The sequence below is a fragment of the Myotis daubentonii genome, chromosome 4 (assembly GCF_963259705.1).
Source record: "Myotis daubentonii chromosome 4, mMyoDau2.1, whole genome shotgun sequence".
NCBI lineage: Eukaryota > Metazoa > Chordata > Mammalia > Chiroptera > Vespertilionidae > Myotis > Myotis daubentonii.
The window spans coordinates 10,249,117-10,383,637 of NC_081843.1; the positions used below are offsets into that span (position 1 = coordinate 10,249,117).

General features: G+C 51.5%; 10 protein-coding genes and 1 non-coding gene across 22 annotated transcripts; 7 read left to right on the forward strand and 4 right to left on the reverse strand.

Annotated features, from left to right (window-relative positions):
* Window positions 1-9,230: 9,230 nt before the first annotated feature.
* KIF22 (kinesin family member 22) lies at window positions 9,231-24,202 on the forward strand. Its single transcript, XM_059692314.1, has 14 exons — window positions 9,231-9,343; window positions 16,080-16,275; window positions 17,809-17,936; window positions 18,027-18,181; window positions 18,406-18,615; window positions 18,694-18,924; window positions 19,062-19,215; window positions 19,338-19,473; window positions 21,281-21,449; window positions 22,228-22,396; window positions 22,786-22,853; window positions 23,610-23,822; window positions 23,922-23,981; window positions 24,066-24,202. The coding sequence occupies exons 1-14, from the start codon at window positions 9,232-9,234 to the stop codon at window positions 24,111-24,113; spliced, it is 2,049 nt and encodes a 682-aa protein (XP_059548297.1). The 5' UTR covers window position 9,231; the 3' UTR covers window positions 24,114-24,202.
* A 638-nt stretch (window positions 24,203-24,840) lies between these two features.
* On the forward strand, window positions 24,841-29,896 carry MAZ (MYC associated zinc finger protein). Of its 5 annotated transcripts, XM_059692317.1 has the most exons (7): window positions 24,841-24,987; window positions 25,587-25,673; window positions 25,757-26,613; window positions 27,027-27,090; window positions 27,358-27,529; window positions 28,331-28,555; window positions 28,847-28,980. In XM_059692317.1, the coding sequence occupies exons 1-6, from the start codon at window positions 24,952-24,954 to the stop codon at window positions 28,531-28,533; spliced, it is 1,419 nt and encodes a 472-aa protein (XP_059548300.1). In that variant the 5' UTR covers window positions 24,841-24,951; the 3' UTR covers window positions 28,534-28,555; window positions 28,847-28,980. The 5 variants fall into 5 exon arrangements, with proteins under 5 accessions (XP_059548300.1, XP_059548301.1, XP_059548302.1 ...); XM_059692318.1 differs by lacking the exon at window positions 28,331-28,555 and having other exon boundaries at window positions 24,843-24,987; window positions 28,847-29,896; XM_059692315.1 differs by lacking the exon at window positions 24,841-24,987 and having other exon boundaries at window positions 25,179-25,673.
* An 899-nt stretch (window positions 29,897-30,795) lies between these two features.
* PRRT2 (proline rich transmembrane protein 2) lies at window positions 30,796-34,458 on the forward strand. Of its 2 annotated transcripts, none has more exons than XM_059692321.1 (4): window positions 30,796-30,965; window positions 31,630-32,573; window positions 32,921-33,053; window positions 33,238-34,458. In XM_059692321.1, the coding sequence occupies exons 2-4, from the start codon at window positions 31,695-31,697 to the stop codon at window positions 33,246-33,248; spliced, it is 1,023 nt and encodes a 340-aa protein (XP_059548304.1). In that variant the 5' UTR covers window positions 30,796-30,965; window positions 31,630-31,694; the 3' UTR covers window positions 33,249-34,458. The 2 variants fall into 2 exon arrangements, with proteins under 2 accessions (XP_059548304.1, XP_059548305.1); XM_059692322.1 differs by lacking the exon at window positions 30,796-30,965 and adding an exon at window positions 31,011-31,242.
* A 144-nt stretch (window positions 34,459-34,602) lies between these two features.
* PAGR1 (PAXIP1 associated glutamate rich protein 1) lies at window positions 34,603-37,288 on the forward strand. Its single transcript, XM_059692323.1, has 3 exons — window positions 34,603-35,487; window positions 35,627-35,709; window positions 36,837-37,288. Exons 1-3 carry the CDS (start codon window positions 35,006-35,008, stop codon window positions 37,034-37,036), a joined length of 765 nt encoding a protein of 254 aa, XP_059548306.1. The 5' UTR covers window positions 34,603-35,005; the 3' UTR covers window positions 37,037-37,288.
* A 6,649-nt stretch (window positions 37,289-43,937) lies between these two features.
* On the forward strand, window positions 43,938-61,101 carry MVP (major vault protein). The gene is made up of 14 exons (XM_059692320.1): window positions 43,938-44,064; window positions 44,253-44,448; window positions 48,098-48,221; window positions 48,323-48,454; window positions 48,964-49,058; window positions 49,354-49,590; window positions 52,032-52,313; window positions 53,123-53,361; window positions 53,441-53,638; window positions 55,817-56,203; window positions 58,638-58,754; window positions 59,131-59,257; window positions 59,751-59,939; window positions 60,851-61,101. The coding sequence occupies exons 1-14, from the start codon at window positions 43,940-43,942 to the stop codon at window positions 61,058-61,060; spliced, it is 2,658 nt and encodes an 885-aa protein (XP_059548303.1). The 5' UTR covers window positions 43,938-43,939; the 3' UTR covers window positions 61,061-61,101.
* Window positions 61,102-67,469: 6,368 nt separating this feature from the next.
* On the reverse strand, window positions 67,470-71,289 carry CDIPT (CDP-diacylglycerol--inositol 3-phosphatidyltransferase). 2 transcript variants are annotated; one of them, XM_059692329.1, is made up of 6 exons: window positions 71,158-71,289; window positions 70,363-70,497; window positions 69,480-69,633; window positions 68,965-69,046; window positions 68,557-68,638; window positions 67,470-68,439 (listed from the first exon to the last, which is right to left on the reverse strand). In XM_059692329.1, exons 2-6 carry the CDS (start codon window positions 70,454-70,456, stop codon window positions 68,294-68,296), a joined length of 558 nt encoding a protein of 185 aa, XP_059548312.1. In that variant the 5' UTR covers window positions 70,457-70,497; window positions 71,158-71,289; the 3' UTR covers window positions 67,470-68,293. The 2 variants fall into 2 exon arrangements, with proteins under 2 accessions (XP_059548312.1, XP_059548311.1); XM_059692328.1 differs by lacking the exon at window positions 71,158-71,289 and adding an exon at window positions 70,596-70,959.
* LOC132232766 (putative protein T-ENOL) lies at window positions 71,120-77,831 on the forward strand. 4 transcript variants are annotated; one of them, XM_059692326.1, is made up of 7 exons: window positions 71,120-71,247; window positions 72,024-72,108; window positions 72,348-72,498; window positions 72,764-72,797; window positions 72,986-73,043; window positions 77,569-77,619; window positions 77,709-77,831. In XM_059692326.1, exons 1-6 carry the CDS (start codon window positions 71,144-71,146, stop codon window positions 77,602-77,604), a joined length of 468 nt encoding a protein of 155 aa, XP_059548309.1. In that variant the 5' UTR covers window positions 71,120-71,143; the 3' UTR covers window positions 77,605-77,619; window positions 77,709-77,831. The 4 variants fall into 4 exon arrangements, 3 of the variants coding, with proteins under 3 accessions (XP_059548309.1, XP_059548307.1, XP_059548310.1); XM_059692324.1 differs by having other exon boundaries at window positions 77,569-77,831; XR_009452474.1 differs by lacking the exon at window positions 71,120-71,247 and having other exon boundaries at window positions 71,409-72,108; window positions 72,264-72,498; window positions 77,569-77,831.
* A 1,215-nt stretch (window positions 77,832-79,046) lies between these two features.
* On the reverse strand, window positions 79,047-100,707 carry SEZ6L2 (seizure related 6 homolog like 2). Of its 3 annotated transcripts, none has more exons than XM_059692332.1 (18): window positions 100,575-100,707; window positions 95,958-96,089; window positions 94,994-95,293; window positions 94,527-94,666; window positions 94,029-94,230; window positions 89,347-89,532; window positions 88,510-88,678; window positions 87,696-87,859; window positions 85,766-85,966; window positions 85,173-85,311; window positions 84,367-84,563; window positions 84,055-84,249; window positions 81,369-81,560; window positions 81,094-81,285; window positions 80,555-80,593; window positions 80,256-80,373; window positions 80,052-80,148; window positions 79,047-79,601 (listed from the first exon to the last, which is right to left on the reverse strand). In XM_059692332.1, exons 2-18 carry the CDS (start codon window positions 95,971-95,973, stop codon window positions 79,572-79,574), a joined length of 2,577 nt encoding a protein of 858 aa, XP_059548315.1. In that variant the 5' UTR covers window positions 95,974-96,089; window positions 100,575-100,707; the 3' UTR covers window positions 79,047-79,571. The 3 variants fall into 3 exon arrangements, with proteins under 3 accessions (XP_059548315.1, XP_059548313.1, XP_059548314.1); XM_059692330.1 differs by lacking the exon at window positions 100,575-100,707 and adding an exon at window positions 97,000-97,593; XM_059692331.1 differs by lacking the exons at window positions 80,555-80,593; window positions 100,575-100,707 and adding an exon at window positions 97,000-97,592.
* On the forward strand, window positions 99,017-102,139 carry ASPHD1 (aspartate beta-hydroxylase domain containing 1). The gene is made up of 3 exons (XM_059692333.1): window positions 99,017-99,887; window positions 101,263-101,376; window positions 102,030-102,139. The coding sequence occupies exons 1-3, from the start codon at window positions 99,017-99,019 to the stop codon at window positions 102,137-102,139; spliced, it is 1,095 nt and encodes a 364-aa protein (XP_059548316.1).
* Window positions 101,649-101,774, reverse strand: LOC132234007 (U6atac minor spliceosomal RNA). Its single transcript, XR_009452836.1, has one exon. It is a non-coding gene; the product is annotated as a U6atac minor spliceosomal RNA (small nuclear RNA).
* Window positions 102,140-102,426: 287 nt separating the features above from the next.
* KCTD13 (potassium channel tetramerization domain containing 13) lies at window positions 102,427-116,918 on the reverse strand. Its single transcript, XM_059692334.1, has 6 exons — window positions 116,671-116,918; window positions 115,183-115,352; window positions 105,920-106,009; window positions 105,780-105,832; window positions 104,913-105,108; window positions 102,427-103,217 (listed from the first exon to the last, which is right to left on the reverse strand). Exons 1-6 carry the CDS (start codon window positions 116,915-116,917, stop codon window positions 102,981-102,983), a joined length of 993 nt encoding a protein of 330 aa, XP_059548317.1. The 5' UTR covers window position 116,918; the 3' UTR covers window positions 102,427-102,980.
* Between the last annotated feature and the right edge of the window lie 17,603 nt (window positions 116,919-134,521).

Genomic DNA, 134,521 nt, shown 5'->3' on the forward strand with positions numbered 1-134,521 from the left:
ACCCCAAACAAAAGGAATCCAAAGAGGACCACACCAAGACACATCATAATTAAAATGCCAAGAGCAAAAGATAAAGAGAGAATCTTAAAAACAGCAAGAGAAAGAAACCCAGTTAACTACAAGGGAATACCCATACGACTGTCAGCTGATTTCTCAACAGAAACTATGCAGGCCAGAAGGGAGTGGCAAGAAATATTCAAAGTGATGAATACCAAGAACCTACAACCAAGATTACTTTATCCAGCAAAGCTATCATTCAGAATTGAAGGTCAGATAAAGAGCTTCACAGATGAGGAAAAGCTAAAGGAGTTCATCACCACCAAACCAGGATTATATGAAATGCTGAAAGGTATCCTTTAAGAAGAGGAAGAGGAAGAAAAAGGTAAAGATACAAATTATGAACAACAAATATGCATCTATCAACAAGTGAATCTAAGAATCAAGTGAATAAATAATCTGATGAACAGGATGAACTGGTGATTATAATAGAATCAGGGACATAGAAAGGGAATGGACTGACTATTCTTGGGGGGGAAAGGGGTGTGGGAGATGTGGGAAGAGACTGGACAAAAATCGTGCACCTATGGATGAGGACAGTGGGTGGGGAGTGAGGGCGGAGGGTGGGGCGGGAACTGGGAGGAGGGGAGTTATGGGGGGGGAAAAAAAGAGGAACAAATGTAATAATCTGAACAATAAAGATTTAATTAAAAAAAAAATACAACTGAAAGACAGAACAGACATCACCCAGAACCACAGGAAGGCTGGCTGAGGGAAAATTATACAACTAGAAGGAAAGAGAAAAGCATACCGAGACTCAGAGGAGGCACAGTACGGAAGTAAAATACAAAGGTGCAGAGGTGCGTGCGGAGCGGGCTGGCGGCTGAGAGCGCGGTTGTCTGTTTCAATCGGGAGGGCGTCTCAGGCTCTTAGCTCCAGTTCCGGGCAAGTCTCTAGGGACCCAGACTCATACGGGAGAAGCGGGACTGTCTGGCATCGGTCGGAACTCGAGGGCAGCTTTCTCTCTGAGGTACTTGCAGCGGTTGCTGGGACACTGAGAGGCAGAGCCTCTGGGAACGGGACTGAGAGCAGCCATAACTGCTCGCTCTGCCCGCCCTGTTGATCCCCTGGAACCCGCCCTGCCCAAGCCCTGCACAGAGGAATTTGCTGGTTAGCCTCAGGCAAAGGCTAGATTAGCACCTCCCTGGAGGACAGAAGTTCTCCCACTGCAGACACAGCTGATTCTCACAGCCAGTTGGCCTGGAGGTCAAATACCCCCCAGTGTTACCTACAACAATCAAGGCTTAACTACAACAAGACTGCGCACAAAGACCACAAGGGGGTGCACCAAGAAAGCATAAAAAATGCGGAGACAAAGAAACAGGACAGAAATAGAGGAAGGCAAAATGCTGGATATAGAGCTCAAAACCACACTTTTAAGGTCTCTCAAGAACTGTCTAGAAGCCGCCAATAAATTTAGTAAGGCCCTCAAAAAGACTGGTGAGACCGCCAATAAATATAGTGAGATCCTCAAGAAATCTAATGAGACCCTCGATATTGTGATAAAGGACCAACTAGAAATTAAGCATACACTGACTGAAATAAAGAATATTATACAGACTCCCAACAGCAGACCAGAGGAGCGCAAGAATCAAGTCAAAGATTTGAAATGCGAAGAAGCAAAAAACATCCAACCGGAAAAGCAAAATGAAAAAAGAATCCAAAAATATGAAGATAGTGTAAGGAGCCTCTGGGACAGCTTCAAGCGCACCAACATCAGAATTATAGGGGTGCCAGAAGAAGAGAGAGAGCAAGATATTGAAAACCTATTTGAAGAAATAATGACAGAAAACTTCCCCCACCTGGTGAAAGAAATAGACTTACAAGTCCAGGAAGTGCAGAGAACCCCAAACAAAAGGAATTCAAAGAGGACCACACCAAGACACATCATAATTAAAATGCCAAAAGCAAAAGACAAAGAGAGAATCTTAAAAGCATCAAGAGAAAGAAACTCAGTTACCTACAAGGGAATACCTATACGACTGTCAGCTGATTTCTCAACAGAAACTATGCAGGCCAGAAGGGAGTGGCAAGAAATATTCAAAGTGATGAATACCAAGAACCTACAACCAAGATTACTTTATCCAGTAAAGCTATCATTCAGAAGTGAAGGTCAGATAAAGAGCTTCACAGATAAGGAAAAACTAAAGGAGTTCGTCACCACCAAACCAGTATTATATGAAATGCTGAAAGGTATCCTTTAAGAAGAGGAAGAAGAAGAAAAAGGTAAAGATACAAATTATGAATAACAAATACGCATCTATCAACAAGTGAATCTAAGAATCAAGTGAATAAATAATCTGATGAACAGAATGAACTGGTGATTATAATAGAATCAGGGACATAGAAAGGGAATGGACTGACTATTCTTGGGGGGGGGAAGGGGTGTGGGGGATGTGGGAAGAGACTGGACAAAAATCGTGCACCTATGGATGAGGACAGTGGGTAAGGAGTGAGGGCGGAGGGTGGGGTGGGAACTTGGAGGAGGGGAGTTAATGGGGGGGGGGGAGAGGAACAAATGTAATAATCTGAACAATAAAGATTTAATTAAAAAAACAAAAACAAAGAAACATAAATAAATAAATAAATAAATAAAAAAGAATTCTAATATGAGGATCACGCAGTTGAAAAAAACCTGTCATGCTTTGACAAATGCATATGCTTACATAACCCAAACTCCTTTAAAGATATAGGACAGTACCATCACCTCAGAAAATTTCCTTTTAGCCCTTCCCAATCACTTCCTGCCCACAACTCCCAAAAGGCAACCACTCTTCTGACTTTTTCACACTACACTAAGTTAGCCCATTCTGCATTCAATCTGTTGTGATAGTACACGTCATGTAAACTGTGGAAAACTCCACTGTACACTTATGAGTAAGAGTGGAAAGGTTGCCCTGGCTGGTGTGGCTCAGTTGGTTGGAGTGTTGTCCTGTACACCAGAAGGGGTGGTGGGTTTGATCCCTAGTCAGGGCACATGCAGAGGCAACAAGTCAATGTTTCTCTCTCTCTCTAAAAATCAATGAAATACTGAGAAAAGGCAAATACCATCTTGGTATTATTATGAAAATAGTTTTAACTTTGCAGAGGCCAGGGAGCCCCCTCCCTCCCCCCTCACCCCCCAGATTACATTTTGAGAATTTTTGCTCTAGGGATTACAATATTTTGTATATATATATATATATATATATATATATATATATATATATATATACATATATATATATATATACACACACACACACACATACACACACTATTGATATTTTACGGAGAGGAAGTGAGAGGGATAGAGAATTAGAAACATTGATGAGAGAGAAACATCGATCAGCTGCCTCCTGCACATCCCCTCCTGGGGATGTGCCCGCAACCAAGGTACATGCCCTTGACCGGAATTGAACCTGGGACCCTTCAGTCCGCAGGCTGACACTCTATCCACTGAGCCAAACCGGTTAGGGCACAATATTTTGTTTTAAACATGAATACACTATTCTTTTTTTGTCTTCTCAACACAACCTCTGCAGAGCAAGCCTCATCATTCCTGTGAGCACATCAAACTTGCCCCTGCACAGCAGCCATCAAAGCTCACTTCAGTCCTCAGTGCCCTTTGGGGTAGACTGGTGCCAGCTTCCTGGCCAGCTGTGGCGATCTGTTATCTAAGGCAGTGATTTTCAACCACTGTGGCACAAGAATTTTTAAAAGAATACCTGACTATATAGGTCAAGAGCACTGACTGACCGCTTTTCCCTTAGATTGTCAAATAAAGAAATGACAACAGCCAACACAACAATAGCCATCTGGTGTGAATGAACCAAAATTGTAACTTTTTTTTTTGTCAGATCAACAAAAAATATATTTTTTGGTTGTGCTGCAGAATATTAATAATTAGTTTATGTGTGCCAAGAGATGAAAAAGGTTGAAAATCACTGATTTAAGGACTCCTTCTTCTCCTCTTGGCCTTCCAAGTGTGGTCCTCTCTTTGCCAGCCTCCATCACTGCCACTATGCCTTCCACCCCAGATGACCCTCACTTAACCTTCTTAGGCTTAAAGAACAGAATCATCTGCATCATTCACTAGTCTCTTTCTAATTTTTGTGGTATAAACTCTATGTTCTACTTTCTTCTGTTCTCCTTTGTTTTCTAAGAGCCTAATTTGGAAGTTAAAAATAACGCAGTTTCTCTTTGAATATCATGTGTTTAACAACCCTAATTTCAACCAGGCAGATGCAGATCTTGCTACCCATTCGCCTCCAAAAAGTTCTGTTTATTGTCTGTCACGATCACTCACTCCCACACCCCTATCCCCACAAAAAAATAAACTCTAGGAAAACAGGGACCATGTCTGTCTTCTTGTTCACCATGGTATCCCTACAACCTTAGGACAGTGGGCTAGCACACTACAAGCAAATAATACACTGTGAACTGAATTATTTTATTGTCTTTGAATGTCAGGTGTTTAACAATCCTAATTTCCACAAGGCAGATGGTACCCTTAAGTCAAACCTGGGAGGTGTGTCCAACCATTATTCTCTCTTAAAAACTGAGGAAACGGCCGAAACCGGTTTGGCTCAGTGGATAGAGCGTCGGCCTGCGGACTGAAAGGTCCCGGGTTCGATTCCAGTCAAGGGCATGTACCTGGGTTGCGGGCACATCCCCAGTGGGAGATGTGCAGGAGGCAGCTGATCAATGTTTCTCTCTCATCGATGTTTCTAACTCTCTCTATCTCTCCCCCTTCCTCTCTGTAAAAAGTCAATAAAATATATTAAAAAAAAAAAAAAACTGAGGAAACGGAGGCACAAAGAGGCTATATCTCTACTGTGGGTGACCTGGCATCAAAGCCCTGCATCCGAGCTGTTTATTCATCCTTAGAACTCCTGACTCCCTCACCTATACTCTTTTTTTTTTTTAATTGTGATTTTTTTTAACCCTCACCAGAGGATGTTTTTATTGATTTTAGAGAGAGAGAAACACGGGTGTGAGAAACATCTATCAGTTGCTTCCCGCACATGCCCCAACTAGGTATCAAACCCATACTCCAGTCATGTGCCCTGACTGGGAATGGAACCTGCAACCTTTTGGAGCACAGGACAACACCCCAACTGACCGAACCACCCAGCCAAGGCTGACCTATGCTCTTTCCACTATTTCTGGCAGGTATCTTACCAAATATCTGAGGACTGGCAACAACTCTGAAAACCTGAATACCCTCTTCTGAAGTGCAGGGAAAAATCAAACTGCCAATCTCTAAGTCAGTGGTTCTCAAAATGTGGTCCAGAAGATTCTGGAGATCCCTGAGACATTTTCAGGGGAATCTGCAAGTACAAACCTATTTTCATAATAAAACTATGATGTCATTTGATTGTTTCCCCTTGCATCCTGTTTCTTGAGTGTATGGTGGTGTTTTCAAGAGGTTATATATGATAACAGAACAGACAAATGCAGAAGTAGATATGAGAATCCAGCTATTTTTTCTTTTATGTATATACTAGAAGCCCGTTGCACGAAGATTCGCGCAATAGGCCTTCCTTCCCATGGCTGCTGGCACCAGTTTTCCTCCAGCACCCGGGACCCAGGCCTTTGGTCCGGCGGCTGTGGAGAAGCCAAGCCTCGAGGCTAGGAATCTCCAAGGCTTGGCTTCTCCGCTGCGGCCGCAGTGAGGCTTGGCTTCTCCAAGCCAAGCCTCTTCAGTCTTCAGTCTTCACTCCAGCCAGAGTCTTCAGTCTTCGCTCCGTGCCTGCGTATGCAAATTAACCGGCATCTTTGTTGGGTTAATTTGCATAGTCGCTGATTGGCTGGTGGGTGGAGTGGAGTGACCCCAATTTGCATGTTTCTCTTTTATTAGTGTAGACTAGAGGCCCAGTGCACAACATTCATGCACTGGGGGTGTGTGGGGGGCAGGTCCCTCAACCCGGCCTGCACCCTTTTGCAGTCCGGGAGCCTAAGCCGTCAGTTGGACATCCTTAGCGCTGCCATGAGGCAGGCTGCTGTGCTCACCCGCTGTCAACCCAGCTTGTGGCTGAGCAGTGCTTCCCCTGTGGGATTGCATTAACCACCAGGGGACAGCTCCTGCGTTGAACACCTGCCCCCTGGTGGTCAGTGCACGTCATAGCAACTGGTCATTCTGCCATTCAGTCACTTTGCATGTTACCCTTTTATTATATAGGATATATTTTTTTGTTATTGATTTCAGAGATGAAGAGAGAGAGAGAAACATTAATGATGAGAATCATTGATCAGCTGCCTCCTGTATACCCCATACTGGGGATTGAGCTGCAACCTGGGCATGTGCCCTGACAGGGAATCGAACTGCAACCTCCAGGTTCATAGGTTGATGCTCAACCACTGAGCCACACCGACTGGGCCCAGTTATTTTCTCTTCAGCCAGACATTAGATTTGTAAAAATGTAAAACAATATCTCTCTTCTCACATTTTATTTTTTTTTGCTTTGGAAATATTATTTTTTAAATTAAAATGTTTTATGTAATGCATTTGTTATTGTAATTTTGGGGCAGATTTTAAAATGAAGATATCATTCACATAGCATAAAATTTACCATTTTTAAGTGTACACTTCAGTGGTTTTTATTATATTCATTATGTTGTGCAACTATCATCACTATCTCATCACAAAACATTTCTACCACCCCAAAAAGAAAGTTCATACCTATTAGTGTTACTGGAAAGGGGACCTGCCAGTAGTGTGTGGGTTCTTGATTTCGTGCAGGAAAGATTTCACAATATGAGTCCAGGTGATTTTTTAGAGGATGTTTATTAAATCTGGGGACAGTGAAACAAGGAAGGGTCTAGGATAGAGGAAGCAACAGGAAAGGGACTAGGTGGGGAAATGAGCCTACGCTGGGCTGCTTTGGCTCACAATGTCAGAGAACAGGGAGCCCTGGAGACAGGTTCAGGGGGTTAGCCCGGGATTAGCTGCTGCTGCCGCCCACCAAATCTTGTGGGTTCCCTTAGCATTTAGGGGATGCATGCCTGTGAGGGAAGGAGTGGTGGGGGGGGGGGAGGGAAAGGCAGGGGCATGCTCCTAGGAGGGAGAGCCCTGAGCTGGGACCTTGGGTTTGAGGGGAGTTTTTTTTGTTTTGTTTTTTTTAATATATTTTATTGATTTTTTACAGAGAGGAAGGGAGAGAGATAGAGAGTTAGAAACATCAATGAGCGAGAAACATCGATCAGCCGCCTCCTGCACATCTCCCACTGGGGATGTGCCCACAACCCAGGTACATGCCCTTGACCGAAATCGAACCCGGGACCTTTCAGTCCGCAGGCCGATGCTCTATCCACTGAGCCAAACCGGTTTCGGCCGGGTTTGAGGGGTTTTAAAGGCTGGGAGTTTAGGGGAGGATCTCAATAGAATATTCATGTTTTATGCTGTTGTGCCAAAAAGACTTATTCCCCTAACTTTATCTGTACTTGGGTGTGGTGGCAAATGGCACTAAGTTTCCGCCCAGTTTCGAGGCGTAGATTTCTGCTACCTATCTCCTTGAGTAAAGTGATTTAAGCTATTTACCCTCTGGTTAGGGGGAAATGTAAACCATTTACTTTTAAGTATCCTAGGTTTAAGGGAAGATAGGATTTTTCAATTTACTAGATGGTTGTAAATGGCTTGGCCATTTAGCTTTCTGTCTCAGTTTCCCTATTCCGCCTGTTCTGGCTACTAGCTTGTCTCATTAGCAATAGTCCCAATATACCAACCCCTCACCATCCTCTGGCAACTACTAATCTACTTTGTCTCTATGGATTTGTTACTGTAATTTTTTTTTAATCCTCACCAGAGGATTTGAAAGAGAGAGAGAGAAGGGAAAGGTGGGGGGGAGGGGGGGAGAGACATCAATCACGTGCCTTCTAAATGCACCCAGACCAGGAATTGAACCCACAACCCAGGTATGTGCCCTGACTAGGAATCCAACCGGAAACCTTTGGAGGCGCGCAAGGACGCTCCAACCGATTAAGCCACCCGGCCAGGGCTGTTACTGTAATTTTTAAGTGCATTAATAAACAGTTTAAATTTGTTTTAATTTCTAATACAGTAAACATGGGTAGATAAAACCCACATAAACAAAAGATCATCGGGGCTTCAATTTTTAAGAATGTAAAGGGATTCCAAGGCCCCAAAAATCTGAGAACCACTGGTCTAATAGTTGCTTTTTATTTTGTTTTTTTAATAGGTAGGCCATAATGTCTAAACAAGGACCCTACCCATGGGCACAAAGGGGTGGGGATGGGGAGGGAGCGGGCTGGAGGGGGGTCAATGGGGGAGACATAATGTAATACTTTCAACAATAAAGAATTACTAAAAATAAATAAAAAAAACAAGGGCCCTACCAGGAGCTCAAAGATGCCCTGATCTTCCCCGAGTAAGCTTCCAGAAAGGAAAGGGAACTACCTCACAGACGTTGAACCCACAGGATGTGGGGCCTCGGCTGAAGTCGACTAGGAGACCAAGCCTGCCTTTGGGCTCGCTGCGCTGCATGTTGAGTTACAAAGAAGGCAACGTCCGAGCCGGTCTCCTCCGCTCAGACATGCGACATGAGGGGGCGCATCTAGCTGCGACCCCTCACTCAGTGGCCCTGGCTCAGCGGGAGGTGAGTGCACGGCGCCCGCCCGTGCAGCGCCGCTCCGGACCCACCGGAAGGGCTCCGCGAAGCCCCACCGACGGCGGGGCAGGGGTCCCGCGGCCGCAAAACGGCCGTCTCAGCGCGCGAAACAGCTTCTGAGGCAAAAAAACCTCTCGAAAGTGAAGACCGTTACCAGTCGTTCAGAATAATCCCGTTTCTACGCAACATTTTCCTTATTTATATAATCTCTTCTACCACGAAAATAGTATTCCGCGTAGGGAAATTTTTGGATAAATTGATTAAGTGCCTTCAATCACTGCTTGATTCGTACTAAAATTCGTAGTTATTTGAGAGGGGAAATGAGGCGAAACGTCTGCACTTACGCAAGTCTACGCCTCGAAACTGGGCGGCACTCAGCAGCTGCCCCAAAGGCCGCAGTCGCCACCGCCTCGGGCGCCCGAGTTTGCCGAGGAGCGCGGGCCGGGACGTCAACGGCTGGGAGGCTAACGTGCGCGCATGCGTTCTCCGGCGGGGGAACCTTTTTCGTGCTGGACTTCCGGGCGAGCCCTAGAGGGCGGGATAGTTGCACGGCTTCCGGCGGCGAATGGACATGATTGGTGGAGCCAAGAGAGGGGTGGGGCACCGGGAAATTCGAATAGGAGAGGCGGGTCTAAGGAGGCAGCTGAGGCGACGCGAGATGGCGGCGGCGACCGTAGGTACGTGAGCCCGGCCTGGGCAGGGCGCCGAGGCCTGGCGCCTGGCGGGGTAACGTGTCAGTATCTGATCCGGGCCCCGGGGATTGTCCCGGGGGGGCCCGGGGACACGGCGAGAGGTGGGAGTCGCGGGCGGGTCAGCCCACCTCGCTCTTCTCACTGTTTCTTCTCACGGGTCAGTACACTCGGCTTGAGACCTGACTTTGGCACTTACAGCCTCTTTTGAGCCCAGTGCACTTTTCCTCTGTGAGCTTCGGTTTCTTTGTAAAATGAAGACGATGACCCCATCTCAGGAGATTACGTGAGTAAGCGAGCGAGAAGTGGCAAACACCCCAACCGTGAGGACAGAAACAAGGGAGCTGGATGCCCGTATGACGAGTTGTTTGGGTGCGCGCGGCCGGGCGGGGCGGGGGGGGGGGCGGTGCTGGGGCGGGGGGGATCCCTGAGAGAGAGAGGAGGGCAGGCCGAGGGCGAGACCGACTGCAGCTGCCTGTGAGTTGACAGCCTAGGTAGGATGTGCGGAGACCACAGAAAAGGGAAACGAGGGACTGTTTCCTTTCACTCCAGCCGTGGAGATCAGTGCCACTTTAGAGCTGGAAAGACTGTTCGGATAGTCAGAAGCTTGTATGTATGTGTTTATGCCTCTGCGCTCTTCCTGTAGACTGAGTTCTGGTCTGTGGTTATGGCGGGCACCACAGTCCCCTTACTGTTTGTCAGGCCTGTGGAGAAGCAGCGCTATTTAGTAGGATGTCAAACACATGTGGAGCCCTTGCTCCGTTCCAGGCACAGTTGTTAGCCTTCTATGGTGATGAGCCATTTAATCTCCACATAGTGCTGCTATTGTCTCTGTTTTACAGACGAGGAAACAGGCATAGATGGGTTAAATAGGTTAACACAACTGGTAAATGTTGGGGTCTGAATTCATACTCAGGCAGTCTACTCAGAGCCCCTGCTCTCAACCACTGTGTCCAAGCACATACAATTCCTGCTGTCTGAGCACAACCTGCTCTTACCCTTCCCAGACCCACGATGTCGGGTACATAGTAGGTATCATAGAAACACTTGAATGAATGTGGTTGCTTCCCTAGAGGAGCTTATAGTCCGTTTTAGTAGGTAGTCATTTAAACCTATAATAACATGAAAAGCAATGAGAGATAATGTATACCTAGACTGCTAGAGAGAGTACAGAATCTGAAGTAAACCCTTGGGTGTTCTGGAGGCACTTTATTAAGGAAGCAATATTTGAGGTGTGTTTCAAAGGTTGGGTAGGAGTTTGCCAGGCTTTGGTGAAGCAAAAAGACTACCAAGTAATTTCTTAAAAAAGAGGGGCCAAAGATGCTATCTTTGGCTCAATTTTCCTCAGCATAAAAGAGGAAAGAGTTAAGTTAAATGAAGCTGGGGAATTGTAGGAGAGGGGGAAATTAGAAGAAATAGCGTCGCCCAGCCTCAGAGTTGCTTTTAGGAAGGGGAGAGACTCTTGTCCTGTAAGCAGTTGTTTACATGTGCCTCTCCCCTCCTCTGCTGGACCCTGAGCTTTGGGGCAAGAACAGCAGTGAGCCACTTTTATGGTGAAAACAGGAAACGAACAGGTTAATACTTTATGTTAGCGTATTCATCAAATCTTAATTTGTTCAGCAAATACTCTCTGAGAGCCTACTCTGTGCTAGGCACTGGGGATATAAAGGTGAGCAGAGTAAGATTTATTTTCACTGAGTTTACAGTTAGATGGAGAAAACAGACAAATACGCAGTTACAGTGGCGTGTGATTAGTGCTTGGATGGAGGAGTTATTAGGTGCTTGCATGCACCTAATTGAACCTTAATAGGTCAGTCATTTTAGAAGGGAAGGCTTTTTAGAGCAAGTAAGGTTTACCTATTTACATCAGTCACTTGATGGGGGTGGGTGGGGTACAGAAGATATTCCAGGGAGCTAGAATAGCACATGCAAAGGCCCAAAGGCGTGAACCAACTTAGTGTGTGTGGGAACTGAAGGGAATTCATTGTGGTTGAGCGCTTACAGCAAGCATGTCAAACTCAAAGGCTAACAAGGGCCAAACAAGGCTTGAGTTTATGTGGGCTGCAAAAAAAACACAAAATCTTCAATTTTCATAGAAACGTAGGTTTATTTCGATAGAGACATGCTGAATACAAAGCGCTGAAATAAATGAGTCATCATTAACATAAAATAATAGAACTTTTAATAAAAATTATTTTTTCGTGAACATTAACTTACCAGACACTGAATACCTGCACAAATTAATAAGCGTAACATAAATAAACCTATTTTTCTTGTTCTCTGAAAGCAAAATATTTCCTGTTGCGCACACCAAACAAGTCAATCCAAGGCTAAAGTGGCAATCCGCTGCTAAAATATTCGCTGCTAGTATTAGTGGAGAGAAATGGTGCGCCTGCGAGTAAGGCGCATAATGGAAATGAATGCAACACGATTACAGTAATCAGTCATTAGTGAACGTTGTAGTTCATTATTAATAATTTTGTATAACAGGATATTGTAAAAATTAAGTTACGAAATTTTTATTAAAACGTTTCTTATATACCATTATATTGGCTGGGCAGCAAAAATATTCGTTGTGGGCTACATGTGGCCCGCGGGCCATGAGTTTGACATGCTTGGCTTACAGTGTAAGGAAGGAAGTGGAGAGAGAATGATCGGAGGTGAGTGAGACTAGAGGCAGAGAGACCAGTTGGGAAACTGTTGAGATGATGATGACTTTGGCAGAAATTGTGCAGTGGGAATAGAGAGAAGTGGACTCATCTAAAAAGGTAGAATTGACTTATGTAATGAATAACTGATGTGGGAAATGAGAAGGTTGGGGTAGGAAAGATTCCCATCTTTGGGTTAGTGCCTGTCATTTCCATTAGAGAGCATAGGAGGAGGATGACGTTGCAGAGAGATGGGGAAGAGTTCAGTTTGGGACAGGTGGCGTTCCGAGCACCTTCGAACCATGTAAGATGTCAGGGCAGCAGCCTGGAATGTAAATCTGAAGTTCAGGAAGAGAACTCTAGTGTGGAGGTGTCAATTAGGATTCATCGGCTTTACAATGGTAATTAAAGCCAAGAGAGCAGGTGGCCATGCCCATGAAATGAACCAGAGTAGTGGTTCTCAACTAGAGGGGGAAATTTGGTTGTTGAAATTGGGGAGAGGTGGCACAAAATGCTACTGTCATATGTGTTTAGTATGTGCGCTACATATCCTACAATGCATGGGACAGCCCCACCACAAGAATTATCCAAACTGAGCGGCCCTGGTCTAGAAAGAGGATAGAATGAGCCTAGGAAAAAACATTTAAAAATGGCAGAAACTGAGAAGGGGTGAAGTCGTATGGAACCTAAGGGAAAAGTATATTTCCCAAAGGAAAGCAGATCAGGGTATTGAATACTGCGGGGAAGTCAGATAGGAAGGAGACCGAACATGTCTACTGGATTCAGCAGTAAGGAGGTCATTGGTCCCCCTGCTGAATTGTGCAGACAGAAGCTAGTTGCTGCCTTGAGAAGTGAGTAGCAAGAGAAAGAGTGTAATCATAACAATAACAATAGCTAACGTTTACTGAGAGCACTTGCTGCCAGCACTGTCCTAAACATTGTATGTATATTTTTTCTTTGACTCCTCACAATTTTATGAGGATACTGTTATTTTTATATGTATATTGAGATACTGTTATTTTTATAAAGAGAAACTGAGTCTTTAAGACATTAAGCCTTCCCAAGGTCACACAGCTGGTAGGTGGAACTTGTCGCAGACTCCAAAGCCATAAGGATACAAAGAGGAAGGGCTGAGATGGCCTGGGGAATCATATAATGAACTTTGGCATTAGACCTTTCTTTGAAGGTTTCTCTGTCACTAACTAGTTGTCGACACGGGCAAGTTAGCTAACCTCTCTTTATTGATGTTTCCTCATATGAAAAATGGGGGATAAATATAAAACACTGAGCTTTTACCAAGAACCTAGTACTTTTACATGAATTACCTTATTTATTGCCTTAACAACCCAAAGAGTAGGTATTTTTATTTATTCCCATTTTACAGGTGTGGAAATTAAGGCACAGGAATAGAAAATTACCTCTTTAGGTTAGTTAGTTGTAAGTGGTAGAGTTGGGATTTGAACACAGGCTGCCTTACCTTGAATAATGAACCTTTCTACTGTATGCTAGTTATTGTATTGGAATTTTATATGTTACTTCATTTAATTCTCATTAAGCCCTTCCAAGGCCAACCCCACCCCATTTTATAAACAAGGAAACTGGGGCAAATGGATGTTAAGTCATTTAATCCGGGTCACAAGCTAATAACTGAAAATTTAATTTCTACTTACTTGTTGCTAACTTTCAGGATTGCCATGAGGATCAAATTAAAACTACATGTGCTTAGCTAGAACATGTCAATGGAGGAAAAGGGGGGCATATGTAATACTTTCGACAATAAAGATTTAAAAAATTAAAATAAATAAAGCTACATGTGCTTGGTAAACCATAAATTGAGAAGTGGTACAATTAGCTTCATTGTCAGGGGAAGGGACAGAGGCCCAGTTTTTGAAATAGGCCATCTGCTTATGGGTAAGTCTTACTTATGCATAAGATTCTTTCTAGCCTGGCCAGTGTGGCTCAATGGTTGAGTGTCGACCTATGAACCAGGAGGTCACAGTTCAGTTCCCAGTCAGGGCACATGCCCAGGTTGCAGGCTCAGTCCCCAGTAGGGGGTGTGTAGGAGGCAGCCAATTAATGATTCTCTTTCATCATTGATGTTTCTCTCTCCCTCTCCCTTCCCCTCTGAAATCAATTTTTTACAAAAAGATTCTTTCTAGGGGTAGTGTGTCCACCTTTTTGTCTTGCTGTTTCTGTTCTGGCCAACACATGCCAGCCTCTTGCCTTATATGAGGCCTATGGCTCCCTACTACCAGCAAAAAGGAGTCAGAGCTGCCAAGGCCTTTCTTCGTTGGTAGACAACAGAGAGGCACTATGACATCCTCATTAAGAGGATATGAAGGTGAAGATAGCCAGGTTTGAATTTTACTGCTACTGTTAACACCGTATGGTATCCTCCAACATAAATTAGAGAAATATCCTCCTCATAAGATTTTTTTCTTCAGCTCATTCAATCCTCACAAAAAGAGGGGTTTTTTAGTTTTATTTTCATGTGTTTTCTAATGATACTCAATGTTTTTTTAATGACTTAGGTTGGATTATCGAAAGCATACTAAACAGAATGCTTACAGTAGAGAAGGATTGCATGTCAGTGCCTTTTGTAATCTGAACTGTGACACAGAGAGACTAGGGGCTGCCTCTCAACCACATCCCTTCTAAACAAAGGTGTCCACAGTGCCATTCTTAAAAAACAAAAACATGCACACGCTACAGCATTACAGGGCTGGGAACATAGAAGATAAACCTGCATAACCCCCATCAAGAGAAGGCCATCATTAAGTTTGGCATGTGTGTGGCGTGTGTGTGTGTGTATTGTAAAACTCAGGTAAGAGTGGTTTTAGGTGGGGGGCAAATGTCATCTCTTAATCCTTAGGACAATCTGTCAGGTGTTGGTCTATAACTTGGCAATTCAAAGTGTGCCGCTGTAGTAGCAGCAGTTGCAGCATCTGGAAGTTTGCTAAAAATTCAGAATCTCAGGCATCACCCCAGGTACTGGAGCTAAACCTGTATTTTTTTCTCCCCGATATTTTATCCATTGCTCTTTTTTTTTTGAGAGAGAGAGAAGTAGAGAAACATCGATTGGTTGCCTCCAGAATGTGCCCCAACTGAGCCCAGGAATTGAACCTGCAACCCACATATGTACCCTTGACCAGGAATTGAACCCGAGACCCTTTGGTGCACAGACCGACATTGTAACCCCTAAGCAACACCAGCCAGGGCACTAAATCTGTATTTAAACTAGATCTTTCAGGTTGTGTTACAGTCTACACCCACTGGACCTACTTGAAGAGGATGGAAGGAACTGAGGCCAAGCTGGGGCCAACCACAGCGTGGCCAGGGTGGAAAAGAGCTTCTTCCAAAATGAGCTGTGGCCACTGGCCCTTCCAATAGTATCCCCAGGGCTCGAGCCTCCAGGCCCTTGGTTATGGACATCTCTAGTCTGCTAAGATACGGGGTTTGTTTTGCTTTTAGGCTCTGCTTCTTCCTCTGTTGAAGAGCAAAAAAGACAGTACTATAGTATAGGCTATGGTATAAAGTTATGGTCACATGGCCCCAGGTATAAAATACCAAGGTGCTCACAAGAGCTGCTACACTCTATGAGCTTCTTCATTGATAAAATGGGACGAACAGACCCTATCTTTCAGGAACACCAATGTGCCTGGCATGTAGTCAGTGCTTAATAAATGTTAATGTTGGCTAAGTACACAATAGTCCCTGGCCGATATATATAATTTCTCACCTCCAATCCCCCCCCCACCATACTCTGCCTGAAACCATGTATTTGATTTTTCTATTTTTCTTCCATTCTGCCCTTCGCTGCTCGCCCTCACTAACAGAACACACACATCCTGCCTCACCAGTTCTCCAAGAGGTCTCAAGCTTTCAAACCTCTATGCATTTTGCACATGCCATTCCTTCTACCTGGAATGCTTGGCAAGCTCCTATTCATCCTTCAGAGCCCAGCTATACCAGATACCTCCTCCTCTAAGACGGCTACCCTTACCTCAGCAAAGCTGGTCCCTACTTCCTCTGTGCAACACCCTACTTCATGCTAAAACTTATCTTCTCCCCTCCAGGAGCTGGTCGCTGTCGGCTAAGCAAGGTGGGAGCTGTCCGGCGCCCGCCTCCAGCTCGAGTAAGGGTGGCTGTGCGACTGAGGCCATTTGTAGATGGCACATCGGGAGCAAATGATACCCCCTGTGTACGGGGCCTGGACAGCTATTCTCTAGAGATTGCCAACTGGAGGAACCACCAGGAGACTCTCAAATACCAGTAAGGTTCAGGCATTCTTTTTTCCCATCCCTCTCCCAGGTCTGCTCACATTATCACTTACCCACATGGTTTCTCAGAGCTGCTTCCTCAGTATTCTTGCTCCTTCCTTAGCACTGCTTTGTTCCCCACGTCTTCATTTGTTCATTCAGGAAATGTTCACAGGTGCCCGTTGTGATGGGTGCTCTGCAGGATACTATACTGTGGGGAAAGGCTGGGAGCTGAATCACACATACATCACTGTTCACAGTTTTGTGGGGGAAATAGGCACAAAGTGGGGACTGAGCAACAAAGGTAAGCAGGAGATCCCCAAGTAGGATCTGGGGGAGGTGTGGGAATGGTTGGGGGAACATAAACCAGACAACTAACCCAGGCTGTCGCTGGGTAGTGTCAGAGATTTAAAGTTCAGACTCCTTCCCTGTCATCCTAGGCCAGAGGGTGACCAATTACAGCCTGTAGGAGTTTGACCAGGAGTCTTTATAATAAAACTTAATCGGGACATAGCCATGCTCATTTATTTACATACTAGAGGCCCGGCACACAAAATTCAGGCACAGGCATGGAGTGTGTAGGGGGCCTGGGGAGAGATAGGTGCTCAAGGTGAGGAGTGCGAGGAAGGTGCAGAGTTGCGCTGCAGGAAGGGGGCAGTCTGGGGACCTGGGTCCCAACGCGCTATTTGTGGGGCTGCAGCACCCACCCGTCCTACCTGTGGATGCAGTTTCCATGGCAATGGGCAGCGGCGGGTGGGGTTCAAGCCCAGTGGCATCACCACCTCATCCTCCCCTTCCTCCCAGTCCCCAAACCACTGGGACCTGGGGCCAGCCAGCGGCAGCAGCTCTTCTTGGGGACCGCGCGGTGCGACCATGGCTGGCAGTCCCCAGGCGCGGCCACAGCGGTTGAGGGGATGGAGATGCGGTGGCTAGGCCTGCCAGGGCTCCCTGCTGCTGCCTCCCGCCAGGACTTGGGGCTCGGGAGGCTGTGGTGTACGCACCCCTGCCGCTGTCGCCGCTGCAACTTCAGCTGGGCTGCTGCCTGCCGTGCTCCCCACTTCAGCTCCTCCTCCTGTTGGGGGCCGATCAGGAGTTGGGCTGGACCCAACCCCTGGTCGCCCCGCCACCCCTGCTGGTCACCTCTCTGCCCGCTGGCACCTGCCTTGGCTGGCCTGGCATTTAGTCAATTTGCATATTAGGCTTTTATTATATAGGATTGTCTAAAGCTGTTTTCCAATGGCAGGATAGAGTACTTTTGAAAGAAACGATATGGCCCACAAAGCCTATATTTACTATCTGGCTTTGTGTGTGTGTGTGTGTATCCATCTCACCAGACTGCAGAACTCCCAAGAACAGAGGCATCAGATTCATCTCTGTATTCCTAACATCAGTTAGGAATGGGATGGAACGGGTGTTCAGTTGATGCTTTCGAGGGTCTTTTTGTAAGAAAGGGATGGACTGTTTTAAATCTGAGGCCAGTATTACCCTCTAGGTCTGGGTGAAATTGTAACTGTCCATTAATTCCCTCCTTTCTTCCTGCCTGCAGGTTTGATGCCTTCTATGGAGAGAGGAGTTCTCAGCAGGACATCTATGCAGGATCAGTGCAGCCCATCCTCAGGCATTTGCTGGAAGGGCAGAATGCCAGTGTGCTTGCCTATGGGCCCACAGGGGCAGGTGAGGGAGCCAGATAAGCAACAGCTATGGGTCAGAAAGGGCTTCGGAGTGGGGAGGAAAATCTCACAGCTCTCTCCATTCTTTTCCCAGGGAAGACGCACACAATGCTGGGCAGCCCAGAGCAACCTGGAGTGATTCCCCGGGCTCTCATGGACCTCCTACAGCTCACAAGGGAGGAGGGCGCTGAGGGCCGGCCATGGGCCCTCTCTGTCACTATGTCCTACTTAGAGATCTACCAGGAAAAGGTGAGGCCCTGCTCTGGTTGGGGAGGAGAGAGACAAAGGGTCAAAGTAAGACTTAGTTCTAGAACATAAGTTCTGCTGTGTCAAGGACTTAAAACCTGGAGAGAGAGAGGTTGGGGTCACAGGTGGTACAACTTTGAGAATCCTGCAGAGAAAAGGAGACTGATCCCCAGAAAGTAAGCAGTGTGTTTCTAGAAAATTGGCCCTATCTTTCACTGCCCCGACAGGTATTAGACCTCTTGAACCCTGCATCCGGAGACCTGGTGATCCGAGAAGACTGTCGAGGAAACATATTGATTCCAGGCCTCACGCAGAAGCCCATCACTAGCTTTGCTGATTTTGAGCAGCACTTCCTTCCAGCCAGTCGAAATCGGACTGTAGGACCCACTCGGCTCAATCAGCGCTCCTCCCGCAGTCATGCTGTGCTCCTGGTTAAGGTGAAGTCCCACTGAGGGGTGAGGACCTGGGAAGCCCCTTCGGCCTGAGCTAACCCTGGGCCCTTGTTCTTCCCCCAGGTGGACCAGCGGGAACGCTTGGCCCCGTTTCGTCAGCGGGAGGGGAAACTCTATCTGATTGATTTGGCTGGCTCAGAGGATAACCGGCGTACAGGCAACAAAGGCCTAAGGCTGAAGGAGAGTGGAGCCATCAACTCCTCGCTCTTTGTTTTGGGCAAGGTGGTGGATGCGCTGAACCAGGGCCTCCCACGTGTGCCTTACCGGGACAGCAAGCTCACCCGCCTGTTGCAGGTCAGGCCTCCCATATCAGGGCAAAGGGGCTGGAGAAGAGGGTCTTGGGCCTCCTGGGGGTTTTGGGAAACAGCAGTCAAGGAATGGAAACATGGGGCCTTCTGACCAGTCCATCCTTCCCAATCCCCATCCCTCAGGACTCTCTGGGTGGCTCAGCCCACAGCATCCTTATTGCCAACATTGCCCCCGAGAGATGCTTCTACCTAGACACAGTCTCTGCGCTCAATTTTGCTGCCAGGTCCAAGGAGGTGATCAACCGACCTTTTACCAATGAGAGCCTACAGCTTCATGGTAAGGACAGGGGTTGGCAGGAGTAGAAAGGCCGGTCTGGACAATTGGGGGTTTGCTAAATCCACCAAGCGGTGGCACAGAGGCTGACATACCCCCCCACACACACACCCCATTTTTCCTAGTCTTGGCACCTGTTAAACTGTCTCAGAAAGAACTGGTAGGCCCTCCAGAGGCAAAGAAAGCCCGAGGCCCTGAGGAAGAGGAGATTGGGAATCCTGAGCCCCTTGAGCCTCCAGCCTCCGCTTCTCAGAAATTCAGGTGAGCAGATGGGGAGAGACCTTGGGCATATTCCCTTTCCTGTTGTGTCTGGGTTGGGTGCAGAGCAGCAGTGAGTTGAGCCCATCAGATCCTTGATCTGTGAACCTGTTCCTTGGTGCTGCTGCCTGGGGTCCTCCAGAGGCTTCCTACTTGAGTACCTAGTCCCCTCCCTTTCCACAAAAACATCCTATTTTGGGGCAGCTGTTTCAAGGAAAAGTACTTTTGCTTCTGGCTCAGGTCTTTCAGGTCCAGAGGATTAGAGCAAAGCAAAGGAGACAGAGATGAAGAGCTATGTCTGGCTGAGACCTCTCAGTCTTTGTGTTAGAGTCCAGTCTCTTCATGACTCTCCGAGGACCCGGTTGTGTCATAGCATTCCCCTGCTTCTCCCCTCAATCCAAACAAAGCCTCTCTAAACTGAGTCTCTTCTGTGGGTGTGCCCAGCCCCCAGTTCTGATACCCTTGTGGGCCAGTCTGCACTAACCCTCAGGTCACCTCTGTTTAGTGCGTCTTGCTTTCTGTGTCTCGCCACCTGCCCTCCTAACTCCAAGGAGTCAGTTGCAGTTTTAACATTGCTGTTTCTACCGAGCCCCCTCTAAACTGGGTACTGAACAGAGGTGAAGTAAGGAGACCAAGGATTAGTGCCCCGGGGGGCTATTGTAGCTGAGGAAGGATGGCATACATAAAAATGTGCTTCCCCTAGACCAGTGGTCGGCAAACTGTGGCTCCCGAGCCACATGCGTCTCTTTGGCCCAGAATTGAATTCTGAGGGTGAGCTCAGAGATGGGATACATCAGACCTAGTCAGACCCTGACCTCAGAGGGCTCACGTCTTAGTAGGGGAAATAAGACGGGAATATCAGTATGTGATGCAAGACAGGTAGTACAGAGTACAGGAAGGATGGAGAAGGTGCTTGTTCTGGAAGAGCTAGGAAGGAAGGAATGACTTCTCGCGTTCATCCATATCTTCTGCTCCTGTTCTTCCCAGGTAACTGTACACACAGAACAGGGCAAGCCCTGTCTTTGAGGAGTCAGTTCAGTGTAGGAAAGAAGATGCACAATCAAGTTGGGCATCGTGAGAGAGGTGGCATCAAATTCACTTTGAATGATAATTGAGGTCAGATGTGAGGGGAAAAATTCAGACAGAAGGGACAGATGTTAGGCATTATTATGCTCAGGACTGTACTTGAATAGGCCTTTCCTACTGCCCTCAGGGGAAAGCCTTGACATGTGAGGTCTTCAGTGGCTTTCAAAGCCCTGTTGGAGATGACGTCCTCTGAAGCTTCCCTGACTGCTCCTCCACATGGATAGGCACATAGGCTCCGAATTCCTGTGTTCATTAAAAGCTTGTTCTCGCCCAGCTGGTGTGGCTCAGTGGTTGAAAACTGACCTATGAGCCAGGAGGTCATAGTTCAATCCCTGGTCAGGGCACATACCCAAGTTGTGGACTTGGTTCCCCAGGATGGGGCGTGCAGGAAGCAGGCAATCAATGATTCTTTCTCATCGTTGATATTTCCTTTTTCTTTTTTTTTTCATCATTGATGTTTCTCTCTCCCTTCCCCTCTCCGAAATCAATAAAACTATTTTTTTCAAAAAAAGCTTGTTCTCATCTGATCTGGTATCCCTGAGAGATAGTGATCAATCTGCATACTGCACCCAGAGAGTTTGGATGATTTGCTCAGTTAACCAACAAGTTAACACCAGAGTTCTGGAACCAAATAGAACACAAGTTAAGGCACAATGAGGAGAATCCTGCTGCTGGAGAGGGTGATGAGAGAAGTAGGTGGGGAGTAACCTCTTTGTCTGCTCAGCTCCCTACAGAAGCTAAGTAGCATGGACCCAGCCATGCTAGAGCGCCTCCTGAGCTTGGACCGTCTGCTGGGCTCCCGGGGAACCCAGGGGACCCCTCTGCTGAGCACCCCAAAGCGAGAGCGAATGGTGCTCATGAAGACAGTGGAGGAGAAGGATTTGGAGATTGAAGTAAGTGTTAGAAAGGTGGGGGCTGGGGTCCCTGTTTCCCTTGAGAAGCAATCAGGATCTTCAGATAAGGAAGGACACTCACTGAAAGGCTAGACCAGCATCCAGTTTTCACTCACCACTGGAGTCCTTCAATTTTTCAGCTTCTGTTTGAACGTCCTTAACATGGCTTAACTTTGAAAAATAATTGCGATCAAATGGGGGGGGGGGGCGGGGGATTACAAGTTAAAGGAACAAATGGCCCTAACTGGTTTGGCTCAGTGAATAGCGCTTCTGCCTGCGGACTGAAGGGTCCCAGGTTCAAGTCCGGTCAAGGACACATGCCCGGGTTGCAGTTTCGATCCCCAGTAGGGGGCATGCAGGAGGCAGCCAATCAATGATTCTCTCTTATCATTAATGTTTTTCTCCCTTTCCCTTCCTCTCTCAAATCAATCAAGATATATTTTTTTAAAAATAAAAGGAACAAATGTAAGATGTTGCCATTTTGGAAAACCTAATTATCAAATTAAGTTAGCACTCTGCTTGAATAGTCCTTTTAGTATTTCAAAAAGAGGCTTGTTCCATCTCTGAGCAGCCCTAATCATTAGAAAGCCCTTAATTATATTGGGCTCCAGTTGTCTCCCGGTAGCTTCCATTGGCCTTTACCCTGCCCTCTAGGGCAGCGGTCGCCAACCTTTCAGACCTGAGGGAGCCCTGCATACTTACTTTCCTAATCCACTCTCCTTCATGTTGCCCTAAAATTGGTTCTGGGTCACATCTCTCCCTTATCCTTTCCCAACAGAGGCTTAAGTTGAAGCAAAAAGAACTGGAAGCCAAGGTGCGGGCCCAGGAAACTGTGGACCCAAAAGAGAAAGAGAATTGCTCTCCCACAATGCTCCGACCTCTCGCCCGCCGCACAGTCACGGTGGCCAAGCCCCTCAAAAAGGCTGTGGTGATTCCCCTACAGCTGAGTAAGTGTGGCTCGGGGCCGGCCACGAGGGCACAGATAACAGATCGCAGGAGGGAGGAGGGCTAGGAGCAGTAGTCCTTACGTCACTCATGTCTTCCCACCATGTGCCAGCCCCTGGGATGGGTGAGGAGGATCTGAAATAGATCTGATTCTCTGCTCTCAGGCATTTAGTACAATGGGGTAGACTGACAAATGCACGATGGATTATCATACAAGACCAACTGAGATTACTTTCAAATACTGGTATAAGAAAGGTCATGTGGAAACACAACAAAAGAAGAGGTTAACTTGGGGTGGAGGGGAACTGGGGAATCAGAAATGGGAGAACCGAGTGGCTATCAGGGAGGGTGAAAAGTAGCTTCTATAATGACTCCAGTTCTTTCCTTTCAGTTCAGGAGCAAGCAGAATCCCCAAATGCCAACATCCATATCCTGAAGAAGAAAAGCCGCAAGAGAAAGGTCAGAGTAGCTGGAGGCTTGGGCTATACTTAGAGCCTAGAAGTAAGGGTTAGTAACCTGTAGTGGGAGAGCAATGACCATGGGATCACATGACCTGTCAGAACATTTATCAGCTATTTACAACGCTTCCAAGTTGCTTGTGGTCTAAATACAGAAGTAACTCACAGGGCATCTAGGATGAAGTGTAGTGTTATACTGTACTTAGCAGAGTGGTTTTCTATTATTTGTTACCTTTCTTCCTGAAAGCTCTCACACTCAGTAACTACTTAACCAGTATGGTATGTATGTAGCCTTGGTCCTGCCCTCTACAAACTTACGAGCCCATGTAGGGAAACATGACCTCAACACTGGAGAAATGAAACAACAGTGAAAGAACTACCTAAAAACTGAGATGGTTGGGGGAGGTGCCACTTATTGAGTACCTTCTCCTATGTGCTTTCCTAGGGGTGAAAAAGAGCTGATTCTTTTTTCGAAATGAGGGGCCAGATTGAAGAGCTTACTATGTGCTTTATGTTCAATAACTCACTTGACCTTCCCAGAAATTCCATTAACCATTCTTTCACAGGTTGGATAAAATGAGAGTAAGATGAGTGACCAGAGGGAAAGTTTTTGGTCAGACAATTGACAGGAGGGAGAGAGGCTGGAGAGGGCGGGGAAGGCGGTTGCTGTCAGGTTGCTATCCTTGGCAGAGGAGCCCGGAGCCTGCAGTGGGCTGTACTCTGCTGTTTTTGTCATTCACCTCTCCCTACCTCACAGTTGGAGGGCCTGGATGCCACCGAGTCCAAGGAAAAGGCTGAGGACTGCTGGGAGCTACAGATCAGCCCAGAGCTACTGGCCCATGGGCGCCAGAAAATACTAGACATGCTGAACGAGGGCTCAGCCCGCGACCTGCGCAGCTTGCAGCGCATTGGCCAGAAGAAAGCCCAGCTCATCGTGGGCTGGAGGGAGCTCCATGGCCCCTTCAGCCAGGTAACGGCCCAGGGAGGGCAGCGCTGGCTGGAGCTGGGCGATTGAGGGGGAAAGAGCCTGGTACCCCTAGGCCACTTGCCCATGGCTGTTGTCCTGCAGGTGGAGGACTTGGAACGTGTGAAGGTCATGTCAGGAAAGCAGCTGGAGTCCTTCCTGAAGGTGAGCCCGAGGCTTGGCCCCGCGCCTCTCCCGGCCTGCGCCCTGCCCCGGCTCTGACGCTGTTCCCCTTCCCTCCTGTTGCAGGCGAACATCTTGGGTCTCGCCGCGGGCCAGTACAGCAGCCCCTCCTGACTGCCAGCTCCTCTCGTCACTTTGCCTTTTTTTTTTCTTTCCAGTCGTTGTATAACCGTTTCTTGTATAAATACAATTTTAACTCTGTTGCTTCAGCCTGGTTCTTGAGGCTATGGGGGTGGGGCCGGGGTCTAGCTGCCCTTGGGACGGCCACAAGCTCCGCTGTAACTTTCTGGGGCGCCATCTTTGGGAAGACATGCAGCAGCACAGGTTTGTGAGTAAACTACTGGAGCGGGAAGGGACGGTGGCCCGTTGGAAACAAAAAGCTGAAGCCACAGCCTGAGGACAACAACCGTTAGGCGGGCGCGCGCTTTGAGTTGAGCTCCGCCCTATCCGTGCCCCTGGCGCGCGCTCCCCTTTCCGCCCGCTCCTCGACAGCGGTTTTGTGCGCGTGCGCGCGAAATAACGGCCGCAGCCGGCGGAGGGGGGGTAAAATCTTTTAAGTGGGGGGAGAGAAGCCACCGTCTCCCGCGCGCCCACCACCTGCGCCGTCACCAGCCAATCAGCGGCCGTCTCAGGGGTCTCGCGCTGGGGACGACTCCGGCTGCTGGGCGGCTCCCGCAGTCCCTCCTCCCCGCCAGAGTCCCTCTCCTCCCTCCCCCTCCCGCTGGCCTCGCGCGCGCTCGAGCTCGCGCCCGCTCCAGCCTCTTGTGTGTCCTCGCGCCCCCCGCCCGCCCTCCCCGCGCGCAGTGTGCTCCGCTCCCCCACCCTCCTCCTCCTTTCCCCCTCCCGCCGGCCCCGCGCACCACCTCCCAGGGTTCCCCCTCCCCCACGGCCGCCTCCTCCTCCTCCTCCCGCCCCAGGGTGAGCACGAGCCACCTCCCTCCCTCCCTCCGCCATGGATCCCGGCAACTGGAGCAGCTTCATCTTCCAGGTAACAACCCCCTCCCCCCGCCCCCACCCCCCCTTCCCACACCCCCTCCCGCCCGCCCTCCCTCCCGTCCCACCCCCCCTCCGCGCGCCCGGTGCGCGCGCAGCTGTCCCCCTCCCTCCCTCGCGCCCTCCCCCGCCCTCCCCGAGGCGCCGGCTGGGCGCGCGCGTGGCGGGGGCCGAGGCTGCTCCTTCGCTCCCCCCACCCCGCCCCACCAGGCTCCAACCGCCGCCGCTGCCGCCTGGGCCCCCGCCCCCGGTCCTTGGCCCCGCGGGGCCTCCCGCCCCCACCATCACTGCTGCGCTCCGTGGCCCGCCAGGCGCCCTCCTTCCCTCCCTCCCGCCGGCCGGGGTGCGCGGGCGGCGGGGCGGCCCTCGGGCCATGCGTTCGGTGCGGCCCAGCCCGGCCGGCTGGGGGCGGCGCCCCGAGCCCAGGCCCCACGCGGCCCGCGCCCCCGGCCCCCGCTGAGCCCCAGGGACCCCGCCGTGGCCGAGGCCATGTTCCCCGTGTTCCCTTGCACGCTGCTGGCCCCCCCCTTCCCCGTGCTGGGCCTGGACTCCCGGGGGGTGGGCGGCCTCATGAACTCCTTCCCGCCACCTCAGGGTCACGCCCAGAACCCCCTGCAGGTCGGGGCTGAGCTCCAGTCCCGCTTCTTTGCCTCCCAGGGCTGCGCCCAGAGTCCATTCCAGGTGAGTAGGGGCCGGCAGTGCCGGGCCAGGCTGGGAGGGCGCCAACCCTCGGCCGCGGCCTACATGGTGTCTTGTCTCCGCAGGCCGCGCCGGCGCCCCCGCCCACGCCCCAGGCCCCGACGGCCGAGCCCCTCCAGGTGGACTTGCTCCCGGTTCTCGCCGCCGCCCAGGAGTCCGCCGCCGCCGCCGCTGCCGCCGCCGCTGCAGCCGCTGCCGCCGCTGTTGCTGCAGCGCCTCCAGCCCCGGCCGCCGCTTCCACAGTGGACACAGCGGCTCTGAAGCAGCCGCCCGCACCCCCTCCGCCGGCCCCGCCGGTGTCTGCGACCGCTGCCGAGGCTGCGCCCCCTGTTTCTGCCGCCACCATCGCCGCAGCCGCAGCCACCGCCGTCGTATCCCCAACCTCGACGGTCGCCGTGGCCTCGGTTGCATCTGCCTTGGAGAAGAAGACAAAGAGCAAGGGGCCCTACATCTGCGCCCTGTGCGCCAAGGAGTTCAAGAACGGCTACAACCTCCGGAGGCACGAGGCCATCCACACGGGAGCCAAGGCCGGCCGGGTGCCTTCGGGTGCTATGAAGATGCCCACCATGGTGCCCCTGAGCCTGCTGAGCGTGCCCCAGCTGAGCGGAGCCGGCGGAGGAGGGGGAGAGGCGGGTGCAGGCGGTGGAGCGGCTGCCGTGGCAGCCGGTGGTGTAGTGACCACGACCGCCTCGGGAAAGCGCATCCGGAAGAACCACGCCTGTGAGATGTGCGGCAAGGCCTTCCGCGACGTCTACCACCTGAACCGACACAAGCTGTCGCACTCCGACGAGAAGCCCTACCAGTGCCCTGTGTGCCAACAGCGCTTCAAGCGCAAGGACCGCATGAGCTACCACGTGCGCTCACATGACGGCGCTGTGCACAAGCCCTACAACTGCTCCCACTGTGGCAAGAGCTTCTCCCGGTGTGCACGGGGCCCGGTGTGCACGGGGCCCAGGCCTTGGCCGCTCACTAGGCCGTGGGGCGGGAGGGACCGCGATGGAGGTGGCCTGGCCTTGGCTGGCGGGGAGGGAGGAGGTTTCTGAGGCTGGGGACTGGGAGCCACTCCCAGGGAGGAGGGGGAAGAGCCTCTCTGGGTTACCAGGGAGCAGGGGGTGGTACTTAGCAAAGGGGGTGGGTCTTAGGATTGTTGGAAAGCGTGGCGTGGACGAGGCAGGCAGCCCTGCTCCAGGGGAGGGGTTTCCTGCCCAGCTAGGACTCTGGTGCCGGGCTTGGGAGGAAATGCAGGGACCTGGGCAAGGGCTCCTGTGCTAGGTTAGGCGGACGTGGGGGCGTCTCTACAGCACAGGGCCTAACCCCTCCCCACCGTGTCCCCAGGCCGGACCACCTCAACAGTCACGTCAGACAAGTGCACTCAACAGAACGGCCCTTCAAATGCGAGGTAGGAGGCCCTCTTCCTGTCTCGGTTTTCATGATTTTGATCCTCATTGTAGTTGTCTGAGTTCAGCCTCTCAGACCCCCTTTTTCTCTCTTTTTGCTTTTTCACTCCATTTTCTCATCCCTTCTTCAAGGCCTCATCGTCTCACTCCCATTTCCTACAGATCAAAGATCCCCAAGGCCCTGATTCCTTTAACCTCTTGTTCCCCTCTCCCCACTCCCTGAAGCTTTAACTCTCCTGACACCCCCCACACCCCTCCCCCTTCCCCAGAAATGTGAGGCAGCTTTTGCTACGAAGGATCGACTGAGGGCGCACACAGTACGACATGAAGAGAAGGTGCCATGTCACGTATGTGGCAAGATGCTGAGCTCGGCTTATATTTCGGACCACATGAAGGTGCACAGCCAGGGCCCTCACCATGTCTGTGAGCTCTGCAACAAAGGTACATGCTGAGGGATGCTGGGAGGGCCAGGGACAATGGGGGGGGGGCGGGCAGAGCCAGAGGCCCTTTCACAGATGGGAGTTAAAGGTGCTGTGACAACTCGTGGCATCTAGAGCCGCCAGGAAGCAAATGAAGCAACACTGGGCCCAAGGCACGTCATAAGTTCTAAGAGGTCGTGGCTGGCAGAGATGGTCTACTGGAAAGAGTCAGCTTGTGGGTGTGCGAGGGGAGAATGGGCATGGGACATGGCTATTTGGGGAAGGGATGGTCAAGAGGGCCAGTGCCCAAGGGTTGAGAGACAAGGTTTCAGCTGTGCAGCCAGTTTCTCATCTTCGGCTCCTGCGACAAGCGGAGTGCTTTAGCAGGAGTTTAACAAGCACGCACCCTGCCCCAGTAGCAGAGAAAGCTGCTTTTAAAAAGATTCGCTTATTCACTGAATAACTGGGCTGAGACTATATGGGGCACTGGAGGGAGGGGACACAGCCGTCTCTACTGAGGGTCAACCCTTCAAGTGGCTAGGAATCAGTGGCCTGTCACCCCAGGAGAGATCCCTCAGCCACAGAGGGTGGGTCCTGGGGACCAATGCCAAGGAGCGGACACTACTCAACTAGGTCCGAAGCTCAGGGCGGGGCTGCGACCTACCAGCCCCAGCAGAGTAGTTGGCCCCAGGTTACCAAGGATGTGGGAGGAGGACAGGGCCATCTGAGGAGAGTGTCCCCAGCCTAGGAGAATAACCCCGTCTCTGGGGTCTCCACCTGGCTGACCCCATCCCCCCATCCCAATCCACCCCCCCCCCCATAGGCTTCACCACGGCAGCATACCTGCGCATCCACGCGGTGAAGGACCATGGGCTCCAGGCCCCGCGGGCTGACCGCATCCTGTGCAAGCTGTGCAGCGTGCACTGCAAGACCCCTGCCCAGCTGGCCGGCCACATGCAGACCCATCTAGGGGGGGCCACCCCCCCTGTCCCGGGAGATGCCCCCCAGCCACAGCCCACCTGCTGAGGGGGACCCCCGCACCCACCAGGCAAGGCGTGGGACATGGCTTGGGGGAGATGGTGTGTGGGGGACAAGGGGGCTCAAGGGGCCCAGTAGGGGATCTCAGGAAGGCCAGGGATGTCCATCTGTCACTCAGGTTAGGGAGACCTCTGGGAACAGAGAGGGCCCTTCAGGAGAACTGGGTAAGGATGCAGGCGAAGCCTCTGGGGACCAAGCAGGAAGTGAGCAACGGCTGTGTCCCAGGGGAGGGAGTCTGGGGCCAGGGGCACGGCTCTTGCCATTCAGATGGCGCTGTGATCTGATGTTTTTCACCATGCAGGTACCGGTGAGGTCTGTCCAATGGCGGCGGCGGCGGCAGCAGCGGCAGCAGCTGCATCAGTGGCAGCCCCTCCCACAGCTGTGGGCTCCCTCTCTGGGGCTGAGGGGGTGCCTGTGAGCTCTCAGCCACTTCCCTCCCAGCCTTGGTGAACTCCTAGTTGGGAGGGGTGGGGGAGAATGGAGGAAAGTCCCTTGGTATCCTTTCCCCCTCCTCTCTTCCCATCAACTCACTGCTTCCCCCACCACCCAAGGAGCCTCCTGAAGGAAAGGAGGAAGAAATGTTTTCTTAGGGGAATTCACTAGGTTTTAACGATTTGTTTCTCCTGCTCCTCTTCTCCCTATCAGACCTGCCCCCACACACACCTGTCCCCTTGGTTGTGTTCAAGCCCCCTGGACAGTGGGCAGGGATGGCAGAGGACAGGAGCGGCCACTGCCTTCACCCCTCTCCTCTCTGACCCCCTGCCCTGCCCTTCCAGGGATTGTGAGCCTCCTCCCTTGGTGGTCCTTGCTCTCCTTCCAGTCCCCCCTGCTGTCTGCTGCCCCTCCCTGGGGAGTTGGTGCTTTTTTTTTTTCCAGGGGGAGGGAGGAGAGAAAGGAGGGGAATCAAAGCTTCTGTCCTAGAGAGGGGAAAGGTGAGATGGAGAAGGGGCAGAAGCAGGGAAGGCAAAGGTCTGTACCTTCGTGAGGCAGGGTTGTTTAGGGCCAGCCCTAAGCATACTCCTTAAGGATCTGTCAGGGGAGAACAAGTCAAGGGGAGCAGAAGGAGCTACATGGGCCGGAGGCAGGACAAGATATGGAACTTTAGGCGGCCAGGGTAAATGGGGAGGTCCAGGACTAGAGGTGCTGCCTGGGGGTGGAGGAAGGCAGCTGCAGTGTCTCCCCCTTTCCTCTTCCACCCCAGCTCCAGCCCTGGCCTTTTCATCCCTCTCCCCCAAGATAGAAGCTGTGGCCCTGGCCATGTCATCGTGTTCCTGTGTTCCCTGCATGTTCCCTACCCTTCACCCCCTCCTCGGCGTGGATCCCATTACAATAAATTTTAAATAAAAACTTGGCTCTGGCTTGAATGAATTGCTCTCACCAAAGTCCCTGTCGTCGCCCCCCCCCCTCCCCCAAGGGGTTTCTTGGGGCTGCTATGGTCGCAGCCTTGTCCTGCCTTCTGCAGCTCTGGCTCCTCCCTCCCAGAGGTGGGAGTGGGAGGTACCCAATCTGGACAGGCCCAGAATAGCCCCTATGGCAGGTTTGAAGAGGCTTGGGTTAGAAACCCAAACAGTTCCTAGAACCCAGCCAAATACTAACGTCCCTAAGGCCCTGAGGAGATGGCGGGTGATGTAGCTGCAGAAAGGCTGGGAGGTCTGCACCCTAGGACTGCGAGCAGTGAGGTTGGGAAGGAAAACCACTTGCCCCTTTGATTGTTGCCATGGTCCACCCTGTCTTCACTGGGACTCTGCCCCAGCCCCTTCCTACTGTTCAGACACCCCTGCGGCCTCTGCCCTGCCCCCTGGTAATTCCCTCCCAGGCCTGGCTTTCCTTTCCAGGGACCCCTGAGCCTTCCAGTACCAATTTCTGCGGCAGAGGGACTCTGCAGACTCTCTTCTCTTGAAACCCCACCCTGCAGCCTCCCCCAGTTTTGCCTCATCTCCCCTCCCCTCTACGCTCGGAGGGGTGCGTTCACCCAGTATTGCCTCTCACCCTGGACCTGCCTCCGCTGATCCCTCTCGGTTTCACCCAACCCCCTGCCTGTGCCAGGAACCCCGGTGACCGTTGGCGGGAGGGGCCCGGGACTGGGGAAAGGGGTACCCCAGGAGGTGCGCGTGGGAAGCAGCAGGGAGCTGGCGCGAGTGGTCCCCCAGCCGGTTGCCTGGGTAACACGGGCCTGGCACGCGTGGCTCCCTTGGGCGGGCCTGGAGGGGCGGGGGCAGCGCGTGCGGCAGCGGAGCCGAGCGCAGGGGAGGGGACGGGAGAGGAGGGGAAGAGCAGAGCGACCTGAGAGGAGGGGATGAGCAGAGCGGAGGGAAGACCCGCCGCCGCCTCCCTCCCTCGCTCGCGCGCTGACTCGCTCCCTCCCGGGCTGCGGCTGCAGCGGCGGCAGCGGCGGGAGCAGTCTGGAGGCCGGCGTTGAGGTGAGACGGATGGACTGAGGCTGCGGGTAGGAGCGGACAGACTGCAGAGGCCGGGGAGGGCTGCACCGCACAGGAATAGGGCGCATGGCCTCTTGGCTGGTGGTGCAAGGCGCGCCAAGCCAAAGGAAGGAGGCGCCGGGGGCACCCCGGGGACAAGGGAATCCCTGGGAGAGGGGGTGAGAAGGGGCTCAGAGGAGATGCCCGGGACCCTCAGGGAGGAGCGGGGGCATCTGCGCCCCAAACACGCAACAAGAAAACCGCACCCACTGGCGCCCAGGTAGGGGAGGACGCGGGAGTGGAATGTGAGTGTGGGCCCTCTGCCTGTCGGAGTGTATGGGTGTCTGCACAGCTTGATGTTGAGGTGCTGGGGCATCTGCTAGGACCTGGGAGGCTGGATCTTGTGGGGGGTGCCCAGGAAAAGACCATGGGGAGGGGCCTGCTTACAAAGGGTTAACCTTGCCAGGGCTCTCCAAGCAGAAGAATTTGAGCAGAGCACTCCTCCCCAGAGACGTCCCACCCCAAGGCAAAGGAAACCCCAACTTTTCTTCCTCTCCCCAGAGGCAGCCCAAGGCTGGCCCCGAGACAGGAGCACAACCCTCTTGGGCTGCAGTGCTGAGAGCTGCCTCTTTCCTCCTCACACCAAGCTCATCTCCTCCTCTTCCAGGATTTGCTGCTGTCTCTTCTGCTCCGTCCTCCCCACAGAGGCCCTCTCCTCTCTCCCATCACAAGATGGCAGCCAGCAGCTCTGAAGTCTCTGAGATAAAGGGGATAGAGGAGGGTCCCCAGACCCAGGGTGAAAGGCCTGGCCATTCTGAGGCTGGAACTGGCCCTCTCCAGGTCCCAGCTGGGGTCCCGGATGAGCCCGAGGCCCTGCAGCCAGGTCCAGGAATCACTGTGGACCCTGTGGACTCAGAGCCCAAGGCTGGGCCAGCTCCAGAAATCACAGAGACCCCAACAGGGGCCCCCGACACAGCCCAGGCCAAAGACCTTAGCTCAAGCCCAGGAGGGGAACCACAGGCCAACTCCAGGCCCAAAGAAGTATGCCAAGAGCCAGCCTCCAAGCCAGAAATGAGCAAAGAGGCCACTGCAGACCAGGGGTCGGACCTGGAATCTGCGGGCCTGCGTGAGCCAGCCTCAGAGCCCACACCCCAGCGGGACCTCCAGTCAGGCTCCCAGCCCACTCCCAAGCCAGCCCTGCAGCCGGAGCCCCCTACCCAGGAGGACCCCACCCCTGAGTTCTTGACTGAGAGTGGGGAGGACAAGCAGGAGAATGGGGCAGTCGTTCCCCTGCAGGCTGGGGATGGGGACGAGGGTCCCGCCCCCCAGCCTCACGCATCACCCTCAACAAAAGCCCCCCCAGCCAATGGGGCTCCTCCCCGCGTGCTGCAGCAGCTGGTTGAGGAGGACCGAGTAGGAAGGGCTCACAGTGGGCATCCAGGATCTCCCCGAGGTAGCCTGAGCCGCCACCCCAGCTCCCAGCTAGCAGGATCTGGGGTAGAGGGGGGTGAAGGCACCCAGAAACCTCGCGACTACATCATCCTCGCCATCCTGTCCTGCTTCTGCCCCATGTGGCCTGTCAACATTGTGGCCTTCGCTTATGCCGTTATGGTGAGCCCCCCGAGACCCTGGCCCCAGCCTGCTGTGGCTCCCCACGACCTGCACTGGGACAAAGCCCCAGGAATAGCCTGGCTTTCCCTCTCTGCATGGATCTCGCTTCCAAAGTACCGGGCTTCACCCTCTGAGCCACTACTGCCCCACCCCTTCAGGTGGGAGGGATGGCCAGACAGGTTTCCACAACCTTGCTGACCTATGCCCTCCTCCCTCTGTCTCTCCATGCCTCCTTCCTCCCTAACCACGGGCTGGCCTGTCTCCTCTGGATGACCTCTCACCTGATCCGTGCTGAGCTGGCTTCTCTCGACCTGGCCATGATGTCCCACTCCTCACCCTAATCTCAGTCCCGGAACAGTCTGCAGCAGGGGGATGTGGATGGGGCCCAGCGTCTGGGTCGAGTGGCGAAGCTCTTAAGCATCGTGGCGCTGGTCGGGGGGGTCCTCATCATCATCGCCTCCTGTGTCATCAACTTAGGCGGTGAGTGGGGGTCTGGGACAGGCTGGGAGGCATGGAAGGGTTGGCAAGGGCAGCTTTACTAACCCCCTGACCCTGCTCTCTCCTGTCTGTCTCCCCTACTTGTCCTTTGTCTCTCCTTGTCTCCCCCACCCCACCCCACCCACTGTCTCTTTCTCTGTCTGTCCCGCCCTCTCCTCTTCCACAGTGTATAAGTGAGGGGCTCTGCCCTGCATTCCAAGACTTTTCTTCCTGTTGGGAGCTGTCTTGGGCCCATCCTCCCCTGCTCCCCTGCCGGGAGCCCAATCGATGGCCCAGGCCCGCACCCATAGGGACCAAGGGAGCCTGAGCAGCCTTGTTTACAGCTTCTTTCCTGGTCCTGCATCTTGCCAGGCTCCTCCGCCAACCGAAGGCCTCTCTTCTCCCTGCACTGTTTCCAGTCTCCCTGCACTTCTGCCTGCAGCCAGTCCAGCCTCTCAGCCTCTCAGCCTCTCTATCCCTGCACTTCTGGAAACCTCCCTCGACATCTCCCAAACTCTCAGCCTCCCTGCATTTCTCCCATCTTGCACTTCTTCAAACCTCCCAAATTACCTGCACTTCAAACCTGGTCTCCACCCCCGACTTTCATTGTCCTGCCATCTTCCCCCATTCCTTTATTCCTCCTCTCCTGTATCACCTCTCCGTCCCTCTCCACACCCTCTTCCCTGTTCCTCTTCCTGCCTCATCTCCCCTCAGCATCCTTTCCTCCCCTAAGGATCCTCTCCTCTGGTTTTTCTGCTGTCACTGATTATTCTGCAAAAACTCCAGCACTTAGAGCAGGCTGGGAAAGGGCAGCAATGTCTGGGAGAGGACCCTGTAGCCCAGGGCTGTTCTCTGCTGGGACGACCCAGGTCCCAGAGCTGGGACCGGGGTCGCAGAGCTGGCCGGTCGGGGGGTCCCCTGGGGACTTGTGCAGGCGAGGTGAGCGCAGTTCAAACACCCGGGAGGAGGGAGGTGCAGCTATTGCCCCGCCCCGGTCGGCCCTAATTTACTGACCTGCCCCACCGGGGCTTTTAAACCCGGTCGGCAGGTGTCTTCAAGGCAAAGACTGGGGTGACTCACGTGCTTCGTAACGAAAGAACCCCCAAATAGGACCAAAGCTACAGCCTCAAGGAGCGAGGGAGGGACGGGGCGCCGTATAATGATTTTCTAAGAGGAGGGAAGTGTGTTGCACGCGACATTCCGCTAGGGAGGCAGACACCGAGCTACAACGCGGTTTGGAGTTAGCGGGTTTTTTGTTTTCTGAAAAAAAGAAAAGAAAAAAGAAAAAAAAAACCTAAAAAACTAAAAGTCTACCAAAAAAAAAAAGGATACATTAAACTAATTCTCCCTTTTTGTATGCCGGATGCTGCATGAGTCTGAAACACCAATAAACGGAGACTGCATGAAACTCGCTTCCGGCCTCAGTTGGTCCGCCACCCGGTGCGCAAGCACTGCCCCGCGGGGGGCGAACCTCCCGGGTAGCGCGCCCGCCCCGCGCCCCGCACCGCGCCGACGGCCATCTTTCCTGCGGGCGCAGCCTGCGCCCGGCGCCGCCTGCGCATGTGCGAGCTCCCCGCTTCCCTCCCCGAGTCGCTTCCCTGGCGGCGCCCGCCGCGCCGTCTCTGCGCCTGCGCCCTGCGCCCCTGCGCAGCCCGCGGCGGGCCGAGCTCCAGGTGCGTACGGCGGCGGCGGGCCGGCGAGGAGAGCGGCCCGGCCGGGCAGTGGGTCCTGCCGTAGCCGGGGACACGGAGCACCGGACCCCAGTCCGTGGGCGGGGTCCCTGCCGGAAGCTGAGCGCCCCCTCCCGGGGACCGGCGGTCTGGTCGCGGGGATCGCTGCTGGAGCCCGATTGGTTGGAGAGCCAGCCTTAGGGACACCCCTCCCCCGGGGACCGGGGCCCCCGGCGGAGGACTCCCGCCTCCCCTGTCATCCCAGGGTCCCTTCCTTAGTGGCTTATGTCCCTTGTCCGGGGCCATGGAGACATTGTGGCCACCACGGCGGCGCCTCTGTCCGAAGAAGGGGAGGTGACCTCCGGCCTCCAGGCTCTGGCCGTGGGAGACACCGCAGGCCCTTCGGCTGCGGCCGGTAGAGCCGAGGAAGAGGGGGAAGGAGGCCGGGAGGAGGCCGAGCGCGAGGGGTCTGGGGTCGAGGAGCTGCCGGGAGAAGCCCCGGGCGCCGAGGGGGAGGAGCGTGCCCAGGCCGACGCCGAGGACTGGTGCGTGCCCTGCAGCGATGAGGAGGTGGAGCTGCCCGCCGATGGGCAGTCCTGGCGGCCGCCCCCCTCCGAAATCCAGCGGCTCTATGAACTGCTGGCCGCCCAGGGCACCCTGGAGCTGCAGGCGGAGATCCTGCCCCGCCGGCCGCCCACTCCCGAGGCTCAGAGTGAAGAGGAGAGATCCGACGAGGAGCCCGAGGCCCAAGAGGAGAAAGAGGAAAAGTGAGGCCGAGGAGGGACTAGCGAGGGGAGGTGGGACTCAGGAGCAGGCAAAACGGAGGGAGGGAAGAGAGCGGGAGAGACAGCTGGCAGGCGGGCGGAGCACCACCCTCACCCTTCACTCCTTGCCCACCTGTCCCAGGCCGCACGTGCCCACAGAATTTGACTTCGATGATGAGCCGATGACACCCAAGGACTCCCTGATTGACCGGAGACGCACTCCAGGTACTGACAGCAGGGAGGGGGTGGGGGAGGTGAAGGGCTTCTGCTCCCACTAACCCAGAAAGTGACTCTCCAAGAGGCCGTTGTCTGGTGTCTTGGTTGTTCTACAACTTGCTGCTGCAGGGGAGCGCGTTCACACAGGGGCGCCATCTTTTCAGCTTAAGCCAGTGGTTCTCAACCTTGGCTGCACATGAGAATCACCTGGGAATCTTTTTAAAATCCTGATTTCTGGGCCTCATCCTCCGAAAATTCTGTTTCTTTGTTATGGGGTGGGGCCACAACATTGGTAACAAAGAAACAGAATTTCCGGAGGATGAGGCCCAGAAATCAGGATTTTAAAAAGCTTCCCAGTGATTCTAACGTGCAGCCCAGGTTGAGAACCACTGGCTTAAACCCATAACCCTATATTCCTTTAAGAGAATTCCACAGGTAATTCTATCATGGCTCCCATTTCCTTTCTCTCCATTCTCCCCAGAAGTCCAGGTCTTCCCGGTCATTCATTATTATCTAGGTTCACACCCATATCCCCCTGTGTATGTCTCCTAACCTGACCCAGTTTTCACCCTTATGCCTTCCTAGAATTTACCTGTAGAGCCATTCCTGATTTCTCTTTCTCTTACTCCAACATTCAAGCCAGCAGCAGCAAGTCCAGTAGCTCTGCCTCCACAACATTTCCAAGTTCATCTGCAACTTTCAACACCATCCGCTCATCCCAGCCACCATCTCGTCTGAGTTGCAATAGCACCTTACTGATCTTTCTGCCTCCAATCTCAGTGACTAGAATGATCCTTTTAGAACATAAATCATGTCACTTCTCCGTCTAAAATCCTCCAAAGGTTTCCATTGCTGGGGAGAGAGGGGAGAGCATGTTGAGAGCGTATCCAACCCCCACCAAGGCTTCCAAAGGCATTTCCATTTAAAATAAGATCCAAACCCCTTTTCATGGCCTCCACCTCATTTCTTTGGCCTCATCTTTCATGTCTCCCCAGCTCTCAACACTCTTTGGACAGACCTCCCTGTTTCTATCCTGGGGCCTTTGCACTGCTCTCCACTGCCCGAGGTGGTCTTCCCTGGTGATCCCCAAGCGCATGGCCTCACCCCCTCCACGTTTCTCACCTTCCCTTCTCCAGGAAGCTCAGCCCGGAGCCAGAAACGGGAAGCCCGCCTGGACAAAGTCCTCTCAGACATGAAGCGACACAAGAAGCTGGAGGAGCAGATCCTTCGTACTGGCAGGGACCTGTTCAGCCTGGACTCAGGGGACCCCAGCCCCACCAGCCCCCCACTGCGGTCCTCAGGGAGTAGTCTCTTCCCCCGGCAGCGGAAATACTGACTGTGCTGTCTTAGGCTGCAGTGTGTGTGCCTGCTGGGGCCTTGGCCTGCCTTCCCTAACCCTGGATGCTGGGGAACGTGGAGAGAGGAGGGAAACTCCAAGCCCCAACACAGCACCCTGCCAGTGAGAGGGCATGTGTGTGTGTATGTTTTCTGTTGAATCTGTTTGGAGACCTGGCCTGAAATTTCTGAATCTAAAATAAAAAATACAAAGTCATCCTCTCTTAGAAGAGGGGCTGCAGCTGGAGCCTAACAGTTGGGAAGGCATCATTGTCCTCAGCCAGGTTGGGAAGTTAGCGGTGAACTCCTCCACACCTGTCTTCAGTCCTCTGACCTTGCCCAGCGAGGCCAGCTGGTTCTGCGGCAGGAATTCCCGAGTGTAAAATGAGCTGCAGTGCCTGCAGCTGCGGGGAAAGCCGCCCAGAGGCGACAAGGAGCAGCAGCTGCAAGGGCCCTTTAAATGCCTAAGCCCCACCCTGAGCCTGCCCTGCCCCGCGCTGAGCTACCGGGAAGTGATCCCTGGGGCTGGGTTCCGGCTTTCCCCAGTCTGAAGAGTCCCTGCAGTCAGCCACACTTCTGGATGTGAGTACTGAGTACAGGCCCCAACACCCAGTCAGTGTCGGGCCTGTGTCCCCCGGGGCTCTTTCCAGCCTGTCCTGCCTTTTAGTGCCTTCTGGTAGGGCAGGTCAGACCCTCTGAGGCAGAGTAGGGAGAAGTGGGTGGAGGCTTGGCCTTTAGAGATTTTGTTTTCCTTGTTGGAGTTCTTTTCTGTCTTTTGAAGTAAAAATAGATCAATCTGTCACCTTGCCAACACCCCTCACCTCCAAATTCTCGGGCCTCCCTGACTTCAAGCTCCCACATCAGCAGTGAGGCCAGAGGAAGCGTGAGGGTCCATTCACACCCTCCTGGGATTAGATTGGGCCCTGCTGTATTCGTGGGCCGCCCCCCCGGGGGCCTGGGCTCTGGCCTGTCCCTAGAGTTCTTGGAATGTGATTTGTCCCCATTGAGATGCCTCAACTTTGCCAAATACTGAGGTTTACATACCGTCCTGCTCAGGGCTATGCCCACTGTGGGCTTTGCAGATCACATGAGACGCCATTAGCAGAGCAATCTCGAGGTTTCATCCCAGAAGGAGTGGAGTTGGGTGAGCAAGGCGTGCTCTCTGTGTGAGGGGAGGGGAAACGGGAAGCTCTGGGACCGTAGATTGAAGCATGGAGGGCGGGGAACAGGGGTTGAGACCGATGTCCTGTGTTTTGCTGCCTGCCTGGTGGACCCCAGGCTTATGGGGGAAAGGTTGGCTGTCGCGAGGGGTGCCAACTGACTCCCTGGGAACGCCTGCCTGTTTCTCCCCTTGGCACGCAGGGCACCCAGCCTGCCCTGGAGTGGTGCTTCCTGGGCAGGGCACTCTCCAAAGCCATGAGCAGGCAGGGCAGCCACCTGGAATACCTCGGGCCTCCTTGTTGGGTGCTGCCCTCTCAGGTGGCAGAGAATGCTCACCTTTGAACTGCCATTGGCACTATTCCCGGGGAGCACCCAGCCCCACCCAAGCCCTTGTTCTGGGTCTTATTGACATTTGTGCCTGAGAAGCCCAGCTGCCTCCTGGTGGGGGCTCTGCAGTCCAGGCACCTGGGGTGGAACTCTGGCTTCGGCCTTTGACCATTCTGTGATCCTCAGCAAGTTCCTTAGCTTCCAGGTTCTTGCGAGGAGTAAAGGAGTTAATTAAAGGTACTTCACGCCATGCCTGACACAGATTAAGTTCTTAATAATGAATGATGGGAGCTGTTATTCAGGGGAACTTGCCGATGGTACAAGTTCCAGAGTCTCCCGGGAACCTCTGCCTGTTGGGTCTGGGGTGAGACCTGGGAGCACTAGCAGCTGAGTCCTCCGACGGCAAGTTTAGAAAACATTGACCTGGACCAGGGGTTCTGAAGCCGGTTCCTGGGTCGCTCCTAATCTAGGCGACCCTTACCTTCAGTGATTGGCATTCACTGGCAGCATGCGGAGGGCGATGGAGGTAGGACAAGAGGCACCTGAGCTGCTGCTCCCCCCACAAAGTGGCCTAGCTGGGCTGGAGCTCAGAAAGGTTTCCTAGGAAGAAAAGTCCCTAAAGTTCTGCTGCTAAATGGTTTACGTGAGACAAATCCTCCAGAATTTCCGCTGTCGTCCCCTAGAGCGGGAAGTAATCCCCTAAGCCAGGAAGCGGTCTGGGAGAGAGGTGCCTGAGTGTGCCTGATTCTCCAACGAAGACTAGAACGTCGAAATTTGGTGAAGGAAACTGGGAAGATGAGCGCCTGTTTGGGCTGCACTTCACGTGCAATTGTCTAAGCTTGATAGAGGTGATGGTGGCGAGGCTGAATCACGGCCTCACTGCCAGCTGCAGGCCTGCTGGACCCAGAGCCCAGGCCTTAGGATTGGGGGGCTTGTGTTGGCTAGGGGCTACTTGGCCTGGGGGTGAGGGGCTGGGGGCTACTTGGCCTGGGGGTGAGGGGCTGGGGGCTACTTGGCCTGGGGGTGAGGGGCTGGGGGAGAATAAATGAAGCAGTCTGTAATCTGAGCTCATCTTTGTTCTGCTCATACTTTAATGTGAGCCCCAATCATTGGGGTTTAGTTAAGGTGCCAACTAACTCAGCAGCTCTTGGGTGGAGCCCAAGATTCTGCATTTCAGGCTTCCAGGTGAGGCTGCTGCTGCTCACTGCCCACCAGCGTGGCTGGTAACTTGGGCACCTGTTGTTTAAGATTCACTGTCAGCCACTCACGGTTGACCCTGAAGATCTCTGATATGTAGGGACTCCTCGCTCATTAATTACATTTTGCTGTAGCATAAGCTTCCCGTTCAGCGGAGACACAGGTGAACGCTGTCTCTTAACTAGAGGATGAACCCAGCTCCTCCTCACAGGCTGTGTTGTCTCTGCTCATCCACCCATTCCCCGGCCTCTGTGTGAGAGGGGGAGCATGTGGTGCAGCGGGAGCTGCTGGTCTCTGAGATTTGGGTGAAAACTGACTGGTTCTTACAGGAGCCTCATGACACGTAGGGGCATGTGATCAGGCAAACCCGGACATGTGCCCAGAGAGCAGACGAGGGCAGATCTCAGAAGCAGGCACTAAAGGGAGGTCTGGATGGATTTGGGGAGTTGGGGCCAAACCGAAGTCAGGGCAGGGCCTTTCAAAAGTCAACAGACTAGCCATTGTCATTCATATATATATGATTTCAGGGAGGAAGAGAGACGGAGAGAGAGAGAAACATCAATGATGAGAGAGAATCATTGATCAGCTGCCTCCTGCACACCCCACACTGGGGATCGAACCCACAACCCGGGCGTGTGCCCTGACTGGGAACTGAACCGTGACTTGGTTCATAGGTCAATGCTCAACTGAGCCACGCCAACCGGCCCATTTTCTTTTGAGGGCCCTGATGTATTGGAAGTAAAATGCTCTGACTGTACATGTCATCTGGTAAACCACAAAAGTCTAAATCTGAAACTTGTCACAAACATCCTGCCTGAGTCGAACGGTTTCCCCGGATCCCCGAGAGGCCCTCTGTGGAAGCTCACTCCTGGGGAGGGCGAGGGAAAAGGCAAAGCCTGTTCTTGGGCGAACCTGGCAGGGAGGTTAAGAAAAGTCTTGGTACTGAAACGGGTAGTTGGCAAGGGCTTGGCTTCAGAACAAGGCAGGAGCCCAGTTTGATCGGTTGGAAGGATGACTCGCAGCTGAGTCAGGGAGCCGGGCCAGGCTCTCAGCCCCCCTGACTGAGCCCAGCTGGGGTGACAGATGGTGGAGAGGCCTCAGCCATAGCGGGTGGGGATTGGGATCATCAGCAACGAGCCGTTGGAGACTATTTCCAGAGCCTGCTTCCCAGCCTTGCATAACCTAGAGTTCAGATCTTCCCTGCAGGGCCTCGTGCAGCCTGTCCACACCTCCGCCTGCAGCCCTAGCTCTTCCTCTCCCCCACCTGCCTTCCCGGCCAGGCTGCCGCCTGCAGAGAGCCCAGCACTGCAGAGAGCCCAGCACCGGAGCAGCTAGAAAAGGCCTCAGTGGGTGGCCAGACGCCCCTTTCTTTGCAGTTCTGGCCCCACAGCTGGCATGACACAAGACCCGCCACATTCCTGACCAGAAACGGGGAGGGTTGAGGTCGAGGGGCCAGGTGAGATGATGAGTGTCTGGTGTTTGGTCACATGCTCTAATGCAGGGGTCCTCAAACTTTTTAAACAGGGGGCCAGTTCACTGTCCCTCAGACCGTTGGAGGGCCAGACTATAGTTTAAAAAAAAACTGAACAAATTCAGCAAACAGGCAGCGGCTGCAAGAACACCCGGTGGGCCGGATAAATGTTTTTGGCGGGCTGCATGGGGCCTGCGGGCCGTAGTTTGAAGACCCCTGCTCTAATGCCTAGGAAAGTGGCCTCAGGCCAGTCCCTGCCTCATAGACACGGTGCTTCTGAAGGGCCAGGCTCTGTCCCAAGTGCTTTATGATGAACTCAGCCCTCAGAGCTGGGTAAAGGCCCTATCCATTCCCACTTTATTGGCCAGGGAACAGGAATAGGGAAGGCAAGGGACTTGTCCAAGATCACTGATCTAGTAAAGGACGAAGATCCAGGCAGTTCCAGCCCCCGGGGCACATGTGAAGCAATTTCACGTCAGGGAGCAATTTCAGGGATTGGAGCACAGCCGAGCAGGATGGGGCAATAGGAAGGAAAGAGTGAGGAGGGGAACAGAACCCCAAAACAGAACGCCAGCCCTAGTATTTGCAAACACTACCCGACATCAACAGAAGAGGGCGCTCTGGCTTTAGGAAAGCCACTCTCCTACAAGTTAAGGGGAATTCATATAAAAAAGGAGCCACAGAAAAGTACCAAGGTCAAATCCCATACAAAGCTGCCAGATAAAAGAACGAGTAGAATAACATCCCTCTGGTGTGAAAAGTGTACCAGGAAAACGGATCAAAACTGTAACCCCTTTAAAAACGAAGTAAGGTATTAGGAAACAACGCCAGGCATGCAAGCGGCGGGCCGGGATTGTCAGGAAGCGCAGGCAGCCTGAGTCTGCAGCGTTAGTCACACCGTCCTGTGAGGGAGCCACTCCTTCAAGATTCTCGTCGCAAAAGCACCACTAACGTTCTGTGGGGCTCGGAGGACTCGTCCCTATCTGGGACTCGGCTACCTAGAGCTACACTCTCTAATCTGGGATCAACCAGCCACACTTGGCTATTGTTTTTTCAATTACAGTTTATGTTCAGTATTTTGTATTAGTTTCAGATGTATGTACTTGGCTAACCCCTCCCTGCCAAAAAACAAACAAACCCAGCCCACAATATTTTGCATCATATTTGGTACCTTCTCACTTGGGTATGTTAATTAAAGTCTAAAACTTACAGCCCGACTGGTGTGGCTCAGTAGTTGAGCATTGACCTGTGAACCAGGAGGTCACAGTTCCATTCCTGGCCAGGGCACATGCCCAGGTTGCGGGCTCAATCCCCAATGTGGGGTATGCAGGAGGCAGCCAATCAATGATTCTCTCATCATTGATGTTTCTATCTCTCTCTCCCTCTCCCTTCCTCTCTGAAAGCAATAGATATATATGTAAAAACTTCCTCAGTTACACTAGCCATATTTCAAATGTGGTCAGCCCAAAGACAGCACAGATGTAGAATATCTCCATCATTGTAGGATGTCCTATTGGATGCTGCTGAGTTACAGTATTTTGAACAGGAGCCAGGCAGGTGGCGTGAGGGTCCGGGTGGAAGGCAGCAGGGAGTGGCGGGGCCTGTGGTAAGCAGGAAAACCTGTGTCCCACCCAAAGGCACAGCTGCTCCTTGGCTCTAACCAGTTCTGTCTGTGGGAATGTAGGGTCTATCTCCTAATTCAAGAAAAGCAGGAATTGGGGGTTTGTGAACACTCTCAATTTCTAAACCCCAAAATTGACATTTTACAGATTATATAGGTCAAGTAAAACTCTTGGGTCTCCTCGCCTTGACTCTATAGGGTCGTGGCTCCTGCCTCTTATTCCTGTGCCCACTCTCCCTCCTGGCTCCGCATTTCTCGCTCAGCTTGGGAGCTGGATGAATGGTGGAGCAGGTGGCTTTTAAGATGTCTGACGGAAGTCTCAGGAGACAAGTCTTTGAGTTGTTTAGTTAACTTGGTTTCCTTTGTGTGACCCAAAGGTACATGTTGTCCAAACACCAAGGCTCCTGGAGGCAGTGAGCGGGTTCAGGTAGGAGGTGTGACTTCCTGAGAGGGCCAGTCACTGGGCGGAGCCGCCCAGGATTCAGGGAGTTGAGGGTGGCAACAGACCAGAGAGAAAGGGGAGGAAAGAACTGGAATAATTTGTGCTGCTCCTGACCCAGCTGATTCTACAGGAGCATCGGTTCCGTCAAGGATCTCAGGACTGCTTCAAGCACAGGTGGGGCGGAGGAGCAAAGATTATGCAAATATCCCTGGGCTACGGGCTGTCAGTTGAATACTGGGGTCCTCAGGATCCCCTGAAATAAAGGCCGCTGGAGGAGCCACCGATCCCCACCCCCACCGTGCTGGGAAGCCACAGCACCCCCAGAGACTGACCTGCACTCCCAGCTCCTCCACCGTGGGGGCTGAGGTTGGGAACGTGCAGGCAGCTCAGGCCGGAAAGCGGATGGGAAGGGGGAAAGGGTCGGCCGAGAGCCCTGGGTGTCTGTGGGTAACTGTTGGGCAGTTCTTGGCAGGGGTGAGATCTGGGTGAGCTGTGCTGCCCAGGGTGGGAAGAACAAGGAAGAGTTGGGCACGGGCACAGGGAGGGGTAGAATAATCTGAGTTGGAAGAGGAAGGTCCTTCCCCATTTCCAGCCAGTCTTCAGGCTCATGCCTGCCTCCTCCTAGGCCACCCGTCTTCATCTTGTATCTTCTCCTCACCCATCTGCCCCAGGCACAGGTGTAACCATGGCAACTGAAGAGTCCATCATCCGCATCCCCCCTTACCACTACATCCATGTGCTGGACCAGAACAGCAACGTGTCCCGTGTGGAGGTTGGGCCAAAGACTTACATCCGGCAGGACAACGAGAGGTTGGTGTCAGGGCTGGGCTGTGGGGGCACCTGGGCTGGGGAGGGTCTGTTGGTCTAGCTGGCGTGATCATCCGTCTCTCCTGAGGACTGGCCCTCACTTGGGTCACAGGAAGCTTTCTCTCCCCTTCTCCACCTCCTTGGGGAGTGGAAGTCCCCCGGGTCCTCACACCACTTCTCCCTTCCAACAGGGTCCTGTTCGCCCCCCTGTGCATGGTGACCGTCCCCCCACGCCACTACTGCACAGTGGCCAACCCCGTGTCCCGGGACGCGCAGGGCTCGGTGCTGTTCAATGTCACGGGGCAAGTACGGCTCCGCCACGCTGACCTGGAGATCCGGCTGGCCCAGGATCCCTTCCCCCTGTACCCAGGGGAGGTTCTGGAAAAGGTATCCGCCTTGCCTCCCCCAGACCCTCTCTACCTGTCCTGCTACCACACTGCCTTCAGGAGGGGACGCAAACGGGCGCCGTGGGAGGGGACGGCGGCAGCGCGCCTGGTTTTCACTGGGGGTGGAATCGACTCATTGCCCCTCCACCGGCCTTCCCCAAATGCCCTTCCTCCTCACCTGCCCACAACAGACTTGCCCTTTTGAGAGCTGTCAGCCCATCTCACCACCTAACCAACCAGGCTCCAGAGCCTGCTGGGAACTCCCGGCCAATCTGGCACTGAATGGCTTGTGCCAAGAGTAAGCATTTTATTCATTCAAACAGTGCCAGACGCTGGTGGGCAGTGACAGCAATGGCGGGCAAGATGAGGCCCAGGTTCAGACGCCCGGTTTTCCCACGGGAGGGCGCCGGAGGCTGCCCCGGCAGCCAGGCCCTCCTTGTCGCACAGGCCCTGAGCCTGCGGGCGTCCCACCTTCGCTTCCGTCACTGTCCTGCCTTCGCCTCCTTGCCCGTTCACACCGTTTCACTCTGGGTTCCTCTGCTTAAGCGGCGCCTCCCGATCCTGGAAGCCTAGACGTGTGACCCAGGGAACCCCAAGACATCCCTGTCCACTGAGATGTAAATGCTTTGCGGAGTGTGTGTGTAGAGGTGGAAAGCGAAGAGGAGCAATTAGAATGTTGACCCTGGAGGACTCTGAGTGAAGAGTTCGGGGTATTCTTTGCCTCAGAATCAGCTTTATTTAAGTCTGAAACTGTCAGAAGTTGAAAATCACCCATCTCTAGGCCGACCTCAGACCAGCTAAATCCCGGCTGGGGGGGGGGGGAGGGGGGGCGGGGAGTATTTAAAAGCTCCCTGGGGTGGACAGAAAGCTTCCCTCATCCCTGCCTCTTTCACCTCTGCTCTCCAGCCACAGCAGCTCACGCTCTCAAACCCACGTGCTCCAGTCCAGGGGGGCCGGGCCTCCCTCAGCCCAGGGCCCCTGCGATGCTTCTTCCCACTCTTGTCAGACTGGCCTCTGCCTGAGCCACTTCCTTTCTGGGTTTGCACCGAGGGTGGCCCCTGGCTTGGGCCTCCCTTCCCCCACCCTCCTGTCCTCGGAGCCTGTCAACCACTTGGCTCTCCTGACCTCAACTCTGACGCTGCCTCTTCTGATCGGCTTCAGCCCCGCCAGGGCCATGTCCAGTGCGGGCTTGGTTATTCTCCAGCCTGCCCCTCCCCCCGAAATTAAACTAAACCCCGGCCTCCTTCCTGCCACCGGCCTCCTTTCCTGCCCTCCTCTGTGGCCAGGTCCCCTGAAGGCGTTCGATCCCATCTTCTGTCCCAGATGCTCTCCGGGCCTTGCTTTCCTGCCCCGACAGAACCTCCTCATTTTAACGCTACGCGCTGGGCCTGCGGCAGAGCCGGGTCCTGGACCAGGGTTACCACCTACCCTTCTGTACTCACACTCCGATGGGTGTGCTAGCCTGTGGACAGCTCTGCCGCCACAGCAGTATCAAGCAGGCAACAGGTCCAGTGGCTCCTTCCAGCCCAAGCCCTGCTCATCACGTCTCTCTCCATTTCCCCTCTGCCTGCTGCAAACATTGACCCTCTCCGCTCTTCCTAGTTCCCGTCCTCGCGTTGAGCAGCTTGCTCCCCTGCTTAGTTAGAAATTGAGACCGTCGGCAGGATTCAGATCTGTCCCTTCCCTTTTTTTTTTAATATATTTTATTGATTTTTACAGAGAGAAAGGGAGAGAGATAGAGAGTTAGAAACATCGATGAGAGAGAAACATCGATCAGCTGCCTCCTGCACACCTCCTACTGGGGATGTGCCCACAACCCAGGTACATGCCCTTGACTGGAATCGAACCCGGGACCTTTCAGTCCGCAGGCTGACGCTCTATCCACTGAGCCAAACTGGTTTCGGCTCCCCTTCCCTTTATGCCTACCCCTATCTGCTTTTACTTTAATTTACTTTTATTGATTTCAGAGAGGAAGAGAGAGAGAGAAACATCAATGATGAAAGAGAATCCTTGATTGGCTGCCTCCTGCATGCCCCCTACTGGGGATCGAGCCTGCAACCCGGGCATGTGCCCTTGACCGGAATCGAACCTGGAACCCTTCAGTCCTCAGGCTGAGCTCTATCCACTGAGCCAAACCAGCTAGGGCTATTTTTGTTTTTGTTAATCCTCACCTGAGGATATTCTCTCCATTGATTATTTTATTTATTTTTTTAGAGAGAGAGGAAGGGAGGGAAGTAGGGTGGGAGAAGAGATATTGCCATCATCCAGGCCAGAGATGTTGGCAGCTTAGGTGAGGGTGTTGGCAGAGATAGAGGAAGTTAGACGGGATTTGCTATGGGACAGAGAGGAAGTGGTGAAAGACTAGATGTGGGGCCCTAGCCGGTTTGGCTCAATGGGTAGAGTGTCAGCCTGCCAACTGAAGGGTCCCAGGTCAAGAACACATGCATGGGTTGTGGGTTCGATCCCCAGGAGGGGGCGTGCAGGAGGCAGCGGACCAATGATTCTCTCTCATCAATGATCTTTCTATCTTTTCCTTCCTCTTTGAAAATCAATTTTAAACGTTTTTTTAAAAAGAGATGTGGGAGGTGGAAAACACACTGACTACGGGCTCTCCCCACAATGCCCACCTTCTCCTGCTCCCACACCTTTACCGAAGGCCAGCTCTTCCTTTGGGCCCCGGTTCACATGCCACAACTTCTCCTTCGCCTGAACTTCTGAACCGCTCTCCCTTCACACTGTCCTCCGCCTGCTTGAGAGAGTGGTCTGTGTCTGTGTCTCATCACCTGCTGGAACCTAAAGCCCATGATGACGAGGTATGACCTGCCCCACCACAGCCAGCTGAGCGCCATGCACGTGAGGTGTACAGGGGAGAGCCTGGCAGCGCAGTAAGCCTCCAGCTGTGCCTCCCCCCACCCCCCAGTGTGTGGCCAGTGGGCACCACAGAGGTACTTGACCTGTGCCCTCAGCTGGAGTCAGGAGCAGCGGGTGGACTTCACCAAAGAGGTTCAAGTCCTGATTCTGTTCCTTATTCGTCCTGTGACCTCGGTCATGTTCCTTGGCCTCGCTCAGCCTCTCTCCTTACCTGCCTGCCTCCCTCAGATCAAGTGAAGTCCTGCTCCTAGAAACACTTCTGCAAACTCCTAAAGCGGGTGGCTGCTCGTTGGCAGGCCCCCCCCTCTTGACGGAAGGGCTCTCTGGCGACCATGAGGCGACCTTGAAAACAAAGCCCCAGGCTTTAAATGTGCCTGTTTAGCAGTTTATACCTTCCCACCGCCTTGTACTTCCCAGAGGGCCCAGTGCACGCTGGGCCATGAGCTATGACTTTATTCAGCTTTCCAGATACTTCCCCGCGTCTCCCCTCCAGCCTCGACCCAGTTCCCTGCCCACATTTCTAGTTCAAAACGACTAAGCTCTCGCCCCAGAGGAATGCATGTCCTTGGCTCATCAGCAGCGACAGCCTCTCGCTCTGTCAGCGCTCCGTCCTGCAGACCCGGTGGCTTGGGGACTCCCCCCATCTTGAACGTTTCATTCCGGGTCTCATTTCGGGCTTGTGTAAAGATGGATGCCGTGGGTTCTGACCTCCAAGGCAGCAGGTTGGACGCCTGGGGTCACAGCACTGGATGCCCCATGACCCCCCTTTTCCCTGTCAGGACATCACCCCGCTGCAGGTGGTGCTGCCCAACACGGCGCTCCATCTCAAGGCGTTGCTGGATTTTGAGGATGAGAATGGAGACAAGGTAGTCGCAGGAGACGAGTGGCTATTTGAAGGACCTGGTGAGTTCTTCCCACTGGGCCGGCGTGAGGTCCGAGGCTTCCTGCCTCCCACCGCAGCCCTGATACCTGCTGACCATCACCTCTGCCTCCTCCCCTTCAAGGCACATACATCCCGCAGAAGGAGGTGGAGGTCGTAGAGATCATACAGGCCACGATCATCAGGCAGAACCAGGCCCTGCGGCTGAGGGCCCGCAAAGAGTGCCGGGACCGGGACGGCAAGGAGAGGGTGACCGGTGAGGCTGTGGAGGAGCACTGGGGGGGGGCAGGCCACGGCTTGACTCAACTGCAGGGGAAGTGGGGGGAGGTGGGGAAAGCCACTCAGAAGTGGCTGCAGCCGTCGAGGGCTGCCCACAGCCGCTTCCCCACCCGCCTTCATGCAGACGACGTCCAGCCCTGACCCTGTGACCATCATGCTGACAGCCTTTCCCTCCCCTCACCCTTTATCATGAGCTGGGGCAGTTTCTAGGTCAGCAAAGCGGGTGATCACATGTAATTGGCACTTGTGTTTGACAAATGTGATGTATGTACAATGTCTTAAATGCAGTGCTAACTCTGCCAGGTGTGACTCAAAATGCTTTGCAAATAGTAACTTATTTGGTCCCCAAACAACCTTGAGTCACTACTATTCCCATTTTCCATATAACAAAACCAAGACACAAAAATTAGGTTACTTGCCTGGGTTTATGGCCAGGGGCAGCTGGGAGCCAGCTTGGGTGACCTTTGACCCTTACTGCTCCACCAGGAGAGGAATGGCTGGTCCGCTCGGTGGGTGCGTACCTCCCCGCAGTGTTCGAGGAGGTCCTGGACTTGGTGGACGCCGTGATCCTCACAGAAAAGGTCTGTGCTCTGGTGAATGCGGGTCAGGGGACGTCTGGGCAGGGAACGCTCAGGGTGGCAGAGATGGTAACATGAGCGTAGAAGAGAAGCAATACTGCTGGGGCCACTGGAGGAAAAACTTCAGAGGCCAGTAACCCGAGGCGTATCCTGGGGCATCTGAAAGGGCGAAGAAGTCCTCCCGGGTGGCAGGAACTGGCACTGAGACCCGGGAGTGTTTGGTGGCCACCGGGGCTCCCAGGCCCCCTGAGGAAGTCCGAGGGGGGTTCGCTCAAACACCCAACGTCTTGCTCTGCAGACAGCGCTGCACCTCCGGGCTCTGCAGAACTTCCGTGACTCAAGGGGAGTGGCCCGCCGCACTGGGGAGGAGTGGCTGGTGACGGTGCAGGACACGGAGGCCCACGTGCCCGATGTCTACGAGGAGGTGCTGGGGGTCGTGCCTATCACCACCTTGGGCCCCCGCAACTACTGTGTGATTCTCGACCCAGTTGGACCGGATGGCAAGAACCAGCTGGGGCAAAAGCTTGTGGTCAAGGTAGGTGCCCCCACGTCCCCCCAGAGTGAATGTCCTCCAGTGGCAGGAGGGGCTCGGACCTCTCCCTTCTCTCCCGCACCAGCTCCATATTCTGGAAATGCCCACTTGTCGTGGCTCCCTCTGTGCCTTGGTGCACTAGGTTCTAGCTCCGAGACACGCACCCATTGGTCTCCCAGGCAGCCCCTGACCTCAAGTCACACTGCCTCCCTGGGAGCGCCGCCCTGGCCCCGCCCCACGCTGCAGACAGACCGGGAAACTCTCTATTTCATGTTCCTGGAAACGTCATTCTGTGTAAAACAAACAAACAAACAACTCTTGGTTTACCCTCCTTCCCAACCCTTATCTCATCCCCTCTCTGAACTATACAAGGGATTAACAGGTTGGCAAACGTTTTCTATAAAGGCCAAATTGCTGATGTTTTGGGCTTTGCGATCAGTAGGTATGGCTTCTGTTGCAGCTCTCTGCTCGGCTGTTCTGTGAGAGCAGCACAGAGCGCTTGTCCATGGACGGTGCTACCGTGTTCCTGTAACGTTTTATTTGCAAAAACAGGCAGAAAAAAGTAGAAACTACCTAATGTCTATTAGTTGATGAATCGATAAAAAATTGCGGTATATCCATACAATGGAATATCATCTATCTATAATAATAAAAGCGTAATATGCTAATTAGACCGGACATCCTTCCAGTCGAAGCCGGGCTGTGAGGGAAGCCCGGGTCTTGGGTGACGGAGAGAAGCTGGTGCCGGCAGCCGGGGGAAGGAAGGCCTACTCTTGCACAAATTTTGTGCATTGGGCCTCTAGTATCTATAATAATAAAAGCATAATGTGCTAATTAGACCAAACAGCCAAACGACCTTCCGGACGTCCTTCTGGATGAAGCTGCGGTGGGGGCTGAGGCAGAGGCAGTTAGGGGCGATCAGGCAGGCAGGCAAGCGGTTATGGGTGATCAGGCAGGCAGGCAAGCAGTTAGGGGTGATCAGGCAGGCAGGCAAGCGGTTATGGGTGATCAGGCAGGCAGGCAAGCAGTTGGGGCGATCAGGCAGGCAGGCAAGCGGTTATGGGTGATCAGGCAGGCAGGCAAGCAGTTAGGGGTGATCAGGCAGGCAGGCAAGCGGTTATGGGTGATCAGGCAGGCAGGCAAGCAGTTAGGGGCGATCAGGCAGGCAGGCAGAGTGGTTAGGAGTGATCAGGCAGGAAGGCGAGTGGTTAGGAGCCAGTTGTCCCAGATTGCGAGACGGATGTCTGATTGGGCCCAAACTGGTAGTCGGACATCCCCTGAGGGTGCAGGCCAGGCTGAGGGGAATCCACACCACCCCTCCTGTGCATGAATTTCATGCATCGGGCCTCTAGTATATATATAAAAGCCTAAGTGACTGTTTGACCTGTAGCTATAATGTGCACTGACCACCAGGGGGAAGATGCTCAACACACAGGCATGGAAATTTGGAAGAGACTGATGAATCTGAGGGCAAGGGGGAGGGGGGAGGGGGGGAAAGTTCTTGCAATCCAGGACCCCTCGGGGGATGTCGGACTGCTGGTTTCAGCCCGATCCCCGCAGGCCAGGCCAAGGGACCCCACCAGTGCACAAATCCATGCACCAGACCTCTAGTTCAGCTATAAAAGGAAATGAACATGAACTAAAGTTCATGTACTGATGATCAGCATGACACAACGTGGATAAACTTAAAACATCATGCCAAGCAAAAGAAGCCAGGCATAAAAGACCACATATTGTATGAGTTCATTTTTATGAAACGTCCAGAATAGGTAAATCCATAGAGACAGAAAATGGGCTGGGGGGGGATGGGGCAGTAACTGATCTAGGTACAGCGATTCTTTTCAGGGTGATGAAAATGTTCTGGAAGTAGATTGTGGTGATGGTCGGACAACTCTGTGGCTATACTAAAACAATGGAATTATATACTTGAAGTGGGTAAATTTTACAGCATGTAGATTATATATACAGATGTGGGCAAAATAGGTTAATAATACAATAATTAATAAATGTAAGAATAAACTTTCGTGTACTCACAACTGTAAGCCTGCTTTTGCCCACCCCTGTATATTTTTTTAAAAGGCAGCAGGCCAGATTTGGCCCCAAAACCAGAGTTTGCCAATACTCAGACTACACCATCCCAAGAAAACAAAACACAGGAGAAATGAGGAGTGACAATATGTTAATTCTTACCTGTTGAGCTTGTGAGGACTCAGGTCCTGACAATTCACAGAATCTTAAGGGCAGGTTGGACCAGCTGGGACCTGCAGGCATTGCAGAGCCTCAGGGTCCAGCTAACACTTCACGGTATCATAACGGGGGGTGAGGGGGGAGTGCTCTGGGGGCTCCTGTCCTCAACAAGAGCCCAGGGGCTGGCAGAGGTGGTGCCATCAGAGGCTCCCGCCAGCCTGGGTGTGCTGGCTCCTGACCCGGTGTCTCCCCACCAGGGAGAGAAGTCCTTTTTCCTCCAGCCGGGGGAGAGGCTGGAGCGAGGGATCCAGGATGTGTACGTGCTGTCGGAGCAGCAGGGGCTGCTGCTGAGGGCCCTGCAGCCCCTGGAGGAGGGGGAAGGTGAGGAGAAGGTCTCGCACAAGGCTGGCGACCACTGGCTCATCCGTGGCCCCCTGGAGTACGTGCCGTCTGCCATGGTGGAGGTGGTGGAGGAGCGCCAGGCCATCCCCCTGGACCAGAACGAGGGCATCTACGTGCAGGACATCAAGACAGGAAGGGTAACTGCCGAGGGCTGGACCTGTCGCTGCGCTGGGCGAGGGGGAGGCCGATGGGCGAGGTGCGAGGTGCAGGCCGGAGGGCGTCAGTGGCACCGATAGCAGCTGAGCCACCGGCGGGCAGGCGTGAGGGCGTTCTGTGGAGTATGTGCCTTTGCCTCCCTTGGTCTTAAACATCGAACTTCACATTTTAGACGCGCCCCCAGGGAGAAGGTGAGCCAGGGTGCAGGGTGGGGACTCTTCCCACTGCAGATCTGGCCCCTGGCGTCAGGGCCTGACTGGGGTGGGCAGAGGAACAGTAAGAACCGACCTCCTCCCCCAGCCCCTTATCCCGATAGAGTCCTTGCTCTTTGACCCTCACCTGAAACCTTGACCTTGGTTTGACCTGGGACCACATCTCTGACCTCTCTCTCTAAGAGTCCAACCTACAAGCAGAGCTCAGAATCCAGGGAGTGTTAGTGTATGCCGCCTGGTCCCTAGGATGACATCAGTCCTTGGGACACCGGCCAAGCTGCCCAGGAAGGAAAATTCCAGAAGAAATAATATCAGGCCCTTACTATGTGCCAAGTCCTCAGCACTAGACATGTGAGATGTCATTCACCCAACCCTGTGAGGTAGCCGCCGAGGGGTCCCTTAGCGGGTGAGGAACTGAGGCCCGGAGGTGACCGTGACAGCCCGCAGGTGGCGGGTGTGAACGCAGCCTCATCCCAGAGACTGTGGAATGGCCGGGCCACTGCCCCGCCAGCCCTGCTCCCGCTGCCGGTGGGTCTCTCCGCTGCTCCCTCCCCGCAACCCCTCCTTGTCCCGGGCAGGTGCGCGCGGTGATCGGAAGCACCTACATGCTGACGGAGGACGAGGTCCTGTGGGAGAAGGAGCTGCCTCCGGGGGTGGAGGAGCTGCTCAACAAGGGGCAGGACCCTCTGGCCGACAGAGGGAAGGAGGCGACCAAGGCGCTGCCCTCGGCTCCCCGGAACAAGACCCGCGTGGTCAGCTACCGCGTCCCGCACAACGCGGCGGTGCAGGTGTACGACTACCGAGAGAAGAGAGCGCGGTGAGGGCCGGCCGGGTGCGGGCGGGCGGCCGGCGGGCGGCAGCGAGGCTCTGCGTCTCACTCCCGCCTCCCTCCGCAGCGTGGTGTTTGGGCCGGAGCTGGTGTCGCTGGGTCCTGAGGAGCAGTTCACAGTGTTGTCCCTCTCGGCCGGGCGGCCCAAGCGCCCCCACGCCCGCCGAGCGCTCTGCCTGCTGCTCGGGCCTGACTTCTTTACAGATGTCATCACCATCGAAACCGCGGACCACGCCCGGCTGCAGCTGCAGCTCGCGTACAACTGGTGAGGGGCGGGGCGGGGAGGGGCGGGGCGGGCTGGGGAGGTGCGGGGAGGGGGCGGGGCGCGGCGGGGCTGGTGAGGGGCGGCGGGGCGGGGAGGGGGCGCGCGGGCTGGGGACGGGGGGCGCCCAGGCTGGGGAGGGGCGGGCGGGCTGGGGAGGGGGCGGCGGGGCGGGGAGGGGGCGGGCGGGCTGGTGAGGGGCGGCGGGGCGGGGAGGGGGCGCCCAGGCTGGGGAGGGGCGGGCGGGCTGGTGAGGGGCGGCGGGGCGGGGAGGGGGCGCCCGGGCTGGGGAGGGGCGGGCGGGCTGGTGAGGGGCGGCGGGGCGGGGAGGGGGCGCCCGGGCTGGGGAGGGGCGGGCGGGCTGGTGAGGGGCGGCGGGGCGGGGAGGGGCGGGCGGGCTGGTGAGGGGCGGCGGGGCGGGGAGGGGGCGCCCGGGCTGGGGAGGGGCGCGTGCGGGGCGAGGAGGGGCGCGCGGGCTGGGGAGGGGCGCCCGGGCTGGGGAGGGGCGGCGGCGGGGCGGGGAGGGGCGGGCGGGGGCGGGCTGGGGAGGGGCGCGCGGGGCGGGCGATGGCGGCTTCTGCGGGAGCGGCCCCAGCAGGACCCTGAGAACGAGAGATGCCTCCTCCAAGTGCTGGGCTGCGAATGAGGCGGAGCGCCTGACTCTATGCTGTGGTCAAGAGGGGCACGCAGGGGTTCCCCAAACCCATCCGATGCCCCCGTGGAATGACGGGGAAGGTGTGGGCTCCCCTTCCGGGAGCAGGGGTTTGGGCACCTGATTGGAGGACACTCCGGGCACATATTGAGCCACACAGCTGCAAGGCTATCGGTACATCTATCAGACACAACGGGCAGGAGTGGCGGTGTGGGCAGATGGTCAAGAGTATGTGCTCTGGGGCCAGCCACCTGGGTCTGCGTCCCAGTCCTGCCATCTGCTGGCTGTGGCTCTGAGCCAGTGACTTGACACTTTTTCCTCAGTTCCCCCATCTGTCAAATGAGGGTGACACATGACCATCAGTTTCACTCCAAAGGGTCATGGGTAGGTTCCCTGGGTTGCAGGTTTGATCCCCGGGCCGGTTGGGTGCAAGGGGGAGGCAACCGATCGATTAGTCTCTCTCATATTGATGCTTCTCTCTCCCCCTCCCTCCCTCCCTCCCTTCTACTCTCTCTACAATCAATGGAAGAAATATTCTCAGATGAGGATTAACAAAAATAAACAAATAAAATGTCACAGGCTGATGAAAGGATGCAATGAGCATCAGAACAATGCCCTGGACATCAAGCATGTCAAACTCACGGGCCGCGGGCCTCATTTGTTTGGTGTTAGCCTTTGAGTTTGACAGGCTTGCTGTACATAGTGAGGGATCACATGGCAGCTGCTAGAGATAGAGAAGATAAGCCACACCTAGAAGTGATGCTCGGCTACTCCCAAGGAGGTGTTCTTTTTAAAAAAATATATATATATTGATTTCAGAGAGGAAGGGAGAGGGGGAGAGAGAAACATCAATGATAAGAGAGAATCATCAATCAACTGCCTCCTGTACGCCCCCTACTGGGGATCGAGCCCACAACCCAGGCATGTGCCCTTGACTGGAATTGAACCCGGAACCCTTCAGTCCGCAGGCCGATGCTCTATCCATTGAGCCAAGCCAGCTAGGGCTCAAGGAGATGTTCTTTACCTCTCAGATGAGTGGCTGGGACCCTGACAGGGGCCGATGAGGTGCTGATGTATTTGGCTGCTAGAGCATGACCGCTAAGAGCATAGCCCAGTGATGGCGAACCTTTTGAGCTTGGCGTGCCAACATTTTGAAAAACCCTAACTTAACTCTGGTGCCGTGTCACATATAGAAATTTTTTGATATTTGCAACCATAGCAAAACAAAGACTTATATTTTTGCTATTTATTTTATATATTTAAATGCCATTTAACAAAGAAAAATCAACCAAAAAAATGAGTTCGCGTGTCATAGGTTCGCCATCACTGTCCTAGAGTGACGGAGAGAATGAGACGGGAACACGGTAAGGTTCTTAGGACTTCACTGGCACATGGTGCACCCTGACCAGCATTCTGTACCCTGAATGACCCCGCCCAGCCAGGAGGGTGGTGTCAGAGTCCCATGTGAAGGTGAGAGAGGTGTTTCCTGGAGGAAAATGCTTCCCTGTCCTGGGCCCCTTTGCTCACAGGCACTTTGAGCTGAGTGACCGGAAGGACCCCCAGGAGGCGGCTAAGCTCTTCTCCGTGCCTGACTTCGTGGGCGACGCCTGCAAGGCCATAGCGTCCCGGGTGCGGGGGGCCGTGGCCTCGGTCACCTTCGATGACTTCCACAAGAACTCGGCCCGCATCATTCGCACGGCCGTCTTCGGCTTCGAGACTCTGGAGCCCAAGGGGACAGACGCTGAGACTCTGCTCCAGCCCCGGGACCGGGCCGTCTTCCCCCAAAATGGCTTGGTGATCAGCAGCGTGGACGTGCAGTCGGTGGAGCCTGTGGACCAGAGGACCCGAGACGCCCTGCAGCGCAGCGTCCAGCTGGCCATCGAGATCACCACCAACTCCCAGGAGGCAGCTGCCAAGTGAGTGAGGGCAGCCGCCCACAGCGCCTCCCATGGCCAGACCTCTCCAGGGGCTCCATCTCCAGCCCCCTGCTGGGCCCTGCATAACATGGCATCCCCCGATGGTCAGTCTGCTGTTGTCCTGTGGGTAAGACCCCATGGTCCACTTAGCGTGTGACCAGATGCCACCCTGCTCCTGTGGCTTCTCACCTTGCTTGTGCCAGAACCAAACTCATTTCTGCGCTCTTGCAGGCACTCTGAGTGCAGCCCTGCCCCCCCCCCCCCTCCCCTTCCAGCCTTCTCCCCAGGCTCCAGGCCCACCAGCTCCTTTCTTTGTTTTGTTTTTGTTAGTTTTAGGTTTTTTTTTTTAATTTTTATTGTTGAGAGTATTACAGATATCTCCCCCCCCCCCCTTGCTGGTTCCCGCCCTTCACCATCCTATTGTCTGTGTCCATAGGTAATGCATATATGCATATAAGATCTTTGGTTAATCTCTTCCCACCCCCCTATCCCCTCCCCTCTGAGATTCATCAGTTCCATGTTTCCAGGCCTCTGGTTCTATTTTATTCTTCAGTTTATTTTGTTCATTAGATTTCTTGTTCATTTATTTTGATTTTTAGATTTGATTGTTGATATGTATTTATTGTCATTTTATTGTTCACATTTTCTATCTCTTCTTCCTCTTCTTAAAGAATACCCTTCAACATTTCATGTAATACTTGTTTGGTGGTAATGAACTCCTTTAGCTTTTTCTTGTCTTTGAAGCTCTTTATCTGACCTTCAATTCTAAATGAGAGCTTTGCTGGGTAGAGTAATCTTGGTTGTAGGTCCTTGCTTTCCATCACTTTGAATATTTCTTGCTACTTTCTTCTGGCCTGCAAAGTTTATGTTGAGAAATCAGCTGACAGTCATATGGGCCCTTGCTCCCTTGTAAGTAGGTAACTGCTTTTCTCTTGCTACCTTCAAGATTCTGTCTTTAACGCTTGGCATTTTAATTATGATGTGTCTTGGTGTGGTCCTCTTTGGATTCCTTTTGTTTGGGGTTCTCTGCGCTTCCTGGACTTGTAGGTCTATTTCTTTCACCAGGTCAGGGAAGTTTTCTGTCATTATTTCTTCAAATAGGTTTTTTTTTTTAATATATTTTATTGATTTCTTACAGAGAGGAAGGGAGAGAGATAGAGAGTTAGAAACATCGATCAGCTGCCTCCTGCACACCTCCTACTGGGGATGTGCCCGCAACCCAGGTACATGCCCTTGACCGGAATCGAACCTGGGACCCTTCAGTCTGCAGGCCGACGCTCCATCCACTGAGCCAAACCGGTTTCGGCCAAATAGGTTTTTAATATCTTGCTCTCACTCCTCTCCTGGCACCCCCATAATGCAAATGTCGGTACACATGATGTTGTCCCAGAGACTCCTTACACTATCTTCATATTTTTGGATTCTTTTTTCTTTTTGCTCTTCTGATGGGGTGTTTTTGCTTCCTTATATTCCAAATCATTGATTTGATTCTCTGAATCCTCTACTGTTGAATCCCTGTAAGTAATTTAATTAGTGTATGCTTAATTTCTGTCTGGTCCTTTTTCATGTCTTTGAAAGTCTCACTAAGTCCCTTGAAGCTCTCATTAAGGCCCTTGAGCACCCTTATAACCATTGTTTTGAATTCTGTATCTAGTACTTTGCTTGCTTCCATTTCACTTAGTTCTTTTTCTGGAAATTTCTTCTGTTCTTTCATTTGTGACATGTTTCTTTGTCTCCGCATTTTGGCTGCTTCCTTGTGTTTATTTCTGTGTAGTAGGTAGAGCTGCTATGTTTCCTGGAATTGGCAGAGTGGCCTTGCGTAGTAGGTGTCCTGTAGGGCCCAGTGGCTCAGCCTCCCCAGTCGCCTGAGCTGGGCACGCTAGGTGCGCCCCTGTGTGGGCTGTGTGCACAGTCTTGCTGTAGTTGAGTCTTGATTGCTGCTGGCATCACACCACCAGCTCCTTTCTGCTTTTCAAATGCACGGTCGAGCTGAAGGCTCTCTGCACGGGCTGCTCCCTGTTCCCAGGGTCCGCCCCTTGGGAGTTGCAGGACAGGCCCCTCCTCGGGCCTCAGCCCGAAGGTCACCTCCTTGGAGAGCCCATGGTTCTCTACCCCAACTGCAGCGGCACCCTCTTCACCAAGTCGCCACGGTGTCCTCCCTTTCAGGGAACGGGCCATTGTCTGAAATCGTCCTCCTCTACTTGTTTCTTTCCCCCTGCATGGTAAGCTGTAGGAAAGCAGGGCCTTGGTCATGACCGCATTCCCTTGAGCCCAGAATCGTGCTGGGCTCGCAGTGCGCACATGGTCCTTCTGTTTCATGTTGGGTGCCTCCCACGGGCCAGGTTCTGTCCCACGTAGATCAGTGGTCCCTGCCCTTGGAGCTCTGTGCCAGCTCTGCCCCACACCAGCACCTTCTCTGCTCTCTCCCATCCAGGCATGAGGCTCAGAGACTAGAACAAGAAGCCCGCGGCCGGCTTGAGCGCCAGAAGATCTTGGACCAATCAGAAGCCGAGAAAGCGCGCAGGGAACTCTTGGAGCTGGAGGCTCTGAGGTGGGTCAATGACTGAAGGAAGTCCCGACTGGGTAGCTCAGTTAGTTAGAGCATCGTCCCAATACGCCAAGATGGCAGGTTCGAGCTCCAGTCATGGCACATACTAGAATCAACCAACAGGTGCATGAACAAGTGGAACAATGCATGATGTTTCTCTCTCTCTCTCTCTCTCTATATATATATATATATTTAAAAAATCAATATTTTAAAAAAAAGAACTAAAAGAAAAGATGGCCTGCTGAGGGTTCTGACAGAGCAGCTGGTGGGGGGAGCCAGGGGGTGTTTGTGAAAGTGGCTGCAGCACAAGTCAGAGCTGGAGGAGAGCAGGGCAGGGCAGGGCTTCCTCCTGGGTCTCGCTGACTGTGGGTGTCCCCAGCACGGCCGTGGAGAGCACTGGGACCGCCAAGGCAGAGGCGGAGTCCCGCGCAGAGGCGGCCCGCATCGAGGGACATGGCTCTGTGCTGCAGGCCAAGCTGAAAGCAGAGGCCTTGGCCATTGAGACGGTGAGTGGGGGAGATGCCCCGGAAGGGTGTGGCCTGCTGTCCCTGCAGCCGAGTGGCATACCAAGTGCCCTGATATTCCGCTCTACTCACATGTTTGTGGTTTATAAAGCCCTTGTCCTCTATCAATTCACTTCCTACCTGCCTGGGAGACAGATGATTACTATACTCATCTTCCGTGTGATATGCGCTCGAACGTTGGGCGGTTTTGTTCCAGGTATTGCATATGTTTTACATGCATGATCTTATTTAATGTTCAAAAGCCCATGAAGGTAGGTATTGTTGCATTTACAGATGAGGGGACTGAGGCTTGGATGAGGGGCCTCCCATGGGTCACTATCTAAAAGGTGGCATCGTCAGGATTCACACTTAACTGACTAAGTTTACAATCCCCTCGCTTCCACCTCAGTTCCCTCAGGCTCGCTGGCTAGGTGACTTGCTGGACCGTCCCTGGGGGCCCACGTGATTGAAAGAATGCTGGGTTTTCCCCTTTCAGGAGGCTGAGCTCCAGCGGGTAAAGAAAGTACGAGAACTAGAGCTGGCCTATGCCCGGTCCCAGCTGGAGCTGGAGGTGAGCAAGGCCCAGCAGCTGGCCGAGGTGGAGGTGAAGAAGTTCAAGCAGATGACGGAGGCCCTGGGGCCCAGCACCATCAGGGACCTTGCCACTGCAGGGCCAGAGATGCAGGTGAGAGTGGGGGAGGGGCGTGTGGGTGTTGGTGCCGTACTGGGAACCAAGACGGCAGAGCCGGGAGGCAAATACAACATCTAGAGCAGCGGTTCTCAACCTGTGGGTCGCGACCCCTTTGGCGGTCGAACGACCCTTTCACAGGGGTCGCCTAAGACCCTCCTGCGTATCAGATATTTACATGACGATTCATAACAGTAGCAACATGACAGTGATGAAGTAGCAACGAAAATAATTTTATGGTTGGGTCACAACATGAGGAACTGTATTTAAAGGGCCAGAAGGTTGAGAATCACTGACTAGAGAGATGTTGAGGGTAGAGGGGTGAGGTGAGGGAGTGGTGGAACTGTCCCTGTATCCCAGGTCCTGACCCGTATCATTTGAGCATGGTGTCATACTGGGCACTGCACTAGACTCAGCAGTGGACCGGAGCTTCTGGGGGCACAATAAACAGATGGGACACCATGTGACAGGCGCTTCAAAGAAAGTCAAGTGGGTGATACCGTGAAAGGGGAGGTGGCATTTCAAACTAGTTGGTCTAAGGAAGGTCACTTGAGAACTATGCAGAGTTGACAAGAGCTTCCAGGAGAGGGTCCACGTGCAAAGACACAGGAGAATGAAACTTGCTGCATTTAAGGACCAGAAAGGCCTGGCGGGCGAAGGGTGGAATGGTGAGCTCCTGGGGGCAGCTGCGGGGACGGACCGAGCTTTCAGGCCTTCTGCGACCCCAGGATGAGGGCGATGCGCCCGCTGAGGCCCCTGGCCGATCCCTGACTGAGCCTATGAGGACGGCTTGGGGGGCAGCTGCAGTGTCCGATGAGTGGGTGGTAGCCGCCCTAGAGAAAGTGGCCAGGGGACAAGAGAAGGGACCGGGGTCTGACTCTGTCTTCTCACCCTCCGGCTCCCTCCAGGTAAAACTGCTTCAGAGCCTGGGCCTGAAATCGACCCTCATCACTGACGGCTCCACTCCTATCAACCTCTTCAGCACAGCCTTGGGTCTGCTGGGGCTGGGGTCCGAGGCCCAGCCGTCAGCCAAAAAGGCGGCCGGGGGTCCTGGCCCCGAAGAACACTTGCTTCTGCATTCCTCTCAAGTTCTTGGAAGCAAAGACACTGTGCCTTAGTGCCGTACAACGCCGACCAATAAAACGTACACTCTGGGCATTGAAACCCTCGTCTCGCCTGTGTCACGGGGAGCGTAATGCGAAGGTGGGCGGGGGGGAGGGGCAGCGAAGACCTGACTTCTTGAGGTAGTTGCTAGAGACTACCCCATGCCTAATGTGGAGAGGAAACGGAGGCCGGGGAACCCTAACCCAAAGTCCTACTCTTCAGCCAGACTGTCCTGGTAGCAGCTTGCCTTCGGCTGCAGGTGGGGGATGCCCCTGGTGAGAGGACGGGGCCTGCCCTGGCAGCGTCTGCCGATTCCTCCAGGACCCCAGCTGCAGGTGCATGCGCCCGCCCTCAGCACGTGGCCGGCTCCTTTGGCGCCACCTGCTGGTCACACCTGGCAGGCCCGTGCGCACTTCACCTGTGCAGTCGTCCCTGTCCACGGGGAGGAGAATCCTGCCAGGGGAGGTGGGACCTGGAGCGCCTCCCTGGGTTTCCAGTGTGGGCTCTTCGAGGGCATCGCGGGAGGAGTGTCTCCTCCCCCCCCCTCCCCCAGGACTGTTTGAGGGAGGAGCCCAGGTGCCATCCGTGTGGGCACCTGTGGAGGCTGCAGGGTGACCGTCCCTTCAGCCTGGTCTCCACTGAGGAAGCAGATCCCAGGGCGGAGAGACGCTTGGGTTTACTGGCTGTGTGGCCAGAGGGGCGAGTCGGCCTCTTGATCTCCTGTCTGTGATGGGCCAGCAAGTCCCCTATTGAGCGGGGCTGCAGTTTTGTTTGTTTTTAGGGTCTTTATTCCCCCCCCATCGCCCCCCGCCCGCCGTGGGGCCTGACCCCAGGAGCCTTGCCCCTTTCCAAGTTGAGTTGCATTTGTGTGGCCAGTGGCTCTGTTTAGCCCTCAGCACTTGGTGGAGCTGGCTCAGCCCCTTCGCCTCTGCTTCCTCCCAACTCTCCTCTACTTCCCTTGAGCGGGTGATGAATTTAAAGCTCTTCGCCTGGTGTCTGGCCGTGGTAAGGATGCCAGCACTGTTCACTGCCAGGGGCCTCGGGTGAGCAAGAGCAGGCAAGGCCATGGTGGGGGCATTCCTCCTCCCCATCGCAGCCACCGGCTCCCATGGCCATCTCTACCTCTGAACCCTCCACGCCTGCCGCTTCACCCTCACCTTCCAGCACCCAGTCCTCCAACTCAAGGCTTCGGTGACCTTGACCCCTGTCCATGTCATTCACTCAAAACCTCCCTTAACCCCTCACCTCTCCCCTCCCAGTGGGAAAGCCCCACCCCACGCTGACCAGCTGTGTGTTGCTGGAAGGGGAACACCCACATCCTCACACACTGACGCATCTCATGTTAAAGTCATGACAACAAATCTCGAGGAGACCTAATGCCCGCCCTCTGAATACACGTCTTGAGCTTGTGCTAGATCCCCTTCAGGACACCTCTTCACAGCCCCTCTCCTCTCTACCTCCCCCACACCCCTGCCCACTTTCTCTCACCTCTTTGGGAAAATACAGGTAACTTGGGCAGGAAGGCCGGCCCCTCCCCAGCAAATCTCCGCTCTCCCTCCTATTCCCAAGGCACGCAGCGCCTCCCCTGGGCTCTAGGTCCCACCGATCTCAAGTCCTGAGTGCGCTCCTGCATCCATCACCTTCTCCGCCACCAGTTCTCCCCTGGATCGTCGTCACCAGCCAAACACGCTCCGCTCTCTTCCTTGTAGAACCAAAGTGAACTCTCCCCTGGCCCCACATTCCTTCCAGCTGCCACCGCCTTCATGTTCCCTTCACAGCCAAATTCCTGTTTCCAGTCCTCACTCCCATTATCCCTCAAGCCACTCCAGTTAGCTCTTGTCTCCGCCCCATGCCACAGGGAAACAGCTCAAATCAGCATTGCCTATGAAGTCCCTGCCGCCAGCCCCAGTGTTAGGTTCTCCGCGTCCACCCCTCTCCCACCCGGCTCCCGTGATGCCGCCTACTCCACCTTTGCCACCTCACTGGCCGCTCCCCAGGTGCCGTGGGCGGCTCCACTTCCTCTGCTCAGTCCAGATCATGAGTCACCCTGGACTCTGCTCCCTGACTCAGCCTCTTTCTCAGCCACTGACTCCAAAACCATCTCGTCATCTCAGGTCTCACCCTGAGGTCTGGGCTGATTTCCATTGATGACTTCCTTGATGTCTCCACGTGAATCTCTAATGGCCATCAGGCTTGACCACATGACTTGCTCTGGCCAATGAAACTCAAGGGGGAGTGACATCATCATCTTCTTTTCCCTTTTCTGTGGTGACCAGCAATATCCCATGTAGAGGCTGCTCCATCAGCCTGGGTCTCAGAGAGAAAAATGGCAAGAAGGAGAGGCGCAGCTCACCCACAGTAAACATGCGGCAGGAGCAAGAAATAATATTTGTTGTATTACATCACTGAGACTTGCGGGGTGGGGTTAATACGGCGGTACAATCTAGCTTATCCTGACTACAATAGGGTGTCCCAAAATTCACACAAGATTTGCAATTGAATCGAATTGCAAATCTTGCGTGAATTTTGGGGCACCCTATACACGCAGCTCACCGAGCTATGAGATACTACAAGGCAGGAGAGGAAGCTGGTCTTTAAGCTGTGTGCCTGAGGGTGGGCTCAGCATGGATGGTATGAAGCAGACAGGATCTGCCTCAGTGACAGGAAAACGGGCCTTGATGGAAATGCAGTGGAGTTACAGCTCACACTGGAGCCAAAGACTTTTTTTTTTTTTAATATATTTTATTGATTTTTTACAGAGAGGAAGGAAGAGAGATAGAGAGTTAGAAACATCGACAAGAGAGAAACATCAATCAGCCGCCTCCTGCACACTCCCTACTGGGGATGTGCCTGCAACCCAGGTACGTGCCCTTGACCGGAATCGAACCTGGGACCTTTCAGTCCGCAGGCCGATGCTCTATCCACTGAGCCAAACCGGTCAGGGCTGGAGCCAGATTCTAAGTCAGTCCCTGGTACCAAATTTATCCTTGAAGGTCCCCTAAACAGCCCATCAAACACAGAACAGCACAGCCTGTTTTCCTCCAGCAGCGGAGCACAGGGCTTTTCTGGGTTGAATACCAGATGGAGCAATGGAATTGTGAAAGGGCCCCTTGAAAACGCAAATCCTGTCTTTAAAGAGCAAGATCACATTCAGCGCGGCAAGGTGTGGTTTACCAAGTCCTCTTTCTCTTCTTCCGAAGCACACAGCTCCTTTCTATCTCCCAGCGTCCCTTGCACGCAGCCGTGGCCCGTGACTGAGTTTGTAGCTCGTGGAAGTGCTATGTGCCCATTCCCTGCCTTCCCAGCAAGCAGCCTGTGCACCCTCCAGGCGCACCCCCCTCTGCCCATGGCAGCAAGCTGAATGGAACCGCAGGTGGCCAGCAGAGTCCCCACATCTCTGTGTCTGGAGAGCCGTTTCACAATTAGGAGCACCTGATAGGGGCTCAACGTACGTTAAAAATAAACTACTGTGTTTGAGCCACTGTACATCTTGAGGTCAATGCAGCAGTTCAGGCCCTTTACCCATCACAGTATGAGAGGCAGGAGGAGACTCAAGACCCCCTGAGGGAACCTCTCAGAGGCAGAGCCCAGTGAGTGGTGGGTGAGGCACGGTGGTTCTTCATTCAGGCTAAAAGCGTGCAGCTGCATCCAGGAAGTGACTGCTGCACTTATCCTAACCCATCCGGGCTGCTGTCACCAAGTACCACAGACTGGGTGGCGCATACGCTACAGAAATGTATTTCTCCCCGTTGTGAAGGCTGCAAGTCCAGGATTAAGGCACCAGCAGGTCAAGTTCTGGCGAGGCCCCTCTTCCTATTCACAGCCAGCGCCTTCTAGCTGCGTCCTCGGGTCTCTTTTATCAGGGGCGCTAAACCCGTCCATGAGGGCTTGTGACCTAGTCATGTCCTAAAGGCCCCACCTCCAAACACCGTCACGCAGGGCGCTGGGTTTCCATGCGTGAGTGTTGCAAGCACACGTTCAGACCTTAGCAATATGCTAGTATGATGTGGCTCCACCACATTCCCCAGGCGACTCCAATTCAGCCGGGACTACCCCGGCGCCGGGAGGTGCCAGGGCCACCTGGCCCGAGGCTGCACACACAGGCTCCTCCTCGGCAGGGTCCTCCTGAGCGTGTCCGGTCGCTGGATATGGGACCAAAGGCACCACGCTGTCCTCAGGCCTTGGCCCATATTCTGTTTGCGTGGGAGATGCTCACCCTCTTGCCCAACGCTCCCTCGTCTTTTTCAGGTCAGTAGCTGGATTTCCGTAGACAGACTCCTGACGTTACTAAAAAAGGTTAGGGCCCAAGAGCCAGGGCCATCCAGGGACAGAGGGCTCGAGTGCTCATTGGCTGGAGGGGTTGACGCAGGAAGGATGAAGGTCTTCTCACTCCTTGACTGACTGGGCCAGGCCAGGTAGGAGGACACCTGCGGAGCTGAAGGGGCCGCTCAGCTTGTGACTGTCTTCCTCGAGTATAAATGTGTCCCTGTCGCCGTGCTAACACTCCGACAAGTGCCCCCCGGAGAGTCCAGGCGACTTACTGCAGCGTTGCTCACGACGGCGCGACCTGGTTAAACAAGTGATGGCTTCTACGCCACCATTAAGAAGACCACTCGTTGGACTGCTGTGTGCGGCGGATGTGAAGGCTCCGCAGCCAAGCCAGCCAGGCTGGCCTCCTCAGGACCTCTTTCCTTTTTGGAAAAGGCTTGTTGTATGGCTTAGTACACACTACAGTGTAGGCATCAGTTCAAGTAGAATAATACAAGTCAAAAGCACCTGGAGCAGGGGTAGCTTGTTAGCAGAACAGCATATATAAAATATTTTAAGACATATGTGTAAGGGTGAGTTTAGACAGGTACATAGCAATGAGTGGCAGTGGTCGCCTCTGGGGAGAAGTGAGCACTTACGGTGCCAGTTGCCTTCATCACCCTTTGAAAAGTTGATTTTGAGAGAGAGGGACATGGCAAGGGGGAAAGAGAAACATCCATGTGAGAGCATGCCCCCTACCGGGGATCGAGCCCATGATCCGGGCATGTGTCCTAATCAGGAATCAAACCAGCAACCTTTTTATTTTTATTTTTTATTGATTTCAGAGAGGAAGAGGGAGAAAGAGATAGAAACATCAATGATGAGAATCATTGACCAGCTGCCTCCTGCACACCCCCTACTGGGGATCGAGCCCACAACCCTGGCATGTGCCCTTGACCGGAATTGAACCTGGGACCCTCAGTCCGCAGGCCGACGCTCTATCCACTGAGCCAAACCATCTAGGGCAAACCAGCAACCTTTTTTTTTTTTTTTTTTAATATATTTTATTGATTTTTTACAGAGAGGAAAGGAGAGGGATAGAGAGTTAAGAAACATTGATGAGAGAGAAACATCGATCAGCTGCCTCCTGCACACCCTCTACTGGGGATGTGCCCACAACCAAGGTACATGCCTTTGACCGGAATCGAACCTGGGACTCTTCAGTCCATAGGCCGACGCTCTATCCACTGAGCCAAACTGGTCAGGGTACCAGCAACCTTTTGATGGTGCACAGGGAGATGCCCAATCAACTGAGACACACCAGCCAGGACTCATCATTCTTTTTTTTTTTTAGTCTGCAACCTAATTTTTTCCCCTGGTAATATTTTGCCTATTATTTTGAAAGATCCCTTCAATGGCTCCATGTGGCCCTAGGATAGTCCAAATGCCCTACTGAGCTTCTCAGGCCGCCTGATGGCTCCCCTCAATCTCTCACTAGTTCTCCACCCCCAACCCCCAGCACATTTCAGCAACATGATCTCATCAGGTTCCATTTCCGAAACTAGCTCTCTGGCCTCTGTCCTCAGCTGAAAACCAGCCCTCTGCGTTCTTCTGTCTCCAGACCCGACCAGCTTCCAAATTGCCCACACCCTTCACCAGCACCTACCTTACAGCACTGCCTACTCCTATCCCCCAACAAACACCTCCCTAACCGCATGACCAGGTCCCCCGCTGGCCTGTGACCTCCGCTAAGCACACACCTGCTGAGTTTCAGCTCTCTGGACACGTGGGCCCCCTGACTACGCTAGTATAAGAATAAAATGAGTAACAGCTGCAAACAACCCCGGCATATGGTAAGCTCAATATAGTTAAAAAAACACACACAAAAAGCCAGTGCCAGACAGCAGAGAAAGCTCAGAGGGCAGAGATGGCTGCTCGGAACAGATGCCCAGAACAATGCCTGCCATCCAGTAGGTGCCCCAAAAACGCTTAAGAAGGAACAGTGATTCTCGACCTTCTCGGGAAGAACTGATCACCTGGAGGTTATTAAAATTGCAGACTTCTGGGCCCATCCCTAGAGACTCCAACTCTGGTTCAATGTTCTAGAAGCTGAATTAAAAGGGGGAAAAAAATACCCCACAGGTGGTCTAAAGACTTCACTGAGAAACCAACTGGTCCTTGTGAATATTTATTAAGCCGCTACAATAGGCCCGGTTCAGGTTAATCTTCATGGGGGGATAGAGAAGGAGCAGAAAAGTCCGTGCCCTTGTGGAGTTTACATTCTAGGGGCTAGAAAACACCAGGGACAGAAATAAATGCAGACAGCTCGTGACAGTGTCGGAGAGGAAATGAAGCAGGTGGGCAAGGGGACATGGCCTGACCTTGGGCGGCAGGGAGGTCTCTGTGGAATGAGAGGAAGGAGAAGGACCTCCTAGCCAGCCCACACGGAGGGAGAAGCAGCCCCAGGGACCTTCCTTCTTCTCCAAGCTCCTCACCCAGGCCCCAGTCCCAGAGTATTTCACAGGGAAGCAGGTCCAGGACAGTGAAGCCCCTTTATTATCCAAGCTCTCAGAGCTGGGGCCGACGGGACAGAGGACGCTGCAATGGGGAAGGATCCAGACGGCTCCTTGTGCCCAGCACAGGACCTGCAGGCTTCCTCTGGCCGGTGGCAGAGTTTGGGTACCCCGCCCTGACCCCATCTCCCTCACACAAGTGTCCCTCCAGTCTCGGGCCAAGCCAGACCCCAGGCTAAGCCAGCAGGGGTGACGATGCCCAGCCCTCAGATCAGCCTCTTGGTGCCCGGGAAGCACTGCCTGTGTGGGCGGGGTCTCCTGAGCCTCCTTCCTGATTTGGAGCCCAGGGGTGGGACTGGCCTGACCCACTTCCAGCGGGTTGAACACATTAGGAAGACAAGAGCCTGGACCTCCTCGGAGGAAGAGGGGAGCCCGTGACACAGGAGACTCCCAGGGCAGGGGGGCCGCAGGGGCTGAATTCCGAGGTCACTTCTTCTTGGCGCGGTCGGCCGCATCCAGGGCAGCCATGTTGCGGGCGGCGGTGATCAGGTGGATGACGCTGATGAGGGACTTCAGCAAGGCGACAGGGGCGGTGATCCACAGTCCCAGTCGGAAAAGACCCACAGAGCCAACTGTGGGAAGGGAGCAGGGCAATGCTGAGAACACGGGACGCGGGCGAGGGGGAGGACCCACATCTCCCTGGGCAGGCCAGAACCTCCCACTCTCCAGCCCTGCCCCTCATCTCCTACCTAAAGGTCCCTCGGAGAAACTGAACAGGTAGAGGAGGCAGTAGAAGAGTTCATTTCCAGCACACAGGGTAAACAGAGCAGGCTGCACAAACAGCAAAAGGGCTGCTTAAACAAGAGGGCGGGGCAGTGTGCAAACCTCCCCCACCCTCAACACACACAGGAGCGGGGGCCAATCTCTGAGAGGATGGGGAGCTGGGAGTGTACTGGGGAAGTAAGGGAGTGGATGGCAGGGAGGAATAAAGAGTAACTGCAAGATATTACTTCTCTCTTCAAAAACCACCTACTGCCCGAAGGATTCCCAGGCCCTCCCCACCCCCACACCTCAACACCTCAGCGTGTAGGGCTCTCCTCCCCTGGGACCAGGGCCCCGCCCAGGGTTTGAGTAAGTGAGGGGGAGGAAATGCTCACTCGGGAGGTGTAGTAGATACGAAGCACTCGGTTTCCCGACAGGTCGATCATCTTGTGACTTTCACTGCCCCGGACCACAGAACTTGGGGAGAAAGCAGAGGACTCCATGAGCGTTCATTATCGCCAACACCCACCTAAGCCTCTTCACAGCCTCCACCAGGAGGGTACAGGGATTGCCTCTGCTGTACCCAGGAGGCCCTGGAGCCCCGCTGAGCACCAGTTTGGCCCAAAGCCACACAATTACTAGTTGGGGACAGAGTCAGCATTCAAAAGCCCCCGTTCCCGTTCCTAGGAGCTGTTAGCTATTTGGAAGCCTTGACTATCCAGTCAGAAGCGTTTTAGGGATTGCTTAATCCAACTGTAGACAATACTGAAGTTCACCCAGAGAGGACCTGCCATGGTTGTTCAAAGCAAGCTGAAAAGGAGACCTCTCAGAAGCCTGAAGCCATCCCAGACACCCTCCCTGGCCGGCTCACCCCTCCCTTCAGCAGGCCAGCACCCCCAGAGCTGCAGACCTGTGGAGGTGCAGCCAGTGGCTGGCCACATCCAGGCTCATGCTGAGCTGGAAGAGCAGGGTGGCACGAGGGTAGAGCAGGGCCAGGTTGACCAGCAGGCACATGGTGGCGCAGCGGTCGGTCAGCATGTCCAGCATGGCCCCAAACCGGGTCCCTGAAAAACGGGGCAGTGAGTTGGGAGGAAACTGTTTCGGGGGCAGCGGATCTACAACAGGGGCCATAGGTGTGCATCGCTCTGATGCAAAGTCTAAAAGATGAAGATTGTCCACCATCCACTGCCTGGGGAGGAAAGCAGGCTGCCCCACGGGCTGCGAGGTCAACGGGCAAAGTCCACCATGACATGAAATGAGGAGGCATGGGAGTGTGGAGAGAGAGTGGAGGTGGGGGGCAGGGTGGGGGTGAAAAAGCAAGTTTACAGGTAACGCATCAATCCCAGAACCAAGGGTCCAGGTGTCAAGACAAGGAGACTGGAAGTCGTAGGGGAAGTCTTGGGGGTGGGCCTGGGGCAGAGACTCAGCACTCCATTTGCCACCTCCCTTGCCCCTGCACCCGCCCTCTAGCAGGCCTCGGGAACCGTGATCGCTGTGCCAGGCACAGTAGCATCCAGGACACACCTGTTGGAGGACATGGACTCAAAGACCTCCAGCACTTCACTGCCCATCCAGTCTTGCTATGACACCCCCTCCCTAGCAGTGGGTTCTCCCCCTCAGCTCGCTTAAACCCCTTCTGCAAAACCAGGCCACGCAGTTCTGCTCGACAGAGATGAGAATGACAGCGTCCTTGGATCCCAGGGCACCTGCCCACCCTCCGGTCCCCAGGAGGCAGGAAAAGGGAGCAGCGGGTTGTTGTGCCTCAAGGTTGGCTGGGAGGAGTTGTCTGTCACCTTGATTAAGGATTCGCGCAGCGTATCCATCGAAAGCGTCCAGGAGTCCGCTCAGCAGGTAGAAGGAGGAGGCCGTGAGGGGGCAGCAGGGCATGAAGTAGAAAGAAATGATGGCGAAGACGATCCGGGCATAACCTTGGGATGGGACGGGGGAGACGGATGGGGCGGGATCAGGAGGGCTGCCCAAGGCCCCTCTCCCTGCGCTCCGGCCCGGCGCCGTGGGCAGCACTCACCAATTAGGTTAGGCACAAACAGGAAGATATTTTCGCTTGGCATCGCGGCGGCCCCCTTGCCGCCCCGGGCCGATCCGGGGGTGCCAGCTGTTCACCCAGAGAGGATCTCAGCCCCGCCGCGCGGCCTCACCCTCCTGCCCGGCGCACCGGCGGCGCCCACCGCGCGCCACACCCCGCTGCCCGCGCCCAGATGTGAAAGCTCACAGCCCGCGGGAGCCCGGGCCGCCCCAGCTGTGAGCCGGGCGCAGGGGGCGCGCACACCCCGCCCTTCCGATGGGCGGACCCCCGCCTCCGCCCGCCCCGCAGTCTCCAGCTGCGGTCCCTCCTGCTCCAGTGGTGCTCAGCTTCCGAGAATCTACTCTTCTGCGCGCGTACTTCCAAAATTGGAGAAAGGAAACGGAGGCCTTAAAAAATGGCAGGGCCCCTTTAAGACCTGCCCGCTTCCTTTTCCTTTTCCTCCCTCCGCCCCTTTCCATCGGCTCGTACCAAGGCACGGGGGGGGGGGAGGAAGGGACGGAGAAGGGGAGGTCCGGAGGGGAGAGGCCTCGATGAATATCCGTACTTTGCTTTCGGAGGCGGGTGTGACTCCCTGGAGACAAAGACGAGGAGGGGAAACTCCGTCCTCCCGCGTCCCCGCGTCCCCGGAGGCGAGGTGATGTAGTACAGTCCGCGGCGTCCTCTCCCCGCCCCTCTCCCGGCCCCCCGGGCGCTCGCGGGCTCGGGCGGCGGGCGGCGGCTAGAGAGGCTGGAGGGCGGCCGGGCGGGGCTGCCGCGCGCGTGCCCCTAGTGGTGGGAGGGTTAGGTCGCAGGCTCCGCCCGAAGCGCACCGCCCCGCAGCTGGGACCTGCGGCGGGCGGAGGAGAAGCCGGAGCAGCGCGTGCCACTCGCCGGGAAAATGCTGCCCCCGCCCCTCCCGGCCTTTGGTTCTGGAATCCCTCATCTCCTGGCAACGGGGCCGCGGAACCCCGCAAACACCAAGGGTTTTATAGGAACGGGCAGCGGCGTCGCCGCCGGGTCCCCTCTCTCCTACCTCGGCCTTCCTCCCCGCTCCACCTTCCCGTCCCCGCGGCCTGTCACCGGGCCCGAACCCCCCCGCCTCCCTCCTGCCCGGTAGCCCAAGACTCAGCCCGTCTGCCAGGTCGGGGCGGCCTTGTTTGGGACGGGCTGTGGGTGGGAAGGAAAGAGGCCCCGGCGACCGGACCGGCGGGAGGGGGTTACCGTGGAACTTCCCACCCAGGGGGGGGGGGATTTAAGGCGACGGTTTTTATTTTATTTGTTTACTTCCCCCTTCCTCCCTAGAGAACTACGGAGGCAGGACGGTTTTTTATCTAAAGGCCTGCGTTAAGCCTGGGCCTGGGGGATGAATGGAGCGGGAAGGGTGTGGAGGAAGTGGGCCGGTTTCTCAGCGCAGATTCCCACTGTCCCCAGGGGGATGGAAGCCAGTCCCACCAGGAGTAAGGAGAGGAAGGGGAACGGGCTGTCCCAGGCTGCAGCGTCCTTGAATGGAGGTTCGGTGAGCATTGGAGGGGGCTCTAGAGGTGGGGGCGAGCCCAAGTAGAGTCTGGCCCGGGCACCCAGACTCCCCCTAAGAGACTCTACCCCCAGCACGAGGCCCTGGGGCCCCAGAGACGGCCCCCCACTCACAGGGCCTGCTGGGCCACATCTCAGGGCCCAGCCCTTCAACTCCTTAGACGCAGGGCCCCCAGTCTGCAGGAACTCCCAGGCTGAGCCCTCTGACTTTCCCTTCGCCAGAAGCCTTCACTATCCCGTTCTGAGGAGTTCCTGGCCCAGATCAGCACAGAACTCACCGATGAGGCCTTGTTTGTTGCTGGCTACCGCGTGAACTCTGTGCCCAGCAAGGAAAAACAGACGCAAGACCAAGAGACGCAGATATACAAACACGGTGATTCCCCCGTGTCGCGACCACTGTGTCCAGGGACTCTGATAACTCTAGTTCCAGCTCCTGACTCCTTCCCAACCACAGCTGACTTCTCCAGGAATCTGCCCATCTCCCCTGTCTCCCCCATCTCACAGCCAGACGCCCCCCACTAACCAGGACCCACTCCTCACTGCTAGCTAGGAACCCCCGCAGCCTCCTCCCCAGCCCATCTGGTGGCGGCCATGTGCTGAGGGGTAGTCCTTTCTCTGACTGGGGCCTCTGCTTCCAGAGTTCTTCACCAAGACCCAAGGCACCGACACTTGGTGAGTGAGGCTTCCAGGGAGACGCCCGTTGTCCCGGGAGGAAGATGAGCCTGTAAGGGGAGAGAGCGCGGGTTTGACAACGTCCCATCTGGGTAGGGGGACTTTTAAACCCGGCAGTCCTGTTCTCTTCTGCGCGACCCTGGAATTCAGAGTTCTCATCCCTCTCCCTTCCCTTCCACCATCCCCAGCTCTGACAGGAACCATGCCTGCACCAAGGCACACCTTCTGCCCTCCCGTCCTGACAAGGTATGTGCAGGGTCCCCAGAGGACAAGGTCATTCGGTAGTAACCAAATATTTAGGAACTTGGGACACAGAAAAGAATGATACGGTCCTTGCTCTTGTAGAGGTCACAGTTTAGCGTGGGGCCAGTCAAGTGTATGGCCAATTACAATGTAATATGGGTGAGTTCCCGTAACAGAAATGGAAACAGCAAGAAGAGCACTTATCCCTGATCAGTTGGGACAGAAACAAAAGGAATCATGGGGCTTCCTGGAAGAGGTGACACGACAGAATTATCCAGGGGAGAACATGTTAGTAGGCAGGGGTTATAACAAGTGTCGGGCTTGTGTGAGCTAAGGCACAAAGGTGAGTCTCAGTAGACTGAGTGTGAGTATATGTGTGTGTGTCTTCCTAGGGCAGGGGAGAGGTGAGACTAGAGTAGTTAAACTGTTGGGAGTATCCAGGCAAGGTAGCCAGGGACTAATCAAGAGAACTTACTAAGATCCTTATGTGTGCTTTATTAAGATCTTTCTTTCTTTCTTTCTTTCTTTCTTTCTTTCTTTATTTATTTATTTATTTATTTATTTATTTATTTATGTGTTTGTTTGTTTGTTAATCCTCACCCAAGGATATTTTTTCCATTGATTATTAGAGCGAATGGAAGTGTGTGTGTGTGGGGGGGGGAGATACGTCTAAATGAGAGAGACACATCGATTGGTTGTCTCCCACATACACCACAACCAGGGACCGAGGATTGAACCTGCCACCCAGGTACCTGCCCTTGACCAGGAATTGCATCTGTAACCCTTCGGTGTGTGGGCCAGTGCTCTAACCACTGAGAACACTGGCCTGAGCAAGATCCATAGATGTTTTCCTAGCCGAGGAGTCATTGAAGAGATTTGAGCAAGAGCAGTTGGAATTTTAGATTAGTCATTCTGGTGGTCCATGGGAGAGTGAATTGGAAAGGGGAGAGACCAGAGGCAGGGAGGCCAGTTAGAAATTACTCCAAGAGACTAAGCTAAAGATGACTAGGTCCCGAAGTGTCACAGTGATAGTAGAGATGAAAGCAAGGGCAGATGTAAGAAATAAAGACCAACCCAAAGCAATCTGTTTTTAATACAATCCCTATCAAAATACCAATGGCATTTTTCACAGAACTAGAAGAAATAATCCTAAAATTTAAATGGAGCCAAAAAGGACTCTGAATAGCCACAGCAATCTTGAGAAAGAAGAACAAAATTGAAGATATCATGCTACCTGATATCAAACTATACTACAATGCTATAGTAATCAAAACAGCATGGTACTGGCAAAAAAACAGACATCTAGATTACTGAAACAGCCCAGAGATAAACCCATGTCTGTATGGTACAATGGAGTAGTGACAAGCTATTCAATAAATGGTGCTAAGAAAACTGGATAGATACATGCAAAAAAATGAAACCAGACTACTCTCACACCAAATACAAGAATAAGCTCAAAATGGATTAAAGACTTAAATATTAAGATCTGAAATCATAAACCTCCTAGAAGAAAACATAGGCAGCAAACTCTTGACATTGTGCTGAGTAATATATATATATATATATTTGGATATATCTCCTCAGGCAAGGGAAACAAGTAAAAATAAACAAATGGGGTTGCAGCAAACTAAAAGTTTTTACACAGCAAAGGAAACTATCAACAAAACAAAAAGACAGACGTATCTATTGGGAGAAGATATTCACCAAGGATATATTCAATAAGGGGCTAATATCCAAAATGTATAAAGAATTCATACAACTTAACACCAAAAACCCAAACAATCGAATTGAAAAATGAGCAGAAGACCCGAATGGGACATACAGTTGGCCAATGTACACATGAAGTCACCCTAATCATCAGAGAAATGCAAATTTAAACCACAGTGAGATATCACCTCACACCTGTCAGAATGGCTACCATCAGTAAATCAACAAACTGTTGGCCAGGATGTGGAGAAAAGGGAACCCTTGTGCACTGATGGTGGGAATACAGATTGGTGTAGTCACTATGGAAAACAGTATGGAGGTTCCTCAAAAAATTAAAAATAGAACTACGTTATGACCCAGCAATTGCACTTCTGGGTATTTCTATAAAGAAATCAAAAACACTAATTTGAAAAGATAGATGCATCCTTGTGTTCACTGCAGCATTATATGGAAGCAACCTAAATGTCTGTCAATAGATGATTAGTACATATATATATACAATGGAATATTACTTGGCCATAAAAAAGAATGAAATCTTACCATTTGCAACATGGATGGAACTAGAGGGTATTATGCTAAGTGAAATAATTCAGTCAGAGAAAGACAAATACCATATGACTTCACTTATATGTGGAACCTAAAGAACAAACTGAATGAATGAATAAAACAGAAACAGATTCACAGTTACAGAGAACAAACTGAGGGTTGTCAGATGGGAGGGGTTTGGGGGATTGGTTGAAAAAGGTGAAGGGATTAAGAAGTACAAATTGGTAGTTACAAAATAGTCACAAGGATGTAACTAAAGCACAGCATAGGGAATATAGTCAATAATATTGTAGTAAGTATGTATGATGCCAGGTGGGTACTTATCAGGGGGATCACTTTGTAACTTACATAACTGTCTATATAACTGTGACTATGCTGTACACCTGAAACTAATATAAAATAATGCTGAATGTCAACTGTAATTGAAAAAAGAAGAAAAATAAAGACCAGGAAGATTGAGTTTGGTAATCGATTAGAAATATTAGCAGGGGCGAAATGCAGGAATCAGATGACGGCCAGGTTTCTGATTTGGGTAATCTAAGTCTGATGTCGTGCTTCTGTTCGGAACTCCACAGTAGTTTCCATTTCGGAGTAAAAGCCGAAGTCCTCCAGCGGCTTACAAGGCCCTACATGATCTCTCTCCTCCCACCCATTGTCCCTCCAACCTCATTGCCTAGAACTGCACCCTGCTCTACTGCACTCGGTCACGCCAGCCTTCTCGTTCCTCTTGGAGCGCGGACGTCATCCTTCCGCCTTTGAACAGATGGGGTTTGAGGTGCCCACAGAAACTCCAGGTGGAAATACCCTGTGGACAGTTGGAAATATGGCTTCAATCTCATTGAAGCAGTCTGACATAGGAGGGAGGTGGCGTTTGAAGGGTGTGCAGTTGCCCTGGGCAGGGTGGGGGTGGTGTACAGCGTAAGAAAGAAGAGGGTGCTGCGGATGGAGGCTTGGGGAACCTCTCCTCTTAAGAGATTGGCAGAGTGAGCATTGACCTATGAACCTGGAGGTCACAGTTCGATTCCCGGTCAGGGCACATGCCAGGGTTGTGGGCTCGGTCCCCAGTGGTGGGTGCGCAGGAGGCAGATGATCAATGATTCTCTCATTATTGATGTTTCTCTCCCTCTCTCTGAAAGTAATAAAAACATTAAAAAAAAAAAAAAGATTGGCAGAGGGGGAGAGAGGGATTCATGAAGAAGGCAGGAAAGGAACTGATAGTCACCAAATGTTTATTGAGTGTCAATATGTGTCAGGTCCAGCAGGCCATGGGAATAGTCATGTCTCTGACAGAGGCTGCTACTTCAAAGGTTCACGACGGAGAGCAGAGGCAAATACAGCTCACAACCAGCCCCTCTTCTTGTCCTCCAGGCTCTGACTCTAGTGCCTTTAGGACATTGGATCTCTCCCAATTGGTGTTGGAAGCAGCTTCAAGTAGCATAAAAGCCGGGGCCCGAGTAGCTAATTTGCTGTTTACTGGATAGTCTCGGCAAGTTGCTGCCCTTGCCCCGTGTGTCAGATGGGGACCTTGGACACAATGCCCTGTGAGGGCCCTGCCTGCCCATATAGTAGTTTACCTTCCTTTCCTAATGGTACTTCATTGGGGATTTCATCCCGAGCTAAATAACACCCCTTCATCCACCTGCTGGCCCCTGGTGGTCCCAAGAGACTTTTCCTTATGCTCAAGAAAGAACATGGAAGCTTACAGATCTTCGAATTGCCCCTTGAATTGTAGGACATTGTAGGTGGTCAAAATATTGAGTGGGGGAATGGATGAATAGATTGGGGAGGGTAAGTAAATGTGCGAATAAATAAATGGTAGATAAATTCATTAGTTTAGTAAGCACCCACTGTGTGCCAGCACTACTCTAATAAGCACTCACTGTGTGCCAGCACTACTCTAGGAGCTGGAGTATAGATGGGAGCCAAATAGAGTGCCTGCCTTCAAGAAGTTTAAATGGGGGTGGGGGCGAGTGATTAGATGGTAGAGACATGGGTGGGTGGGTGAATGAGGGATAGATGGATGGGCAGACAGATGATGAGTGGAAAGATGGATGGGGAATGTTGGGTAGATGTGTGAATGAATTGATGGATGGAAGCAGAATGGTGGGTGGGTAGATAGATGATAGATGGGGAATGGTAGATGGATAGATAGGTGGGGTAGGGGTTGGATGGATAGGGGAAGAATGGGCGGATAAAAAAAACATGGGCCTTGGATCTAGAGTCACAGCCTCAAAAATAAATAAATAAAGAGTCACAGCCTCTTTTTCTTTTCTAGGGAGCCCTGCCTAGCAGTTTGACCTCTGAAGGATGATCCCAACCCCTTTTGGTACTGCTCTCGGCCCCTCATGCCCTCCCCCATTCTGTGCCTCTACAACATGCCTCAGAGCTCCTTTCACACTCATTAATCACTTCCAGTCATCACCCCTGAAGCCTCCAGAATGTCCTGGAACCATCACACATCCCTCCACCCTCAGCTGGCAAGGACACCGCCAGAAAACCAAGGCATAAATAAAGAGACAGATCCTTCCCTCCTCCCAACCCTGGCAGTGCTCGGTGTGACTTCTCTGGCATGGAGATGCGGGAGGAGTGGCCTTTCTTTTTCTTTTCCTTTTTTTGTCAGATGTGTGGACATACTATTGGAGCGGTTTTAATTCAGGGCGTTATCTATCAACCTGCTGGCAGAGGTGTGCTCATGGATCCCAACCCAGCCTCCTAGCCAAACGTTAGCACCATAAGGTCCGGGCCTGGCATCTGAGCAGGTCCACTCTTGCCACCTCTGCCACCAAAATCGGGCTGTGGTCTCCCCTCTGAGCTTTGGGGTCTCCTGCCGATGGGAACATATCACATCCATTACTAGCCAGAGGCAGTTCGGCAGGCTTTGTGGAGTTTTCATTTACATTCCAGTCTGGTCGATATTGTAGCTTCCTGAGGAAGTCAGTTCGTACCTCTGAGCCAGTTTCCTTATCTGAAAATGGGAATAACTGTCCTTGCCTCACAGGGTTAAAAACATGCATACAAAGTTCTTAGCACAACGCCTGGCCCAGAATTAATGCCCCAAACTCAGGTTATTATCAAGATCAATTTGCCCCATGTTCTCCTAAAATTCAACCCCCTTTTGAGTATTTCAGTATCCTTTTGAATGTCCTAAATGTTTAATTGTATTTAAATATACATTTTCAATGAAGTAAAAGCCAATTAATTTAGAAACTCTTTAGACAAACAGGCTATAGATTCCTTATGTTAAAAATTAAAGTAGAAATGGACACAGGATACAAAGTAAGCTCACGGGTTATGACATCTGCAAATATCACCAATACTTGGTAGACCTACAACAGCAGATATGCTTAAGTGTCAAAATGTTGAGTGGGTGGAGATAGTACATTTGGATACAAAAATTCTCAGGAGGCGGGTAAACATGAGACAAATTGACACCTGTTTTGTCTCCTGTCAAACAGTGAGGGAGGAGATGGGACTGCTGTCAGCTACCTCCTGGCAAGAAGAGGCTAGAAACAGCAAGCCCTGGTGGAGAGAAAGCTGAGCGCCCAGAAGGGACTTGTCCCAGCCGGTCCTTCTCAAAGGCTGACCCTACAGCCAGGCTTTTGACCCCTTGACATTGCTCTGAGCCTAGTCTTAGATCGCCCCTCCACCCCCCAATTGTTCCCCTTTCCCCAGCTCGCTCTCCAGAGAGGCCACCATCACCCTCTCCCATGCTCAGTGACCCACCTTCCCACACCCCACCAGCCCAGTTACAAATGGTGATTTCCAGTTTATTGCTCAAAAACAAAAATCCAGAAGCAAAGGTGGAGAGACTGTGGGTTGAGTAGATAGATGGCAGGAAGGGCATAGGGGCCTCGTCCCCGCTCCCCCTTCATCCTTCTGACCCTCCAAGCCCAGGGGTTAGGCTGGGGGCCAGAGCATCTGGGAAGGTCAGAGTCTTCATGGCCAAGGGAACAGCCGAGCTCTCGGGGGCAGTCCTTATGAGGTACCCTGGGCTGGAGGGGCCCCAGGCGTTGTAGTGGAACTGAGTTCCCATGCCAGGATCCAAAAGCCAGTAGGGTAGGGGAGGCCCCTTATTTGGCAACTGAGAAGAGGAGGTTTGGGGTGACAGGATGCTGGTTTATTTACTGTAGGGTCCCCAGGGCCAACAAAGCCCCCTTGTGGGACCAGGAGACTATTTACACAACAGGAAGGAAGGAGCCAGAGACCAGGTCCTGCACTCCTCCCGCCCAGAATGAGGAGGGGACGGACGTCTGGGTCCTGCAGCCTTAGTCTTGGGGTTCAGATGGAAACTTCATACTCCCGTGTATCCTGGAGACAGAGAGATGGGATCAGTTGCTGGAGTGGGATGGTGGTGGAGGAGGCAGCAACATGGGAGTATGAACACAGGGAAGGGGAAAGAACCTGGACTTTTTAGGTAACATCATTGGTGGTTTGGGCGCCATAGGGTGGAAATGGATATGCTTGGTTCATCCTACAGCATATTAAAAGCACATAAAAACCTGAATTTCTGGATTGTCTTGAACAATCTGGCAATTGGGCCTGTTTCCACTATGGACTAGGTGGGGCACAAATTCTCCAGGGAGCCAAAGTCCTCACCACTCCCTATTGTTCACACCTGACTTGCTCGGTTCATTGATGTGGCCTTTGTAGGCAGCTGAGTTTGAAATTCCCAAGACAGATTACAGAGACCATGAGAGAAGGTATGGTGTCCTGGGGGAGCTGGGAGGCGGGCACTCCAGGGGCAGGGGCAGGGCTCACCCCAGCTTCATACAGTGGATTGCTGAAATCTGACTCCACGGTGATGGGGCTGTAGGAATGGGAGCCCGAGAAGCCGAAGAGGGATTTTCCCTGCAGCCTGGGAAGGGAGGAGATGGAGAGGCTTATAGAGAGGTGAGCCCCCAAGCGCACCTCACCTGCCAGGCAGGCAGGATGCCCCGACACAGCTCCCTGGATGGCACTTACTTGGTGTAGTATATGTAAACGCCACAGCCAAGCACAATGACCAAGCCCAGGGGCAGCAGGATGGCCAAGGCGAGGTTCCCTCCCTCCAGCTGTCTTGATGGGTCTGTGGTCTGGGTCACTGGTGGGAGGAGGAGAGGTCATTGAGCTGGGGCTGGGCCGAGCCCTGGGCTCTCCCAGCCTCCTGCCCTGGGCCCTGAACCCTGGGCCTCACCCCTCCGGGGCCTGGCCTCCTGCCCCCAGCCTCTGCCTTGCCCTCCCGACTCAGCCAGGCCTGGGTCTCCACCTGTGCCCTCACTGACCTTCCAGTTTTCGGTTGTCCTGGAGCTCCTCATAGGCCACTGCAGGGAGAGGAGGGGGAGGGGACGGGGTCTGAGCCAGGGAGGGAAGGAGGCTGGGTAGAGGGCGGGAGCCCAGTGGGGCTGGGCTGGACAGCTTGGTTCTCGCTGCCCGATGCTTAACCTAAGCTTTGTCTTTCTCTTGGTGGGGGAGAGGGAGGAGGAGTCAGGGCAGGGCCCTCTTCCTCCCCCTGCAGGCCCCTTGAAGTTCCGGGATCCTAACCCTGGGCAGTCTAAACCATCCAGGTCTGTAGAATTTTCAAAAATAGGGAAACTGAGACCTTTCTAGAGGACAAGAGACTTCCAAACCAAAGCCCCTTCTACTGCATCCCTTAGGATCATTTCACGACCGTGACTCCCCGGACTTCTGGTGAGAGCCCACAGGGGGTGAACGGGGGGCTCGGCAGGGTTACCAGTGGTCTCGAATCTGCTACCTGACTTTCTCAGACCTGTCGCTCCCCAAGCACTGCTATATGCCCCTCCTGCCCTGCCTGCCCAGGCACCTTTGCAGAGTGGGGGTTGGCTGGTCCACTGTGAGGGGTGGCCGGGCACACAGGTGATGGTGACCTCGCCGATGAGCTCGAAGCCCTCATAGCAGAAGAAGCGCAGAGACTCGCCCGCCTGGTAGTGATGCTTGTACAGCGTCTGATAGCCGTTCTCTGGCACCCCTGGGTTCAGGCACGGCTCGTACTTCACTGCAGGGAACATGTCAGTCACATGCCAGTTGCACTGCTGAGCAAGCCACCCAGCCATCCTTCCCAGGTGTCCCCCGACTCACAGGCGCACTTGGGGACCCGGTCACTCCACTTGGGGGTGCCTGTGTCCCGGCTGTAGCAGGTGAGCACGGCGGCTCCCTCTAGGCTGTACCCCGGCAGACAGCGGTACTGGACATGGGAGCCAACAGGGAAGCCAGCGTCCGAGGTGGTACGGTGCCCGTTGGTGATCTCACCAGGATCAGCACAAGTCATGACTGTCGGCAAGAGGGCAAAGTCAAGGGGAGCTCGTGCCTTAAAAGACCTCCCAGAAGCTCAGGGCTAGGAGATGCCTGAACCCCCTACTTCTCACTATTTCCTCAGAATGAAGGGAGCAGGAGTTAGAAAAACTTATAATTCAATGCGTTTTATATTTCTGGCTTCTTCGGGAACACAGTGATTGGGGCAACCTAGGCCCCATCCTAGGATAAAATGTTAAATATTTAACCACTGCACTGAGTGTACCAGCTAAAGCCCCACAGTGTCAGCCCAGCATGGCAGCCATCGGCAGAACAGCAGCTGCCCGCCGGCTCCTCTCCCTCTCAGCATTCCCAGCCCACTCACTGCTCACTAACAGCGCCTGCCTGGCCCCTGCAGGTGTTGAGTTTACAACCCTGTGGAAGAGTCATAACCACAGCCATTTCTTATACACAGACTTGTGCAAGGCATCCTGCTAAATGTTTACAAACATGATATAAATGTTTAAAAACAAAAACAAACAAACAAAACAGGAAAAAAAACCTCACCCTGGCGTTTGTTTCTCAGAGGTTAGAGCATTGGCCCGAGGACCGGAGGTTCTCGGGTTCGATAACTTCCCAGCTGGAGCAAGTGTGGGAGGCAACTGGTCTATATGTCTCTTACATCAATATTTTTCTCTCTCTTCCCGTCCCCCCTCACCCGCCCCAATGTCTCTGAAAATTCAATGGGAAAATATCCTCGAGTCAGGATTAAACAACAACAGAAATTTGATATATACTCTGATGATCCTGAGGTCAATATCACTGTCATTTGCCTTGGGGCCCAGGGCTCAGGGCAGTCAAATGATTAGCGCACAGTCACTCAGGGAACGGCAGAGCTGGAACCCCTCGGGGCACAGCTGTGGAGCTCTGGGCTGAAATTCAGAGATTTGGGTCTCAGCTCAGCTTTGGGCTCATTTGGGCAGATTCCCTCTTGAGCCTGGAGCAGCTGGGCTAGGCCTACCCACTCTGGACCCTGCCTCCATCCTTTTCTGTCCCTGTCCCTGTCCTCTCTGGGAAGCTGTGTCAACTAGACTTGCGTCCAATCCAAATCTGGCCTCCTGAAACTTACGCTCATGGGCCCCACCAGTGCCCCCAAGGGCCAGGTAGACCTACAATCCCTATTCCAGTAACAGGCTGCTCCAAACTGGGAGAAAGTGACACGATGCCACCCCTTTTTGCTCTCTAACAGATAAAATCTCCCAGCTCCGTTACTTATTTTTAAAGTGTGTTGTTGTTGTTTTAAAATATGTTTTTATTGATTTTTTTTTAAAGGGAGAGGGAAAGAGATGGAAACATCGGTCAGGTGCCTCCTGCATGCCCTGTACTGGGATCAAATCCAAAACTCAGGCATGTGCCCCGACCAGGAATCAAACAGGTGACCTCTCGGTTCATGGAACAATGCTCAACCAACTGAGCCACACCAGCTCGGCTCTCAGCTCTTTTAAATATCACCGCTTCTGCCCTGGCTGGTTTTGCTCAGTGGATAGAGTGTTGGCCTGCGAACTGGAGGGTCCCGGGTTCAATTCCGGTCAAGGGCACATGCCCAAGTTGTGGGCTCCAACCCCAGTGGGGGACTTGCAGGAGGCAGCCGATCCATGATTCTTTCTCATCGTGGATGTTTCTATCTCTCTCTCCCTCTTCCTTCCTCTCTTAAGTCAATAAAAAATATATTAAAAAAATAATAATAAAAATAAATATCACTGCTTCTGTGAAATGTCCTGCCTCTTCCCTGGGACAAATAACGTCCCCCTCTTCCCACAGCCCTTCTTCGTACTTACAGCAGCCATTACTTACTGTTACAGGCACCAGGCAGTGTGTGAAAAACTTCATTTGCTCTTCACAACCCCCTATTCCTACTTCACCGGTGAGAAGCCAAGGCTCAGAGAGGTTAAGTACTGGTGGTTACCACTCTAATACCCTGAGTTGTTTAACTAGCTGTCCCTCCCTCAGACTGTGAACTCCATCAGGGTAGGGAGGGCCCCAACCCCTCTGTGTAACCCCAACCCAAATCCAGCATGGGGCTGCCTAGGCCCTAGCAACGTGACTCCCTGTAATGTCACAGGCTGGGGGCTGAGACACTGGCGCAGGACCTAGAACGGGAAGCGCGCAACCAAGCACTGATGGGGCCAGGGAGGATGGAATTCCAACGCGCAGTGGAGGGGCCTTGGAAAGATGAGGCAGGACCCAGAGGAAACGGGGTCCGAGACCAGAGCAGTGCCAGAGAGTGGGAGGCGGCCCGAGAGGGTGAGACTGAGGTCCAGAGGGCACAGTTTCGGGCACCAAGGGCACAGGGCGGAGCGACCCAGGGAGAAGGGACGGAACCTGGACAGGATAGGGGCGGGGACAAAGGCCGGAGGCGGGGCGCAGAGGGAATGGGCGGGGCCCAGCGGAGCGTGGAGCCCGAGGGGCAGGGGCGGGGCCGGGAGAGGACGGGGGCGGGGCCGGGAGGGGACGGGGGCGGGGCCGGGCTCACTCTTCTGGCAGGCCGGCGGCGCCGCGCTCCAGGACAGGTCCCACTGGCAGGTGAGGATGTCGGAGCCGAGCAGCTCGTAGCCCGGTTCGCACTGATACGTGAGCACTGTGCCCCGGATCAGGTCCCCGTGGGAAGCCGTCCTCCAGCCCCACTCCGGCGGTGGCAGCTCGGGGCACGTGTCGTTCCTGGGGACCTCTGCCGGGTAGAGACGGCGAGTTCAGGGGCTGCCCTGCGGCCAGGGCACCCGTCCAGCCTCGTGGGGCCTCGCTCCGGCTGGAACCCTTCCCATCTGGGGACCCCAGACCTCGGTACCTTTGAAGTGCAACACGAAACCCTGGCCCAGGCCCGGGTTTGGGGGCCCGGGCGGCGCCTGGAACTGCAGCGTGAGGTCGGGCCCAGAGGAGAGGAGGCGGCGGCGCGGTTGAGGTCCCCGCAGCTGGGCCAGGACTCGGGCGCTGGGACCGTCCCCGTCGAACAGTGTCAGCATGTCCCCTTCGCGCACATTCAAGCTGCAGGGAGTAGGACCAGATATGGAGGCTGGACTACGGTCCGATCCGTCCGGCCCCTCCTCCGTCTTGGCCAATTACGGGCTTCTCTCTGCTGGTCTCTCCAGGTTCCACTAGTTCTGCGGCTCCTCGTGCTCTTGATCATCCCGCCCAACTCCAGGCCCCGCCTGAGGACCGGCTTTTGGCCACGCCCGCTTCCGGTTCTGTCCAGTCCCGTTAACTACCTCATATCAAGTCAGCTCACTGCACTCTCCCCACACCCACTTTAGTTCTGTTGGTGCTGCAACAACTTGGGCCTGGGTCCCCGGGATCTGCTCCGGGGTGGCCTCAGAAACAGCCCCAGTGGGAGATTCCAGACCAGACGCCCTTTCCCACAATAGCCCGGAGGAAGGCCGTTTGTCCAAGACTGGCTGACTAGTGGTGTGTTCCCAGGTCTACCTGACCCCCACACCCCCGTCAGGAACCTTTAGTCTCCTCATTCACCAGACCACACATTCACCCAGTCCTGGGTAGACACAGGAGCTACCAGGCTGAGGGTGCAGGCTAGTGTGTTGTTACACCACAGTTTGCTGAGCCCACACCCATTGCATCCTCTGCGGCACCCAAACCTACATCTCAACTTGCAGCAAGATGCGCTTCTCCTCCTGGACATGGAGGCCCCACACGCAGTCCTGACCGGGGCTATAGCTCTGGGGCCAGTCTGGAGAGAGCACCACACCAGCCGGCTCCGACAGCTCCCCTCCGCACATGGCTAGGGTAGAAAGGGTGTCAAATTCAGGACCCAGGTGGGCATGTAGTCTCCATTTCACCACAATCCTCACCACTCCCAACTGTATGCACCAGACCGCCTCACGGGCTCCCTGCTACTTGTTTTTTTCTTCCACCCCTGTCCTGCTGCATCCAATCCCCAGCCCTGCTCTTAATTAACCCCGCCCACTCTCCACCCAGTCCACCACTTCGCCCAGCCCCACTTCTGGCCGTTGGAGACATTTGGGTTGTGACCCCTGGATTCTGTAACAAGCCCACCAATCATTTAGTTCTGAAAACCAAGTCTCTGAAAGGGACAGAGGTTACCCAAGGCCTGCGTTTATTAGGTTGGGGTATGCAGGTCTCCGTGAAGGGCCTTCCTAGGATTCCCAGCTCGGGGGGGGGGGGGGGGGGGTAGTCTGTAGACTGAAGGTCTTACTGGGATATGGAAGGCTCACCCTTGCAGGCTGGCTCGGAGTCATTCCAGTGGGGTTCTGTGGGATCCACACATTCGATGGCGTTGGGGGGGCCAGGGGGCTCCAAGGCATATCCTGGGAGGCATGAGAAGGTAGCCAGCGCCCCTGGGCGGTACTCAGGGTCCGTGGTGGTGACATTGCCGTGAGCCAGGAAGGGGGCGAAGCAGCGATCTTCTTCAAAGGCTAAGGAAGGGCCCAGCACACACATTAAGCATTAGGACAGGCCTCAAGGGGTCTCAATCCGGAACTTGGGCTGAATGCAAGGGTTGCTTGGCCACTCAGTGGGCTGCTTAAAATTGAATGCCTTTGGACTTAGCTTTCACTCTCCAGTTTCCCTAAAACCCTAACAGTCCTTCGTACATTGATGTTACCTCCCCAGCCTCTGGAGGGAAGCCCCTAGGCTAGTCAAATCCTAGCCACAGTTCTACAGGTGAGGAAACTAAGGTCCACAGACAAAAAAAAACAACAACAACAAAAAAAAACTTGCCCATGGTCACACAGTAGGGCAGTGGCAGAACTGAGTCTGAAACCCAGGTTGCTTGACTACCAGCCGCAAACACTTGCCTCTGGAATTGCAAAGGAGTGGGGGGGGGGACCCCTAGGACACTGGCTCATGGGGGTGTGTTCTCCTCTCAAGCATAACGGTTGGATTCTGACCCCTGATGATCCATGCTGGGCTGGCACCCAAAAGTGCAGCTGACACAAAAGCTGTGTGTTGACTTTGGACTAAGTCAGGAAAATGAACATTTGTAGAGCATTTTTGTTTTCCCACCTGACCATACCTTGGCTGCAAAATTCTCTGAGCTAAGATGTCGATACCTGTGATACCGAACAGGAGTCTGACGCTCCTGAGTCAGCAGTGGCCCACACTGTGGGGACAGGCCTCCAACCTGGGCATGCTCCTTGCACTCTCAGAATAGAACATGCAATTTATTTTGTAGATTCACTGTCTATCTCACTGTTACCTAACCTTATAAGGTATCATGGACAAATCCTACACAGCCATTAGGGCCCAGAGCCAATTCCATTTCTCTGATTCTCAGAAATGAAATGAATCAACCCTTTGATTCATTTCATTTCTGAGCACTTCACTTTCTTTGTCTCTCTCCTTCTTCTATTTGCACAAATCCTCTGCTACAGCCACACTGAAATTCTGTTTCCCAAACATGCCTTTCTCTACCTCTTTACCATTGTTCACACTGTTCCTTTCACCCGAAACATTAATTCCCAATTTCTCTCCTTTAAAATGATCTCCATCTGTAAGGCCCAGCTCAAATGCCCCTTCTCCCATGATAACGGGCCTCCTTATTTCCACCAGTCCAGCATCCAATCCCCCTTCCTTTTGGCACACATGCCGCCCCCACTTCCAGTCCATCAGGTTCAGTTGGGGCCAAGGAGGGATGGCCTCGTGATGTGGATCTGCCAATCATAACCTGCCCCTAGCTATGGCGACTGGCTCAGGCATAGGCATATGACCTAAGCCAGGCCATCAGAACATTTCCTGGCATTTTTCGCTGAAGCCCTTGGGAAAGTGGTATGCTTGCTCTCTTTTTGATAGCGTTACTAAGTTGGTAGTATGTTAATTTGGCACTGCTGGGTTCACCACAAACTGAGTGCTGGAGAATGAAGCCAACACAGAGGAAAGAACTGAGAGGTTAAGGTAACTGGTCCCTTGGCTGTGTACCTGGATCCAGCCATATATGAAGCTTAAATAGAAACGGCCACCTCATGAAATCAGAAGGGGCCCACATGAAGGGATCCTTGTCGTTTTGGGTGGGGAGGCAAGTCAGGTTTCATGAATCCAAACACGGAGATGAGCAGGGATCGAGTATGTGCTTGTGAGCGTGTGTGGGCATCAGGAAGAGGGGAAGGCACAGGGGTTGGGGCCCGGGGTGCGGGGGGGGGCAGTTACCTTCAAACCGGAGGCTTAGCAGCAGGGGATTGGCAGGAGTCTCTGAAAGCAGCTCCACATAGAGGGACTGGGCGTCACTGATGAGGCCCCGCTCAGGGACATCATCCATGTCAGAGTCATAGATGACCGGGGACAGGGGACTGCCCCCTGAGCGCACCATCAACCTGGAGTGGACAGAGGGTGGCCAGGAGCTCAGTTTCCCCTCAGAAGCTGCTCCGTCTCTTACCCGCTCTTCTTGTTTTCTTATAAGTACCGCGCGCTCGCTGGCTGTGCCACTGGAGCGCCTTGCTTATTTTCATAGCTATTGTTTTCCAACATTAATTATGTGCCATGTTCTTAGCTAAGCCTTTACATATTTTATCATGTTTAATGCTCACAGGAAACCTCTCATTTTATAGATGAGGAAATTGAGACCCGGAAAGATTAAGTAGCCTGCCTAACGTCACCTAGCAACTACTGGGCAGAGCTGGGATACCGGTTTGTTAGATAAATAATATGATGATGATGACCATGGCAAACACATTTCTAGTGCTTACTGTGTGCTGGGCACACTAAGCACATTGCATACCTTAATGCGTTTATCCTCACAGGAAACTTGAGAGAGGTACTATTACCTCCATGCTGCCAATGAGGAAACGGGCACAGAGAGGCTGAGAGATTCATCTAAGTTTCCACGGCTACTGTCTAAGAAAGAGGACTAACCTGTGTTTGACACAGACCGCAACTGGGACCCACCCAAGGTCTGTCTGTCTCCCCACTGCAGCCTCCCTATCCCCCTGAGGGGGGGACTCTGACCCCAGGCCCAGACCCTCACCGGTCATTGTCCTCATCTAGCGAGACCCTCTCGAAATGCAGGTGCAGCCGGCGTCCCTCAGCTGCTTCGATGACCCAACGGCAGGTGAGGTTGGGCCCTGCAGCTCCCCCGGGCTCAGGTGACACGATACGGCCCAGTGTAGCATTGTGGATGGTGCCACCACAGGATGCTGTGGGCAGAGGAGGGGCAGGTTAAGGTGACTTGTCCTCCCAATCTTCAGAGCTGTTGCATCCACACCTTTGCCTGGGACCTGGCCTCAGCATGGCCTCTGCCCTACATGCCCACCCCAGAGAACAGGACCTTTTCCAGGGGACTGCCCAGGTGGGCACCCAGACCTGGAATAAGAAAACCCAGAGTGGACACCCCCAGGACAGAGATTCCACCAAAATGAAGACATGCTGGGATGGGTAACCATGGGGGAGCCCCGTAGTTTAAGCCCTCAGATGGAAAATCTTCAAGTTGGGATCCCCAGGAGGAACTCTTCAGGATAGAGACCCTCCCACAGTTTGAGAGTCCAGCCCCCCCCCCCACCTCCCTGCCCCAAGAATGGTTTCTTCTAGGATGAGGAGTCTCCAAAAGAAGGGACCTCCAGAACGGTGACTCCCAATATGGAAACCTTCCAGGTGGGACATTCCCGGATGGAGATCCCCCAACGATGGGGACTTCAAGGATAGAGACCTCAGTGTAAAGAGCTCCAGATGGAGGCAGGATAGCAACTCTTCAGGGTCCAAACCCCTTCAAGATGGGTGTTCCCCAAAGGTGGAGTCCCCCAAGAGAGAACCCTTCCAGTGGGGTTCCTAGGACAGAAGCCCCCACCTATTGTGGCAGGAGACTCACCCATGCAACTGGGGGGTTCACCGCTCCAGGCTGGCCGGGTGCTATTGAGGCAGATGAGGGTCTCTTCACCATGCAGCTGGTAGCCTGAATCACAGTGGAAGGTGGCCGTGCCCCCAGGGTGCAGGTCTGTCACACTCACGTCCCCATGGGCCGGCCGGGGAGGGAAGCCGCAGCTCAGGAGGTAGGCTGGAGCGGGAGAGCAGGGAGGAGGGGGGTTCATTTTCCATGTCACCTTCCCAGTCCCCCAGCACTTCCTCCCTTCTTTCCAGGACCCCCTGGGGGCACAAAATGGTTCCATACTGGAGTCCTCACATGGGCACACTGTCTCATGAAGAGCTCATTTCAACATCTCTTATCTCCTCTGATCTTTGTAATGTACCCACTTTGCCCTTCACTTGATAGATAAGGTACCTGAGACTCAAAGAAATTCTGGATCCTAGAATTCTTTTGCTGTGTGACCCCAGGCAAATCAATTGACCTCTCTGACCCCATCCAGCTCTAATAATAACAAATAATATATCTGCAGAGCTTCTTCGCCTTCCAAAGTGAGTTCACACAGTGCTTTTGACGTAGTCAGAGAAACACTGTGACCTATTTCTAGATGCTGCCAGTGAGCATTCAAGTTATTCAGTGCATTTTCTCCCCTCTACACACGCAGTGGACTTCCACTGAGGTACACTAGGGTATTATGCCCTCAGCTTTCATCCAGAGGAAACAAATGAAACTCCTCTAGAAACTTTGACTATTTCACCATTAATGGCCTTCATACTCACTGCTCCCTAAATGAATCTCCCCGTGTAGGTGAAATGCTAGGGCAATGATGGTGAACCTCTGACACGCGTGTCAGAGGTGACACGCAAACTCATTTTTTTGGTTGATTTTTCTTTGTTAAATGGCATTTAAATATATAAAATAAATATCAAAAATATAAGTCTTTGTTTTACTATGGTTGCAAATATCAAAGAATTTCTATATGTGACACGGCACCAGAATTAAGTTAGGGTTTTTCAAAATGCTGACACGCTGAGCTCAAAAGGTTCGCCGTCACTGTGCTAGGGAAAGCTTTGCTTTCATTAAAGAACTGTTTTGTCTTTTCCTTTCTTGTTGTAAGAACTGTGTAATCTCTCTATTATTTTCGCACTGGCCGCTAGGAAGCTCAGAACCAGATTATGGCTTATCCCTGGCAACGAAGGCTTGTCCACAGTCTATTTTCTCAGCTTTAATAAACATTACCTGATACCAATTTTTTCTTACTTATTCTATTTAATTTTATTGCTTGAATTCTTTTTTGAAAGTCTCCTGAAATTCTTGTAGAATCATACGAGATAAAACAAAGAAATAGAAAGTGACTCGGTAGTAAATTATGGACTCTGAACTTGATCTTGACAGAGCTCTGTGTGTCTGTTTCAGACCAGGCAGAGCTCATCGAGAAGGGCTTCTTGGAAGAAATACATCAAAGCTGGGTCTTGTAGGAGGGGAAGACTACAATTAGCAGAGGGCTTGGGAGATACCAGCTTGCCTAGGCCTTTGCTTTTTCGGACTCTCTAGCCCTCAGTGATTCTGTAAGAGACCTGGTCTCTCCCTATATTCAAAATTCAACAAGTAGTTCCTTGGCAGGGTCCTGGGGAGAAAAAGATGAAAAGACTCAGGCCTTACTCTTTGGGAATCTGCAGACTACTGGGATAGACAGACATAAAAACAACTTTCTAGGAAACATTGATTTGAATAAATGTTAGCCTCTGTGATGGCTCTCCAGGACCAAGAGAATCGAGTCTCAGTACTTTATTTATTTATTTATTGGTTTTTTTTAGGTCTCAGTACTTTATTTATTTATTTATTTATTTATTTATTTATTTATTTATTGTTTTTTTAGGTCTCAGTACTTTAGATTGACATTCAAGCCCCACAGCAGGGTCCTGCCCAGCACATCCACCTCCAGTTCTCATCACCTATGGCCCATACAGTATATCCTACATAGTATAGGTTGTGACTCCTTATGGTCTCACCTCCATGGTTTTTTACACCATTTCCCCTACCTTCAAGGCCCTCTCTGGCTTTTTCTAATCTTTCAACGAGTAACTGATGTGCCATCTCTTTCAGAAAGGCTTCCTGACCCTTTCTCTCCCCAGTAGAGTTGGTTGCTCTCTTGCCTATACACAGTCCCACACATATCTATATATATAAAAGCCTAATATGCAAAGGGACCACTAGGGAGTGGCATGGAATGAAGGAAGGCCCTGGCCGGCAGCCGGCAGCTGCTAGGGACCCTACCCATGCACAAATTTCATGCACTGGGCCTCTAGTAAGTTTATAATCACATTAACCGCTGTCTATTGCCATTAAGAGACGGAACCAAGCCTTATTTATTTTGTCTTCTAAAAGCCTGGCCTAGCTGGTCAATTGGTGCAGCCAAGCAGCACTGTGACAGTGCAAAGAGCACTGGTTTCGGAGACAGGCAGATCTTAGTTCCAGATAATAACTTATTAGCTATATGACCTTCAGCAGGCAACTTCGCCTCTAGGGCCTCTAACCTATAACTGGCAATAATAATCCCTATCAATAAGGATTGGCCTTTAAGTGAAACAAACAAACATGCAAAGCAGCCAGCATATAAAAAGTGCTCAGAAAATGTTAATCCCCTGCGTCTCACCAGCCGTAATTAACGAATGACTGGGAGTCAGGGAATCGCAATTCTGACCCTGCAATGAATTTGCAGGTGACTGAGCAAACCACATAACCCGAGTCTTTCTCTTCCTCCCAGAGATGGAGTTGACAATGGCCACCCCCAGGGTTGCTGTGGGAAGCAAATGAAACAGTAGTTGTTGGGCTTGGGGTGAGGGGTGATGGAGGCTTTGGTCTGTCAGAGAAGCTAATGAGGCCACGCTGGACCAGAGGCCCAGCTAGGGCACATTTGGAAGGGCTTAAACAGGGTTTTGGTCCCAAAGGTGCCTGGAGAAGCTGTACAGCAGGGAAGACAGAGATAGGAAATGAAGGCCAATTTATGAAGTAACCCTGCTTCCCCAAATGTTCTACTTAGCCTAGAGTCCTATTTTCAATGCCCCAGAGAAGTGGCTGCTTAACGGAGGCAGCAGGGGAACATTCTGTAATATCTGAAGTCCAACCCTCTGCCCGAGGCCCTCAGGCATGCCCTTGGTCCCCAACAACTATATATGGCCCTGACTACCAACTGTGTGACCTCAGTTCACTGGTCTCTCCACGAATAGGTCTGGCGCTGGGTGCCTCCACCTTGCACATATGAGTCCCTGGAGCAGGTCCCCAGTGGAAGCCTCAGAAAGGCTGGAGAGGGTATGAAGTGGGGATATAAGTTGTGTGTGTGCCCTGGGAAAGGGGATGGGGTCAGCAAAGCTAACAAAGGGGCAGGCAAGGCCATGAGGTGATATGAAAGGGACATTGACTCAACCCAGTTTCCTTGTCTCTGAGGAGCATAGGAAGGCTTTTTTGAGAGGCAGCGGTGTGTGGAACGGGACAGTGGCTGGGCCCTCTGCACACATGTACACATGTATGCTAGGACATACACTTGCATTGTGGGAAGGTTCCCCGTACACACAGGCGAGTGTCGATATACACGTGTGTAGGTTGTCTGTGGGTAGATGCTCATGAATGCAGTCATGCACGAATATATTCCCCCTCCCTGCCCCAGGAGTAAGCAGGTTCTTTCTTGGTCTCAAATCTGAGGCTGTCACTATCCTACTTTAAATACTTCAAAATACCGCCCCCCCCCCCCCTTACCAGAAGAAGAGTCTGAACTCCTTACTGATGCTAATAAGAGCATGATCCCAATCCAACCTTCCTCCCGGTCTGGTCTCTTAGCTTACTTCTCCTGCCTCCCTTTCTGTGCTTTGGCTGTAATAGCAACGACTGACATTTTCAGCTCTCACTGTGTACCAGATGCTATTTTAAGCACTTGACATGTATTAACTCATTTGATCATCTTAATAATACCACAAGGTAAGTATTATAATCCCCATTTTTCAGATGAGACAATGAAAAGTTAAGTAACTTGTCCCAGATCACAAAGCTATGACAATTCTATCTTCCATGATGAATTACTTCAACTCTTCAAGGGGCTCACATTTTTTCTCCTCTCTGGGTCTTGGAGTGTGCTTTTCTATCCATCTTGACATCTGCCTTCCTTCCTCTTTTGCTCCCTCCTACCCTTTCCCTAGCTAACTAATCCTTTAGGTCTCAGCTTAATCATCTCCTCCAAGAAGGTGTCCCTATATTCCATAGGGGAAATTTAGGTCCCTTTGATATTTGCTCCTTCTGCCTGTATTCCTCCACCATAGGGATAAGGGTCCTTAGCTCACCGAGTTATAATCATCCTGATTACTTGTCCATCTTCCTACCTAGATTCTGAGTTCCAAATTTACATGTGGCTTCTTCATTCCTCTCCCCAAGGCTAACCCAGGGCCAGTACGAAGTGGGAACTAGCTAAGCATTTGTTGAGTGAATGGATGAGCTGTCACTTGGATGCATGCACACTCAGACATAGGCCTGTAAGTGTGTGAAATAACTGTGCCCAGGTCTCCTCTGAGAGTTCTGCCCCCAGGGTGCTAGTCAGGAGGAAAAGTCCCCATGTTGCCCTGTGCATGGAAGTCTCCGAGGGATGTCCCTTGTGCCAGTGTGGCCCCTGCCCTTCCACCAGCACCCTGGACTCTCACCCTGATAATGGATCCTGAAGCCACCGCCCCTTGGGACTCGAGGACTCTGGAAGTGCAGGAGCAGCCGGTTGGTTGGACTCCGAAGGACCTGTCCTTCTCCCAGCATGGAGGAGTTGGCCAGCAGTCGGGGGGCCAGGCCGGGGGCTCCCCCACCAGCCAGCACCAAGAGTTCCTCCTCTCGAGACAGGTTCAACGTCTGCACCTACAGAAGCCAGACCCAGACTCACCAGGGTAAGTCAACCCAGGTGGAAAACCCCAGAATCCACCCCCCCCCCCATCACCACCACCCTTGCTTTCCTTTTCCCTGTATGTGGCGACCCAAACACCACGGTGACAGTGGCCAAGTTGTAGAACTCCAGGTGTCTTCCTGACCATCAGAAGGCAGGCCCATTTGTGTTAGGAAACGGGTTCTCTGGCTCTTAGGTCAAATCTGTGCACAGCCTAGGGCCCAGAGGAAAGGGCTTGGAGGTCTCAGGATTGTACGCTACGTCCACTTGCCTGGATCTCAATGCCGTAGCCAGGGTAGACATGGATGCTGTATGTACAGTCCAGGAGTCCCAAGGTGCGGCTCGTGCTGCTTCCTAAATCTGGAGACTCAATATGCCCTTCACCTTCGGAGATGTTGTTATTACACAAAACTAAAAAGATATATAAGTGGCTGGAGTCAAACAAATCCCTGTGTTCTTGCTCTCCCAGTCATGCAACTCTGGGGCCCTCATCTCTCTTCTCCCCCGCGCCCCTCGTCATCTTTATCCAAAGCTCCTCTCCCCCTGTGCCCAGAATCCCCTTCCCCCAACTGTAACATGGATAAAACATAGAAAGGTACATAGTATGGGTGCATATTATTAAGCAGAAACTCTCCTATCTGTACCCAGATCCCTTCTTGCACCCCTTCCCTGCAGTGTCTCTCCTATTCATATCCTGCTCCTCTTGAACACTACTCCATTCCCTTTCAATCGCCTCACCTGGGCTCGTCACCGTGGTGGTGACAGTTGTTGTGGTGATGATGGTCGTCGTGGTCTCCTCCTCTCCTCCCTCAGGCCCAAGGGGCGGGCCTGGGGAAGTGGGGCCAGAAAGGGGTGGGGCTGTAGTTCCTGGGGGCGGGGTCAGCAGCTCGGGCGCGGTGGGGCCTGCCCCCCTACCCTCCTTAGGGGTTACGGCTGTTGTCAGAGGCCCTGTCCCTGGCTCAGTGGCCCGTGGCAGGGAAGGTGCTGCAAGAGTCTGGCCGGCTGGAGGGGTGGCTAGCGTGGGGTCCGGATCAGATCCTGGGACGGTGCAAGGGAAGTCAGAGCACAGGAACAGCAAATTGGTGGGTCTTGAGGGGGGCACAGGGCTGAGGGAAACTGGGAGTTCCCCACTGAACGCAAAAGACCTCCCCCACAAGGTGCAGACCCTCCACTTCTATTTTCCCCACCCCAATTCCTCACCTCCTCCCAAGGCTTCTACAGCCTGACATCCTCTCCCCTTTCTCTTCCGCTGTTCACCTCTGGACCAGGTCCTTCCACTCAGATGGTCTCCTTGAGCCTCTCTGCCTCCCCATTCAGATCTGGTTCCTCTCCTAGCTACCGCTTTCTCTTTCCTCTGTCTTGCTCTCTTTGAAACTCTTTTTATTTCTCTGATTAGTATTCTTATCACTCTCCGATTTTATGATTCTAGGTTTACTAATCTTTGCATTTCTCTTTCTCTTTTTGTGTCTTTCTCCCACCATTTTTCTGATTCTGGTTCTCTGATTTTCCATCTGTCTTTTTCTCTGATTATCTGTTTTTCTATCTCTTGACCATGCTATTTCTCTGTCTTTGCTCAGTTTTGACCCTCCCTAACCATCACCCTCTATCTCCCTCTGAATTTTAATGGCCTGGTTCCCCAGTTCCTTGAGTGAATGTCTCTCCCTCTGCCTCTGTGCTACTCTTGCCACTCTGGGAGCCTCACCTGGCAGGTAGCCCATCTCTGGGCCCCTCCTCAACAGGGCCCCATGGAGCAGCTCAGCCAAGGCCTCCGAGGCTACCGTGGGGGTCTCGCTTCCAGGCTCCAGCAGTGCCTCCTCCTCTTTCACGGGCAGACCTAAGAGATGAAGCTGTATGAGCCCTTCCACTGCCCCACACTCCCCATTCACCAGAAAGATCTTTTCCGGAGTTATTCCTCCCTCCTCTGCTGGGCCTGTAGGAGCTCACAGGGTCCCAGGCTGAGCTGAGAGCTAAGATGGAAGGAGAGGCTCCCAGCTGCCCCTCACAATCTTCCACCTTCTTCTCCACGTTTCTCCCCAGGCGGTGTGGGCCTTCAGTGAGCACCTTGGCTCCAATGAACCCTGACATGCCAGCAGGGTGGAGAAGGGGGGATGGTGCTGCCTTCATTTTCACCTCAGTGGTCTCCTGGTTTCCTGGTCTGACAGCACCTCCCAGCCCTTGCTTCTGCAGTACCCAGCTCTCTCTGGATTTCTATCTCTGCAGTGTGGTGTTCTCTCTCTCTCTCTCTCTCTCTCTCTCTCTCTCTCTCTCTCTCACCCTCTCTCTCCTTTCTCATTTCTCTGTGGTCTCTCCCGGGTCTCGCTGAGGGGCAGAGTCGGGGACTGAATATCTGGTCTCTGAGCAGTGCCTTTGCTCATCTGTCTTTGTCCATACATCCAAGAACAGTTGTGTGTGCAGTGCCTGGCATCCCTCCCAGCATCTCCATCTCCTACTCAGGTACTCTGCGTGTTCTGCCGCCTCCACAGACATCCCCCCAACTTTCCCAGCCCTCCTTCCTGTATGTAACCCTTAAGATGCTGCTAAAAGCTACCCTCACTCATTCCCCCACCTCTTCTACAGTGGGGTCAGCGGCTCCAGGTACAAACTGGAAAGCCCTGGCTAGTCGCTTTCCATCAGCTGTGCCCCTCCCCTGCCTCAGCTTTGGAGACCAGGGTGTTCGGAGAAAGGAGGGTAAAGGGCCCCCCTGGGGGCTTTCATGGCCCACCCCCACGGTCCCGTGTCCTTACCCTGAATCCAGGGGCAGCTCAGCAGAATTAGGAACAGCAGCTGGGGAGGCGGTTGATGCTGGGCCTTGGGAGTCCCCATGGCGACTCACTGATTTCTCGTCTCTGCGCCTCTCTTAAATAATCTAGCTGTCACCTTTCTTCTGTCTCTATCTTCCCCTTTATTATTTTTCTTCCTGGCAGTTAGCAAGGAAGACAATTTCTCTACCCCTTGGGATGGAGGGGCAGAATTGGGCTGGGGGGTCGCCTGGAGCCCAACCCTCTTTGCCCAATCTCCTCTGTTCTCTGCTCCGGGATCTGAGGGAGAGGGGGCGCGGCTCCGGCTGCAGGGGGTGGAGCCGAGAGGGCCGAAGGACCGGGCCTCCTGGGTTACCCTCCTGGTCGGGCGCCTGGGTCCACCAGCCTGGCTGGATCCCAAGGTGTGATCCAGCTGGGGAAAAGCAAGACAGCTTGTGAGGGGCCTGGGGTGGGGTCGGGGATCTACTGGGCTCTAGAGGGGCTTGGCGGGGAGCAGAGGGGGCTGCGGAACCTAGAGAGCCGAAGCTCGGGCACTAGAGCTGCGGAGGGAGAAGCTGAGAAAGGTGTCGAGTCCACGTCAGATCCTGGGGACGGGCGAAGGGAGGGGCCTGAGATTTATTGGGGGGCGGGAGGGAGGAGGAAGTGCAGATGGAGGAAGGAGGGACCATATGAGCCAGGACCGTAATCCTCACTCCCGCGGCCCCTAGGGGAGGCAAGGCAAACTCTCTGGCTCCAGCAGTAATTACGGACCCCTCTCCCTGTTACAGCAACATCTGGACTCTGAATCTCCTCTTCCCAGGCTGCCGAGGCTCTCAATATGCCCCCAACCCTTATCCAGACCCTCATCCCATGGACTTCCCCTTCCTTTCTACAGAAGCTCCTGTGCAATGGCTTTCCCCGCCCTCCTCCGGGAGAATGGCAAGTTTCCACACTTGTGAGAAGCCCAAGGGGTAACCAGGCTGGCTTTTGGAGAGGAGGCACCCTTCATCTTACCAGACAACATACAACCTGAGCCCGGCCAGCCGGCAGGGGCTTTAACTTTTTTATTTCTGGCCTCTCACACAACGCCTCCGACGCGTTTGTTCAGCACCACCAGCGCGCGGACAGCTCTCCCGGCCGCGCCTGAGCGGGCCCCGCCCCCAGCGCCGTGGGCGATTGGCTGAAGCCGCCTTCACTGTCAATCAGGCTGCCCCCTGGGGCTGGCTCCGGGGTGGGGGGGGGGGGAAGCGAAAGGGGAGGCGGAGTCACAGGCAGATGGGTCCAGGGTTCTGCAGACCCAAGGACAGGCCACAGCGTCCCCGTCCGCAGTCCGCCCCACCCCTTGGTTTGTCCCGCCCCTACTTTACGCATTGCGGGGTGGCTGGAGGTTGGCAACTTGCCCCTGGCGCCGCACGTGGCGCCCTTTCGGGGTCCGGGGAGAGGGAAATCCGGCGACGACTCCCCTTCGCCCTCCCCCCTGGCTGAGTTGCCGCTGCCACTGGGCAGGGGCTGCGGTAACTAAGCTGAGCAGACTGCTGTAGGGAGGAATGACGTCAGGATGTGTGAGAGCCAAGGAAGGAGCGAGTAGGGGAGAAAGAGCGAGAGAGAGCGAGAGCGAGAGGGAGAACCCGCCGGCCGGGTGGAATGAGATTAGAGGGCCGTAGGAGAGAGGGGGAGAGAGGAGAGAAGCCGCTGCGGAGGACGACTGGTGGCAGGTTCCGGTCCCCGGGGTTGCGGGTCCAGCTGGGGTAGGAACTGCTGTCCAGGGAAGCTAGAAGGAAAGGGGCGGAGGGTGGAGGTGGAGGGAGGAGAGAAGAAAGGAGAGGGGGAGACGGAAGGTGGGGAAAGGAGAGGCGGAGGGTGAGAGAGGAAAGTGCCGGAAGGAGAAAGGAGAGGTAAGAGAGTAGGGGGAGAGGCAGAAGAAAGGAAAGGAAGAAGAGGGTTAAAGGTACATGAGGGAGGAGAGAAAGAGGGAGATACAAGGTGGAGAGAAGACTTCAGAAGGAGGGAGAACAGAGTGGAAATGTGGAAAGGAAACAGCCCCGGGGGAAACCAGGCAGTAGCCATGGAGGAAGAACTGGGGGGACAGGGGAACTGGGGTCTGGAAGATGCCCCAGGCCTCTTGGCCATGGCCTCCCTGCCCATCATGCCCACATGGCCTTTGCCCCTGGTCTCCTCAGCCTTCACCCTGCTGCTCGGAGCCCTCACTTCCCTCTTCCTCTGGTACTGCTACTACTTAGGCTCCCAGGATCTGCAGGCCCTGGCGCCTGGGAGTCGGGCTGGGGGTGTCAGTGGTGGGCCTGGGGGATGCTCTGAGGTCGGCAGGCCAAGCCCAGGGAGCTCTGGGGAGGCTGGGAAAGGACCTAGGACAGAAGGACTAGTGAGCCGCCGCCTTCGGGCCTACGCCAGGCGCTACTCCTGGGCAGGGATGGGTAGGGTGAGGCGGGCAGCTCAGGGTGGCCTAGGCCCTGGAGGAGGGCCAGGGGTCCTGGGCATTCAGCGCCCAGGCCTGCTTTTCCTGCCAAACTTGCCCTCTGTGCCCTTCGTGCCGCGGGATGCCCAGCGACATGATGTGGAGCTTCTGGAAAGCAGCTTCCCTGCTATTTTGCGGGACTTTGGGGCTGTGAGCTGGGATTTCTCAGGAACTACCCCTCTGCCTCGGGGCTGGTCCCCACCACTGGCTCCAGGGTGCTACCAGCTCCTGCTGTACCAAGCAGGCCGGTGCCAGCCCAACAACTGCCGCCGGTGCCCTGGGGCCTATCGGGCACTGAGGGGGCTGCGGAGCTTCATGAGTGCCAACTCCTTCGGCAACGCTGGCTTTTCTGTCCTTCTTCCGGGGGCCCGGCTTGAAGGCCGCTGTGGACCCACCAATGCCCGGGTCAGATGCCATCTGGGTAAGTAGATGATGCCTGCAGACAACCTCCTTGCCTCTCCTCTGCCACCAGAGCTTTGTACACTGTGTTCTGATCATGCCTCTTCTCAGAATCTTCCACTACAACTGTTGCCCACAGCAGTGGCATTTCCCGAGCTTCAGTTACCTACAAACTATCTTCATAAGCTTTGCCATAGTCACTTACCACCTGGACTGCGTATGGACTCCCCCCACATTTTGTTTTACTTACTTAAAAGGAATTCTTATAGAACAATGATAATTAGTATTACTTGTCCTAAATAGAGAGTAATCGTAAAAACAAATTTAAACTTCAAAAAAGGCTTTACAAATTTTGGCTAAATACTCTAGTCTGAGACACAAGTCTACACTCGCTTTACTTAGAAGGGAGCAATATTAGTAAGGTGTTAGTGTCATGGTAGCACCAAACTTGAGATGCTCTTTTTGATGTTTTAAAGATGGAGAAAATGGAAAGGAAAACAAGTTTCTGGTTATTTCATTCCATGATCTTATTGTGCTACCAGATGGATGTACCCTCGCCTCAGGATCAAGTCTAGATCCTTTCTCTCCTCACCTCCCATCTGTTCCCTTCCTTGCCTTTTCTCCCACCGTGCTTTTAAAATAAAGGCCTCCTGGCTAATCCTGGCAGACACCACATTTATGCTATACCCTTAACCTACAATGTCTTTACCTTTATCATTTTATCACCTCCTGGAAAACTCGTACTTAGTCTTTAGCACTCATATTTCCAAGGGCCACACCTCCTCTGGGATGTCTTCTTAGTCCTCATCATTTGAAGTGGCTGCTCAGTTTTCTCACAGTACTCTGCTGTGTGGTCCCTGGGCAAGGATGAAGTCATTAGTTTCATATCTCGCAGGGAGGGAAGGCCCAGCACATAATAGGTTCTTGAGTTAAATTGTCAGAAGCCTAGGAGATGCCACTTCCTCCAGGAAGCCTTCCCTTTTCTCTAAAACAGAATAGATTGTGCTTCGCACTGCATTTCCCTTACCTCCCAGTACTTCTTTCAGCCAGTATCTATAATAATAAAAGGGTAATATGCTAATTAGACCAGACGTCTTCCTGACATCGTTCCTGACGAAACCGGGGCCTGAGGGAAGTCAGCCGGGCCCCGGTGCCTGCGGGCGGCCCAAGGGAAGCAACCAGGGTCCCGGGTGCCGGAGGAAGGAAGGCCTGTTCTTGCACACATTTTCGTGCATTGGGCCTCTAGTTGTTTTATAATGATATTCCAGTCACCTTCCAGAGAGCAAGAGGAACCGCCACAGAACCTGGTGCTTAGGATCCTCAGTCTGCTTTTTGTGAATGGGATGGGCGCCTTCCGTAGAGGCTGGAATGCTGGATGCCTGGGTCTCTTCCCACAGGTCTGAAGATCCCCCTTGGCTGTGAGCTGGTGGTTGGGGGTGAGCCCCAGTGCTGGGCTGAGGGACACTGTCTACTGGTGGATGACTCCTTCCTGCACACAGTGGCTCATAATGGTAATGGGGTCCCATTCTGCTAGAAGGGATGCGGGACTAAGAGTGGAGGGGAATAGATGAGAGGCTGCAGACGCAGACCCACTGGCTTGCTGTTCCAGTGCCACCATTTTCTAGTTGCATAATCTTGAATAAGTCATAATTTCCAATCACCTATGAAATGAGGAAACTGCTTTGTTGGTCAGGTGGCTGAAGGATTAAATAAATCAATGTAGGTGCAAAGCGGTTAACAGCACAAGACCCTGGGCCTGGAATGGAGTTCCTGTGCTCCTCTGGCACCTACATGGTTAGATGCTACCAAGTAGGTGGCAACACCTTAACTACACGTATGTTGTCAGGCCTAAGGGCCTCCTCCACCCTTGTCAAGGGGAGTGCTCACCTTCTCTCCTTTAATACAATACATACCCCTGGCACTTACTAGCTCCTTGAACTTGGGCAAGTTATTTAACCTCCTTGTGCCTGTTACTTTGTATAAAATAGGAATAATTATGGAACTATCTCAGAGTTTGTTTTGATGATTAAGAGTTAATGCACATAATGAACAGTGCCTGGCATTTACTTACAAAGTGTTTGCTTTTTTGGTAACTTGGTGAGTGCTCTGGCATATAAGTGCTTAATGTCAGCTACTCTCCTGCCTCCATTCCCATGTACCCTAGGCTCCCCTGAAGATGGACCTCGAGTGGTCTTCATCGTGGACCTTTGGCATCCCAACGTGGCTGGAGCTGAGCGCCAGGCCCTCGACTTTGTCTTTGCACCAGACCCTTGAAGGAAGGTGTTGCCTTCGGACATCTGGGCTGGAGATATGCTGCACTCAGGGGTGGCTGCATGGTTGCCAGGACCTCCTCTCCAATGCAGGAGGCGGGGTGGGGCTGAGGGTGGGAACTTGCTAGTGAAACATCGAAATACAGATCTTAAATTCTCTTTTAACTCCTGACTACTTTCTTCCCAGCTACCAGCCCCACGGCAGGGGTGCATGTCTTCCCATCCAGCTAGCTAGGTACCCCCTTAACACAAGCCATCACCCTGGCCATCATCCTGGGAGTTAGCACCAGATCCTCAATTCAACTTTATTTCAATAATTTAATAGAAAATTAAAATAATAAATAATATGAAACAGATTGAGAAGACAGCTGAGCTGGTGCAGGCCCAGGCCAGCCTAATACAAACTTAAAGAGGTAGGGAGAATGGAAAGGGAAAGAGGGGGCAAACTACCCTGCACAATGGTTGGGAGGCAGCTCAGAATGTGGAGGGTGTTATTAAGGGCTGGCTTGACACTTTGGCATGTACAATGTACTAAAAAAAGAGAACTCTAAATCATTTTAAACCAGCTGGTAAGGGAAAATAGCAGGGCCAGAGTGGTAATGAAGGAATGAATGTAGGCCTTCTGAAGGGCTCTGACTGAGGGAAGGGGCTGGAATGTACCATGTCATTAGCAATAAAGTGAGAATGAATGGAAAAGGGCCAAAGTGAAAGTACCATGCAATAAAAGGACACAAGGGAGACCCACGACTTGGCCAGCAAAGCCGGGGCAAAGGTATGGGAAGGGGAGGAAAAGAAAGAGGGACTGGGTCCCAGTGGCAGAAGAAAAACAGGGAGAAAGGTCAAGATCAGTCCTTGAAGACAATCTGTTGGCCATGAGGACGCTCGTCATGGGTGATGTGGCGCCGGACATGGATCCTGCGGACACGATGCTCTCGGTTCTCCTCATCCTCCCCTCGGGCCATCCCACCACCTCCAGCTACACCCCCTGTGGCCTCCAGGAGGGCTGGGTCTGGGCCCCGGGGAGTCTCGTAGATCAGGATGTTCAGGGTCTCCTCAAAGATCCGGGCCTCTGGGAATTCCACCTGCAAAAGGCCAGCAACCCCCAGCTCCCATCCTCTGGTCCAGCCACACAGCAACCCCTCTCCCCCAGCTGCTCCTGCACTGGCACATCTCCTAGTCTTTGCAATCACAGGTTCTTTGGCCTGGACTGTCCTCTGTGCAACTTCTTAACTCAGCAAAGTCACACTTATACTTCAAGGTCCAGCTCTGAAGTCAGGCAGTTATTTATTTTCTCTCCTTTGCTACTAAGTCTTTTGGTATATTCTTTCATTAGACAAATCTTACTGAATAAGTGCACTGTACCAGGTGTTGTTCTAGACATTGGGAACATAGCAATGAACAAAACAAAGTTCCTATCCACAGGAAGTTCACATTCTAGGGGGAGGACACAGACATACATTTAATAAAATATAAACTGTCAGATGATCACAAATGTAATGGGGGGGGGGGGAGGACTATAGCAGGAAAGGGGGTGGGGATAATCCTGGCCAGGAATGTTCTCAGAGGGTATTCAGAGAAGGCCTCACTGAGAAGATGACACCTGACCAATGGACAAAGGAGAAGAGGGAGAGAGCCAGGTGGGCAACTAGAGGAAGAGCAGTCTGGGAAGAGGCAACAGTAAGTGTAAAAGCTCTGGCACAGGAGTGGGTTTAGTGGATGATTTGAACATCAGCAGCAAGGCCAATGCACCGGCACAGAGTGATGAAGTAGAAAGGGACGAAACAAAGAGGTGACTGGGGTTCCCCTTGTGTGTCTTGGAGGAATATAACTAACATAACTCTTAACAAGCTACCTTCTAATTATTGGTTTATCTTGTTTTCCCAATAACAGAGGAAGCTTCTTAGAGCTGGGCCATTCATTCACGCATCAATAAGTGTTTCCTAGCTTCCACTATGAGAGACTCTTCTATGAGCCCCACTAGTGTTAGAGAAGTTGGAAGAAAAAAAAGATACAGCCTTACTCTCAAGGAGCTAACACCTTACTACTGACACCCCTCAGCATCCCCAGCTTTATTTAGCTACGGAAGAAGAATGACCAACTTTGTCTGCGACTGTCAGTATGAACGTTCATGAGTGAAGGTGTCTCAAATAAAGTGATGCTTAACTTGGGTCTTAGAGATTAAGTACAAGTTCATCAGGCAGACAGGGATGAGGAAAAATAATCCCAAGAAAAAGGAATAATGTAACCCTGGCCGGTAGCTCAGTGGTTAGAGCGCCAGCTGAGCCCTGAAAGGGTAGTGGGTTCAATTCCTGGTCAAGGGCATGTACCTGGGTTGCAGGTTTGATCCCCAGCCCCGGTTGGGGCACGTGCAGGAGGAAACCAATCAATGTCTCTCTCTCACATTGATGTTTCTTCCCCTCCCCGCTTCCACTCTGTCTAAAAGTCAATGGAAAAAATATCCTAGGGTGAGGATTAACAACAACCAAAAGGAATACTGTGCACAAAGTTGGGGAGGTGTGAAATAGCATTTGATACATAGAGCCTTTCAAGATTCTGGTATCTGAGGCACATCCCTCATGAAGGTCAGAAGAGACCAGGCTGATAAGACTGTCAGAGGCAAGATGGTATGACATAATTTACACAGTTAAGACCCCAGAACTTGGTCCTGACTCTGTGATGGATTCCCCCTGCCTGATCTGCTCAGCTGCCTCTGTCCAGGGTCCCGGTCCTGCCAACCACCACGGCCCTCCCTGACCAGGCCCTGAACCCCTTCTGACCTTGGTCTGCTTCTTCTCCGTGGCATAGACAATGGAGGTGCAGCACACCTCGGCGATTTTGCGGCCCTGCCCGTAGAAAGACCAGCAGCAGATCTCGTCCCCCAGTACATCCTTGAGGAAGAGCAGCCGCCCATGGAAGCGCAGGGCCAGTTTGTCAAACAGCTCGATGTTCTTAAGTAGGTTGTCATCTGAAGTGCTGAAGACCGGGGGGCCAGGAGGCCTCAGCGCAAGTGGCTTCCCACCCTCTGTTCCCCCCAGCACAGGGCCCAGACACCCAGCACTCTGGTCCTGCCCAGGGGTTTGGTGCCCAGCAGGGACCTTCCTCCACCCCTGGGGCCAGGCCACGCAGGCCTCTGCAAGGAAGCAGCATTTGCTGAGCAAGTCCCAGCACAGTAGAGTGGCTACCTGTGCAGTCTCTGGAGTCAGGCTGCACCACCTGGCATCCTAGCTCCACCACTTTTTAACTGGGTGAAACTAGGCAAATTACTTCACCTCTCAGTGCCTCAATTTCCTTAGCTGCAAACTGGAGATCACAACAATACCTCCTTCAAACAACTGTGAGGATTATGTATTAATATATGTAAAGCACTTAGAATAATGCCTGTTACAACATAAGCACTTAGTAAATGCTAGTCATTATCATCAAATCCTCACCAAAACCCGTTTGCTGATAAAACTAAAGCTCAGAAGTGAAAATGACCTGTCCGAGGTACCCAGTGAGCAAGTGGCAGAGCTGGAATTCCCATTCAGCAGGCACTCCTTTCGTCCCTCCCTCCGTGTGGCCATAGCCCTCCCCTTGGGCCAGGAGCAGGGCTGTCTTGAGCCCAGGGTTCCACCCAGGGCACCTCCCTAGCCCCTGGCAGTCACCTGGTGTAGGAGTACTTGTTGTTACTGCGGTTGTGCAGGAGCTTCACCACGGGCTGTTGGGGGAGAGAGGATGGAGAAGGGTGGGGCTCAGGCTGCGGGGAGAGGCCCCCAACCTCCACCCTAAGGACTCAGGGCCTCACCTTGGAGGTGCTGGCCAGGAGCTGCTGCTCCTCCTGGGGAGATGTCACCATGGGGACGAGGCACAGCTGGGACAGGGTCTCCCTTTTTTGCTGGAGAAGAAGCGGAAGGTGGTTAACAGCACAACCAACGGTCACTCACCCACTTAAAAGTCTTCAAAAGCTGCTTGCCACCTTTGGGGGAAAATCCAGACTCCTTAGTTGTCCACAAGAGCCTGCAGCATCTGGCATCTCTGATCTTGTCCCTGCCTCTCTCCCCGGCTTGCTGGGCATCAATCCCACCAATGGCTTGTTGTGTGGCACATCCGGTTTGTGCCCACCTAACCCTTTGCTGTTCCCACTACCAGAAATGTGCTGGGCTGCATATCTGGCACTTCGGCCAAACGGGTCATGCTGTGCTGTCTGTTCCTAAAACACACAGATAGGAAGGTAGTGACATCAGGCCAGGCCTTGAGATATGGTCTCATGGCCTCTTCCCAGCACGCAGGCCGTCTTTCTCAGAAGGCCTGGAAGTCTCATTCCAAATTTGGGAGACAAAGGACTGGAAAAATATAAATAAAGAGAGTGTCCTCTATATTGGGGGGCCCAGAATTTGAAAGACACCTTTTCTCTGGGCCTCCACAAAATTTAATAATAAAATGTAACTCCTGTAGTAGGCACTGCAGTTCAGCCTTTGCTTCGGCGGAGTGCTGGGACTGTGGTCAGCTGGCCAGCTTAATAAGGGCTCTTAAATTTAAATTCTGAGTCGGTGGTCTATCTTGCTGAGCCAACCCATAACAGAGACACTTTGCACTAAGTTTCTGGCTCCTCCACATCATTCAGATCTCAAGTCAAGCAGTGCCCCTCCAGGTGCTGGTCCTCCTCCCTAAGCTCCCTGGCTACAGTAGCCTCCTCTACTTCCTCTTCACAGTATCAGTTCACTTTCTTCACGGCACTCAGTTCCTCACATTCTCACTTTTTAGTCTATTTGATAAGGTCTGTCTCTTCCCATGTAGGTGGTAAGTGCATAGTGTACACTAGATGCTCAGTAATACATCTATTACTCCTGTATAATAAATTAATGAGTCTGGCTGGGTGAGAGGCTGAAGGCAGAATCAGAACCAGACACACAGGCCTCTTTCCTTTTCTGTCTTCTAGAATCGTCATGCCAAAGCTCCTCTCACCTCTCCTGACCTATAAACTAGATGTGCAATTCTAACACAAATTCAAAAAAAATTTTTTTTGAGACACCCATAAAGCTTTTTCTAAAATTAATATGGAGTAAAAGTCTAGCCCTAACCGGTTTGGCTCAGTGGATAGAGCGTCGGCCTGCGGACTCAAGGGTCCCAGGTTTGAATCTGGTCAAGGGCATGTACCTTGGTTGCGGGCACATCCCCAGTAGGGGGCGTGCAGGAGGCAGCTGATTGATGTTTCTCATCAATGTTTCTAACTCTCCCTCTCCCTTCCTCTCTGTAAAAAATCAATAAAATATATATATAAAAAAATAACTGTTTTAAAAAAAGTCTACTATTATTTAGGTCAATTTAAAAAAGAGCCAGATATTAAAATATCCTACAAAGCCATAATAATGAAAACAGTGTTGTTTTGGTGCAGAAACAAACAATGGAACACAGTAGAGAGACTGGAAACAGACTAATGTATATATGAGAACTGATATTTACAAAGACAGCACCACAAATCAATGGGGAAGCCCTAATTGGTTTGGCTCAGTGGATAGAGCATCAGCCTGCGAACTGAAAGGTCCCAGGTTTGATTCTGGTTAAGGGCACATGCCCGGGTTGTGGGCTTGATCCCCAGTCAGGGACTTGCAGGAGGCAGCCGATCCATGATTCTCTCTCATCATGGATGTTTCTATGTCTCTTTCCCTCTTCCTTCCTCTCTGAAATCAATAAAAATATATCTTTAAAAAATCAATGGGGAAAGTATGGAGTGTGTATTGATTATTGCTGTGTAGCAAACTGTTCCAAAGCTTAACAGTTTAAATCAACAATCAACATTTCTCAATTTCTGTGGTTCAGGAATTCAGTTCAGCTGGGTGGTCCTGGCATGGGTCTCTCATGAGGTTGCAGTCAAGTCAGCTGGGGCTGCAGTAATCTGAAGGCATGGCGGAGTCTGAAGGATTTGTTTCTGAGAAAGCTTGTTCATATGGCTGTCAAGTTCATGCTGGTATTGGCTGGAAATATCTGATCCCTGTCCCTTGGACTTCTCCAGAGTTGCTTGAGTGCCCTTATAACATGGCAGATGGCTTCTCCAAAGCAAGTAATTCCAGAGGGAGCAAGGTGGAGGCCTAAATGTCTTTTATGACCTAGTTTTGTCAGACCTACTCAGTGTGGGAGGAAACTACACAAGAGAATGAATTCTGAAAATAAGGTCATTGGGGACTGCCATAGAGGCTGGCTCCCATTGATTCAAATCCCTCCCATATGCAAAACACATCTACGGTTTCCAATGATCCCCCAAAGTCTCATCTCATTACAGCATCAGCTTGAAGTACAGAATCCTGTCATCTAAATCAGGTCCAGGTGGGGATGAGGCGCCTTGGATGAGTTCCTTAACTATAGCTCCTAAAGTACATTTGCTCTTGATCTGAAGGCCTGTGAAGTTCTCTCCCAAACACCCAATACACAAGGTGGGACCGACATACTAGTGAGGATACAAGCTAGGGAGCTCTTGTTCAAAAGGGCGGGGCAGGGGACAGGAGGCACCTAGAAGGCACTGCTTCCTGAAAATTCTTAATCCAGCTGGACAAATGTTGGGAGCTCTCTGATGCTTACTCTTACCCCAAAATGATTCTCTGTGGCTTTGGTTCTGCCCCGAGTCAGCCTTCCTTTTCCATGAAAGACAGTCCATGCTTGCAGCTCCAGTTTCCTTAGTCGGTTCCTGCCTGCAGAATTTTGGGGTTCTAAAGGCCTGTTCTCCTCTTGCACTAGCGCTGTGCCTTTTAGTGTTTTTGCCAAAAGAATTTTCTTAAAAATTTATTGGGTATCTTATGTCTTGGGGTTCACTTCACTAGGCAAAAGCCACATACACAAATCTCTGTGAAATAAGCTCTTCTCTACTTTGGGCTTGTGCCGAGACTGCCGAGGGGCACCTTTAAGTTTCTTAGATGCACTATTATTTGATTGAATGATTCTCTGAGATATCTTCTTGGATATTTTTGAGATTTTAAAGGATTTTACAATTGCATCCACAGCTTCCTCTTTAGACCAAGTTTTACTGAAAACACCCTGTATTTGCTCTAGGCCTACAAGCCATTTTTAAATAAATAAATAAATAAATATTGATTTCAGAAAGGAAGGGAGAGGGAGAGACAGAAACATCATTGATTAGCTGCCTTCTGCATGCCCCCTCCTGGGGATTGAGCCCACAACCCTGGCATGTGCCCTTGACTGGAATCAAACCTGGGACCCTTCAGTCCACAGGCCGACGCTCTATCCACTGAGCCAAACCGGCTAGGGCAAGCCATTCGTTAATTTCAACATCATTTGTTATCTGGAAAAGCTGGGAATTTTCAAACTCTAATTCCTGGCTCCATTTTGTTCAACTGTTTTTCTTTTAGCTTACCCTCTCCTCTTTTATTTTACTGTAAGCAATAAGAAACATTGTGGCAACTTCACCAGTCCGGAAGTCTCTTTAGCTAGGTCACCTAGTTCACCAGGTATGTTTCTACCTTCCACATTACTGTAGGAGACAGTGTTGCTAAACTTCTGCCACTACAGAACAAGGATCGCCTTTGCACCAGTTTCCAATAACATTTTCCTCACTGCAGCCTCCTTAAAGGTCATCAGGCTCCTATAAATGAACTCTTTAAAACCATTTAGGCTTTTATTAACTCTTCAAAGTCATTCCAGCTTCTGCCCACTTCCCAGGTCTAAAGCCATGCCCTCATTTAAAGTTTTTGTTATGGCAGAAACCCACTCCAGATATCAAAATGTTATCTATTGCTGGGCAACAAATTACTACAAACTTATTGGCTTAAAACAAATAAACATTTATTATCTCACAGTTTCTGGAGGTTGGGAACTGAGATTGGCTTAGCTAGGTGGTCCTGGACCATGGTCTTTTATGAAGCTGGAGTCCAGATGTTGGCCAGGGCTGTAGTGATCTGAAGACCTGAATAGGCCTCCAGGATCCGCTTCTGAGATAGTTCGCCCATATGAGTGGGAGTTTGTGCTGACTGCTGGCAGGAGGCTTCAGTTCCTCACCAAGCCAGGGCTGCTTGAGGGTCCTCACATGGCAGCTGGCTTCCCTCAGAATGAGTGATCCGAGAGAAGGGCAGAAACAGCAATGACCTAGCTTTAAGTCACACACTATCATTTCTGCAATATCCTATTGGTTACAGAGGTCAGCCCTATTCAGTGTGGGAGGGGATTAAACATGAGTCAGAATAAGCAGGAGGCAAGAATTTTGGACAATTTTGGTGGCCATTTTTGTTTAATTTTTTTTTATTGATTTCAGAAAGGAAGGGAGAAGGAGAGAGTGATAGAAATATCAATAATGAGAGAGAATCATTGATCAGCTGCCTCCTGCATGCCCCCTACTGGTGATCGAGCCCACAACCCAGTCATGTGCCCTGACAGGGAATTGAACCGTGACCTCCTGGTTCTTAAGTCCATGCTCAACCACTGAGCCAAGCCAGCTGAGCTTGGTGGTCATTTTGGACACTGGCTAGCACAGATTGTTTAATAAATGGCATTGGGAAAACTAGTTCACTGTAAGGAGGACAAAAAAAGAGTTAAATCCCTTTGTAATTCATATTTACAACAGATTTAAACAACATTTAGATTAAAAGATCCATATATAAAAGAGAAAAATATAAAGTTATTTTAAAAATGCAGAATGGAAACAACTTCTTAAACAAGATCCCAAAGGATACACCTTTAGGGGGGAAAAAGGGAAATTTGACTAAATTAAATTCAGAATTTCTCTGGTTGACAATGGAAACCTTACAAATAACCACACTTAATAATGTTGATGGTATGATGGAATTATAATTATTCTACAATCCCAATGAAATTATTGACTCAGGTAAGGGTCATCAATTGGTGTGTGGTTGATAGGTAATTGCCATTCATTAGTGCCAAAATAACATCATACAGATTACTTTTTAGTTGGCAACAAGGGAATGTAACTACAATGGAAGGATCACACCAACATCACCTGAATCAAGGGGCCAATTCTGAGCATCACTAATGACGAGCCACATTAGCAATATTATGGATCTTTCAATACAAACAATGTAAAAAATGTAAAATCACCTAAAATGTATTCTAACCAAAATGTTTAAAATCAAGCCTTTATATCCATCATGTAGTTTATAGAAAACTCAGAATGGGTTGGGTTACAAACCAAATAATACCACAAGTAAACAACTAGGTAAATTTTGGAAATTGGGTCATTATGCAACTGGTAGTCTCTTTAACAAGTCAGCATCATGTGAAAAAAGGGACTGAGTTGGGAGAACCTTGAAGAACATAATAACCAGACATGGTGCAAGGATCTAGACTGGGTCCTTGTTTAGATGAACCAGCTATAAAAGACATTTCTAGAATGTGTGTGTGCCCTGGATATTCGATAAGATAAAATTTTATTGACATGGAAAGATGGCAATTATTAACAAACAAAGCAGATTACAAACAGCACATACAGTGTGACTGTATTTACACACACACACACACACACACACACACACACACACCTGGAAGGGCATTTGATATTTTCGTATTTTTAATTATCTGTGTTTTCTAAATTTCTATAACATACACATACTGCTTTAAAAATAATAAACGGTTATTTACAATAAAAAATCAAGTATTTCCATTCAACAATAGCTGCTATAGGCAAGTGACATTCTAGGAGAAAATACTGGCAACATCTAAAACTGATTAGAAATTATTATCAGAAACAAACTTCTTCAGCTGGGGTTCCTCTCATGAATTTGAAAACGTAGCAAATAATCTGAGTAACTATTTTCTGAACTTTCCCAAGGAGGGTAGGTAAGTAGTACCAGTTTTAGGAGATATTTAGGAGAAAGGTAAATTTATTATGCATAATACATGCCTTAGGGAAATAGGCCTTAATTCTCCCTAGGAACTAAGCTAAATTATGCAAGGATCTCCTGTAAAGCAACAAGAAAAATATATATTTTTAAATGTTTTTATTGATTTTTTAGAGAGGGAGTGTTACAGAGAGATAGAAACATCATCAATCAGCTGCCTCCTGCATGCCCCCTACTGGGAATTGAGCCACAATGGAGGCATGTGCCCTGACCAGGAATTGAACTGTGACCTCTTGGTTCATGTGATGCTCAACCACTAAGCCACATGGCCGGCCAAGAAAAAGATTTTTTAAAAATGCAGTAGAAAATTTGCCGAAACCGGTTTGGCTCAGTGGATAGAGCGTCGGCCTGCGGACTGAGGGGTCCCAGGTTCGATTCCGGTCAAGGGCATGTATGTGCAGGAGGCAGCTGATCGATGTTTCTCTCTCATCGATGTTTCTGGCTCTCTATCCCTCTCCCTTCCTCTCTGTAAAAAATCAATAAAATATATTTTTTAAAAAAATGCAGTAGAAAATTTAGTAAAGAATATGCATAGGCAGCTCAGTTGGTTGAGCACTGTCCCATACACCAAAAAGTCAAGGGTTTGATTCCCAGTCAGGCACATACCTAAGTTGCAGGTTCCATCCCACTTGGGGCACGCTGGGGCTCGTATCGGAGGCAACTGATTGATATTTCTCTCTCCCTTCTTCACTCTAAAAATCAATAAACACATGGAAAAATAACAAGAGTATGAACAGAAGGGGAAACCAAAAAAGCTAGTATATAAAAAGATCTCATTAGTAATGAGAGGAATGCAAATTAAAATGAGATCACTCTATATGAATCAGATTGGTAAATTAGAACACTGGATCATGCTATGTGCTGTCAAGGATATGCAGAAACAAGATCCCTTACGCACTGCTGGACAAGAGTGTAAAGTGCTACAGCCATTCGGGAGGGTAATCTGATGATATTGATGAAATCTGTTTGTATGTGTCCTGTGACCCAGCAATTCCACCCCAGCTACAATCATGAGAAACCCTGGCCCAGGACCCACAAGGGCACATATATGAAGATGTTCACAGTGGCACCATTTGTGGGGGCAGAAAGTGGGGAGTCCCTCTAGGTCTCTAACCTCGGGGAAATGCATAAATAAAATATGGTGAGTGCATATCATAGATTCCTGTGCAATAGTTAGAAGCAAAGAACTAAATGTACATGGAGCAGCATGAATAAAACTTGAAAAAAGTACTGAATTAAGAAACAAAACACATGATCCATAACTCAATGCCATTTATAGAAACGTATATGCATACAAAACAATGCTTTAGCTTTTCAAGGGAACAAACATAATTCAAGCATATGGAGGAGTACCTATGGGGGAAAGGGAAGTGGGAAGGGGTTTGGAGATAAAGGGAAAAAAATAAAAAGAGAAAAGATTTGCATAGACCAATGATGATTAAGTGCCACACACTGAGGAGCATTCTGTTCAGAAGTCTTAAAAACAAAAACAAAAATCTCCAAACAAACAAGCAAACACTAGCCAAGTGGGGTGGGATGGGAACGGTCTCAGGGAAACCTGGAAGGCAGGTAGCTGGAGCATAGAAAAAGCACTATCCTTGGAAGCCAGATAACCTGGGGTAGAATGTGAGCTTTGCTGCTTACTGGCTCTTTGACCTTGGATGCATCCCCAACATCGTCTTTAAAAAAAAAAGTCAAACAGGGGTACAAGATGAACATACAAGCAGCAGAATCCCTCCTGACACACAGGAGTGATTATGTGGGGGTGGATAACATTAGATCAACATTAGCTTCAGGAGTGGGTGTGAGATGACATTAGACAAATGTAACACTGTAGCTCAGGAATGCGCTTCCCAGATCATCCCATTCCAACTCAAGTGGTTACGCATTAATGCAGCGGTTCTCAACCTGTGGGTCGCGACCCCTTTGGCGGTGGAACGACCCTTTCACAGGGGTCGCCTAAGACCATCCTGCATAACAGATATTTACATTACGATTCATAACAGTAGCAACATTACAGTTATGAAGTAGGAATGAAAATAATTTTATGGTTGGGTCACAACATGAGGAACTGTATTTAAAGGGCCGGAAGGTTGAGAACCACTGCATTAATGGGTCATGAAATAACTTTAATGGGTCTCAAAGAGCATTAAAGGAAAGAAAATAATACTTCAGAATGCATTTTCCCTGAAAGTATCATTTTATAAAACTCTTATTTCAGTTATGAATATGAAATGCATTTTCTCTATGGGATGCAGTCACAAAGTTTGAAAAATATGGAGACAGCCCAAAGAAATTCTATACTTTTGGATTCCAAGAATAAGTATTCCCCAAGGTAACAGACACTTGTTCATAGCTGCCACTTTTTAATATACAAAGGACATCAAAAAAGAAACCCTCGTGGTCTCCATTAATATTGTATCATAAGAGAAAGGATGTTTAACCTTGTAAAAATAGGACAGAATAAAAGGCTTTATGTAAAACTCACTACATTGTACTTATTTTTCTCATTTCCCTATCTTTTGGAACACGAGGACAGAATGCCAAGGTAGAAATTGTCTCACTCAAGGCCAGCCAGTCAGCTATAGTAGAGGTGACACTTAACCCCTATGCCCTGGCTGTGCTTTCCAGTATCTTCTCCTCAGAACCCTGAGATCCACAGAAATGAAGCACAGCAGGTAGGGCTCTGGAACCCCCAAACCTTCTATCAAAAAAATTTTTAAGCCCCTGGGGGTGGGCGGGGTGTTGCCTGCCAGGATAGAATCAGATCATGGAGGTCATTACATTCCGTTTAAGTTTAGATTTTTTTTACTAGTGGCACAAGAGAGTTATTTATGATTTGATTTCTGGGTAAAGGGGAGAAGAGATTGGGATTATTTTTGAGGATAATTCATCAGGTGGTAGTGTAACAGCTGGCTTGGCTGGGTAGAAACAGCAAGCAGAGAGAGCAATCATTTAACCATTGCAATAGTCTTGCATGAGATGTTGAGAGGGGCCCTGCCTAAAACAGCAGGAATGCAGAAGACAGCACCCCCAAATTTTCTGGGGTCATGGCTACTCAAAGCCAGGCTAGAGACAGCCTCTCACAGTAGTATCCCATTATTTCCTCTCATTGTTTCTAATGCCCTTATATCTAACTACGTGAGCGGCTCTCCCAGGATCATGGGCATAGGAGTGGAACTCAGCAGGTGGGGGGAAGGACCCTCACCTGTAGTGCCAGCTGGCAGTCCTCAATCAGGCCCTGGACCAGGTAGTAGCGTGCTTCACCTAGTAGCTCCCCCAGTTCTCTGGTACTTTCAGGCAGTGGCACAGACCCATCCCGAAGGTAGTTGAGGATTGTACCAAAGTGGCGGCCGCTCCGGTCAATCAGCACCCAGCCTGTTGGGATACAGAGAAGAAAGAGAAGGGATGGCTTTTCTGGGGGCTCTGGAGCTACTAAACTTTGATGAAAAAAGGATTCCAAAGCTACAAGTCTGAATTTTTCTCAAACCTCTGTGTTTTCCAAGAAATACCATTAAAACATGTCCAGTGTTTCCATGCCCCTCAATAATATATATATATAATTTGATTTCAGAGAAGAAGGGAGAGGGAGAGCTAGATAGAAACATCAATGATGAGAGAGAATCATTGATCGGCTGCCTCCTGCACACCAAGGACTGGGGATCGAACCCGCAATCCAGGTATGTGCCCTGACCAGGAATGGAACCCACAATCTTTTGTGGGACAGGACGGCACTCCAGCCAACAGAGCCACCCGGCCAGGACACATGCCTCTTTTTATTGGTATGTTTGTTTACTGTTCTCCCCTGTCCCCAGAAAGAAGTAAACTCAGTAAGGCTAATCTCCTCAGATCCATTTACCCAAAGTATCTCCAGTATGAACTGGCGCTTTACAAATACTTACTGAACAAGTAATTCCTTCCCCTTTAGACAGTTGAAGACTGAGCTCCACCTCCCAAAGGTTCATTTTCCTGCTCTCACAATCTTTGTCAACCCCCCCACCCCCGCCCGAATCGCCCCCTCCAAAACTGTAGGATTCCACTTGGGCCTGTGAGGCCCAAACCTGAACGCAACACTCCGAGAAGGTAGGGTTCACCTGCCAGAGAGAACCCTCCACCCTCCGCTCCGGTGTCCCTGGCAAACCACACGCAGCCTCTCCTTCCACAGCCTGCACTTGCAGATGGCGTCCTAGAGTGCATTAGGGGCAACACAGAGACACAGACGAACGAGATCCCCCAACTCCGCGGGCTGGCTGTCAGCAGCGCTAAGGCAGAGAGGGGAACGAACGGCTGGGCAGCTGGGAAAAACTGACCAAGGCTGCCGGACGGATGCTGCTGGCAGCAGGGCTGGCTCCCAAGGTGTTTGAGCTGGGGCGGTGAGGGTGGGAGAACTGGGAGAACTGGGAGAGGCAATGGAAACTCTGAAGTGACATGTTGAACCCCTTCCCACGGGGCCTGGCAGAGCTGCAGACGGGGTTGTTTCTAAGTGCAGGCTGTTGCTGGGGGTAAAGGCTGGGGGAGGAGGAAGGTGATGAACGAAAAGGGGGAGACGAGATGGGATGTGGGGACGGAAAGACGTGAGAGTGAGCTGCTGGCGGGCAGTGAGCGGAGGGAAGGGACACGAAGGCCCTGGGCGACGAGACGAGGAGTGCGGGTCTCCCCGGAGGGTGGAGGGCAGCGCGAGCGGGGCGTGCGGTACCTCCGGCGTCGGTGAGTACCTCGGCGCGGCCGCTGAACATGGCCTTGAGCTTGGTGTCCTGCCCCGTGAGGGTGCGCAGCGTGGTGTAGTGCAGCGAGCCCCCCACGTTTAGCTTCACGTACTTGCTGTTCGGCGTCTGCGGCTGGAGCCCGGCGGCGGCGGCGGCGCCAGGCTCGAGCCCCCAGGGCGTAGGGACTTCCAGGGACAGGGCCCCGGCCGCCGCCGGGCCCGAGGCCTCGGCCGACATGCCTGGTGGCGGCGGCCTGGGGCTCTCTCCGCGCCCTCCGGCCGCCCCCCGGGACCCCGGGTCCGACCCCTCCTGCCGGACAGCCCGGCCCGCACGCCCGCACGCCGCCGCTCCTCGGAGACGCTGGCCCACAGCCCCGCGCGCCGGCACCTCCGGCAGCTGCGCAGGCGCGGCAACGTCGCGTCGCGACCTCGCGAGGCGGGGAGTGCGGAGCATGCGCAGTGGCCTCCGGCCGGGCAGGGCCGCGGGCGGGGCGCGCCTCTCGTTACTACCCGGGACCCGGGCCCGGCGGCGCCTGGCCGCCTGCCTGGTGTGGAGAGCGACGTCCCGGTGCCTTGGTCTGGCGGGCGCTCTCAGAGCGACTCCCGAGCATGACGGGGAAACTGAGGCCCCGGGGAGCAGGGTTCTGGGCAAGGTGTCCCGCCCGCCAGCCCCTCGCACTGGACAGAGCAGAGCTGAGAACAGACACCAAGGGGAGCTCGTGGAGAATGCTGTGAAAGTCCAGCTGAGTCCATTTAAAGATCAAACTGGCTTTAGTCCACCACTCATGAGTCAGATGGCGTCCCATCTAGCAAATAGAAAGGCGCTCCCTAAGCTACGGGAAAGAAAAGGTTTCTAAAGCCAGAAAGGGGGCAAAAGGGGGGACATTATTAGCAAAGAATATATTGCTTCAGGAAAGGTGGGCCTCCTAAGAGGTGTGTGTGTTGGGGGGGGGGTAGAGGGAGAGGGGTTATTATCTCGCTAGTGCTGACCAGCTCATCCATGTTGCCTGGTTAGAGATTGCATTCCTGGGAGATGTTGAGGTTGCAGTTAGGTTGGGTGTCAAGTCTTGGTTTGCTGATGTGGGGCTCAGCACAAGTGACTCCCCTTTTAGGCCTAATTGTTTAAACAAGGCTAAGGAGATGGCCTCCCAGGGGAGGTGGCAGTAGTGCTAGGGCATGCGGGGTGTGGGTAGGTAAGGTCATCACGGAGGGCCTCTCGGAGGAGGTGACACTGAGCTAACGCTGAGAATGGCGGGGGAGAGGTGTGAGGGCAGAGAGTTCCAGGCAGAGAAAAGGGCAGTGCAAAGACCCAAAGGCAGGAACAGGCTTGGTGTATGTAAGGGGCTGAAAGGATGTCAGGGGTGGCTGGAGCAGCCGAGCAAAGGTCTTAGAATCCCAGCTAATGTTGTGAGGTACCCGACCCTGAAAAAGAAATAAGATAGAAACCCATGGTTGACAAGAAAGTGTGGTGAGAAGTGTGATGTAACCATCTGGCTTAATGTGTCCCTGAGAACTGCTTTGCTTAATTCCTTCTGCCCAGAATTAGGACATTTTCTCAGGTTCCCGATCAATGACAACTGGTCTTTGGCCAAGTTCTGCAGATACAAGGTTGCGCAGCACCATCCTTATGGATCCTTGTTCCAACTAAACTGGGCCAAAACCTGCTCCCCTCACGATTCCTCTCATTTGTACCCTTATCCTTCTAACTGACACAATTTCACTTGAGACAATTTAGAATTGCAGTGCCATTTGGGGGAACTTTTCACAAGAATAAGACTGTTTATTCGAAAGGCACCTCAGAACAAAAGAGGAAGAAACCCTCATCAGGAGACTGTCTTGTTTGTCAAAAGGAGCGGTTACTTTGTTTAGCGTTGGCAATGTTTCACTTCTGTACTTTGTATATTAGTAAATGCCAACTTTTTTTTTAATTTTTTAAAAATATTTTATTGATTTTTTGCAGAGAGGAAGGGAGAGAGATAGAGAGCTAGAAACATTGATGAGAGGGAAACATCGATCAGCTGCCTCCTGCACATCTCCTACTGGGGATGTGCCCGCAACCCAGGTACATGCCCCTGACCAGAATCGAACCCGGGACCCTTCAGTCCTCAGGCCGACGCTCTATCCACTGAGCCAAACCGGTTTCAGCTAAATGCCAACTTTTTAATTGCATGGGTCTATTAAATTGTCAAGCGCCTGAGTTGTTTTTAAAAGGAATGCCACTCTTTGGGTGTGCATGTACTAGTATGTGTCAAGATCTGTTTTTCTACATTCATACTGTCTTTCCCACCTCGCCGAGGGATCATTGATTAGAGTGGTAATTTCATATTTCTCTAAAGTAGCTCCCTCCCAACTTTTTTTGTTGTCTGTTTCTCTCTTTAGGAAAACTTTAAAGATTAACTATTAAAACTATTCCATTGTATGTGTGTGCTCTAGGAATAACCAGTCCACTTAAACAGTTTAAAATGTCTTAAAGGATTGTTAATTGTTAAACTATATATGTTTTCTTTGTGGGCACTGAAAAGCGTGTTTATGTAATGGGCTTCATTATTATAGTTACAAGATAAGAAAAGGCCTTAGTTCCAAGATAAAAGAAGAGTGTTTAGCATGACCCATGTCTTTAATTTGCCGTGGAAAATAATGACAGCACGATATTTTTGTTTGTACAAGACCAAGGTTAATTTTCAAATGATTTAAGCCTTTTTAACTTTTATATTGATTTTACTAGAGGCCCAGTGCACGACATTTGTGCACTGGGGGGTGGGGGGGGCGGGGGTTACCTCAGCCGGGCCTACGCCCTCTCGTAGCAGTCCAGAATGACGTAGTCCAGCTCCCTGCCTAAGCCAGCAGTAGAACATCCTTAGCACTACTGCTACCTCGGAGGCAAAAGATTGCCATCGTGAGTGGCGCTCCCCCTGTGGGAGCGCACTGACCACCAGGGGGCAGTTCCTGCGTTGAGTGCCTGCCCCCTGGTGGTCAGTGTGCCTCATAGCGACAAGTCATTCCAACGCTCAGTCAGTTTACATATTACCCTTTTATTATATAGGATAAATCAAATTCTCATAGATTTCATTTTTTCAATACATTTTTATTTTCTTTTTTTTCTGCAGTACATTACATCCCCAGGGTGGGCTACCATTCCCAGAATTTATTTATAATTGGAAGTTTACATATAACTGGAAGTTTGTACCTTTTGACTACCTTAACCCATTTCCCCTACAATCCATCCCTGCCTCTGGCAGACACCAATCTATTCTCTGTTTCTGAGTTCAGTTTTTTTAGAAGTGATGTCACAGAGTATTTTTCTTTGTTTGACTTATTTCACTTAGCATAATGCCCGCAAGGTCCATCCATGTTATCTCAAATGGCTGGATTTCATGTATGTATATATCACATTTTCTTTATTCATCTGTTGATGGACATTTAGTTTATTTCCATGTCTTGCTAATGTAAGTAATGTCTCAATGAACATGGGGGTGTGGATATCTCTTTGAGATAGTGATTTTGTTTCCCTCAAATAGGAATTTTGAAGAAGTGGAATTGCTAGATCATATGGTAATTCTATTTTTACTCTTTAAGGAACCTCCATACTGTTTTGTAAGGTAGCTTCACCAATTTACATCCCCACAGACAGGGCACAAGGTCCTCTTTCTCCACATCTTTGCTAACACCTTCCTGTTGTCTCTTTGATAACAGCCATTCTAACAGGTGTGAGGTGACAGCTCATTGTGGAATGGTTTGTATTTACCTGATGATTAGTTACGTTGAGCATCTTTTAATGTACCAGCTGGCCATTTATATCTCTTTGGAAAAATGTCTAGTCAATTCCTCTGCCCACCTTTTAATTGGATTGTGTGTGTTTTTCTGCTCCTGAATTGTATGAGCTCTTTATATGTTTTGGATATTAACCCCTTCTCAGATACATGATTTGCAAATATTTTCTTTTCATTTTGTTAACCTTTTTTTAAAAAAATATATTTTATTGATCTTTTACAGAGAGGAAGGGAGATAGATAGCCAGAAACATCGATGAGAGAGAAACATCAATCAGCTGCCTCCTGCACACCCCTTACTGGGGATGTGCCCGCAACCCAGGTACATGCCCTTGACCGGAATCGAACCTGGGACCCTTCAGTCCGCAGGCCGACGCTCTATCCACTGAGCCAAACCGGTTTCGGCGCCTTTTCATTTTGTTGATGGTTTCCTTCGTTGTACAGAAGCTTTTTAGTTTGATGTAGTCCTGTTTGTTTATTTTTGCGTTGGTTGCTTTTGCTTTTGAGATCAAATCCAGAAATCACTGCCAAGAATGATGTCAAGGAGCTTACCCCCTACGTTTTCTTCTAAGAATTTTATGGTCTGAGGTCTTACATTCAACATATTAACCCATTTTGATTTGATGTTTGTGTGTGGAGGAAGATAGGGGCCTATTTTTATTCTTTTGAAAGTGGCTGTACAGTTTCCCAGCTCCATTTATTGAAGAGACTATCTGTTCTCCATTGTATATTCTTGGCTCCTTTATTATAAATTAATTGATCATATATGCATGGATTTATTTCTGGGCTCTCTGTTCTGTTCCATTGATTTATGTGTCTGTTTTTAGGCCAACATCATACTGTTTTGATTACTGTAGCTTTACTTATTATTACTAGAGGCCCAGTGCATGACATTCATGCACTGTGGGGGGGGGGTCTCTCAGCCTGGCCTGCGCCCTCTTGCAGTCCGGGACCCCCGAAGGGTCCTTAGCACTGCCATGGAGGCAGAAAAGGCTCCCACCACCGTGATCCTGGTTTCTGGCTGAGCAGTGCTTCCAAAGGGGGAGCACACTGACCACCAAGGGGCAGCTTCTGCATTGAGCTTCTTCCCCCTGGTGGCCAGTGCGCATCATAGCGACCGGTTGTTCTGCTGTTTGGTCGATTTGCATATTAGCTTTTTATTATATAGGATTACTAGAGGCCACGTGCACAAATTCGTGCATGGGTGGGGTCCCTTGGCCTGGCCGGCAATTGGGGCCAATGAGGGCCCTTCTCGCCCAGTCCCAATCGGGGCCAATTAAGGCTGGCTGGCTGGGGGTAGGGACCGCGGGAGGTTGCCTGGCCGGGGTTGGGGGTGGGGGAGGGACCGTGGGAGGTTGGCTTGCTGTGGGAGGTTGGCTGTGGGAGCACACTGACCACCAGGAGGCAGCTCCTGCATTGAGCATCTACCCCCTGGTGGTCACTGTGCATCATAGCTACCGGCTGGTCATCCGGTCATAATGGTCACTTAGGCTTTTATTTATTTATTTTTTTTAAATATATTTTATTGATTTTTTACAGAGAGGAAGGGAGAGAGATAGAGAGTTAGAAACATCGATGAGAGAGAAACATCGATCAGCTGCCTCCTGCACATCTCCTACTGGGGATATGCCCGCAACCCAGGTACATGCCCTTGACCGGAATCGAACCTGGGACCTTTCAGTCCGCAGGCGACGCTCTATCCACTGAGCCAAACCGGTTTCGGCGGTCACTTAGGCTTTTATATAGAGAGATTATTGTTATTGTTAATTCTCACCTGAGGATATTTTTTTCCATTGATTTTTAGAGAGAGTAGAAGGAAGGGAGGGAGGGGGAGAAGAGAGAGAGAGAGAGAGTGAGAGAGAGATACATTGATGTGAGAGAGACACATTAATTGGTTGCCTCCCTCACAAACCCTGAGCAGGGCCAGGGATCAAGCCTGCAACCAAGATACATGTCCTTGACCAGAATCGAACCCAAGACTCTTCAGTTCTTGGGCCAACACTCTAACCACTGAGACAGACCAGCTAGGGCTGATTACTGGAAATGTGATGCTTCCAGCTTTGTTGTTCTTTCTCAAGATTGCTTTGGCTATTCAGTGTTTTTCTGTTTCTATACAAGTTTTAGGATTTTCCTATTTCTGTGAAAAATGTATTTGGAATTTTGATAGAATTTCATTGAATCTGTAGATTGCTTTGGGTAGTATGGACATTTTAGCAATATTAGTTCTTCCAATCTATGAGCACAGACTATCTTTCTATTTATTTGTATTTTCTTCCATTACTTTTATCAATGTCTTATATTTTTCTTTTAAAAAGTATGTTTTTATTGATTTTGATTTTTTAGAGAGAGAAAGGGAGAGAGAGGTAGAAACATTGATTGGCTGCCTCCTGCACACCCCCCTACTAGGGACTGAGACTGCAACACTGGCATGTGCCCTGACCTCTTGGTGCCTGGGACAACGCTCACTCCACTGAGCCACACCTGCTGGGCAATGTCTATAGTTTTCAATGTACAGTTCTTTCAACCTCCTTGGTTAAGTTTATTCCTAGATATTTTATTCTTTGGGATGCAATTGTAAATAATTGTTTTCATAATTTATCTTTCAGGGACTTATTATTAGTTTGTAGAAATGCAACTAATTTTTATATATTGAGTTTGTATTCTGCAACTTGACTGAATTCATTTATTAGTTCTAAACGGAAACAATTTTACTTCTTTCTTTCTGATGTGCGTGCCTTGTATTTCTGTGTGTTGCCCAGTAACTCAGGCTAGGCTTTCCAGTACTACGTTGAATAAAAGTGGCAAGCGTGAACATCCTTGCCTTATTTCTGATCTTAGAGGAAAAGCTTTCAGCTTTTCACCACTGAGTGCGATGTTAGCTGTGGGCTTGTCATATGTGGCCTGTATTATGTTGAGGTACATTTCCTCTGTACCAAATTTGTTGAGATTTTTTATTATGAATGAATGTAGAATTTTGTCAAGTGCTTTTATGCATATATTGACATGATCATATGGTTTTTATCCCTCATTTGTTAATGTGGCATGGCATATTGACTGATTTGCAAATGTTGAACTGTTCTCACATCTCTGGAATAAATCCCACTTGATCATAATCTCTGATGCTTTCAATATATTATTGAACTCAGTTTCCTGGTATATTTTTGAGGATTTTTACATTTATGTTTGCGGGTTCTTAGCCTGCAATTTTCTTTTCTTGAAGTGTGCTTGTCTGATTTTGGTATCAGGGTAAAGCTGGCCTTGTAAAATGAGTCTGGAAGTGTTCCCTCCTTTTCTATTTTTTAGAAGAAGTTAAGAAGGGCTGATATTAAATTAATTAATAAATAATTAAATAATTAATGTATTAATAATCTTTAAATGCCTATATAGTTTCTACATAAGAAACAAATACAAAATATTGGTCACTATCGCATAACTTTTACCCTTATTTCTTAAAATGGCAATAGGTTAATAAGATACAAATGCCTTTGGGTTATATTATAAATATATTTATTTTGCCACCATAATTTGTTAAAGTGATATTAAATGAATGCTCACAGGAAAATGTTAGCTAAACAATTCTTGATTTTCTGTCCTCTAGTTTTCCCTTGATTCTGGGAAAAAAGTTACTTTGGTTAAATATGATAATGAATAGAAATGTTGGACTACACTAGATATAATAATTTACAGAGGTACAGTACAAAATAAGACTATGTATACAAAATTGTGGTTATAATTTCTATGTATTTGTTAAGAGAGTTATTTATTTTTTTGGGGGGGAAGTTATTCCTCACTGGAGGATATTTTCCCTATTGATTTTAGAGAGTGAAAGAGAGGGAGAGGGGGACAGAGTAGAGACAGAAACACCGATGTGAGAAAGAAACATCAATCAGTTGATTCCCACATGTGCCCTGACTGGGGATCGAACCCACAATCTGGGTATATGCCCTCACTGGGAATCAAACCTGCAACCTTTTGGTGTATGGGACAATGCTCCAACCATCTGAGCCACACTGGCCAGGGGGTTATGTTTTAAAGCATTCAATTTATTACCTATTTGTTTATTTATGTATCTATGTATGCCTAAACATACCAGTATATATATGTGTACATAATAATAATTCATTGAAAAGTGTTACATGAATAATATATAAAAGGAGGAAAATTAGAATTTGGGCCTTTTTTTCCTGTAAAATGATTATTTTATGTCTAGATAAATATATATTTTTAATATTTTATTGATTTTTAGAGAGAGAGGGTGGGAGAGAAACATCTATTGACTGCCTCTTGCAGGCCCCCAACTGGGGATCAAGCCCACAACCTGGGCATGTGATCTGACTGGGAATCGAACCGGCAACCCATTAGTGTATAAGACAACCCCCAACCAACTGAGCCATACTGGCCAGGGCAACTCTTAGTGTGCCGGGACTGACCGGCAGACCCTGAATGATGGATGAATTACTCTGACACACATTTCTGTGAAAGAGAGGGCTAAGGGGCTGCTTGCTTTAGGAGCAAATGGCCCTGTTCGCCTGCCTCCTTAGGTTTTTATTGTTACAACAGCTTGAACTAAAATTAACCTCTAGATACAATCAGCAGGGTAAGCATCCTTGAGAAAGCGCCTGCATCTGTAGTGTCTTTCAAACAAGGACATTTTGAGGTCTAAACATAAAGATTCTAGTAAAACACCCGGAGGTCAGACTTGCTTGGAAAAGTCAAGGCAGGGGCTGCTGCCTTCGGCAAGGTCCCCAGAGGCCTCCGACCTTTCAGAGACTCCTCCTTACAGACCTTGAGCCAAGTCCCGTGCTTCCCCACAGTAGTGTTTTTTGACATACTCTTAAGTCATTTTTGAAAAAAGTTAAGTACCTAGTGAACATTGTTCATTGCTACGTGTTATTACAACATTGCCAATAAATATATTTTTAAATTTTTATTGAATTTATTGGGGTGATATTGGTTAATAAAATTCTATCGGTTTCAGTTGTACAGTTCTATAATGCTTCATCTGTATATTGTATTGAGTGTTCACCATCCCCAGTCACCTCTCCTTCTATCACCAGTTATCTCCCCTTTACCCTCTCCTACCTCCCCATCCCCTTTCCCTCTCGTTGTGCCTATGAGGTTTTTCTGCTTAATACCTTCACTTTTTCCACCCAGCCCCCCAAACCCCCTCTCTTCTAGCATCTGCCAGTCTGTGTTCTGTATCTCTGAAATTGTTTCAATTTTGTTTGTTTATTTTGTTCATTAGGTTCTACATACGAGTGAAATCATATGGTATTTGTCTTTCTCTGATTGGCTTTATTTCACTTGGCATAATACTCTCCAGGTTCATCCATGCTGTCGCAAAAGTTAAGTTTTCCTTTTTTATGGCTGAGTAGTATTCCACTGTGTAAATGTACCACAGCTTTTTTATTCACTCATCTACTGATGAGCATTTGGCTTGTTTCCAGATCATGGCTATTGTAAATAATGCTGCAATGAACATAGGGATGTATATATTCTTTTGAATCAGGATTCCTTTAGATGTATCATATTTTTTTTCTTAAATATTTATATATTTTTCTCTACAACTATTCTGGATTTTGCTTTTTCCTAAATTCAGCCCCCAATTTAGACAAAACCAATGGGCCCTAGCCGTTTGGCTCAGGGGATAGAGCATCGGCCTGCAGACTGAAGGGTCCAGGGTTTAGTTACAGTCAAGGGCACATACCTTGGTTGCAGGCTCCTCCCCGGCCCATGCAGGAGGCAGCCAATCAATCTATTTCTCTCACATCGATATTTCTCTCTGTCTTTCTCTCTCTCTTCCATTCTCTCTCAAATCAGCGGAAAAATATCCTGAGGTGAGGAATTAAAAAATAAATAAAAATAAAACCAATGGGACTTTTATTTTTCTGTTAACCCTCACCTGAGGATATTTTTTTCCATTGATTTTTTTTTTTTGAGAGAGAGAGAGAACGTAGAAGGGAGGGGGAGAGACACAGAGAGAGAGACACCTATGTGAGAGACACATTGACTGGCCGCCTCCCGCAAGAGCCAGGACCTGGCCGGGGATTGAGCCGGAAACTGAGGTATGCGCCTTTGACCAGAATGGAACCCATGACCCTTCCGTCTGAGGGCTGATGCTCTAACCACTGAGAAAAACTGGCTAGGGCAGGACATTTTTTGATTCCTAATCTATCTTGGGGTTTCTTAAAATGCCCATTAGATAACACAAAGTTCTGCTCCTGTACTCTATAAAACAAAAGCAATAGGAATAATTAGATTGATTTGCAATTCTCCAAACATTAATTCAAAATCATTATGAGAGTTCTTTTGTCTGCTAAACTCATATTTTAAAAAAAAACCTTAATAAATCAAAAGGAGAGTTTATCTTCCTACGTTATTTACACACTAGAGGCCTGGTGCACAATATTTGTGCACAGGGAGAGGGAGGAGGGGGGTCCTTAGCCCGGCCTGCACCCTCTTGCAATCTGGGACCACTGGCTCCTAACTGCTCACCTGCCTGCCTGCCTGATCACCCCTAACTGCCCTCCCCTGCCTGCCTGATCGCCCCTAACTGCCCTCCCCTGCCGGCCTGGTCACCCCTAACTGCCCTCCCCTGCCGACCTGGTCACCCCAACTGCCCTTCCCTGCTGACCTGGTCGCCCCTAACCGCCTCTGCCTTGGCCTCCACCACCGTAGCTTTGTCTGGAAGGATATCCAGATGGATGTCCAGAAGATGTCTGGTCTAATTAGCATATTACCCTTTTATTAGTATAGATGAGTAAAGTATCCTATCTAATAAAAGAGAAAAATGGTAATTGGCGTACGACGATACCCTTTTCATTGGCTAATCAGGGCTATATGCAAATTAACTGCCAACTAAGATTGGCAGTTAACTGCCAACAAGATGGCGGTTAATTTGCATATGTAGGCACAATGCAGGGAGGCGAAAGGGAAAGCAGGAAGAAGCCCCCTGCCACTGACAGTGATCGGAAACCCAGGGGGGAGCTAAGAGCTGGGGGGCAGGGCAAAGGCGGCCCTACCCCCCAGCCATGATCGGAGAATCAGGCGCCTTTGCCGCCCTGGCCAGTGATAACAGGAAGTAGGGGTGGAGCCAGCGATGGGAGCTGGGCACGGTCGAAGCTGGCAGTCCCGGGAGCTAGGGGTCCCTTGCCTGGGCCTAAAGTGAAGCCCACGATCGCGGGGCCGCTGCAGCTGCGGGTCCCCGCTGCCCGAGCCGGACGCCTCAGCCAGAGGCCTCAGGCCTGGTCAAGGGGCCGATCCGGTGATTGGTGATCGGAGGGTGATGAGGGTCAACTCCTCTGGCTGAGGCATCAGGCCTGGGTGGGGGGCAGAGCCGGGGATTGGGGGGATATGATGGTCCCCTTGCCCAGGCCTGAAGCCTGGGTCAGAGGCGTCAGGCTTGGGCGGGGGGTGGAGCAAGCGATCAGAGGGAGATGGGGGTCCCCTGCCCAGGCATGATTCCTGGGCCAGAGGCCTCAGGCCTGGGCGGGGTCAGAGCCAGTGATCGGGGGGAGATGGGGGTCCCCTGTCCAAGCCTGACACCTCTGGCGGAGGCGTCAGGCCTGGGCAAGGGGCCGATCAGGTGATCGGAGGGTGATGGGGGTCAACGCCTGAGGGCTCCCAGTATGTGAGAGGGGGCAGGCTGGGCTGAGGGACACTCCCCCCCACACACCCAGTGCACGAATTTCGTGCACTGGGCCCCTAGTGTTAATATAAATACCTGTCAATTATCATATACTTTTCAAGTTAAAAAAAATTATATTTAAGCCAAAGACTGGCATGATAATTATCTACACAAATATTTGTTTCCAGGATTTTCTATTCACAAGCCCCTTTCTCTTTTTGTTCATGAAAAGTCTGAACGAGCTCTAGGGGTCTGGTTAATTACAGGGGCATCACCAGAGGCTACTCATTATTTCAGTCTTTCATTAGGTCCAGTAGCCAAGGCATATCTACCTCATCTAAGAGTCGTAGCGACAACAGCAGAAAGTGTGAAACTTTCCCTTGATTTATTTTTAGGGTCTCTACTAACTGTAATGGTTCCCCCATCCTACCCTCCGTTCTAAAGGCTCTTCTAGTCTTCTATTCTAAAATACTCAGTTCTTCTTGATTGGTGGCATACCTGCCTATCTATATTGTTGTTTTCCTTTTATACATCACTGTTGATCAAGCAACCCCATAAATCTGGCACAAGGGGGAGCCTATGGTTCTTTTCCTCCTTCAGGGAACTATCAAATTCTGCATGGATCCTCTACATACCCTCGTACAGTAGTCAGCAAACTGTGGCTCACGAGCTACATGCGGCTCTTTGGCCCCTTGAGTGTGGCTCTTCCACAAAATACCGACTTCTGCACATGGGCCACGAAGTTTCAGTCGCACTGTACATGCGCGCCCGCACGTGGTATTTTGTGAAAGAGCCATACTCAAGGGGCCAGAGAGCCGCATGTGGCTCGCGAGCTGCAGTTTGCCGACCACTACCCTAGTAGATCCCTGATTTAATCATGTGTATTGCTAACAAAGAGCTTTAATTTCCTCATATCTTGTCATGAGCATCACCAGTTCTTTTTTTTTTAAATATATTTTTATTGATTTCAGAGAGGAAGGGAGAGGGAGAGAGAGAGAGAAACATCAATGATGAGAGAGAATCATTGATCGGCTGCCTCCTGCACACACCCCCACCAGGAATTAAGCCCACAACCCGGCATGTGTCCTGACCGGGAATTGAACTGTGACCTCCTGGTTCATAGGTCGGTGCTCAACTGCTGAGCCACACCGGCTGGGCCCGAGCAGACTATTTTATCACAATCTCGGATTTATCCTTATAAGTTGTCCTAGAAATTAAATCAGCTCAGATGGTAAATTAATTACCTTCACCTGGACCTGCCAGCTGACAAAATATATAAAACAAATGTTTATGCTGATAGTAGGTTTATGCTTTTAGGTTAGTCCATGACTTTGAAATGCATTGGAACCTTTTCCACTTAGAAAAACAGTTGGAATTTTCTTATAAAATTGAACACTCACACATGCTGCTGTGTAGGTCCTGCACCTGTTTGCCTCAGATCCACTCCTTATTGTCCCCTGATGTGTTTGGTTTTGTGTCAGCTGCAGACTACGCATCTCAGACAGCTATATCAGCTGGCTTCCCCTGGATTCAGCCAGTGGGAGACAGCGGAGGAAGAATAGAAAGAGGGAGGAGGGGAGAAGCCAGGATATTTCTCAACAGCACCCTCCTCCACTCCCACTCCCATTCCCAGCTTAGTTTAGGTAGCATCCTCCATGGCTGTAGCTCTCATATGGGCCCAGCTTGCACCAGAGAGGCCAGCCACGATTCCAGCTTCTACAGGTGATCTTTGCTTCAGGAACTGCTAACACTAACCCTTTGTTCCTCCGGTTTGAGAACAGGTAACAGCTTTCTGCTATTGTTCATTTGCAGGTTGTCTCAGCATCTCCTGTTAGGCTTCTGAGCTATTGGTTACCATACTACTTGGCAATAAAAAGGAACAAACTATTAATACATGCAATAGCTTAGGGAGTTTCACTCAGGGAGTTATATTGAATGGGGGGGGGGGAGCCAACCTCACAATTCCATTCATACAACAATCTAGAAATTACAAAATTATTAAGGAGAACAGACTAGTGATTGCCAAAGGTTAAGGCAGGAGTAGGGTAGGGAAAGGGGATAGGTGTGAAAATAAAGACATAACACAGGGAATCTTTGTGGTGGTGAAATTATAATAGTAGTTACATAAATCTGCATGCGATAAAATTCTATGTGTGCATAGAACTGCATATTCACACAGGTACAAATGAATGCTTGTAAAACTAGTGAAATCTGAATAAAGTCTGTGGTTTGTACCATGTTTTCCTGACTTTGATATTGTACTATAGTTATTGTAAGACTAGAGGCCTGGTGCACGAAATTTCATGCACTTGGGGGTGGGGGAGGGGTCCCTCAGTCCAGCCTGTGTCCTGCGTCCTCTTGCAGTTCGGGAGCCCGTGGGGAGCAGGCCGAAGCTGTCAGTTGGGCGTCCTTAGCTGCCGCAGAGGCAGGAGAAGCTCTTGCCACCACCGCTGTGCTTGCCAGCTGTGAGCCTGGCTTCTGGCTGCGCAGTGCTCTCCCTGTGGGAGCGCACTGACCACCAGGGGGCAGCTCCTGTGTTGAGCATCTGGCCCCTGGTGGTCAGTGGGCGTCATAATGACTGGTAGTTCTGCTGTTTGGTCAATTTGCATTTATTAGCCTTTCTTATATAGGATGTAACCATTGGGAGAAACTGGATACATGGTACCCTTTCCATACTATTTTTGCAATTTCTTGTGAATCTATTATTATTTCACAATTAAAAGTTTTTAAAATCCAAGAGAAAGAGAACAGAAATAAATAGACAACGTTGAACCAACATTGATAGGGGTCATGTTAAGGTTATTGCTGAGCATGTTTGCAGTGCATGCTCTACCTGCCAATGACATATTCCTGGCAAGACTAGAAAGGTAGGACATGGAAAGGAACCAAAGCCTCGAGGCCCTGTGAACACCTCCCAATGAGCTATAAGTATGTTCTAATTATTGCTGCTTATCCTCCAGGTGGGTTGAGGCTTTCTCTTGCTAGAGCTATGGATGTACAAGTAGAGAAAAAACTACTTGATTTTAAAATTGCCATTGTGGTGGGGAGTGTTCTCAATTCATCTCTCTAGTAATGAAGACACATACTGTATTAGTACTATTATTTTTTAAATTCTGTATAGCTTTACCTTTTACCTGGAAAATACACTGTCCCTATCATCTATTATCTTCAGCAAAAATAAAGAGAACTAAAGGAATTAGAAAAATCATAATTATCTAAACTCTCAGAAACCCAGTTTCGCCATTGCCTTTGATACAATAAGACCAGTTCCCCACAGGACCCACAGGTTATCTCCTTCTGAGTTAGCTGCCCACGCATTGGGGAATCATTTCCAACTGTAGATTAGCACCATAATAAACTTATATGACTAATTTCTGCAGGGACTCACGTAATACCTCCAGGTTATCACTGTAAGTACAAGCTGCATTTCCAAGTCAAGCACCTAAGCATCTGCATGATCAGAAACACGGAGATTTGGTCTTCTGGGAAAGAACCAGAAAAAAACTGCCCTTGAGCATCTACAAAAAGGACCTTTAACAGATAACTGACACAACAATAGAACTCCAACTTGTTGATCCTTGATTCGTGCTTTCTAAATAAAAATACATAGTACATCACTTCCTCCTGAGCACTGAGCTCCAGTCCACTGGGGTGACCTTGAACTGAGGATTCTTAGCAATTCTCCAGAAGCTTCTGACTGTGAGCAGCTTCTGCCCAAGACAATGGAACAAGATGCTAACTGCACACATGAGCAGTTTCTGCGGAAGACAACAGAACAAGATGAATACTTTGGTTCTTCATATTCCTTTCCACACCCTTTGTCCTCCTAGTAATCTTGCCTATTATTGTCTTTAGTACCCTCTTAGACTGACTAAAAGTTTTCTTTTTTTACCAGTCATCTTTTATTAAGTGTTAATAATTATGAGATGCACGCATTCAGAGGTGCTGGGCAAAGGTCATGGTCAGGAATGTGGAGTCCACACTGGGCCCTCTTCAGTGGTACTTGCCTCGCTCCTCATGTTTAAGTTCCTTATAAGAAGAGCAGTCGTCAAAAAAGCATGCAAGCTGCCAGCACCATAGAAACCCCAGCAACGCTTCCTTCACGTTGACATACTTGTAAATACCGGTAGTGACCTCCCTGAAACCTCCAGCGATGCCTTTAGGCATGAAATCCCACGTCAACATCCAGCTTGGCAGCTCCCCTACTTGACAGCCATGAGTTTCTTCTTCAATGGCATGACTGGCGCCATCTTGGAGGTGGGGGGTCTGCTCTCTGACTAAAAGGTTTCTTAATATGATTTTTCCTATTTCATCCTGTTATTTTTATTTTATTTTTTACTTCCTGTGGTCTCCTTTTGCTACTTGAGGTGGGAAAAAGCCCTACTGCTTATTTCTCACCTCTTAGCTACTGCTCTGAATTTAACTCATCGCTGGATCTGTTGCCACCCCCCCTAATCTTGCTGACGAAACACAATAGCTGCAACACTTCAGAAGGTAAATTTTCATCTACCAATCCTTTATGGTCTTAAATTTTCCTTATATAATCAGTTCCAACGTTTGGTCCTATAAAAATTGGACCTGAACTAAATGCTTCTGCTGAGATCAAACCGAAGTCATGTTGGGGCTGCCCTCGCTACAATGGTCAGTTTATTCTCTTCCAAGACAACTCCAATATACTTGCAGGGATTATGTAATTCCACTTAAGAAATTTGCCTACCTCAAGAACCCAAAAAGTGGCTACTGCTATTGTGATAAACAAGATTTACACTCCCAATGCAATGTCTGTCTAATTCCTACTTCTTAGACAGACATCAGGCTTCACCTGCCTGCTGCACACTCACTTACCCTGCATGTTTGGGTAATTGTTAGAGCCTCTCGGGTGTTTTAAACTGCCACCTCTCCACTGGATCACGCTTTCTAGAGAACGATACCCAGAAGTCTCCAAAATGAGACAAGCACAGGCTATGGCAGGAAAGCTCCCAGGAAGGACAACCTACTCTCATCACACATGCTGTGTGAGCTACACTTCCTAGGGTAGGGATAATTTACCGGAAAAGGTGATCCAAAACTTGTCTCTAATCCCAACAGACATCATAAATGACACAATCTCTACTCAGAAGCCCAACAACCAATTTAAATATAAATTCATTAACCAAGGGGAAATCGATGCTTTAGCAATAACTATTTGCTGCTCCTATATAAATACTGCAGGTCGAGTGACGATGCTGAAAGGAAAAGTCCTGTGGACCTCTGAGAAAACCACGCTGGACTTGGGGACATGTCTTCATTTCATTGCCTGGGTTTGGTTATCAAGCCCCTGTCTGCAGGGCCTATTATAAGGATGAATCGCTATTTTGTTTCTGGTAATTTCCTGTGATACCACTGGCTGATGGACTCTGTTCAGAGTCTTAAATAGTAGGCAGTTAGACATGAGCAGAGTGGGAACCACAGGCCAGGTACGGAAGGCCACCCAGGGCAGGAAGCCCAGATGCCGAGCAGTGGACAATTGTAAGGTAAAGGTCATGATTAGGAATTGGTGGCCCCAGGGTGACCTTCCCCCCCTAGCATATCCCTGGTCATGGGGTTTAGACCCCCTGGCCTTTCATATCGCTAGTTATGCAGTTCAGACCTTCCTCTGACCTTTCCTCCCCGGGCATGTAGCTAGTCGTGTAGTAGGCCCCCTCAGAGGAGGAACAAGAGGGTCAGAGAAAAGCTTCATCTGACTCCTCTTGCACGACCACTCCCTTAAGCATTAAGCCCTCAGGACAATGAGGTTCTGACCTGCATCAAATTATCTCGGGAACAAAGCCTCGGGTCTGTTGGCCACAGAGACAGACTTTTGGTCAAACTAGAGATGGCATCCAGGCCTCAGTTGTGTTTCAACTCCAGACCCAGGAAAGCAGCAAGGCCCTGGCTGACATGAGGACCAGCTGCAATGATGAATGGCCTCTGAAAGGACACACCTGGAAAGCTGATGAATTTCTATTGAGATCCTCCCTGAGACCTCCAGACCAAGCCCAAGGACTCAGCTCGAGTTCTCTCCATCCTCTCTCTCTCTCCTCTCTCTCATATCTTTCCTCCTCCTTTCTCCCCTTTCTTTTGCCTCTGTAACTGGTTTCTTCTAACTCTGTGACTTTCTAAATAAACTTTTGCTTGTATTTGAGTCTTGGCTCTGAATTCTTTCTTAGCCAAAACTCAAGGACGGGGGTCTACCATCTGGGGCCAGTTCACTGTTAACAATCCTGCAACAAAAGAAGAAGGAGAGACTAACCTTAGTCTAACTATAGACATTCTCTTGACAATCTCCTGATGAGCAAAATCTTGGCAATGGTGAAGAGAGGAGAGACTGAGAAAGAGAAAGCAGCCCCTGACAGCCAGAGCTGGCCGGCTGCTGTCATCGAGGCCTTGGTGTTGATAGGAACTGGTACGACACTTGCAGCTAGACT

Bases quoted from the DNA above. Each gene is read 5' to 3' on its own strand.
- KIF22 (XM_059692314.1), top strand. From the start codon at position 9,232: ATGGACATGATTGGTGGAGCCAAGAGAGGGGTGGGGCACCGGGAAATT. The intron at 17,937-18,026 runs GTGAGGGAGCCA...TTCTTTTCCCAG, and splicing joins CTATGGGCCCACAGGGGCAG to GGAAGACGCACACAATGCTG. The intron at 18,925-19,061 runs GTCAGGCCTCCC...CCCATCCCTCAG, and splicing joins AGCTCACCCGCCTGTTGCAG to GACTCTCTGGGTGGCTCAGC.
- MAZ (XM_059692315.1), top strand. From the start codon at position 25,482: ATGTTCCCCGTGTTCCCTTGCACGCTGCTGGCCCCCCCCTTCCCCGTG. The intron at 27,091-27,357 runs GTAGGAGGCCCT...CCCCTTCCCCAG, and splicing joins AACGGCCCTTCAAATGCGAG to AAATGTGAGGCAGCTTTTGC. The intron at 27,530-28,330 runs GTACATGCTGAG...CCCCCCCCATAG, and splicing joins CTGTGAGCTCTGCAACAAAG to GCTTCACCACGGCAGCATAC.
- PRRT2 (XM_059692321.1), top strand. From the start codon at position 31,695: ATGGCAGCCAGCAGCTCTGAAGTCTCTGAGATAAAGGGGATAGAGGAG. The intron at 32,574-32,920 runs GTGAGCCCCCCG...CCCTAATCTCAG, and splicing joins CCTTCGCTTATGCCGTTATG to TCCCGGAACAGTCTGCAGCA.
- PAGR1 (XM_059692323.1), top strand. From the start codon at position 35,006: ATGTCCCTTGTCCGGGGCCATGGAGACATTGTGGCCACCACGGCGGCG. The intron at 35,488-35,626 runs GTGAGGCCGAGG...CACCTGTCCCAG, and splicing joins CAAGAGGAGAAAGAGGAAAA to GCCGCACGTGCCCACAGAAT. The intron at 35,710-36,836 runs GTACTGACAGCA...TCCCTTCTCCAG, and splicing joins TGACCGGAGACGCACTCCAG to GAAGCTCAGCCCGGAGCCAG.
- MVP (XM_059692320.1), top strand. From the start codon at position 43,940: ATGGCAACTGAAGAGTCCATCATCCGCATCCCCCCTTACCACTACATC. The intron at 53,362-53,440 runs GTGAGGGCCGGC...CTCCCTCCGCAG, and splicing joins TACCGAGAGAAGAGAGCGCG to CGTGGTGTTTGGGCCGGAGC. The intron at 59,940-60,850 runs GTGAGAGTGGGG...GGCTCCCTCCAG, and splicing joins CTGCAGGGCCAGAGATGCAG to GTAAAACTGCTTCAGAGCCT.
- CDIPT (XM_059692328.1), bottom strand. From the start codon at position 70,638: ATGCCAAGCGAAAATATCTTCCTGTTTGTGCCTAACCTAATTG. The intron at 69,634-70,362 runs GTGACAGACAAC...CCCGTTTTTCAG, and splicing joins TGCGCGAATCCTTAATCAAG to GGACCCGGTTTGGGGCCATG. The intron at 68,440-68,556 runs GTAGGAGATGAG...CCCTTCCCACAG, and splicing joins TTTCTCCGAGGGACCTTTAG to TTGGCTCTGTGGGTCTTTTC.
- LOC132232766 (XM_059692324.1), top strand. From the start codon at position 71,144: ATGAATATCCGTACTTTGCTTTCGGAGGCGGGTGTGACTCCCTGGAGA. The intron at 72,109-72,347 runs GTGAGCATTGGA...TCCCTTCGCCAG, and splicing joins CGTCCTTGAATGGAGGTTCG to AAGCCTTCACTATCCCGTTC. The intron at 72,499-72,763 runs GTGATTCCCCCG...CTCTGCTTCCAG, and splicing joins GACGCAGATATACAAACACG to AGTTCTTCACCAAGACCCAA.
- SEZ6L2 (XM_059692330.1), bottom strand. From the start codon at position 97,078: ATGGGGACTCCCAAGGCCCAGCATCAACCGCCTCCCCAGCTGCTGTTC. The intron at 96,090-96,999 runs GTAAGGACACGG...TTCATCTCTTAG, and splicing joins GAGCTGCCCCTGGATTCAGG to GTCTGCCCGTGAAAGAGGAG. The intron at 85,312-85,765 runs GTGAGCCTTCCA...TTTCTACCCTAG, and splicing joins CTCCGAGCCAGCCTGCAAGG to CCATGTGCGGAGGGGAGCTG.
- ASPHD1 (XM_059692333.1), top strand. From the start codon at position 99,017: ATGTGGAAAGGAAACAGCCCCGGGGGAAACCAGGCAGTAGCCATGGAG. The intron at 99,888-101,262 runs GTAAGTAGATGA...CTCTTCCCACAG, and splicing joins CCGGGTCAGATGCCATCTGG to GTCTGAAGATCCCCCTTGGC. The intron at 101,377-102,029 runs GTAATGGGGTCC...CATGTACCCTAG, and splicing joins GCACACAGTGGCTCATAATG to GCTCCCCTGAAGATGGACCT.
- KCTD13 (XM_059692334.1), bottom strand. From the start codon at position 116,917: ATGTCGGCCGAGGCCTCGGGCCCGGCGGCGGCCGGGGCCCTGTCCCTG. The intron at 106,010-115,182 runs GTGAGGGTCCTT...CTTCTTCTCCAG, and splicing joins ACTGCCAGCTGGCACTACAG to CAAAAAAGGGAGACCCTGTC. The intron at 103,218-104,912 runs GTCAGAAGGGGT...GGCCTTTTGCAG, and splicing joins CGGAGAAGAAGCAGACCAAG to GTGGAATTCCCAGAGGCCCG.